A 144,179-nucleotide genomic window follows, 5' to 3' on the forward strand; every position below is an offset into this window, starting at 1 on the left:
TAAACTGTAGATCAACTTAATATAGTACAATACAAAGCGTAGTTCAACTTAATATAGTATAATACAAAGTGTAGTTCAACTTAATATAGTATAACACAAGGTATAGATCAACTTAATATAGTATAACACAAGGTATAGATCAACTTAATATAGTATGACAAAAGTTATAGATCAACTTAATATAGTATAATACAAAGTATAGATCAACTTAATATAACACAGAGTGTAGATGAACTTAATATAACAATATAAACTGTAGATCAACTTAATATAGTATAATACAAAGTGTAGATCAACTTAATATAGTATAATACAAAGCGTAGTTCAACTTAATATAGTATAATACAAAGCGTAGTTCAACTTAATATAGTATAACACAAGGTATAGATCAACTTAATATAGTATAATACAAAGTGTAGATCAACTTAATATAGTATAATACAAAGTGTAGATCAACTTAATATAGTATAACACAAAGTGTACATCAACTTAATATAGTATAATACAAAGTGTAGATAAACTTAATATAACACAAAGTGTAGATGAACTTAATATAACAATATAAACTGTAGATCAACTTACTATAGTATAATACAAAGTGTAGATCAACTTAATAGAGTATAATACAAAGTGTAGATCAACTTAATGTAGTATAATACAAAGTGTAGATCAACATAATGTAGTATAATACAAAGTATAGATCAACACAATGTAGTATAATACAAGTGTAGATCAACTTAAAGTAACAATATAAACTGTAGATCAAATTAATGTAGTATAATACAAAGTGTAGATCAACTTAATATAGTATAATACAAAGCGTAGTTCAACTTAATATAGTATAATACAAAGCGTAGTTCAACTTAATATAGTATAACACAAGGTATAGATCAACTTAATATAGTATAATACAAAGTGTAGATCAACTTAATATAGTATAATACAAAGTGTAGATCAACTTAATATAGTATAACACAAAGTGTACATCAACTTAATATAGTATAATACAAAGTGTAGATAAACTTAATATAACACAAAGTGTAGATGAACTTAATATAACAATATAAACTGTAGATCAACTTACTATAGTATAATACAAAGTGTAGATCAACTTAATAGAGTATAATACAAAGTGTAGATCAACTTAATGTAGTATAATACAAAGTGTAGATCAACATAATGTAGTATAATACAAAGTATAGATCAACACAATGTAGTATAATACAAAGTGTAGATCAACTTAAAGTAACAATATAAACTGTAGATCAAATTAATGTAGTATAATACAAAGTGTAGATCAACTTAATATAGTATAATACAAAGTGTAGATCAACTTAATATAATACAATGTGTAGATGAACTTAATATAACAATATAAACTGTAGATCAACTTAATATAGTATAATACCAAGTGTAGATCAACTTAGTATACCACAGAGTGTAGATGAACTTAATATAACAATATAAACTGTAGATCAACTTAATATAGTATAATACAAAGTGTAGATCAACTTAATATAGTATAATACAAAGCGTAGTTCAACTTAATATAGTATAATACAAAGCGTAGTTCAACTTAATATAGTACAACACATGGTATAGATCAACTTAATATAGTATAATACAAAGTGTAGATCAACTTAATATAGTATAATACAAAGCGTAGATCAACTTAATATAGTATAACACAAAGTGTACATCAACTTAATATAGTATAATACAAAGTGTAGATCAACTTAATATAACACAAAGTGTAGATGAACTTAATATAACAATATAAACTGTAGATCAGCTTAATATAGTATAATACAAAGTGTAGATCAACTTAATATAACACAGAGTGTAGATGAACTTAATATAACAATATAAACTGTAGATCAACTTAATATAGTACAATACAAAGTGTAGATCAACTTAATATAACACAAAGTGTAGATGAACTTAATATAACAATATAAACTGTAGATCAACTTAATATAGTATAATACAAAGCGTAGTTCAACTTAATATAGTATAATACAAAGTGTAGTTCAACTTAATATAGTATAACACAAGGTATAAATCAACTTAATATAGTATAACACAAGGTATAGATCAACTTAATATAGTATAACACAAGGTATAGATCAACTTAATATAGTATAATACAAAGTATAGATCAACTTAATATAACACAGAGTGTAGATGAACTTAATATAACATAGAGTGTAGATAAACTTAATATAACAATATAAACTGTAGATCAACTTAATATAGTACAATACAAAGTGTAGATCAACTTAATATAGTATAATACAAAATGTAGATCAACTTAATATAGTATAATACAAAGTGTAGATCAACTTAATATAACACAAAGTGTAGATGAACTTAATATAGTATAATACAAAGTGTAGATCAACTTAATATAGTATAATACAAAGTGTAGATCAACTTAATGTAGTATAATACAAAGTGTAGATCAACATAATGTAGTATAATACAAAGTGTAGATCAACATAATGTAGTATAATACAAAGTGTAGATCAACTTAATGTAGTATAATACAAACTGTAGATCAACTTAATATAGTATAATACAAAGTGTAGATCAACTTAATATAACACAAAGTGTAGATGAACTTAATATAACAATATAAACTGTAGATCAACTTAATATAGTATAATACAAAGTGTAGATCAACTTAATGTAGTATAATACAAAGTGTAGATCAACATAATGTAGTATAATACAAAGTGTAGATCAACATAATGTAGTATAATACAAAGTGTAGATCAACATAATGTAGTATAATACAAAGTGTAGATCAACATAATATAGTATAATACAAAGTGTAGATCAACTTAAAGTAACAATATAAACTGTAGATCAAATTAATGTAGTATAATACAAAGTGTAGATCAACTTAATATAGTATAATACAAAGCGTAGTTCAACTTAATATAGTATAATACAAAGCGTAGTTCAACTTAATATAGTATAACACAAGGTATAGATCAACTTAATATAGTATAATACAAAGTGTAGATCAACTTAATATAGTATAATACAAAGTGTAGATCAACTTAATATAGTATAACACAAAGTGTACATCAACTTAATATAGTATAATACAAAGTGTAGATAAACTTAATATAACACAAAGTGTAGATGAACTTAATATAACAATATAAACTGTAGATCAACTTACTATAGTATAATACAAAGTGTAGATCAACTTAATAGAGTATAATACAAAGTGTAGATCAACATAATGTAGTATAATACAAAGTATAGATCAACACAATGTAGTATAATACAAAGTGTAGATCAACTTAAAGTAACAATATAAACTGTAGATCAAATTAATGTAGTATAATACAAAGTGTAGATCAACTTAATATAGTATAATACAAAGTGTAGATCAACTTAATATAATACAATGTGTAGATGAACTTAATATAACAATATAAACTGTAGATCAACTTAATATAGTATAATACCAAGTGTAGATCAACTTAGTATACCACAGAGTGTAGATGAACTTAATATAACAATATAAACTGTAGATCAACTTAATATAGTATAATACAAAGTGTAGATCAACTTAATATAGTATAATACAAAGCGTAGTTCAACTTAATATAGTATAATACAAAGCGTAGTTCAACTTAATATAGTACAACACATGGTATAGATCAACTTAATATAGTATAATACAAAGTGTAGATCAACTTAATATAGTATAATACAAAGCGTAGATCAACTTAATATAGTATAACACAAAGTGTACATCAACTTAATATAGTATAATACAAAGTGTAGATCAACTTAATATAACACAAAGTGTAGATGAACTTAATATAACAATATAAACTGTAGATCAGCTTAATATAGTATAATACAAAGTGTAGATCAACTTAATATAACACAGAGTGTAGATGAACTTAATATAACAATATAAACTGTAGATCAACTTAATATAGTACAATACAAAGTGTAGATCAACTTAATATAACACAAAGTGTAGATGAACTTAATATAACAATATAAACTGTAGATCAACTTAATATAGTATAATACAAAGTGTAGATCAACTTAATATAACACAGAGTGTAGATGAACTTAATATAACAATATAAACTGTAGATCAACTTAATATAGTACAATACAAAGCGTAGTTCAACTTAATATAGTATAATACAAAGTGTAGTTCAACTTAATATAGTATAACACAAGGTATAGATCAACTTAATATAGTATAACACAAGGTATAGATCAACTTAATATAGTATAATACAAAGTATAGATCAACTTAATATAACACAGAGTGTAGATGAACTTAATATAACATAGAGTGTAGATAAACTTAATATAACAATATAAACTGTAGATCAACTTAATATAGTACAATACAAAGTGTAGATCAACTTAATATAGTATAATACAAAATGTAGATCAACTTAATATAGTATAATACAAAGTGTAGATCAACAATATAACACAAAGTGTAGATGAACTTAATATAGTATAATACAAAGTGTAGATCAACTTAATATAGTATAATACAAAGTGTAGATCAACTTAATGTAGTATAATACAAAGTGTAGATCAACATAATGTAGTATAATACAAAGTGTAGATCAACATAATGTAGTATAATACAAAGTGTAGATCAACTTAATGTAGTATAATACAAACTGTAGATCAACTTAATATAGTATAATACAAAGTGTAGATCAACTTAATATAACACAAAGTGTAGATGAACTTAATATAACAATATAAACTGTAGATCAACTTAATATAGTATAATACAAAGTGTAGATCAACTTAATGTAGTATAATACAAAGTGTAGATCAACATAATGTAGTATAATACAAAGTGTAGATCAACATAATGTAGTATAATACAAAGTGTAGATCAAAATAATGTAGTATAATACAAAGTGTAGATCAACATAATATAGTATAATACAAAGTGTAGATCAACTTAAAGTAACAATATAAACTGTAGATCAACTTAATATAGTATAATACAAAGTGTAGTTCTTCTTAGTATAGTATAATACAAAGTGTAGATCAACTTAATATAACACAAAGTGTAGATGAACTTAATATAACAATATAAACTGTAGATCAACTTACTATAGTATAATACAAAGTGTAGATCAACTTAATAGAGTATAATACAAAGTGTAGATCAACTTAATGTAGTATAATACAAAGTGTAGATCAACATAATGTAGTATAATACAAAGTATAGATCAACACAATGTAGTATAATACAAAGTGTAGATCAACTTAAAGTAACAATATAAACTGTAGATCAAATTAATGTAGTATAATACAAAGTGTAGATCAACTTAATATAGTATAATACAAAGTGTAGATCAACTTAATATAATACAATGTGTAGATGAACTTAATATAACAATATAAACTGTAGATCAACTTAATATAGTATAATACCAAGTGTAGATCAACTTAGTATACCACAGAGTGTAGATGAACTTAATATAACAATATAAACTGTAGATCAACTTAATATAGTATAATACAAAGTGTAGATCAACTTAATATAGTATAATACAAAGCGTAGTTCAACTTAATATAGTATAATACAAAGCGTAGTTCAACTTAATATAGTACAACACATGGTATAGATCAACTTAATATAGTATAATACAAAGTGTAGATCAACTTAATATAGTATAATACAAAGCGTAGATCAACTTAATATAGTATAACACAAAGTGTACATCAACTTAATATAGTATAATACAAAGTGTAGATCAACTTAATATAACACAAAGTGTAGATGAACTTAATATAACAATATAAACTGTAGATCAGCTTAATATAGTATAATACAAAGTGTAGATCAACTTAATATAACACAGAGTGTAGATGAACTTAATATAACAATATAAACTGTAGATCAACTTAATATAGTACAATACAAAGTGTAGATCAACTTAATATAACACAAAGTGTAGATGAACTTAATATAACAATATAAACTGTAGATCAACTTAATATAGTATAATACAAAGCGTAGTTCAACTTAATATAGTATAATACAAAGTGTAGTTCAACTTAATATAGTATAACACAAGGTATAAATCAACTTAATATAGTATAACACAAGGTATAGATCAACTTAATATAGTATAACACAAGGTATAGATCAACTTAATATAGTATAATACAAAGTATAGATCAACTTAATATAACACAGAGTGTAGATGAACTTAATATAACATAGAGTGTAGATAAACTTAATATAACAATATAAACTGTAGATCAACTTAATATAGTACAATACAAAGTGTAGATCAACTTAATATAGTATAATACAAAATGTAGATCAACTTAATATAGTATAATACAAAGTGTAGATCAACTTAATATAACACAAAGTGTAGATGAACTTAATATAGTATAATACAAAGTGTAGATCAACTTAATATAGTATAATACAAAGTGTAGATCAACTTAATGTAGTATAATACAAAGTGTAGATCAACATAATGTAGTATAATACAAAGTGTAGATCAACATAATGTAGTATAATACAAAGTGTAGATCAACTTAATGTAGTATAATACAAACTGTAGATCAACTTAATATAGTATAATACAAAGTGTAGATCAACTTAATATAACACAAAGTGTAGATGAACTTAATATAACAATATAAACTGTAGATCAACTTAATATAGTATAATACAAAGTGTAGATCAACTTAATGTAGTATAATACAAAGTGTAGATCAACATAATGTAGTATAATACAAAGTGTAGATCAACATAATGTAGTATAATACAAAGTGTAGATCAACATAATGTAGTATAATACAAAGTGTAGATCAACATAATATAGTATAATACAAAGTGTAGATCAACTTAAAGTAACAATATAAACTGTAGATCAAATTAATGTAGTATAATACAAAGTGTAGATCAACTTAATATAGTATAATACAAAGCGTAGTTCAACTTAATATAGTATAATACAAAGCGTAGTTCAACTTAATATAGTATAACACAAGGTATAGATCAACTTAATATAGTATAATACAAAGTGTAGATCAACTTAATATAGTATAATACAAAGTGTAGATCAACTTAATATAGTATAACACAAAGTGTACATCAACTTAATATAGTATAATACAAAGTGTAGATAAACTTAATATAACACAAAGTGTAGATGAACTTAATATAACAATATAAACTGTAGATCAACTTACTATAGTATAATACAAAGTGTAGATCAACTTAATAGAGTATAATACAAAGTGTAGATCAACATAATGTAGTATAATACAAAGTATAGATCAACACAATGTAGTATAATACAAAGTGTAGATCAACTTAAAGTAACAATATAAACTGTAGATCAAATTAATGTAGTATAATACAAAGTGTAGATCAACTTAATATAGTATAATACAAAGTGTAGATCAACTTAATATAATACAATGTGTAGATGAACTTAATATAACAATATAAACTGTAGATCAACTTAATATAGTATAATACCAAGTGTAGATCAACTTAGTATACCACAGAGTGTAGATGAACTTAATATAACAATATAAACTGTAGATCAACTTAATATAGTATAATACAAAGTGTAGATCAACTTAATATAGTATAATACAAAGCGTAGTTCAACTTAATATAGTATAATACAAAGCGTAGTTCAACTTAATATAGTACAACACATGGTATAGATCAACTTAATATAGTATAATACAAAGTGTAGATCAACTTAATATAGTATAATACAAAGCGTAGATCAACTTAATATAGTATAACACAAAGTGTACATCAACTTAATATAGTATAATACAAAGTGTAGATCAACTTAATATAACACAAAGTGTAGATGAACTTAATATAACAATATAAACTGTAGATCAGCTTAATATAGTATAATACAAAGTGTAGATCAACTTAATATAACACAGAGTGTAGATGAACTTAATATAACAATATAAACTGTAGATCAACTTAATATAGTACAATACAAAGTGTAGATCAACTTAATATAACACAAAGTGTAGATGAACTTAATATAACAATATAAACTGTAGATCAACTTAATATAGTATAATACAAAGTGTAGATCAACTTAATATAACACAGAGTGTAGATGAACTTAATATAACAATATAAACTGTAGATCAACTTAATATAGTACAATACAAAGCGTAGTTCAACTTAATATAGTATAATACAAAGTGTAGTTCAACTTAATATAGTATAACACAAGGTATAGATCAACTTAATATAGTATAACACAAGGTATAGATCAACTTAATATAGTATAATACAAAGTATAGATCAACTTAATATAACACAGAGTGTAGATGAACTTAATATAACATAGAGTGTAGATAAACTTAATATAACAATATAAACTGTAGATCAACTTAATATAGTACAATACAAAGTGTAGATCAACTTAATATAGTATAATACAAAATGTAGATCAACTTAATATAGTATAATACAAAGTGTAGATCAACTTAATATAACACAAAGTGTAGATGAACTTAATATAGTATAATACAAAGTGTAGATCAACTTAATATAGTATAATACAAAGTGTAGATCAACTTAATGTAGTATAATACAAAGTGTAGATCAACATAATGTAGTATAATACAAAGTGTAGATCAACATAATGTAGTATAATACAAAGTGTAGATCAACTTAATGTAGTATAATACAAACTGTAGATCAACTTAATATAGTATAATACAAAGTGTAGATCAACTTAATATAACACAAAGTGTAGATGAACTTAATATAACAATATAAACTGTAGATCAACTTAATATAGTATAATACAAAGTGTAGATCAACTTAATGTAGTATAATACAAAGTGTAGATCAACATAATGTAGTATAATACAAAGTGTAGATCAACATAATGTAGTATAATACAAAGTGTAGATCAAAATAATGTAGTATAATACAAAGTGTAGATCAACATAATATAGTATAATACAAAGTGTAGATCAACTTAAAGTAACAATATAAACTGTAGATCAACTTAATATAGTATAATACAAAGTGTAGTTCTTCTTAGTATAGTATAATACAAAGTGTAGATCAACTTAATATAACATAATACAAACTGTAGATCAACCTAGTATAATACGTCTGTAGCTCAGACGTATGTAGTTTAACTATTTCTTGGTTTTAAATCTGTTTGTCGTAATCAAGTTTCTCTAAACACTAAAGTAAACGTTTTTTAACTTCTCTGAAATAATGTAATAATGTACTTTAAGTTTGTTTTTTTAACCACATCAAAACTTTACTCTTGAAAGTCCAGAATAAATCAGTTTTTACAATGTTTGTTTAAATCACACTTACGAGCTAAAAATAAAAAAAAAAACATCTTATTAGAGATGAAACTTTTAATTCTTGTTTGTAATTTGAGCTTTCAAGTTTAACTCACTACTATATGAAGGGATTACAAATTAATCTCCTATTTAAATGAACGTTATCTTTCATAACAGTTTGGTTTAGTGGATTCGAAAATTCAGAAAATTCGGGACATACTACACTGTGTTTCAATACTGTATTACACTGTATATTCAAATATCATTTCTTGTAAACAGTTCCTGTTTCTTCTAACAATAGGATATCGGTGATTTAAATAACGTATATGCCAGTTTATAGTATTACCTGGGATTAATGAACATTGTCCAGAACAGATGACATGTTTAGTCGCTTCGCTGAGAGATTGGCTTGACAAACTGATTAAGAATGGTGGAAAAAATAGTGAGCCCCCTTACCCCGAGAAAGGTTTTGAAATCCCTTGTTTCTAAACTTTCTAAAATTTATTCTCAATATGACATTGTTAATATTTAGTTTGTGTAGAACAAGTAGTGTTTCAAAGCATGATCGTTTTAAATGATGAAACCCGAAGTACCCTAACTAGAGATACATTTCAAATCTCGCTTTTATCTGTTGTGTGGTATTTGTATGTTTTCTTGCCAGCACTGACTTAGTATGTTGTTTTTCTCCACTGATAAAGATCAAAGTGCCCCGTATGGTCAGGTGGTTAAGGCACTCGTCTCGTAATCCGAGGGTCGCGTGTTCGAGTCCCTCTTACACCAAACATGCTCACCCTTTCAGTCGTTGGGGTGTTGTAATATACGGTTATTCCCACCATTTGTTGATAAAAGAGTAGCCCAAGAGTTGGCGGTGGGTGGTGATGACTAGCTGCCTTTTTTCTAGTCTTACACTGCTAAATTAGGGACGACTAGCGCAGATATCCCTCGTGTAGCTTTGCGTGTACTTCAAACAAACTGGAAATTGAAAAACATCAAAAGTTCCATTGATTTGCTGAATACATAGGAGTGCTACTGTTTGACACTGTGAAGGGCCAGTCGCAGCTCAGTGGTTAACACGAAATAGCTATCCATTTGTAGGTTCAAAGCTCGAGCTACGATATCCTGTTGAGCACTCTCCGCATGCTACAAATCTAGCATTTACTCTTACTGTCCAACCAAAAATTAGCAGAAAACGGTGTATGCTACTGTAACAGTGGTGTGTTAGTGAACTGATGTGCTTAAACTTTAGAGACCTCTGACCTGGCCGCTTGGACCACGTGTTGTAGCTCAAACTACTAAATGTAACTGTAAAACGCAGAAGCAAATGATATCTAAAATTCAGCATTACTCCTAAAAAGGCAAGCATTGCGGTATCGATATGTTCAGCTATTTAAATATTAAATGTTAAACATTATTCGAAAATTTTCAAAACTTATTCATAACAATTCGTCTCGGGAGTTTCTTGACTTCTCAGGCTTAGCAGTTTATATTTTTCTTTAGGTCTTCAGTTTATAATCATGAAAATAATTTCAAATAACTCAGAAACAAATTAACAATAAACTAGCACGAACCTACTTCATTTCGTTCCAAATACATATTAAAGCCACACGAGTTTAATAAGTGCAAAGAATCTTACTTTATTACGTACAAATTATGTCTATATATCTTTATCCGCGAATGAGTTAATTAAACTTTCCCCTAGTCATTACATTTTATTTGAAGTTCCATTCCATATTATCCCTAAGGGATAACTCTCTGATAACGTCTCACAGGGACATGCTTCTAACACGACAAATCGATATTGGCAGTAAATAAAGCGTGTCACTCCCTTGAAATGCGAGGCTACACATATGTTTCCGAGGTAAAAACAGGAAACTGTAGTGCGCATGTGCCTTGCTAAAACGATCGGCTCGGAGGAGATATATTTTGTATCATTTCACAAGAAAATTGTCCACTTCTGACCAAACGGCGCGATATTCTACTCATGGAAATGTCGTTACAGTGGTCAGAAGAGCACTTAGAGTCTTAGGCGCACAACTGAATGATTCTTAACTACTCACGAATATATCATTTTATATAGGTTTGGCCAACCCTCAAACCTAATGAGCTAACGCAAGAGAATTTAGTTCGGTTTGTTTCGAATTTCATGCAAAACCCCAAGAGAGCTGTCTCCGCTTGCAGTCTGAAATTTAGCAGTTGGAAGTTATTACCATCCACCACCATCTTTTGAGGTGATCATTTACCAACTAATACTTATATTATAGTGATCCTAAGGGTGAAAGGAGAGACTGTTTGGTGGCACGGGGACTCGAACACACGACCCTCCTGAAACACAATGAACTTTAAAGACGTAAAACTACCTCTAATGATGTTCATTTAGGACCTAAACCATTCTGAAATACAACATAATGAACATTAGAAACATAAAGCCACCGCTAATAAACGTTCATTTAAGACAATAGGCTGAGAGATCATTTATAATGGTTCCAACTAGATTTAAAACTTTGAATTATTGACCAGGAGGTAGACAATCAGGCAGCAGAATCCCTCCACACATGCTGAGAGGTTAACTCACACTCTTACAGTGCATCCATCCAACTTAAAGTGCGAGAAGTATTTCACATGAATTCGAACCCAGTTTGCCAGTTCAGAAAACCAAAACTCAAACACAGGGCAACCCATGCCCATATAGTAAAGAGAAAAAAAAATAATATTAAACGTAAAAGATTTATTTAAAAAGTCCTAGTAAAATCCTTGTTAACAAAGACGGTACTTTTTTTCCAGTTTATTGCATGAATAATGAACAATATGATTTTAAATTACCAAACTCCAAAACAGTAAGACAGAGAACGACATCTAATCTGTATAAAAGCCCGTGTGTCACTTCATAAAATAGGTGGAGTCGTATAAGCCAAAGTGCATTTATCTAGCTAAAATATTTCGATTACGATTTTATTGATGAGAATGCACGAAAGCAGTGACAGGGGTGACGTGAAGCCTTGTAAGTGTTGTGAGTGTTGTTAATATAATAAGCCAAAAGCAAAAGTGTAGTGTGTAGCTAGTCTAGAACTAAGTGCATAATATTTACCATGTAAGTAAAATTATCAATTCAATTTTAAACTTGTATCGTTTATAAATTGAGCTATTTTATGTCATATCATCAGCATTTTAAATAAAACAAACCTCTTTAATCAAAGGAAACTTAATAAATCAACAAATATTTTTTTCCGGTTTTATTGTCTATACATTTCATTTTATACTTTTACGACACAGACTAACAACAATACTATAGTTGACACTTTTGTTGTTAAGGGACATGTCATAAAAGCAACTGTTTGAGTGTAGTGTTACCCACAATGCACTGGCTTTTCTATATATTAGAAATTGTTAATATAACTAATTTTTACAAGTAAATATTGTATGAATATTCCACGAATTCATTTCAAGAATGATCTTAATTTTGATTGGTTCGATTGCACTTTCTGTCTCTTTATTGGTCAAGACTGATTTCGCAAAATTTATTTATTTCAGTTAACTATGAAACTGGACGTTAGGGTAAACTATAGGATGGGGTTGTAGTGCTTGTCTCGTCATTTTTGACGGTTTATTCGCAAGTTTGAGACCCGTCATGGCCAGGTGGTTAGGGTGCTCAAATCGTAATCCGAGGGTCGCGGGTTCGAATACCCGTCGCACCAAACATGTTTGTCCTTCCTACCGTAGGAGCATTAGAATGTGGCAGTCAATTCGAGTATTCTTTGGTAAAAGAGTAGCCCAAGAGTTGGCGGTGGGTGGTGATGACTAGCTGCCTTCCCTCTAGTCTTACACTACTAAATTAGGGACGACTAACACAGATAGCCTTCGTGTAGCTTTACGCGAAATTTAAAAACATGCAAACAATACACTAGTTTAATAATAATCATCAGTGATCTTTACTTAAAGTGGCCGGGGCCTTACTTAAAGTGAACGATAAATAAACGCAGTTAAAAATTCATTAACATCAAACGGGCCCACAACCAAGTAGATGTCGTGCATCCGTTGTTGTTTGTTTTCAGCCATATTTCGACCGTATTCGACCAACGAAAACAAAGGATTACGTATGGATATATTAACATAACAATGAACAAAAACAATGAACGTATTTAACATAGCCTGCATTGTTGCAACAATATTCGTGTAGCAATTTAAGAAGATATATAGATGATGTTGTTGTTTGTTGTTTTCAGTTAAGCACAAAGCTACACAATGGGCTATTTGTGCCCACCACAGGTATCGAAACCCGGGGTTTAGCGTTGTAAGTCCTCAGACATACCGCTGAGCCATTGGAGGGTATAGAAGATGAAAGACAACTGGTTATTCGAAAATAATACTAAGAAAACGTGTAGAAAATTGGCCCAAAATTAATAATAAGTAAATAAATATAAAAATTAAGTCATAATAAAATAAGTAATAAGATGATATATCTGTTTTACTGTAAGTTAAAAAGTAACTTAGCTTAATAATAGTAAAATTAAAATATACTAAATAATTGAAACAGCTAAAAATACCATTCAAAACAGGGTTTATATGTGATTTACAGTCCCTCATCCGGACAACAATGAGGCTTATTCAAATCGAAATGTTTCATTTCACGCTCCCGGAAGCAGATTTCTTTATCTTTTCTCGTTTTATAATGGAGTTTTGTTAGGTTCTAAAAACTGTTCTAACATTCCATTATGTCGGACCAGTTAGGCCTTCTCATGACTGTTAAAACTCGAATAACCCTAAAGTAAGAAAGAATACGGTGTTTATTGCTACCTATAGAGTTTAATATGATAAATTAAACCAAACGATAGACAGTACAAGACGTGGCAAAACTCTGGAACCAGAGGCACTTCAACGTTTTTTACAGAATGTGTTCCATGTGCTGTTCGTGAAATCCGGAATAAGCTTGCAGAAGGCATTTCCAATCTATTCGAACCCTACGATACTCATCGCGAATTCCGGTGTCCCTGGTCTTCTATTTATCCTTGTATCCAGATTTTAAAAATCCATTTCAGTAAAACACATCAGCCAATCCTGGGAAGGTGTCATTCATCCAAGTTCGGATTTCCGAACTACAAATCAGATATGGTTCCACACTTTTCTGACACTCTGTCGATTGATCTGCCAGAATCATCTTCAGCCACGTCGCTCACTAAATTTACTTTATTGTCTGGTGATGTTGCCTTATGCCATCGAATAGGCTGTCCTGTGATGTTGTCTTAAGCTACTGGCCAGATTGCCTGGTGATTTTGCCTTGTGCAATCGGACAGAATGTATAGTGGCTTTGCCTTATGCCATCGGACATATTGTCTAGTGATTTTGTCTTGTGCAATCGGACAGATTGTCTGGAGATTTTGCCTAATGCCATCGGACAGATTGTCTGGTAATTTTGCCTCATGCCATCGGACAGATTGTCTGGTGATTTTGCCTCATGCCATCGGACAGATTGTTTGGAGATTTTGCCTTATGCCATCGGATAGATTGCCTGGTGATTTTGCCTTATGCCATCGGACAGATTGTCTGGTGATTTTGCCTTATGCCATCGGACAGATTGTCTGGTAATTTTGCCTCATGCCATCGGACAGATTGTCTGGTGATTTTGCCTTATGCCATCGAACAGATTGTCTGGTGATTTTGCCTCATGTGATCGGACAGATTGCCTGGTGATTTTGCCTCATGTTATCGGACATATTGTCTGGTGATTTTGCCTCATGTTATCGGACATATTGTCTGGTGATTTTGCCTCATGTTATCGGACATATTGTCTGGTGATTTTGCCTCATGTTATCGGACATATTGTCTGGTGATTTTGCCTCATGTCATCGGACAGATTGTCTGGTGATTTTGCCTCATGCCATCGGACAGATTGTCTGGTGATTTTGCCTCATGTCATCGGACAGGTTGTCTGGTGATTTTGCCTCATGTCTCCGTAACTACATTAAAACTAGTCCAATACAGAAACAAAGAATTTCAATCATCATTCATGTTTGTTTTAAGTGTTTGTTTGTTTTTAATGAAGTGCCAGTCACTTACCTCGTGCTCTAGTAACTTCACACTAGTAGCTTTCTGTTTACCTCAGAAGACTTCACGTTCATATAAGCCACGTTTCATGGCATATAAAGGAAAAGTAATGTTACGATAAGGTTAATTAGAGACAAAAAATAACAGTCATTTGAATAAACGAATGAAATGAAACAGTTTACGTAAAACGTACCTATTAAAGTTATTACAGCTATCGTAGAAGAGGACAAAAAATAATCTTATAAAAGTTAGATTTGTGTTTTACTGGTAGAGAGATAAGATAAGAAATTATTAAATCAATAATTCACTTTAACGTTGTCAGGAGGTCTGTAATAACAAAGTTATCGGAGTCAGCATATTTATCTTCATAATTTAAATTCGATTTCGTTTCTATTTTCTTGTCTGAAGCGAGTGTAAGTGTGATTTTATGTCCATACCTCTGTCTTTTTTTTTTTTTGGCATGAAAACTATCGATTATATATAACAGACAAAAAATGGAGAAAATGTTAATGGAGTCATTACGTAAGCAGTGTCAACCGCTTTGATTGGGTTATATCATTTTAAAACTTTATAAAACAATCCTTAGGCATAAATAAATGTTGATATGTTATTATAACCGAAAGGTTTCACTGAGCTGAGCGTTGCCTAGTGGTTAGAGTGATCACTATAAATTTGAGGGTTCGTGGTTCACGTCCCGCATTTTGAAGTAGTAGGTGTGTCCTACAAAAGTGGTAGTCAAACAGAAGTATCCTTGAGTTAGTGGTAAAGGTTGTTGACTAGCTACATTTTCTCTGGTCCAGTAGTTCCAAATTAGAAACAGCTAGCAAATAAGTCTTCTGTGTCTTTTTGGTGACGTCAATGGTGTCCAATTATTTCAAAATGGATTCTGCTAATGGTCATAGTTTTTAATCCCAGATCCAGCACCAGGAGTTAGATACTCTCTGGAGTAGAAGAAATTATCTAGTTATGAATTACTGTTCCTGTTTTTATTGTATTTTTATGACCATTATTATGCAATAATTATATATATATATATAAAATGAAACTGGTAATATTCTGAGGCAACGTACAACATACCATTTTTAACATCGGTTAAAATAAGACACTCAAATGAACATTCTGGAATCAGTTTCAAACACTGGATAACTATAGCTTTCATCAGAAAATAAATGGCTCTCTTTGAAGTAACAGCCCGGCACGGCCAGGTGGTTAAGGCGCTCGACTCGTAATCCGAGGGTCGCGGGTTCGAATCCCCGTCACACCAAACATGCTCACCATATCAGCCGTGGGGGCGTTATAATGTTACGGTCAATCCCACTATACGTTGGTAGAACAGTAGCCCAAGAGTTGGCGGTGGGTGGTGATGATTAGCCGCCTTCCCTCTAGTCTTACACTGCTAAATTAGGGACGGCTAGCACAGATAGCTCTCGAGTAGCTTTGTGCGAAATTCCAAAACAACAAACAAAACAAACAAAAATCAGAGATAGATCGATACGATCGGACAGATACTGCAATGTGTTTCTTTTCTGATTGTGTTACTTCTGCACTTTTTGGTGAAGTAAAACCTTCACTTGTTTTCTCATGTGTTTTTTTTTTCTACACTTCAGTTGTGGAAAATAAAAACAGTCAAGTTGTTAGTATGTCGTAAAAAAAAAGGTAAATCATAATTTATCTGGTACGAGATCCTAACTAGCTCTATAGGGAGAGGGGGCTATTAAACATGTTTCCGTAGCTTCGTATTTCCAGTATTTGGAAATCTCCAAGTAAACTAACCCGAACCAAAACCATCTCAAAACTTATTACACGCGAAAAATTCGATAACGTAATTTGTCAAGAAACAAGACCGGTGTTATTTTCACGTTCCACTTCGAATAAACTTTTTTTCGTATTGCCACAAACACTGAGCTATAGAGCTAATGTGCTTATCTCAGCTTCTCATAACGAAAAACATTGTTATATGTTATATTAAAGCCTGTGATAAACTGTTAAACAATACGCACCCGTACTTTCGGTTACATACACGCATTACCTCACAGTATGGAAACATATTTTTTGTAGTATTTACTTTTAATAATTATGTATGTGTGTGAAAATAAATCTCGGGAGTAAACATTCGATTTTAGGTTCAACGATTGATTAAACTGTTTCTTTTTACTTCAAAATGATTCAACCTTTTATTTTGTATTTTATTTTTGGATTGTGAGAATATTTAATTTTTTGTCTGGCTTGTAGCTCCTTTAATCACTAAATATACCCTCTAATCACTAAAAATTACTCTTAATCACTAAATATACCCTCTAATCACTAAAAATTACTCTTAATCACTAAATATACCCTCTAATCACTAAAAATTACTCTTAATCACTAAAATACCCTCTAATCACTAAAATAACTCTTAATCACTAAAATACCCTCTAATCACTAAAAATAACTCTAAATCACTAAATAAAAATATCCTCTAATCACTAAAAATTACTCTTAATCACTAACTAAAAATACCCTCTAATCACTAAAAGTAACTTAATCGCTTAAAGCATCCTCTAATCACTAAAAATTACTCTTAATCACTAACTAAAAATACCCTCTAATCACTAAAAATAACTTTAAATCACTAAGTAAAAATACCCTCTAATCACTAAAAATAACTCTTAATCACAAACTAAGAATACCCTCTAATCATAAAAAAATAACTCTAATTTAGCAGTGTAAGACTAGAGAAAAAGCAGCTAGTCATCACCACCCACCGCCAACTCTTGGGCTACTCTTTTACCAACAAATAGTGGGATTGACCGTCACATTATAACGCCTCCACGGCTGAAAGGGCGAGCATGTTTGGTGCGACTGGGATTCGAATCCACGACCCTCAGGTTACGAGTCGAATGCCTTAACCCACCTGGCCATGCCGGGCCCCGTCGCTTTGTGTTTAATAATAAATATATGGTAAGCATCAATTGTGGACTACACATCTTGTAATCAAGTGACACAGGTATTTAAAATCACATATTATACAAAAAATAATGGTAGTTTGTGTGTAATTCAGCATAAAGCACAACAATGGGCTATCTACACCTTGCCCACTACGGGTATCGTAACCTGACTTCTAGTGTTTTAAGTCCGTAGACGTAATAATGACAGTAGTATTTTTAGAGTGGTTATTTTATCACATGGTCGTTATAGGTATAAAATAATTCTTAGCTTTTTCTCTATTATTAGTTCATCTAACAAGTTATGTAGATTTCAACTGAAAAAAATGTATTAAATCAAGAGTTGTTGTAATTTCACGTAAGACTGGTTCCACTCAGAACGACAAGGTAAGTCCGTTTAATAACAGGAGATTCGACAGGATACTTACTGTGAAGTAATTTTATGTTCTTTGACATTCAAAGTTGTGTTAAAGAAAAAAAACAGACACAGACAAAATTCAAGTGCACAATTAATGTGAACAATCCTTATTTCAGGGAAACACTACCAAAAATGTATACTTGACCTCTCAGAACAGACAGTATTATTTAATAGCAAGTTAGTGTTAATTTGGTGAGATAAAGCTCCAAAGTTTATCTCTTTCAAAACGAATTTCAGACTACTGTACCGATATGTTGTTCCACCCTGAATAATTTTCTCGTTAACCACGTTATTTTGTTAACATAAGACTAGTGTGAGCAACGAGTGTCACGCTCACGAACTGTCATTCCACAGTGAAAATTGAAAAATATACCTCTCTAACTTCACATACTATAGGCTACCTTACAACTATCTTTCCCGCGAGAAGACAAAATGTGTTGCTCTAGGTGAATGGCATCGTATAATGGGCACCTAAAGTGAAAGGAATATCATGATATTCTTCAATAAAGTGGTGTGAAAATGCATAAAATGTTTATATACGACTACGTTATTGCAGAATAAGAAGAGAACAACAACCAATAAAAATTAGATTCAAGTTCAAGATTTAACGGAGCCATGCACACTATGGTGATTAACATATCAAGTTGTGGGTATTTGTTTGTTTGTTTTTGAAAATCGCGCAAAACTACACGAGATCTATTTGCGCTACTCGTTCCTAATTTAATACAACAAATATAATACATAATAGTGCATTTGATCGTCACGTTACGATGCCCACACGATTGAAAAGGCTATGTCATGTTTGATGTAATGGAGATTCGAATCCGCGACTCTGATAATATGAGTCGATCACCATAATTGATTAGACATGAAGGGCCGAGTTGCGGATGGAAAGGTCTCGTGCTCGAGACGCAATACCACCATACACACTTCACACATTTGTGTTTGCTAACGTTATTTACTATACGTGGATTTGTTGAACTGAACGTTTAACCCACGTGCGCATAAAATGTCTGACTTATTACATAGTCCTTAAATGACAATAAACTTTCAAATAGTATATCGATAACGTTAATCACTGGCTATTAAAGAAAGGTACTTTCTATCATTATTTATTCAAGAGTAAATTTGCCATCAAATAGTTATTGGTCTGTACTCTCCAACACGTGTTTAATTTTCGTTAACAGGCCTTCAAATTTTCATTTTCCTTTAGTTCTTTCTATCTGGCCTCGCGTGGTTAGGTGGTTAAGGCACTCAACTCGTAACCTAACGGTCGCAGGTTCAAATTCCAGTCGCGCCAAAACATGCTCGCGTGGGCGTTATAATGTTACAATTGATTCCATTATTTGTTGATAGAACAGTGCCCCGAAAGTTGCCGATAATTAGCTGTCTTTCCTCTTGTCTCGCACTGCTAAATTAGGGACGGCTAGCGCCGATAGCCCTAATGTAGCTTTGCGAGAAATTCAGCAAGCGAACAAATCTTTCCACCTACTTTAAAATTTAATAATTTCAAGTTGATAAAAAAAAAACACCACAAAACCTTGAATATGATACTTTACTGGTAAAGTTAGCTTTATGAGTCTTAACATTAAATATTGAGTTCATCCGATGGCACGAAGCAACTTTCTGAGTCACTCGGGGGACGTTAAATATAAACGGTAGTAGTTTAAGAAAGGCACGCTTCGTTAGATTGTGCGCGAATGTTTCAAACATTTAATTGCACGGAAAATTCTGATTCAGGGAAATGTCACGTGAGTTTCATGTTATCAAAATGGAGTTTTCTGAGTCAATAAGTTCTGCCAGTGGAATTATTCAGTGAAGTTTGAAAGTTGTTGTGTTTTTTTTATGAAGCGTGTGTTTTAACCTTGTTTCATAGAAGAAAACCTATACATTATTTTAGCTTTTCATGTTAAATATGTTATTTGTCTTTACGTTAACGTGTTATATAACTCGTTAAAATTTCTGTGCAGTTTAAGAACAACCGATTGACATGAAAAGATGGAATAGAGCGAAGCCTGTGGTTCCAGAAACAAGATGGCCAAGCGTGTTAAGGCATGCGACTCGTAATCTGAGGATCGCGGGTTCGCATCCCCGTCGCTAAACATGCTCGCCCTCCCAGCCGTGGGGGCAATATAATGTGACGGTCAATCCCACTATTCGTTGGTAAAAGAGTAGCCCAAGAGTTGGCGGTGGGTGTTGATGACTAGCTGCCTTCCCTCTAGTCTTACACTGCTAAATTAGGGACGGTTAGCACAGATAGCCCTCGAGTAGCTTTGTGCGAAATTCAAATACAAACAAAACAAAGAAACTAGAAACGAAAATCGTCTATTAAATATATAAATGTGTATTTATACAATCTCCCATTATCACCTGTTCTCCCGTGATAGACAAAGTTCTGCGTTCCACTAAGAAAACAACAAGAACCGATCATCATCCTCTTTAGTCTACCTCATTTTTAAAAAAAAACTAACACGATTGTATTTTGCATATAAAGTGACTAGTTAAGCCTGTGTCTGCTGTTCATGTTAAGTCCACACACGTGGGCTCCTTCTAGATAGAGGCCTGGCATTATCTGGTTTTTAAGGCACTCGAATTGCAATTGATGGTGGAGGGCTCGAATCACCATCACCAAACATACTCGATCTTAACGTGGTGGGGGCGTTATAATGTGACGGTGAACCCAGTTTTTCTTTGGTAAAAAGGCAGCCCAAGTATTGGCAGCTGGAGTTGTTGACTAGCTCAGTCGTGTTAAATGGTATGGTGCTTGTTCTCACAAGACTTTGCTATCTGAGATCATATTATTTACGAACTAATGTATTCTCATAAGATATTATAATGGTTAAAATAACAAAAATACTTAATATGTCATACCTTCATTCAGGTGTAGCAGTAGTCATTATGGGCAAACGTTTATTTATTTCAAGTGATCCTGTGTTTACTATAATCAATATTGGGCCTAACGGAGTCTATTGGTTAGTATGCCAGGTTGCGCATTAGAAGGTCTAAGGTTCGAGCAGCGAAATAACACTGTGCACCCATTCTAGGTTGCACTTAGGACTTGTTGCTCTCCCTTTGGTCAGTAGTCCTAAATCAGTGATAGCTAGGCCTCCATTTTTCAATGAAAATCTTTGACCTGGCCGTTTACCCGACGTGTCACTTCAGGGTGATATTTGTTTTTTAATTGTTTGTTTATTTGAAATAAACACAAAGGTACACAATGGGCTATCTGTGCTCAGCCCACCACGGGTATCGAAACCCGGATTTTAGCGGTGTGAGTCCCCAGACGTACCGTTGTGCCACTAGGGGCATGGGATGAGGAAAATACTTACAGTAACAAAAATCAACCATCACATTTTGGGCAAACATTTTAAGTGCGAATGAAAAATAAAAAATCTAAGTTCAATACAAATCCTTCTTGGTTCTCTAGAGAAGACAAAAACAAAATTATTTCATGGAAGAATAAGTTCATAACGAAGAATATATATAAAATGTTTCATTCGTCTCTCACAATACCGAAGTTTTAGAGACAACGGTTTGATATTTTCTCTTAATGTTATAAGCAGAAGTTTGAGGAATTTCACGAAGACGTCAGAGGACTGTACTAGCAAGACATGACAAATGAATTTAAGACAAATGTAAAACACAGTCTTGGCCAAAATGGTTCCTTACTATTCTATTTTGATTTTATTCTCTACATGCATGGAGTAGTTATTGAGTGAACGTCCGAGTAGTAACAGAGAAGACAAAATGATTGGACAAAGGTGTACGGGTTGTTATTCTGGTGTGTACAAGTTGTTTTCAGTATTTTTTTCGTCAAAGTTTTATTTGTTTTTTTTTAATTTCGTGTAAATCTCCTAGAGGGCTATTTGCGCTAGCTGTTTCTAATTTAGCAATGTAAAACAAAAGAGAAGGCAACTAGTCATCATCGCCCTCCGCAAACTCTTGGGCTACTCTTTTACCAAAGAACAGTGGGATTGACTGTGACATTATAAAGCCCCCACGACTGGAAGGGCGGGCATGTTTGGCGCAACAGGGATTCGAACTCGCGACCCTCAGATTACGAGTCGAACGTCTTACCCACCTGGTCAACCCGGGCCTTCGTGAAAGCACACATAACTATTTTATATAAAATAGTGTATTTTTTTGGTATAGTATTCAGACAATATCTCTGTACTTGGTATAGAGTCATGATGTTCCAGCAATTGTGAGACGTCAAGTTTTTCGACTCTCGAGAAACAGTATGAAGAAAACAAACATTGCCAAGACAATGGTTCACTCTATCCGGAATCCTGAACGTCATTAAAATATTATTAACGATATTGCACAAAGTATACTGATAGATGCCGAAAAACAACCACCCAAGATGACTATATTTTAATTAGATTAACAAGTCCAGGTTGACAAAAGTCTCACAACAACTTAAAAGAGGAATTGCATGAACATATTCATTACAAGATATCCAGACCAAACAAGGTTATTTTGCAAACATGGCTATCTACAAAACAATATTAACCAGAATTCACCGCCATTACCGTGTTACTTGGGCTGACTTTTTCACAAGGAACAAAGGAGATGGTTCAGTACATGGTCGGGCAGCTATTCATCATAACAGAAAAACTACCCTTTAAACCCTCTAGCTAAACTGTAATGACGCCTCTAAAGAAATTACATGGACATGATATTTCTACCATATCTTAGGACAAGATATGTCAGAGCCAGTAAAGTCTCCAAATTGTTATTTCCTTCAGAACTGTTCTGTAAAACTGAGTCAGAACATTTCTAAGCACGAAACTAAGTCAGCTAATTTAGCTAAGTTGCAGCGCCTTCTATTAGCATGTTGAAATGAAATCACTGTGTCAGCATGTCACGTCGTTTTGCGGATATTATCAAAGCACGAGGAGGACCAACCAAATACTAAATGTTTGATATGAACTTATATAAGGTTAAAGAAGCTATTGATAATAATTTGATATTATATTTTATCATTATGTATATTTTGGTAAGATTTTACTATGGAAGATGAAGTACTTTAGGTGTCTGTAAACATTGTTTGCTATTCTAATAAACTATCAATGATATAGATGTTTAATATAACCAACATTTATGTTTGACAGCGCTAAGTTTATTTGTATTTCATCTCAATAACAGTGATCCTATTTGTTACAAAATAAGTAAACATTTTGGCCGACAATGTATATATATAGTAGGAATATTCAAGAGGGCCCCTCATGGACAGGTGGTTAAGGCGTTTGAATCCCCGTCGCAACAAACATGTTTGCCCTTTCAGCTGTTGGGCATTATAATGTTGCATTCAATCCCACTATTCGTTGGCAAAACAGTTAACCAAGAGTTGGTGGTGGGTGGTGATGACTAGCTGCTTTCCCTGTTGTCTTACTCTGCTAAACTGGGGACGACTGGCGCAGATAGCCCTCGTGTAGCTTTGCGCGAAATTCAGAACAAACAAACACACTTGCATAATGGATACAAAAACCTGAAACCTATTTCTCACTTGCTAAAACATTGTTAACATAAAACCTTGTGTATCATCCTTCTGCTAACCCATTTCTTTTGCGGGTTAAGAATTGTAAAAGTTCTGCAGGAACCAGAAATCGCACAAAACAATTTCCGCTGGTGTATTTTCGTATTTTTTTTCATATCAAGAAAGCGATCTGCAAGACAGATCTAAGGTCGAACATATCACGACGTGATAGTTGGTCAGTGTTTAGGCTTGTGAGTTGAATATTCGATAAACGTTACAGCAAATAGAATTCTATATCAGGCTTGTTTTATACTCACAATTAATCTAATATAAGTGTACATTGATATTTATCATTACGATAAATGTGTTTGTTTGTTTGTTTGTTTATTTGTTTAAAGTTAAGCACAAAGCTATAAAATAGGTTATCTGTTCTCTGCCCACCACGGGTATCGAAACCCGGTTTCTAGCACTGTAAGTCCGTGATTTGAAGCCGTGCGATATTACAAAATGTTGTCATATATTTAGCTACGTGTGCGTTATAAGAGTGGCAGTCAAATCTTATCGGGTATGGTTGGTGTTAGGGTGTTGATGATTGGCTCCGTACATTCCGGACATCAGTTCAAATTTAGGAACATCTACAGTCTGCCTTATTAGCACTCGAAATAAATAAAAATACAGTAGCTCAAAGTAGGGACAACACAGTAAATCTGAAAACTTTTCTACCAACACAAAACTGTATAGCTTCCATTTAATCCGTCTTTTTAAGCGTAGTAGCCCTCCAGTAGCTCAGCGGTATGTCTGTGGACTTACAACGCCAAAAACCGGGTTTCGATACCCGTGGTGGGCAGAGCCCAGATAGCCCATTGTGTAGCTTTGTGTTTAATTCAAAAACCAACAACAACAACTTCTTAACGTAAAACTTGATCAGGTTTTATGATAGTAAGTTTGACTGGAACTGTTGAAAGAAAGGTGGATTAAGTTTCGGCTTTTCTTTTTTTTTCATTCAGAGTTGATCACATTAAACTTACATATTAATATCATGTTAATAGAAAACGTAGCTATAGCGTACACACTATACGTGTCTTTAATTTCAACTTTACAATCTAGATTATTATAGATATATATAAATATTTGAAAAAAGCCCTTTCAGCCGTGGGGGCATTATAATGTATCGATCAATCCCACTATTTGTTGGTAAAAGAGTAGCCCAAGAGTTGGCGGTGGGAAGTGATGACTAGCTGCCTTCCCTCTGGTCTTACTCTGCTAAATTAGGGACGACTAGCACAGACAGCCCTCGTGTAGCTTTGCGCGAAATTAAAAAACAAACAAGCGAACAGCCGTGGGGGGCGTTATAATGTAACGGTCAATCCCAGTATCCGTTGGTAAAACAGTAACCCAAGAGTTGGCGGTGGGTGGTGATGACCAACTGCCTTCCCTCTGGTCTTACACTGCTAAATTAGAGACGGCGAGCGTAGATAGTCCTCGTGTAGCTTTGCGCGAAATTCTAAACAAACCAAATCAAATATTTGAAAATAAACTCCCATTTTGCTCTCGCTTACTTCAAATATATTCAAATACAGACAACTGTCATTGTCTTAGGGTATAAAAATATTTACACAACCACCTCCTGTTATTTAGGCTTACGGATTATTTGCTTAAAATCTCTTTAAAATGCTTAAAAAATGTTTCAAGAGTATTTATAGAATCGTCCCTCATTTTGTAGTCTCTAAATGTATTATGTAAATATCCGTGTTTTTTGTGTTTCAACAATTTTATAATACTATTCCTAGTTTTTCTGGACCTTAAAAGTGTTTACGTTAACGTTCCGCATTGTGGAATCAGATGTTCGCTACCCTTTACCTTAGAAAAGACGATTATGCTTCGTGGGTGCGTTAAAAAAGTGGCAGTCAGATTTCACCATTATATTAATTATATTCATGAGTTGAATAGTTGTCTTTTTCTGTAACTTTAAAATTAGGAAATAACCCTTGATTAATTAAGTGCGAAATTTAACAAACAAGCAAAAATATAATATCTCTCTAAAGACGTTTTATAAAACTGTATCCTGTTTTATTAGACTAGGTAGCCATTTTTCTTGTTTGTAGGTAAAACGTTAAGATAAAGGTTTGTTTCTTTTTCAATTTCGCGCAAAGCTACACGAGGGCTATCTGCGCTAGCCGTCCCTAATTTGCTAGACCAGAGGGAAGGCAACTAGTCATCGCCATCCACCATCAACTCTTGGGCTACTCTTCTACCAACAAATAGTGGAATTGATCGTCACTTTATAACGCTCCCATGGCTGAAAGGACGAGCAGATTTGGTGCAACGGGGATTGAAACCTACGACCCTGAGATTACGAGTGGAGTTCTTTAACCACCTGGCTGTTTTTTTTAAAGTACACAAGATATAAAATAACAGTTTTACTAAACTTAAGAACAGTTTAAACTTATGTTTTATAGCGTTTATTATTGTGCACTGTGAAACGAATGACATTACAACAACAAATAGAAATACTACGTTATCGCTTCGTATTTCGTGTCGTTATTTCATTTGTTTTCTGTGTTCTTCAACAATCCTTATTTTTGTAACTTTAGGTTTAAATATTGAGTAAACTTCTGAGCATATATAAATACATGTTCATATATTTGAAATTTCAAATTTTGTGGTCAAAGAAAATCAAAAAGATGTCTTGAGGTTTAGTGAATTCATCGAAACCAGTATTTCTTAATTAATAAAAATCTGATATATATATCCATATTCTTAACTGTAATAAAACGGTTTTTTACTTTTACAAATATTACAAAAGCCATGCTTTATAAGTAATACAAAAATAAATGTCTGTGGACTAATACTCCTGGGAACCGAGATTCGATACCCGATGTGGGAAAAGCACAGATAGCCGTTTATGTAGCTTTGTGTTTTATACCAAAACAACAATAACACAAATAAGCTGTCACCCTGTAGGTAAACAATAAGTTCACGGACTTCCAACGCTGAAATCCGGGATTCTATTCTCCGTGGTGAGTGGAGTTCACATTGCCCATTATGCAGCTTCAGATTAAGAAAACAGCAAAATGAGCCAGCCTTTCTTGATGACGATAAACCCACTTGAAATAAAAATGTATCTCACAACGGCTGGTATGGGTATTAACACTTTAATGAAGATGACCTAGGAAGGTCTAAACATTGTTCTCTGTTTATCAATAAAAATGAGCCAGCCATTTTAAACCGTGGGTATGTCTGTCAACATGACCAGACAAACTGAGCCAGAAAACTTGATTTCGAAATATTACAACATTACCGACACTAAAACATTCAGTTTATTAGAATTACGTATATTATTAAGAACAATTAGTGTTAAGTTCGTTGTTAATTACCTATAAGCTGACGCACACTGAGTGGTGATATGTGTCGGTTCGCCTGGTAGAAAACAGCTCAATATTTCAAGCAGAGCCATCTAGTGTTCGGTTTAGTTGTTTATGTATATATATATAGTTAATTCATCAATACCTAATTCCGCGTGCTTCTATAAATGGGAGAAATGTAAGAGTAGTAATTATTTTAAGTGGTTATTAATTATTAAAGGCATTAAAAGGTAATAGTGTACAAGTAAAACGGTCTTTAAGAGCACGTAACAACTCCATTATAAAACCTAAGTGTAGGATTAATCAACAGACGTGTTTGTTTAAGGACAGACACGATAAAAGGATTGCTTTGAACGATGGACCCTATCGCTACATAGAACATTTTATCGGTTTTATTGCGTTGCTTAACAACGTTTCAGAGACGCTATGAACGCGCTAACTTTCGTAACTAATACGTCATCTTCAACGTTAATTAATGTTAGACAAGGCCATCTGTTCAAATTACTTATTTTTAAATCCCTTCTCGATGTCCAATGATATATAAAACTAAGATTCAAATATATTAATAAACGTCTTTTCATTCTTATGTTGAACGTTTCATTCACGTGATACTCCAGTATTTTTATTTTTTTTTTCGCGGTAAAACGCTCGGCCCTTGGTTGGTGTAATGGTTTTGGTTTGTTTTGTGTTGAATTTCGCACAAAAATACACGAGAGCTATCTGCGCTATCCATCCCTAATTTAGCAGTGTAAGACTAGAGTGAAGGCAGCTAGTCATCACCACCGACCGCTAACTCTTGGGCTACTCTTTTACCAATGAATAGTGGGATTGACCATCACATTATAACGCCCCACGGCTGAAAGGGCGAGCAAGTTTGGTGCGATGGGGATTCAAACCCGTGATTCTCGGGTTACGAGTCGAACGCTTTAACCCACCTGCCCATGCCGGGCCTTAACGTCACGGTAAACCTTGTAAGGTAGACCAATTAACGAGCAGTATTTTGTAAAGAAGGAACTGCATTGGTTATATTCAAACCGACAACTCAAAATAATCCACCATTTCGGAGCCAAAATTCACCAAATAATCAAAAGTACATTTCCGTAGTCACACTAGACAGTTACGAAGAGAGAAGAACGAGATTTTCCAGTCATTAGGTGTGAAAAGTGTGAAAACTGTGTTCAAAAGTCGGAAGTGACTCGGTCTTGATATATCAAGATATTCCAACTTCTAAAGCCTTGCATGAAGTAGTGGTTAAACAATCGACTTACCATCTATGATTCAAGGGTTCAAATCCGTGTCACTGAACAATGTTGCCCTTTCAGACGTGAGTACGTTATTATATTATGGTCCATTCCCCTCGTCATTGGTAACATTAGAATGGAGACCATCAGAAAGGGAACTCTATTCAACCTCTCTCACACTATCTCAAAAATACGTCTCGTAGCTTACGAGGATAGAATTCGGGTTTCGATACCCGTGGCAGCTATAACATAGGCAACCCATTGTGTAGCTTCGTGCTTAACAACAAACAGGCTTTTCTACCTCTCGCGAGGCAGTCAACCTCCCAGTGAGGGACAGCAGTCTGGGACCATCACCTTGTCCTCAAAACGATGTTAAAAACAACATTTAACCCCAGTTGATAATTAATGATTTCGCCCGGCATGGCCAGGTGGTTAAGGTACTCGACTCATAATCCGAGGGTCGCTGTTTCGAATACACCTCACTCCAAACATGCTCGCCCTTTTAGTCGTGGGGGCGTCATTATGTTACGGTCAATCCTACTATTCATAAGTAAAAGAGTAGCCCAAAATTGGCGATGAGTGGTGATGCCTTGCACTGTAAAATTAGGGACGGCTAGCGGAGATAGGCCTAGTGCAGATTTGCCCGAAATTCAAACCAAACGTAAACCTTTGAAGATACAAAACATTCTAGTTTATACAAGAGTTTACTAAATTTTAAGACTAGTCCTACATTTTAAATGCCCAATTCATACGTATAAAAAAAAGCGAATCTGTTCGTATTTTCGAGGTATATTTCTCTGTTTCGGAAAAGCGTCACTCTGGGCAACAGATAGCTTCTAGTGTGCGCTCTGCACTCTCTATACATCCAGACTATTAAATCGAACAAACTCAATATAAGGCAACTTTCGGTACGTTTCAAACCTTTCACTGTATTTTCAGGCGCCAATAAAACCAATAAACTTAAAATATATTTTTAAATTCGCATCAAGCATTTTATTATAAAGAAATAGGTTTGTTTTGTTTGCTTGTTTTTTGGAATTTCGCACAAAGCTACTCGAGGGCTATCTGCGCTAGCCGTCCCTAATTTAGCAGTGTAAGACTAGAGAGAAGGCAGCTAGTCATCACCATCCACCGCGAACTCTTGGGCGACTCGTTTACCAACGAATAGTGGGATTGATCGTCACTTTATAACGCCCGCACAGCTGAAAGGGCGAGCATGTTTGGCGCGACCGGGATGCGAACCCGTGACCCTCAGATTACTAGTCGCACGCTTGGCCATGTCGGGCCTAAACAAATAGGATATTTATAATGATCCTTGATTGTTGTCCAAATCATATTTAAAATTTGAGGATATTTGAAATGTAAATTTAATATAAGGTTAAGATAACGTGGGCTCTAACGTAAAGTGGAATTCTATTACAGACTTATTTCTCAAGTAAGTGGACAATCACAGTATCGGCAAAGGAAACAAGCTTCAAATACGATATTTTGTGATGGTGGACAATAGTTGTCCTTGGATGCGAACAACATCATATGATTTATATATAATATTTAAGTCTAATGTAAAGTGAATAATACTTGTAGTTATGTCCGATCTGTCATATATTGTTATAGTGAATAATACTTGTAGTTATGTCCGATCTGTCATATATTGTTATGGTGAATAATACTTGTAGTTATGTCCGATCTGTCATATATTGTTATAGTGAATAATACTTGTAGTTATGTCCGATCTGTCATATATTGTTATAGTGAATAATACTTGTAGTTATGTCCGATCTGTCATATATTGTTATAGTGAATAATACTTGTAGTTATGTCCGATCTGTCATATATTGTTATAGTGAATAATACTTGTAGTTATGTCCGATCTGTCATATATTGTTATAGTGAATAATACTTGTAGTTATGTCCGATCTGTCATATATTGTTATGGTGAATAATACTTGTAGTTATGTCCGATCTGTCATATATTGTTATGGTGAATAATACTTGTAGTTATGTCCGATCTGTCATATATTGTTATGGTGAATAATACTTGTAGTTATGTCCGATCTGTCATATATTGTTATAGTGAATAATACTTGTAGTTATGTCCGATCTGTCATATATTGTTATGGTGAATAATACTTGTAGTTATGTCCGATCTGTCATATATTGTTATAGTGAATAATACTTGTAGTTATGTCCGATCTGTCATATATTGTTATAGTGAATAATACTTGTAGTTATGTCCGATCTGTCATATATTGTTATAGGTGAATAATACTTGTAGTTATGTCCGATCTGTCATATATTGTTATAGTGAATAATACTTGTAGTTATGTCCGATCTGTCATATATTGTTATAGTGAATAATACTTGTAGTTATGTCCGATCTGTCATATATTGTTATAGTGAATAATACTTGTAGTTATGTCCGATCTGTCATATATTGTTATAGTGAATAATACTTGTAGTTATGTCCGATCTGTCATATATTGTTATAGTGAATAATACTTGTAGTTATGTCCGATCTGTCATATATTGTTATAGTGAATAATACTTGTAGTTATGTCCGATCTGTCATATATTGTTATAGTGAATAATACTTGTAGTTATGTCCGATCTGTCATATATTGTTATAGTGAATAATACTTGTAGTTATGTCCGATCTGTCATATATTGTTATAGTGAATAATACTTGTAGTTATGTCCGATCTGTCATATATTGTTATAGTGAATAATACTTGTAGTTATGTCCGATCTGTCATATATTGTTATAGTGAATAATACTTGTAGTTATGTCCGATCTGTCATATATTGTTATAGTGAATAATACTTGTAGTTATGTCCGATCTGTCATATATTGTTATAGTGAATAATACTTGTAGTTATGTCCGATCTGTCATATATTGTTATAGTGAATAATACTTGTAGTTATGTCCGATCTGTCATATATTGTTATAGTGAATAATACTTGTAGTTATGTCCGATCTGTCATATATTGTTATAGTGAATAATACTTGTAGTTATGTCCGATCTGTCATATATTGTTATAGTGAATAATACTTGTAGTTATGTCCGATCTGTCATATATTGTTATAGTGAATAATACTTGTAGTTATGTCCGATCTGTCATATATTGTTATAGTGAATAATACTTGTAGTTATGTCCGATCTGTCATATATTGTTATAGTGAATAATACTTGTAGTTATGTCCGATCTGTCATATATTGTTATAGTGAATAATACTTGTAGTTATGTCCGATCTGTCATATATTGTTATAGTGAATAATACTTGTAGTTATGTCCGATCTGTCATATATTGTTATAGTGAATAATACTTGTAGTTATGTCCGATCTGTCATATATTGTTATAGTGAATAATACTTGTAGTTATGTCCGATCTGTCATATATTGTTATAGTGAATAATACTTGTAGTTATGTCCGATCTGTCATATATTGTTATAGTGAATAATACTTGTAGTTATGTCCGATCTGTCATATATTGTTATGGTGAATAATACTTGTAGTTATGTCCGATCTGTCATATATTGTTATGGTGAATAATACTTGTAGTTATGTCCGATCTGTCATATATTGTTATGGTGAATAATACTTGTAGTTATGTCCGATCTGTCATATATTGTTATAGTGTGAATAATACTTGTAGTTATGTCCGATCTGTCATATATTGTTATAGTGAATAATACTTGTAGTTATGTCCGATCTGTCATATATTGTTATAGTGAATAATACTTGTAGTTATGTCCGATCTGTCATATATTGTTATAGTGAATAATACTTGTAGTTATGTCCGATCTGTCATATATTGTTATAGTGAATAATACTTGTAGTTATGTCCGATCTGTCATATATTGTTATAGTGAATAATACTTGTAGTTATGTCCGATCTGTCATATATTGTTATAGTGAATAATACTTGTAGTTATGTCCGATCTGTCATATATTGTTATAGTGAATAATACTTGTAGTTATGTCCGATCTGTCATATATTGTTATAGTGAATAATACTTGTAGTTATGTCCGATCTGTCATATATTGTTATAGTGAATAATACTTGTAGTTATGTCCGATCTGTCATATATTGTTATAGTGAATAATACTTGTAGTTATGTCCGATCTGTCATATATTGTTATAGTGAATAATACTTGTAGTTATGTCCGATCTGTCATATATTGTTATAGTGAATAATACTTGTAGTTATGTCCGATCTGTCATATATTGTTATAGTGAATAATACTTGTAGTTATGTCCGATCTGTCATATATTGTTATAGTGAATAATACTTGTAGTTATGTCCGATCTGTCATATATTGTTATAGTGAATAATACTTGTAGTTATGTCCGATCTGTCATATATTGTTATAGTGAATAATACTTGTAGTTATGTCCGATCTGTCATATATTGTTATAGTGAATCTGTCAATATATTGTTATAGTGAATAATACTTGTAGTTATGTCCGATCTGTCATATATTGTTATAGTGAATAATACTTGTAGTTATGTCCGATCTGTCATATATTGTTATAGTGAATAATACTTGTAGTTATGTCCGATCTGTCATATATTGTTATGGTGAATAATACTTGTAGTTATGTCCGATCTGTCATATATTGTTATAGTATATTGTTATAGTGAATAATACTTGTAGTTATGTCCGATCTGTCATATATTGTTATAGTGAATAATACTTGTAGTTATGTCCGATCTGTCATATATTGTTATGTCCTTGTAGTTATGTCCGATCTGTCATATATTGTTATAGTGAATAATACTTGTAGTTATGTCCGATCTGTCATATATTGTTATAGTGAATAATACTTGTAGTTATGTCCGATCTGTCATATATTGTTATAGTGAATAATACTTGTAGTTATGTCCGATCTGTCATATATTGTTATAGTGAATAATACTTGTAGTTATGTCCGATCTGTCATATATTGTTATAGTGAATAATACTTGTAGTTATGTCCGATCTGTCATATATTGTTATAGTGAATAATACTTGTAGTTATGTCCGATCTGTCATATATTGTTATAGTGAATAATACTTGTAGTTATGTCCGATCTGTCATATATTGTTATAGTGAATAATACTTGTAGTTATGTCCGATCTGTCATATATTGTTATAGTGAATAATACTTGTAGTTATGTCCGATCTGTCATATATTGTTATAGTGAATAATACTTGTAGTTATGTCATATATTGTTATAGTGAATAATACGATCTCTGTCATATATTGTTATAGTGAATAATACTTGTAGTTATGTCCGATCTGTCATATATTGTTATAGTGATAGTGAATCTGTCAATATAGTGAATAATACTTGTAGTTATGTCCGATCTGTCATATATTGTTATTGAATAGTAGTTATGTCCGATCTGTCATATATTGTTATAGTGAATAATACTTGTAGTTATGTCCGATCTGTCATATATTGTTATATAATACTTGTGAATAATACTTGTAGTTATGTCCGATCTGTCATATATTGTTATAGTGAATAATACTTGTAGTTATGTCCGATCTGTCATATATTGTTATAGTGAATAATACTTGTAGTTATGTCCGATCTGTCATATATTGTTATAGTGAATAATACTTGTAGTTATGTCCGATCTGTCATATATTGTTATAGTGAATAATACTTGTAGTTATGTCCGATCTGTCATATATTGTTATAGTGAATAATACTTGTAGTTATGTCCGATCTGTCATATATTGTTATAGTGAATAATACTTGTATATCTGTCATGTTATAGTGAATAATACTTGTAGTTATGTCCGATCTGTCATATATTGTTATAGTGAATAATACTTGTAGTTATGTCCGATCTGTCATATATTGTTATAGTGAATAATACTTGTAGTTATGTCCGATCTGTCATATATTGTTATAGTGAATAATACTTGTAGTTATGTCCGATCTGTCATATATTGTTATAGTGAATAATACTTGTAGTTATGTCCGATCTGTCATATATTGTTATAGTGAATAATACTTGTAGTTATGTCCGATCTGTCATATATTGTTATAGTGAATAATACTTGTAGTTATGTCCGATCTGTCATATATTGTTATAGTGAATAATACTTGTAGTTATGTCCGATCTGTCATATATTGTTATAGTGAATAATACTTGTAGTTATGTCCGATCTGTCATATATTGTTATAGTGAATAATACTTGTAGTTATGTCCGATCTGTCATATATTGTTATAGTGAATAATACTTGTAGTTATGTCCGATCTGTCATATATTGTTATAGTGAATAATACTTGTAGTTATGTCCGATCTGTCATATATTGTTATAGTGAATAATACTTGTAGTTATGTCCGATCTGTCATATATTGTTATAGTGAATAATACTTGTAGTTATGTCCGATCTGTCATATATTGTTATGTCCGAATGTAATAATACTTGTAGTTATGTCCGATCTGTCATATATTGTTATGGTGAATAATACTTGTAGTTATGTCCGATCTGTCATATATTGTTATAGTGAATAATACTTGTAGTTATGTCCGATCTGTCATATATTGTTATATTGTTATGAATAATACTTGTAGTTATGTCCGATCTGTCATATATTGTTATAGTGAATAATACTTGTAGTTATGTCCGATCTGTCATATATTGTTATAGTGAATAATACTTGTAGTTATGTCCGATCTGTCATATATTGTTATAGGTGAATAATACTTGTAGTTATGTCCGATCTGTCATATATTGTTATAGTGAATAATACTTGTAGTTATGTCCGATCTGTCATATATTGTTATAGTGAATAATACTTGTAGTTATGTCCGATCTGTCATATATTGTTATAGTGAATAATACTTGTAGTTATGTCCGATCTGTCATATATTGTTATAGTGAATAATACTTGTAGTTATGTCCGATCTGTCATATATTGTTATGGTGAATAATACTTGTAGTTATGTCCGATCTGTCATATATTGTTATGGTGAATAATACTTGTAGTTATGTCCGATCTGTCATATATTGTTATAGTGAATAATACTTGTAGTTATGTCCGATCTGTCATATATTGTTATAGTGAATAATACTTGTAGTTATGTCCGATCTGTCATATATTGTTATGGTGAATAATACTTGTAGTTATGTCCGATCTGTCATATATTGTTATAGTGAATAATACTTGTAGTTATGTCCGATCTGTCATATATTGTTATAGTGAATAATACTTGTAGTTATGTCCGATCTGTCATATATTGTTATAGTGAATAATACTTGTAGTTATGTCCGATCTGTCATGTCCGATCTGTCATATATTGTTATAGTGAATAATACTTGTAGTTATGTCCGATCTGTCATATATTGTTATAGTGAATAATACTTGTAGTTATGTTCGATCTGTCATATATTGTTATGGTGAATATTACTTGTAGTTTTGTCCGATCTGTCACATATTGTTATTTGTTTGCTTGTTTTTAGAATATTCGCACAAGACTCTACAAAGGGCGATGTACGCATAGCTGTTCCCTCGTTTGGAACTCATAAAATGGAAGTAAAGCAATGGTGAACAACATTTACTGATAGAATGGTGGTAAGACAGCTGGTGAACAACACTTACTGATAGAATGGTGGTAAGACAGCTGGTGAACAACACTTACTGATAGAATGGTGGTAAGACAGCTGGTGAACAACACTTACTGAGAGAATGGTGGTATGATAGCTGGTGAACAACACTTCCTGATAGAATGATGGTAAGGCAGTTGGTGAACAACACTTACTGATAGAATAGAGGTAAGACAGCTGGTGAACAACACTTACTGATAGAATGGTGTTAAGACAGCTGGTGAACAACACTTCCTAATAGAATGGTGGTAAGACAGTTGGTGAACAACACTTCCTGATAGAATGGTGGTAAGAAAACTGGTGAACAACACTTACTGATAGAATGGTGGTAAGGCAGCTGGTGAACAGCACTTCCTGATAGAATGGTGGTAAGACAGCTAGTGAATAGCACTTCCTGATAGAATGGTGGTAAGGCAGCTGGTGAACAACACTTACTGATAGAATGATGTTAAGGCAGCTGGTGAACAACACTTCCTGATAGAATAGTGATAAGGCAGTTTGTGAACAGCATTTCCTGATAGAATGTTGGTAAGGCAGCTGGTGAACAACACTTACTGATAGAATGGAGATAAGGCAGTTGGTGAACAACACTTACTGATAGAATGGAAGTAAAACAACTGTTCAACAGCACTTACTGATAGAACAGAGATAAGACAGCTGGTTAGAAACGCCTACCACCAACTATTCCTCTTGTAAGTCTATCTGATCTTCTTGTGACATTTGATCATTTCTGTGGTGAACCTATGAATCTTAATGGGGTATCATTTATGTAGTGAACCTATGATCCTTAGTGAGGTATCATCTATGTAGTGAACGTATGAACCTTAGTACGGTATCTTTTCCAGATGTTGAGCATATTATTTATGGTAAAGATAACTATGAACCTTTTAATTCGTATATGTGTGTTTCTCTTATAACAAAACCATACTGGGCTTTCTGTTGCGTCCACCGAGGGAAATGAAACCATTTTTAGCGACATCTTTTAATAACATAGGAAAGGCGTGCTTCTCAAATTAAAGTGTACAGACGGTAAATTTAAAAAGTCCCCCACTGGGTCAGCGACAAGTCTACGGATTTACAACGCTAAAATCAGGGGTTTGTTTTCCCTCGGTGAACGCAACAGAAAACACATACATAAAAAAGAAATCTGATAATTTGTACGCAGCCCCACATGGACCAAAAGAATTCCCATACTAATTCTGGTGAAGATCGACCTCAATCATTCGAAGCAGTTACCTGGACGTAAAACAGGCAGCACTATTTCATTTGTATAGTTTTTTTTTCATGTGTAGCATTATTCAAAAGTGTAACGCCATCTATTGACACAATACGGTTTAATAATTTAAATGTAATGTTGTTTTTTGGATGTTTAATTCATTGTAGAAAAGAGAATATAACGAAGAAGCGTGAGTTTTAGAAGTTAAAAGACTGGTTGTTGAGTCATAAGCTAGAACGAAAGCTCTCTGTAAAAGACTCAACACTAAGTTTAGGATGCCACATTAGCCACGTGGGAGTAGCATGCAATATACACATATAATAAAAAACAAACAGAAATACAACCAACATTTTTATTTACCAAAAGGTTATCAAAGAAGGTGACATTAGCAAAAACAGTTGTCACATCGTACATTGTGAGTAAATATCTGAATTTCACTAAGCCGCAAAAAAGTTAGTGAGATTAATTAAATTAGCGTTTGGCTTTCAAAATATCTTCAATGTTTGTTTTGAATTGCTGCATCCAATCATTAGAATTGCTCTCAAATGTTCATCAGTCAACCTTGATCGATGTACCGACTTCACAAACTTCATTTTTGGAAATGCTTGTTCACAGACATAAGTTGTTCCGAACACTGATGCCGTACCAGATGCAAACTGCTTCAGCTTTGGAAAGTCACGTTCAGGTATGCAGCTGTAAAATTCAATAAGTTGCCCCTCTCTGTGTTTTGCTTTCAACAAGTCATTTCCTTGTAAATCGATGACCTCCAGCTGAAGTTCCACTGGCACGTCATCAATGACACAATCAAAAGGATTCTGTAAAAGGAGAATGTCACTTTGGATTCTGTCGAGATCCAAAAATCTCTCTAAAAATGCTTATTTAAATCACCAATAATCTTTTTATGAAACTCCAGGTTGACATCTTCTGTTATTCCAGCATGAAACTCATTGAAACACTGAAAATGAGAGAGGTTTCCTCCTTCCAAATGTGCTTCAAACAATGACAGCTTTCTCTGAAATCCTTTAATGATTCTATAGAGATCACAGACAAGGTTATTCTTCCCCTGAAGTTTCAAGTTCAATTCATTCATGTGCGATGTGATATCAACCAAAAATGACAACTTTGACAACCAGGTTGGATCCGACAGAAGTGGATCGGATCTATACTTCTCGATGAGAAATATATTTCTCTTCTCAGCTTATAAAAACGACACAAGACTTTACCGCAGCTGAGCCACCTCACCGCCGTGTGATAAGGCAAGTCACAGAAATTTGAACCAATTTCTTCAAGAAACGCCTTGAACTGGCGATGATTAAGTGCATGACCCCCAATGAAGTTCACTGCAGAAATGACTGGTTTCAGTACGCAAGAAATATCTAAGTCTTTTCCACAGAGTACTTGCTGATGCCTGATGCAGTGTATGAACAGAGCACTTGGTAGTTGAAGATCTTCCAACTGTTTCCGGATCAGCCCCACCAGACCCTTCTTTACTCCAGCCATGTTTTTTCCTCCATCAACTGTTACACCTCTAAGCTGATTCCACTGAAGGTTATAGTCTTACAAAGTTTTATGCACTTCCATGAAAATGTCTTCTCCAGTTGTTCTTCCGTGCATGCTGCAAACTGATGCCAACTCTTCCGTGATCTGAAAGTCCAAATTAACTCCATGAATGAACACGAGAAGTTGTGACGTACTCGAGAGATCAGTAGACTCATCCAGCGCCAAAGAATACCATAGGAAGTTTCTTGCTTTTTGGCGTATCTGTAATGTGATGTTCTCTCCAAGTTCTTCTGCTCTCCGTACAACTGAAGTTGCTGAAAGGCTGATACTTTAAAAGAAATTGGCTTTTTCAGGACACAGCTTATTTGCTGCTTCCATCACACACTCTTTGATGAAGTTGCCGTCAGTAAAAGGTTTTCCTCGCTCTGCCATCCTATGCACTATTTTGTAACGTGTACGAGTGACAGATTCATTTTCAGCAAACTTTCTCGTGAAGAGATTCTTTTGAGATTCAAAAACACGTTTTATAGATTCAACTTTCTCAGAATGGAACTTTTCTGAAAATTTCAAATATGTTGATAGATGTTTTGTTTCATAAGATTGTACTCTTTTAAAACAGCAACACTTTCGGTGCATATCACATAAGTGGCTTTCTGGTTTCCACAAAGAAGTACTTTTCTCCCCATTCTTCACGACACTCAGAGTCCACTTTTCTTCTTTTAAAAGCAGCCATAACGATGTGTGATAAAAAAACAGGATCTGAAAAGGAAAAACACAGAACGCTGTGAGAAAAGTATTGTACTGGTCCAAGAACGCACAAACAAAACATATTGAAACGTACGTTTGCCACGACACTTACCTAAGATCGAGTTACGAAAGGCGCATAACCAGACTACTAAGAGAAATGAGCTTGCTGAAGTGGTAACCTTAGGCCGCTGAATTTATAAGACGAGTCGATAGGACGAGGGTTAAGTCTGTACTTGTTTTCGAAATTCTAATGGTTTCATAGATATGTGCCTCCATATGAATAAATGGGCAGCAAGGACGAAAGAAGAATTTTCCTATTGGTTAAAAATGCGCGTGAGAGCCTTGTTTCTTTTTATCATTACGTCTTGTGTTTGCCAGCTCAAAGCGACCATCGGTGTGATTTATTTTATGACAGTCGGACATATGATGAAATGTCACTTTTTATTTACAAGCGGCTAGCTGCTGGCGGGGCGGACAAAATGACCTCGAGGGCCGTAGTTTGATGACCCCTGGACAAGAGGAAAGAAAGCTGGTCATCACCACCCAACGCTAACTCTTAGGCTACTTTTTTAGTAACAAATAGTGGGATTGACTGTAAAAATTACAACGTCTCCACAGCTGAGAGGGCGAGCACGTTTGGAGTGACATGGATTCGAACCTTCTACCCTTGGATTATCAGTCGAGTTCCTTAACTACCTGGCCATGCCGGGCCGATTCTTACCATCCAGCAAAAGTATTAAGTCTATTACTTCATGTGATATTTAGGGATATACTGCAAAGTTATAATATTAGAAAACTAGAATGTGAAGAGATTATATAAGTCATATTCAAACTATTTTGGAATTTCACAACGTCTTCACGTTCGATCATGCTCTATCTGACGTCTATGAGTGCATCTTCACAATAGCCCTGTAATGTAGTTTATAATGCAAAATAATTTGTCTCGAGGCTATCTATATCTATCTATTATATCGTAATCCATCTAGTGTACGAGACTATTGGTTTCCCAGTGTCCATTTCAATGTTCCTTTCGAAAACAAACTCTCAGACGCTGCATCCAGCGACTTGACCAGAGTTTGAAATAGCTTGAATACCTCGTTTCGTTCCTGCTTGAGGTTGTCGATGGCTGAAAGTACACGTCGTGGAAGCAACTTGTGTCACTTTTCATGGAGGCGATTCATCTTGGTTGTGTTGGGTACTGTTGTATGGTTAAGACGGAAATGGTTGTTGTTATACTAAGTTACCTGGGATGATTACTTATAGACAACTAAAAATAACACATGAACAACAAAGAACATTTGGTCCATTATGGTTGATTTTGTACTTGAGAAAAGTAAATATTTGAACTCATTTATTTTTCAAGGATTCGTCATTTCTCATGTAAAGTGTTGGACTCCACTACCGCTGAAGACAGCTTATTCCATAAGCCAATTACCCTTTAAAAAAACAAGTTTCTCAACTGGAACCTTAGCTTTTGTTTTCAAAATATTAAATTAAACTTGTTTCCTTTCGTTATATAATCAGTAACGTGCAAACGTGCAGGAGACATTAAAAAAATAGGGGTTCATTAACAGAAAAGGGAAATTTTCAAGCATTCTAAAACCAGACGTTTTTGTTGTTTTTTTCGGAAAAGGAGATGTTATGAGGAGTCAGTGTCTTTTAGTAAATATGAACAGTTTTCGTAATAAAATTTTATAGTTGATATAAAATTATATCCTATGAAATTTTAACGAATTTTCAGCAAGAGATAATTACTATTTTGACTTACAATCATCACGTTCACAAATACTGCATAAAATTCTGTTAGGTTTACTAAAAGTAAAACAGTGTAATGATGCGATGGCTGAAATGACTGACTAACTGACTTATTCACCTCTGCGCCAAGACTACTTTTTTCAGTTATGTATAACACCGTTACAAATTATTATAATTATAGATCATTTGCCAAATATTTGTCCAACTATCCGATTGAACCAAGTCACTTTCGAGTGCCTTATCCTCCTTGGTAAAGATAGAAATACTTAAGAGTTTAATGTCATAAGAAATTTTAGTAATTTAATAATTACGCTTTTATCAATATTAATAGCATAAATCTAAAAACTCAAAGCCCAAGGACGGATCCTTGAGGATTTCCACTGATCTAAACTTCGCCAGCAATAACATTTTGTTTTGTTAAAATTACAATATTATAGATTCCGAAGGTGATTTTGTTTTACTGTTTTACACCTCGTATTAAAATAACTCAGCTTCCCATAGTAAATTGAACTGAATAACTTTCACATATTTTTTTGTTCATTAAGCTATTATTGAGCTATTTTTTGTGTATGTATACATAATAAAACTTACATAACAATAATATTTGGAAAAAACAAAAATTAGCGCATAAGCCTCAAGCTCAGGAATGAATTAAACTGAATTTTTTTGTGTCTGATATTGCGGAAAAATCTACAGGGAGCTCTGACGTTAGCGTTCACCTTCTAGAAGGTCACGCACTCCAAGTTCAACTTACCGGCATTTGACATAACGAAGTATTTCTGTATCAGCTAGGCTGTGTTTTATTTACAGAGTTACTACAATAAAAACAGTCCGTAATTTTAAGTATAGAATATTGTAATATTTATACAATTTTCTTTCAACATGGCGTTAAACAAACTTGGAATCGATGCGCTTGATTTAAAAGGTAAAAGAGTACTGATTAGGTAAGTTCACTCCAACGTTCATTTTCTTGCTGAAAACTGGAAGTAGTGGATGATTGATAGTAGCATACTATTATTACTAACTAAGCAGTACTAGTATTAATAATAATAACAGACCGAGGGCTTCGAGACCTAATGCAGATCTTTAAAGTATTTAAAATCATAATGGTAAAGTTTCATAAATTTCTATACTACGTAGTTTAAATCACTTAGAAATACAGCTAGTCTGTTCAAATTGTACTGACCTTGGTAACCGGACTAGTAATATTTACGTGTCAGTAAATGGTAGAATGATTTTTAACAAAGTACCACTGGTAGTGGTGGTGTTTGAATGCAGAATTATTATTTAATAATTTATTTGCGTTACATATTCTGTTAAGTCCTTATTTCTTTGGCTGTAGTTATTACTATTAAAAGATTTATAATTTATATCGGTTAAGCCTGTGTAATATATTATTCTGTATGTAATTTGGTGACACCTTGAAAGTACACGCCATACATTCTCTCACAAAACCAGTGAAATTATAAGACTGTGGTTTGAACATGAGTCTCTGATGTAGTGACGTACGAGGATTATTGTAAGAACTGGTTTAAGACTTGCAAATTATGGTCGCTAGTTAAAAGTATATAAATTGTGATTTTTGGTGAAAAAAATTTAACTGTTCAAGTCTATTTTTAGCTTCACATACAGAAAAACAGGTAAGAATTAGTTTTTTTTTGTAGGTTAATAAATGAAAAACATCATGATGTTATTACAATTATCTTTCTGCTTCATGTTAAAGGCACAAGATATTTGTGTACTTGTGGTTTTTAGGAATCACGCTGGGTTTAGAAAAGTGTATGGCAGCCTTACACTTGTGTAAAGTACCACTGATTTCTAAGATTCATGATTTTCTATAATGACAATTGACAAACTGTAATAAAAGTGAACAAGGCACTATAACTGGGGATACTGTAGTACCCTACTGTTACTTACAAGTTATACAAGTCTTGTATGCATGACAGACAAGAATTCTTACTTTAACAACTTCTTCCTACACCACTGGTGTGAATGTCGTTTTTTTATAAAACTTAAGATTTTACATGTTTTATGATTTTCTATTGTAAGTTTCATAATAAGTAAATATATTTAATATGAAATAAATTGAGTTATGTTTCTCCATCATTCTCACATTAGTATTAAATAATAGATAATTTATATTTTCACATATTCTCATGAATATGTGCATCATGCTTGTTCAGTACTTCAAAATAAATATTTTTTACAACTTCATTTCTTGAGTGATGTAATGTCCTACAAAGTTATTTACTTTTCTGATGTACTTTATTATCTTCTGTAATAAATGGTTGTTTTCTCACTAGCTTCAGTTTTTAGTGTACAGGTAAAACCTTGTAAACATGTGGCCTGATAATTAAATGTTCATAAAATGTCATTTGTTCAGTGTTTATCTAAAAATAACTTGAATTATTACTGTTGTTAAACTAATAAAAATTATTAAATCTGTAATGTGAGTTACTATAAATGTTTTTTTTCTCCAAAATGTTTTTTTTAGGGTTGATTTCAATGTTCCATTAAAAGATGGGAAAATCACAAACAACCAAAGGTATGAGACACATAAAATAATTTATTTAGTGTTAGTTTTGTTTTGAAAAATACAGAATGAAGACTTGTTCATATAGAATGGGTAAAATATTAAAGTGTGTGAAGTGAGGTTGTCCAAATGATTGATAGAACTTTGTGATTTCGTCTGCTGTACTGAAACGAGAGGACACGATTTTGAGATGTGGAAAGGCAGGTTTGGCTCCAATTAAGACAGTTGTTTTTTTTCTGTTAGGAGCATTGGCTCGTGAAGTGAATTTCCATTGAGAGTAAGTAAAGCTGGCATTTTACAACAGTAAAGAAGTCTCAAAACAGATCAATTTATGTAACAATCAAGGCATATAGTTAAAAAATTACATATTTATCGAAGCTTTACAAAATCTATGGTGAATACAAATTCCAGAAATATCTAATTTAGATTTCTTGTATGATTCAAGAAAAATGGTGTTACAAAATGTATACATGTTCTCAGATATGACAGTACAAAGAACCTTGAAGGACCAACTCAACCATTGGTCTTAACATTGTTATCCACTGCACTTTAAAAAAAATTATACCTATTTACTTGATAGTTAAAAGGTGAAACTTGTATTTTTAGCATTTAAATGTTTTTAGGGCCCAACCAGTTTTGAGTCAAGTGCCATGAGTAAATAAATGTGTGTATGTACTTAGGGTAATTTAAGTACTAATCACAGTTTATATAAAACAAGTTTTGACATTTTGTTACAAAATATTTGAGATAATGTTTTAATTGCAGTTATGGATAATTATGTTCATTTTTTTTTTGTACCAGTCTAAATTTTATCTTCAGTTAACACTGCTGTGCATGGTTCAATGTTCTCATTAACATTTCAGATTATCTTCAGTTAACACTGCTGTGCATGATTCAATGTTCTCATTATTAACATTTCAGATGGATAATTCTTAAATTTGAATAAACAGAAACATTCTAAAAATTCCAGAATTAAAACTATTTATATCAATATGAGCAGCTTTGTTTGTTACAAATGAGAAATATTTCGCAATATTCCTAAAACAGCAAATGTTACTAACCTGTTGACTCCCAAGTATTTCAGCTGCTACAATACAACTCTAATGCTTCTTCATTTTGTAACGTTTTTGTGACGCCATTTTGGATCGAAAGTGAAACAATTTGTAAGTAGGTCAGCTGCATGCATGGTGCTGACATCTAGCGTTGAAGTTAGGTATTATTGAGAATGAATTAACTCATCCATGGCACTGTGTTACCAATCAGCTTGAACGAGTTATCTCATCTTCGTCAGTGAACAGGTTAAAAACAGTAAATCCTGATGTCATCAATTTGATTTCACTCATGTTACTGAAATTTAAAAACAAATTTTGTGAACAGTATAATTTTTCAATAAGTTATCAGTTCTTTTGAAACCTACTGAAATACCAATGACAATTCATTCCATAAGCCAGTCATCCTATAAGTAATATTTGACTTAAATGGGTCCTGGTCTGTGTTTTCCAAGTCTCATATGTGTCTTCTCACTGTAGTATCTTAAGAATATAGTAAAACCAGAGATGCCAACTATTACAATTTTGGTGTATATATTACAACTATATGCTCATACAGACGAATATTATGACTTGTTGCAACTCCCAAATTATTATATATTATATAGGCCTGTACAATAGTGATAAATTGTTCCCCCAGGGGTTGAAAGGGGTGAAAAGAAAATTTCTAGTGAGACACAAATAAATTTTGATAATAAATAAGAGACATAGTCCAAATGGCTACTTGCGATAATCACGTTTGTGCTTGAAATAATAAAAAATATTTGTACCTCTGACGTCTACCAATAGTTTGAGTGCGGTGCTTCTCCATACTGGGTTCGTGGAGGAATCCATAGTTACGTCATCAGTGCTTGTCAGCCAATCAGTGCTCACGTAGATGGGTATTTCTTGTTTTCTAAGCGGCATAGAAACACCAATGCGATCGTTCACAAGTTGGGAAAAAAAGAGGCCTCGTTCACCAGATTGTCTTGTTTTTGACAAATCTAAAAGGACTGAAACTGTGAAAGGGCTCTGTCTACAATCATTACGCTCAGTCATTTGAAATAGTTGGCATCTCTGTAAAAATAAATTTCATGGTTATCTTATGAACCAGTTAGATAACATTGTAAACTTCAATAAGATTGTTTTTTTCACTTTTAATCAGCCAGATAACACAACATTCTTTACAAAGATAATGGATTAATATCTTTTGTTAATGTTGAAAGTTTTGCATTTTTTAATAAAGTTCTGTGCATTCAGAACTTGCAAGGCTACACATGAAAGTTTAATTAAACAGTTATGTTCTTAGAGCAGTGGTAAAATAATTCAGGAACATTATAAATGTTGTGAAGCTTTGATAAATGTGTAACTTTTTAATTGAAAGAAAAACATCATTGTTACATCCTTATTCATCTATCTTGAGACTTCTTTTACGTCATTAATTTGGTATTTTGCTTGGACAAGTCAGTTTGATGAATATAGTTCATGATGAGTTTATTTAAGTGACTCAATAGTTGGAAAGTACTTTGATTATTTTAGGTACGTACATACGTTTTGAATTGTGGGTTCTCTAATAATTCTGTTCACATACTGATGAGAGATTTTTTTAATTCTGTGCAAAGCTACACAAGGGCTGTCTGTGCTAGCCATCCCTAATTTAGCAGCGTACATGTACAGCTAGTCATTACCACCCACTCTTGGGCTACTCTTTTACCAATGAATAGTGGGCTGATGAGAGATTTTTCAGAAACTACATTTTGCATGTGTATAAAGTTTAATTGAATATAAAAAAAATTCCCAGAGTATTTTACAGAAGGAGAATTTGAAGTTCCATCTACAGAAATATCTAAACATATCAGCTCATACTTGTATCCACATATTTAATCTTTGAACTCCTTGCATAATTTCTGACAAACAAAATGACCTGAAATTTTCATTTGTAGGATCTTCACCCTGCAAAATATAAAGGAATAATAATTTTCAAAGGAATTTTGAGGAAGCACCGTGGATAGGAAAGTCGGGAAGAGTTTTGAGGGACTCTCGAGTTTCACTAAACTGGTTTATTTAAAAGTTGGTACTACCATTCAATAATCCACTCGGAATAATAATTTAAACTCGGACCTAGAAAATTTTCTACTTGGTTTCTCCATATGAGAGTGAATGCAGTTTGGGGGAATCTTGGTACTGGATCCACAAATTACCCAACAAATTAAAATTACAAGGATGTTTCCAACGCTCAGGAATGACAACACTGGAGAACAACATAAGTGGATGGGTGAAAGTGGTTTTGTGTAGTTATTTTCTGTGTATTTTCCCGGGTAATTAATTTACTTAATATGCACAAACATGTAAAGTTAAGAATTTAACACAAGTAGTTTAAATTAAATTTGTTGGTTGTGCATTTGTTTTTGTAATATGAAAAAGGATCTGATACTTTAGGAAGTATCCATCAACTTGAAACAAATAATAAAATCAGTTTATGAAACAAAGCGTTTTGAGACGTCACTAAATGATCTGTATTTGAACTTTAAAACATTTGCTTATGTTAAAATATAACCTTTTCACACAGAATTGTTGCAGCTTTAGATACCATTAAGCACGCTTTAACTCAAGGAGCCAAGTCGGTAGTACTGATGAGTCACCTGGGTCGGCCTGATGGTCAACGTGTCGAGAAATACTCTTTGAAACCAGTAGCAGATGAGCTGAAGACGTTATTGGGAAGGTGAGCCTTTGATTTGATTTTATGAGCTTGTTTGAAACCACAAGATGGGTTTTTTTTTTTCCATGCCTCGTGTATTTTGTGGTATCTAAACTGTAAAACCAACTATTGAAATAACACTGAATGTCACCGTACTTTCCCAATTTTATAATAATTTCTGACACTAAACCTATGACACTTTTATATTGAAGATGACTAATTCCTCTCTTCCTAATGGAGAAGAAAATTCTTGATGATGAGAAACCAACTTGAAATAAAAATGTATTTCAGAATATGGGTATAAACACTTTTATTGATAAGGAGAGAACAACGTTTTGACCTTCCTAGGTTATCTTCAGGTTAAGAAAATTGACTGGCTGATAGCACGTGTAATATAACAATGGTCCACCTAAGTGGGTGGATAACTTGCATGAATCATCTCTTCAGTTTTAAGTTTTATCTCGTAGTTAACAGAAGTTGATTTTTTAACTAGCATTTTGTTTTTCCACAATGCAAGTGTTTGGGAATTTCTTGTATTTCTACAAATGCCATTGAATTCCTGTAAAGTGGGAAGTATAGTGTTTAATATAATATTACTTTATAACGTAGTTACTGCAAACTAATCCTGCATGTTGAAGGTTGTTCCTTTTTCTGGACTTCTGCTTGGAATCTTCCAAGATGATATTTATGTCCTATGCTGATCCATTCTTCTGGTCTCTTCTGCATGCTAACCAAGATATATAACTACAAGATTTATAGGTTTTCACAAATTGTAAAAGATACATAGTTTTTTGGATTGTTTTTTTGTACTTTTCACATGGTTTGTTCGTTTGAAAAGAAATAATATCAAAATATAAAAACAAAAAAATAAGTAGAGATGCAAGGAGGATGAACAGTTGAAACAACTCTGGACTTTGCAGTAGAACTAGTTTGAGCTTGTAAGTGATGTAATGTTTGTTTAATGTTCTAGATTTTACAAGTAAACAACTCTTAAATAAAAGGGGTGCATAAAAAATCTGCTGTTTCTAGTTTATTATCATTAAGTGTGGTGATAATTCCAAATGTAAATGTGGTGTATATGAGAATTAAACTCTGTTATGAAGCTTTAATAAATTATCCAACCTTTCCATGTGAAACAGTCTCATAAGTTCTGTTATAGATTGTTTAGGTAGAGTATACCTGATGATATGTAGTTGAATGAATGGCAACTGTCTGTTGTAGGAAACAAAGTACAGAAGACAACATTTTGAAGGTCTTCACCTTTCGTTATCAGGTAAACATACATGTGGTGTAGTTGGTCTTTATGGTATTCTGGTGGGCTGTGGAAGATATGATTGGTGGAGATATGATTCAACCAATGGTAGCCACTGTTTACTCACCTGTAACTTGGAATCTGTTTAGTGAAGGTTTTATTGCAAAGATTCTTTGATTTTTATTGTATTCCAGAATTTGTGTTGATGATTCTAGTTTTTTTCCCAATTTATTTTGTGTCCAGTTGATAGGGTGTGTTTTACAATGACTGGATTTTGTGTCTTCATGAATCTTTTAACCTTGTTCTGAGCCTTTTCCCATTTCTGCAATATATATTCCATTATAAGAATGTGGAATTTCATATACAACTTGTGTTTTTTGTTGGTATGTTTTCAGTTTTGTTTTTCACCAAAAAGGATCTTAATGTCTTGGAATTTCCACTTGATCTCTGCATGGAATTTCTCAGCTATTTATTAGGTTTTCATGGATATCTTGCAGGTAAGGGAGGTAGTGGTAGTTTTTCTTATCTTTTACATCTGTCGTGGTCTTCAAGGAGTTTTTGATGGAGAAGATGTAACCTTCTGTTGTTTAAAGCACTCTCCAATCTTTTGTTATTCTGTTTCCATGGAAGTTTTAGTGCAGATGTTTTTTGCCCTTGTGTTTAGACATTGGATTATACCACATTTTATTTAATGTGAATGATAGGACTAGAGGTGTAGGTATCTGTTCACGTATTGTATACATTTGTAATTATTTTGTCTTGTCTCCTAACAAGTATTTCAGGAAATGGTAGGCTGTGTTGTTCCTCTACTTCTATGGTAAAATAGATTCTTTTCTCTCTAGAAATACCTTCTAGGAATTCTGGTAAGTTTTCATGACTGGGAGGTTCAGATAACAAAAGTGTTGTCAACATAAAACCATAAACTTGGTGTTATCTGTGTAGATGATTGGGCTCTTTCTTTAAAGCCAATATCAGTCTTGTAAATGTTCTAGTTTTTTTTTACATTTCAGCTGTGGCTGTAATAACATCCAAAGTAATAAAATATAATCCCTCACAACAACAACATGCCGTGAGTGTTTTTTATATTTATATTTCCCAGAAGACTGTTAATAAAGAAATGTTAAAACTCCATTCACATATATTTTTATAATTCTGTATACCATAAAATTTATTTAAGACATGTAAATTGTGTAATATTTTAAGTAGGAATACCTATTCATGTCTTTGCATAAAAGTTATTTTAAACTGTAAAATTTGCACCATGTAGACATTGGTTTTGTTATATTTTGTTTCCTAAAGAAATATGTTAATTATAATTAATTTTAATTGGTATTGATTACAGAGAAGTTAAATTTCTACCTGACTGTGTTGGTCCAGAAGTGGAGGCAGCGTGTGATGATCCATCAGAAGGATCTGTGATTCTACTGGAAAACTTGAGGTTCCACATTGAAGAAGAAGGAAAAGGAGTTGATGCTCAAGGACAGAAGGTGCTGTATATCTTAATAGTACACCATGCTGGTGCTCAAGGTGCTGTATATCTTAATAGTACACCATGCTGGTGCTCAAGGTTCTGTATATCTTAATAGTGCACCAAGCTCGTGCTCAAGGTTCTGTATATCTTAATAGTGCACCATGCTGGTGCTCAAGGTGCTGTATATCTTAATAGTACACCATGCTGGTGCTCAAGGTTCTGTATATCTTAATAGTGCACCAAGCTGGTGCTCAAGGTTCTGTATATCTTAATAGTGCACCATGCTGGTGCTCAAGGTTCTGTATATCTTAATAGTACACCATGCTGGTGCTCAAGGTTCTGTATATCTTAATAGTACACCAAGCTCGTGCTCAAGGTGCTGTATATCTTAATAGTACACCATGCTGGTGCTCAAGGTGCTGTATATCTTAATAGTACACCAAGCTGGTGCTCAAGGTGCTGTATATCTTAATAGTACACCATGCTGGTGCTCAAGGTTCTGTATATCTTAATAGTGCACCATGCTGGTGCTCAAGGTGCTGTATATCTTAATAGTACACCAAGCTCGTGCTCCAGGTGCTGTATATCTTAATAGTACACCAAGCTGGTGCTCAAGGTTCTGTATATCTTAATAGTACACCAAGCTGGTGCTCAAGGTGCTGTATATCTTAATAGTACACCATGCTGGTGCTCAAGGTTCTGTATATCTTAATAGTGCACCATGCTGGTGCTCAAGGTGCTGTATATCTTAATAGTACACCAAGCTCGTGCTCCAGGTGCTGTATATCTTAATAGTACACCAAGCTGGTGCTCAAGGTGCTGTATATCTTAATAGTACACCAAGCTCGTGCTCAAGGTTCTGTATATCTTAATAGTGCACCATGCTGGTGCTCAAGGTGCTGTATATCTTAATAGTACACCAAGCTTGTGCTCCAGGTGCTGTATATCTTAATAGTACACCAAGCTCGTGCTCAAGGTGCTGTATATCTTAATAGTACACCAAGCTCGTGCTCAAGGTGCTGTATATCTTAATAGTACACCAAGCTCGTGCTCAAGGTGCTGTATATCTTAATAGTACACCATGCTGGTGCTCCAGGTTCTGTATATCTTAATAGTACACCAAGCTGGTGCTCAAGGTGCTGTATATCTTAATAGTACACCAAGCTGGTGCTCCAGGTTCTGTATATCTTAATAGTACACCATGCTGGTGCTCAAGGTTCTGTATATCTTAATAGTACACCATGCTCGTGCTCCAGGTGCTGTATATCTTAATAGTACACCAAGCTCATGCTCAAGGTTCTGTATATCTTAATAGTACACCATGCTGGTGCTCAAGGTGCTGTATATCTTAATAGTGCACCATGCTGGTGCTCCAGGTTCTGTATATCTTAATAGTACACCAAGCTGGTGCTCAAGGTGCTGTATATCTTAATAGTGCACCATGCTGGTGCTCAAGGTGCTGTATATCTTAATAGTACACCAAGCTGGTGCTCCAGGTGCTGTATATCTTAATAGTACACCAAGCTCATGCTCAAGGTTCTGTATATCTTAATAGTACACCAAGCTGGTGCTCCAGGTGCTGTATATCTTAATAGTACACCATGCTGGTGCTCCAGGTTCTGTATATCTTAATAGTACACCAAGCTGGTGCTCAAGGTGCTGTATATCTTAATAGTGCACCATGCTGGTGCTCAAGGTTCTGTATATCTTAATAGTACACCAAGCTGGTGCTCAAGGTGCTGTATATCTTAATAGTGCACCATGCTGGTGCCTGGTTCTTTCTGTATATCTTAATAGTGCACCATGCTGGTGCTCAAGGTGCTGTATATCTTAATAGTACACCAAGCTGGTGCTCCAGGTGCTGTATATCTTAATAGTACACCAAGCTGGTGCTCCAGGTGCTGTATATCTTAATAGTACACCAAGCTGGTGCTCAAGGTTCTGTATATCTTAATAGTACACCAAGCTGGTGCTCAAGGTGCTGTATATCTTAATAGTACACCAAGCTCGTGCTCCAGGTGCTGTATATCTTAATAGTACACCAAGCTCGTGCTCAAGGTTCTGTATATCTTAATAGTGCACCAAGCTGGTGCTCAAGGTTCTGTATATCTTAATAGTACACCAAGCTGGTGCTCAAGGTGCTGTATATCTTAATAGTGCACCATGCTGGTGCTCAAGGTTTTGTATATCTTAATAGTGCACCATGCTGGTGCTCAAGGTGCTGTATATCTTAATAGTACACCATGCTGGTGCTCCAGGTGCTGTATATCTTAATAGTACACCAAGCTGGTGCTCCAGGTGCTGTATATCTTAATAGTACACCAAGCTGGTGCTCCAGGTGCTGTATATCTTAATAGTACACCAAGCTGGTGCTCAAGGTGCTGTATATCTTAATAGTACACCAAGCTCGTGCTCCAGGTGCTGTATATCTTAATAGTACACCAAGCTCGTGCTCAAGGTTCTGTATATCTTAATAGTGCACCAAGCTCGTGCTCAAGGTGCTGTATATCTTAATAGTACACCAAGCTCGTGCTCAAGGTTCTGTATATCTTAATAGTACACCAAGCTCGCGCTCAGGTGCTGTATATCTTAATAGTACACCAAGCTCGTGCTCAAGGTGCTGTATATCTTAATAGTACACCAAGCTCGTGCTCAAGGTTCTGTATATCTTAATAGTACACCAAGCTCGTGCTCCAGGTGCTGTATATCTTAATAGTACACCAAGCTCGTGCTCAAGGTGCTGTATATCTTAATAGTACACCAAGCTCGTGCTCAAGGTGCTGTATATCTTAATAGTACACCAAGCTCGTGCTCAAGGTGCTGTATATCTTAATAGTACACCAAGCTCGTGCTCCAGGTGCTGTATATCTTAATAGTACACCAAGCTGGTGCTCAAGGTGCTGTATATCTTAATAGTACACCAAGCTCGTGCTCAAGGTGCTGTATATCTTAATAGTACACCAAGCTCGTGCTCAAGGTGCTGTATATCTTAATAGTACACCAAGCTCGTGCTCCAGGTGCTGTATATCTTAATAGTACACCAAGCTCGTGCTCAAGGTGCTGTATATCTTAATATTAATAGTACACCAAGCTCTTATTGAGACCCATTCAAGTTTTATTAAAATATGATTGGTAGTCGTAATAAGAAACATAAAAGTGGTACAGTGTAAAACTACATTGACAGACTCAAGACCAACATAATTTATAAAATACAATGCAACAACTGCTACATTTGAAAAAAACAAGCAGAAAAATGTAAACTTGGTTAAAAAAAAAAAACCTTCATGTTTTTGAACGCTGCAAAACAAATAAACACAACATAACCATAGAAAACACCCAGATATTGAGTAGGGAAACAAATATAAATAAATACAAAATCAAAGAAGCTCTACTTATACAGCAACTAAAAGCAAAATTAAAACCAATATAAAGGAACACCTTTATACCTATACTAATTAATAACCTAACATACAACTGCAATGCCCCCTACAATCTGGTACCCATTTATACTCTTATGCTTAAGACGTGTGTCCGACAAAGGTCACTTTCAAACTCTCTCTTGACCTGAAGACCTAGAAAGGTCGAAACGTTGTTCTCTCCTTATCAATAAAAGTGTTAATACCCATACCAGCCGTTCTGAGATATTTTTATTTTAAGTGTTTCTCATCATCAAGAAGTAGTACAGTGTTTGTCGTCATGACAGTATTTTGTTCATTTGCTTAAGAAAATTTGATATTAAATAATGAAATTGCTATACGTGGAAATGGAAATTTTTTAAAACTATAACTGTGGTTTAGCCAGTGCTTGTAAATGTAGGCTTATGTGCTTGTTCTGTTGCATGTAAATGTAGGCTTATGTGCTTGTTCTGTTGCATGTAAATGTAGGCTTATGTGCTTGTTCTGTTGCATAAATGTAGGCTTATGTGTTGTTCCGTTGCAACGAAATGTAGGCTTATGTGCTTGTTCTGTTGCACGTAAATGTAGGCTTATGTGCTTGTTCCGTTGCACGAATGTAGGCTTATGTGCTTGTTCTGTTGCACATAGATGTAGGCTTATGTGCTTGTGCTGTTGCACATAGATGTAGGCTTGTGTGCTTGTGCTGTTGCACGTAAATGAATAGTTCATTTATTGCTCTTATTACACATTAAAAGGTCAGATGTTTTAGTCTAGCTGAAGATAACGTTTGTTATTCTAAACACGTAATTAAATCATACATTTATTACTGTACTAATGATCAATGTCATTAAACTTGGAACACAGGTGTTAAATTTTCCATCATTAACACACAACTGTGATGTTTTTAGGGTTAAGTAACTTAACAAAATAATGAAATCAACAGAAAATAGTTTTTTTAAAGATTTCTCTTTCAACAACCTTCTAATGTTTAACATAACAGTGTGAATGCATTTGTCATTTAGACTTATTATAGGCTTGACAAATGTTGGGTAATCTAATGTAAGGATCAATTGAAACTATTAATTGCCATTAAAACGTAAATTTAACCCCATTTCAAATAGCCACTGCTAGAAACTTGTTAAACGTTTAGTATATTTAAGTCAACAGATGGATATACTCAAAGATAACGTATAGTCCAGATTTTCTGGGTGTAACTCATGTTTCATTGTTTTTATTCCACTACCTAACTCTTGGAGTATGTGCAAGTATTATAAAAGTGACAGTCAAACTCTGTTGCTTGGCCTAACAATAGATTCTGGAGGGTAAAAAAAAATGACTGGTTGGTTTCCATCTAATGTTATCAAGAAGACTAAAGGAGATATCCTTCATGTAGCTGTTAACAAATTCAACAAAAAATCAAAACCCATAGTTATTAAGTTGATACCATACAATATGTTGAGCAAACATTTTAAATAAATCAAATGTTTGATTACATAAATACTATTTGAGGAATCTTTGGATTACATCAGGAAAGAAACATTGTTCAGAGTTGGCAGGAGTTTGACAAATGATCAGTTTTTCTCATGCCACGAATTTATAAACCTTTAACGGCCTAACATTGAGGAATCAGATCTAGTTTTTTACTTCCAAGTTTTAAGATAGATGACTATAATTTTTTTAATAAAATTGGTTTCATGAAACCTGTTTTAAGATCTGTGGGGAAAAACATAATTTCATAAAATTTGCTTTTACCCTTCACAGGAGTTTAGTTATAAAGATCAGTTGTGAATTTTTACACTTAACTACATCTTGGTTGAAAATAGTAATATGATTAAATAATAGATTGTTAGCCATACTTAAGTTTCTAATTTTTAATATGATTAATTGAGTTTAATACTAAATAATTAATGTAATTAACCTTTATCAGCTAAAAACGTTTGGATTAATTATAATTTCTGTTGAATTTATATAGTATTAGTATTGTATTTGTAATAAATAATGTTATTTTGACTTGGAGTTATTAAAATTGCTCCCAAATTTGCAACCAGTGTATCGAGATTTTTTTTCTTCAAAATTATTTTAATGAATTAAAACAAACCTTCCATGTGCTGGTGGAGTTGTATCCAACCCCCTGAGGTACAAAAACCAAAAATTTATTACTTGCAGCTGGCAGTAAGCCATAACTTTCACTAAGTAAGAGTTCTCACTGGATTTTCTTTTAATTTAATTGTACCAGTTTACATGTTAAACCATCAAGTGTTAATAGGGTATTCTACTCTACCAAGTGCAGTTTATATAAATCAAAATAGGGAAGACCAGTATTGACTCCTCATGATTCAGAATCAATCTTCAACCAGTAGAGAGCAACATGTAACTTGTACAGTGCTGGTGGGCAATACTAGAACTCGTAGCTCATAAAATTGTATAAAAAATTCATGTGTAATTAATAATTTCGCTGTAAGAAGTGATTATAACGTTTTCCTTAGTAGCGTAATCATTTAGATTTATTATTTCAATTTCTACGTTCAGGTGAAAGCGAGCCCAGATGCTGTTGAAAAGTTCCGTGCCTCTTTAACTAAACTTGGAGATGTTTACGTGAATGATGCTTTTGGTACAGCCCATCGAGCTCACAGGTATTGCACCTAGCTGGTAAATCTTTGATTAAAATAGAGTAATGTATTGAAATTTTTAATTGTATAAAACCATTTGTTAGCCAGATGTCCGTGAAGTTGTAAAAAACTACACAAATCGCTTAAGTTTTTTTTATTGATTATAGATTGACACTAGATAGCTAATCCTTTCAACTAAACGTTCTTCGTTCTTTTTTCTAGCTCCATGGTTGGTGTAGAACACACTCAAAGGGCAGCAGGATTTCTGCTGAAGAAAGAGTTGACTTACTTTGCCAAGGCTTTGGAGAATCCAGAAAGGCCTTTCCTCGCTATTTTAGGAGGGTATGTAGTACATTCTTGTTTGTTTTTAAATGTTGAGATTCTGGTACTAAGCTTACTGAGGTACAAAATACAAGAGGAAGTAATTAGTGCAAACAAGTTGAAGTTTTGAAACTTCTGTTGTTGTTTCTTTCAGTTTTCTGTAAGTCAGACACTTCAAAAGCATAATCACTTGTTTTTAATTGTACAACAATATTTACACAGGTAGGGCTTCACCTGTTCACAAATTAATTGTTACTCTGAAAAGAATGTTTTGAAAATTACCATGATGAAGTCTCTGTAAATACAACAAGTAAGATAAGAACTGGTTGGTGCAGTTAAAACTTTTAGTTTCTAATCTAATGTCAGAAGAAATAATGTTCTGTTGGTTTAAATTTAAATAAATGAAAACATTATACGACAAAATTCTTTTTTTTCTTATTCTAACTTGAGCAGAGTTAGTAACTGACAGCAGTAAATGAAATAATGTTCATACGACTTTCTATCTGTTTCTTAGTTAACTGGCTTGAATTAGAGAGTAAAGAATTAGGTAAATGAAAATGTGTGTCTTTCAGAGAAATAATAAAACTTAAGCTACAATTTTGAGAAAGGAACAGTTTATCTGCTACAAAAGCTGCTTGAACACACACAAAATAGAAAATGATATTTTGCCTTTTTGTTCCTTGTTGACCGCTGCCTTCTTGTCAATCCATTAATATATATGCATGTTTTTGGAATGGCCTCTCCATGCAGGGCTAAAGTGAAGGATAAGATCCAGCTAATTGAAAACATGTTGGACAAAGTGAATGAGATGATTATCGGAGGAGGGATGGCATTTACCTTCTTGAAACAACTGAATGGAATGCAAGTAAGTTTTCAATGTTAGTTGCTTGTAGGTAAACGCTTCTCAGTGGCTGATGCTGACCATTTGCATCTGGTAGGCAGCTCAAAATTAGACAGTAGTACATGGCCGTAGTGGCTATGCCGTAATTAAACATTGTTTTGTTGGTCTTGTTCTATCTTGAATAAATTTATTTAGTATATTGTTATGAATTTTCCATTTGTGTAATTTTTCATTGACTTTGTATGTCTCACAAGTCACGTAATTCTTATACAGTAATAATACATTTTATATCTGTGTGTATTCTAAAAACATCTGGTATGGATATTAAAAGGTTAATTGGTACACAACAATGTGTTGACCTTCTGTTTTTAACCCAAAGATGACGTTGAAACATTGTTCTCTACTTTATTTTAATTAAAGTTTTAGTACCAACACCAGCTGTCATGAGATATATTTTTTTACTTCAAGTGGATTTCTTATCACCATAGATTATTTCATCATGGTGGTTGTTTGTGATGAGCAAGTCTATACTGTTTCTTTGTGTATCTGTTTAAACTCCATTATGTCAAACTTGTATGCATTACTGCAAACTCTATTAACTTAAAGATGACTTGAAAGGTTTAGACCAGCGTATCCCAAACTTTCTCAGTTCATGGCACCCTTAGTTTCTCAACGATTTTTTTCATGGCACTCCTCGGCAAAAAGAAAAACCTAACAGTTCCATTTATTAAGTAGTTAGGTCCAAACAACTTAATACTTAAGTATTTGTCCTAATAACTTTAGCCATTTGGAAGAATAATACACGTAAATTGAAAGTAAGAACAATATTTATATTTCATTTTTAAATAACCACAGTTACTAATGAGATGTGTGTGTACCTATTGGTCACTGCACAGATACTCAAACCTTGGACTCAGGTTAAGAATTACCACCCTTCCTTCCTGTTCCACATTGGTTTTCACACAGTTCTTGCTTTTATCACAGCAACTGCCAAAATCCAGCTTTGCAGAGATATGACATCACAAATTGTATTAGGATTCACTTTGCAGTGGATATTAATCTTTTTATTGAAAACTATTAGTTCCATGCTGCCAAATTTTGTTTTAAGTCTTGTCACAAGACAGCTCCATAAAATTGTCTTCTGCAGAGGCAAGTTCAGATGGGGCCTTGAATGGGTCTTGAATCCATGCAAACTTCTCTATATCGTGTGGAAAGTTATTTTCAAACCAGTCACTGAGCTGTTAGGTGCTCCTCAGTAACATTTTCTCTGAAGGCTGAAACCTTCTCTGTGAGTTTCAGAATGTACAAGTTGCTTCCAAGCAGAGAGATATTCAATGCATTCAGTTTTTCAAAGAGATTGCACAGGTTTGCTAATGTTGACAAAAAAATCAGTCGGTATCCAAGAGGTTTTTAGCACATTCGTGTTCTTCGAGATGAGAGTAGAGTTCCTGTCGTAATTTCAAAACACAGAACAGTACATTCCCACAGGAGAGCCATCGTGAGATGCAGTAGTACAACAAAGATGTGTGCTCAGATCCCATATCCTCTCAGTTTTTTAAAAAACCTTTCCTTCTGTGGCCAAGTTTTTATAAAGCTCATCACTGTCGACACACTTGACATAACTAGGTTCAGTGGAGGACTCTGGTGCTTTAACACAAGGGCTTCACTGTGGATTATGCAGTAGGTCCACAGTGCAGCAAGAGCTTTGCTTTGTAATGCGGTACCTCCAGTGATACTTTTACAAAGAGAAGATCTTCCACAATTTTGTCACCATCTGCAAACCCTGTGTACCAAATCAAATGAACATCCTTGTTACTATCCGTCACCTCATCTAGCTGTTACCCAAATTCCTTCTTCATTTTTCAGTTAGCTGATCCTTGAGGTCTTCAGCCATATGTTGGATTCTACAACTGATAGTATTGTTGGATAAAGGCACCTTTGAAAGCAGTCTTCCCTTAGAGTCACCAACTACAATATTTACCACATCCACTGCAATTGGTAAAATCAGTTCTTCATTGATGGTGTGAGACTTTTTACATTTTGCGACTCTATATTCCACCTTGTAGGATGCTAGCAAAGTATTGCTTGGTATTAATGCTTGTTTCAAAATGTACCTGTTTGTCCTTTCAATTCTTTCTGGTAAGATATTCACGGATTTACTAGCCATGTTAGGATGATTGTTCTCTAAGTGTTTTAGTTTACTTGGAAGCTTGCACTCTGGAGACAAAACATTTAGACATAATACACACTGTGGACACGCTTCATAATTGGTATCCACTGAAGTAAAGCTAAAATCTAGATAACTATTGTCATAACTCTATTTCTGTTTTTTCACAACTCTGCCACCTGTGTGTTGTTCGCCATTATTTTCCTCACTCCCACACCTCTTATTAATGTTCAACAATCTTTGTTTTTATACACAAGAACTACAAATCAACAAAATAATTCACTGAACTTCACAACACTCTTCAGTTATTTTGGTTACTGATGGACCCAGAGAGTCAACAGGTATTTATGTACAAAATCTAAGAAACAAGAAAATTGAAGAAGTTACTGGTGTAGCCAAAAGTACGAGTAAACAAAAACATATCTCAAACATTCGAGAATGTCATCAAAAGGGAATGTGACCTAATGTTAAAACTGTGAACTACCTTGAGCTAGTAGCTCGCATGGTGTCCAACACTTCAGTATTGCTGTGTTTCCCTCAAATTTGAAATATCCTGCACCACTCCTGTGAATTCATTGCAGAGCACAGTTTGGGAACTGCTGGTCCAGACATTACTCTGTACTTTGTTTTAATTAAAGTTTTAATACCCACACCAGCCATCTTTAGAATAATATTTTTTTTTTTCTTTACCTCAATTGGGTTTCTTGTTATCGTGAACTTGTATACAAGTTCATTGCTTACAGTTTTGGTAATACTGTTTTATTTTATTTTGTAAGATTGGAAATTCCTTATATGATGAAGAAGGAGCAGGAATTGTAGGAAAGCTAATGGAAAAAGCTCGGAAAAATGGTGTTCAAATTCATCTTCCACTGGACTTTGTTACCTGAAGGATGATATGTATTATAGACGATCAGTATCAATGAAGCTGCAAGTTTGAAGCTGTGACTACTGGCTCAGCCACAGTAGACTGGTATTCCTGGATGGTATGTAGGATGGAGCATAAGCTGATAAGTTTGAAGCTGTGACTACTAGACAGTAGACTCGGGTATTCCTGAAGGATGGATGGTATGTATTATAGTCAGTATGTAGGATAAGCTGATAATTTGAAGCTGTGACTACTGGCTCAGCCTAGACTTATTCTGAAGGATGGATGGTATGTATTATAGACGTAGTATGTAGAGTTTGGGAGGAAATTTTCAGATCTAGTAACATTCACAGTAATATATATATGCAAAACGGCTCATTTGGGTTGAGAAAATATTTTGCATAGAAGAGCAAACAACGTTTTTGACCTTCTTCGGTCGTCGTCAGGTTCACAAGTAAACAAAAACATATCTCAAACATTCGAGAACGTCATCAAAAGGGATGTGACCTAATGTTAAAACTGTGAACTACCTTGAGCTAGTAGCTTGCATGGTGTCCAACACTTCAGTATTGCTGTGTTTCCCTCAAATTTGAAATATCCTGCACCACTCCTGTGAATTCATTGCAGAGCACAGTTTGGGTATTAGAGCACTAGTTAGGTATTTTTGTGAACCTGACATTGACCGAAGAAACATTGTTCGCTCTTCTATGTAAAATATTTTCTCAACCCAAATGAGCCGTTTTTGCATATGTATTTCTCTACAAGTGGGTTTCTCGACATCACTGATTATTCACAGTAATAGTTGAGACTTTTGTTGTTGTTTATGTTCCTCTTCATACATACAAATCTTACCCAGACATGTATCACTATACTTTGCTGAACCAGCTTATGTGTGTATAGTATTATAATTATTTAAATAATTTTCATGTAAAAACTGCTAAATGTCTAAATATAGTTATGTCTGAAAATATATTTTTAAATAAGTTATTTTTTCTCACTTAGTTTTATCTGTGTTCAGTTTATGTTTATTGACCACCACGTCTGAAATGAAACTTGATTGTTTTTTTATTCCATTTATTTTACTTAACTAAAGCTCAAACTGCAGTGAACATTGGTAAAGAAAAATTTATTATGTAAACAATACTAGATCTTGTTTTTTTAACTTTGTGTAGGGTCTTGATTGTGGAGATAAAAGTGTTACAAAGTTCTCTGAAGCAGTGCAAAGAGCAAAGACAATAGTATGGAATGGGTGAGTTCTTTGTTGTGAATTGTTGTTTAAGGATTGTTTGTCTATAAACAATAGTATTGAATAGATGAGTTTTTGTCCATAAACAGTATTATAGAATGGGAAGCTGTATTTACAACTTATGAGTAACAAATATTTAAAGCTTCACGTGATTGGTTAGACCTGAGTACCAAATATCTGTAGCTTCACGTGATTGATCAGATTTGAGTACCACATATCTATAGTTTCATGTGAGTGGTAAATTTATTCCAGATACAAAATATCAATTCTAGAAAGTTGTGATAATTCAGTAAATCACTTTATATAGGCAAAAGAAGAAAATTAATGTAATAACTTCAGGGTTAACTTGAAGAAAGACTTGTTTCTATTTAACTGTCAAGTTCTATTTGTATCAGTAAAACTTTAGGCAGAATAGACATAGCAGAGCAAGGCTTAAAAATATTTTTGTTTGTGTTAACCCTAAACTGATTTATAATGTAGGTAGGTGAGTAATTATATACATATTTTTTTTTCACATTGTTAAAAATATTTTAAATAATATCAGTTAATTGATCCAGCTGAAGCATAATGCATACAAATAATTAAGTTCATCTGTATACTGCAAGTTTGCATCAAACTTGTTCACAAAGCACACTTGCTGGTCAGTATTGACCTCGAACAATAGAGTTGAGGGATTGTTACTAACAATTTTGACTGTTATTCCTTCATTTCAAGTACTTATCTCCACCTGGATAAGTTTCCAATTAAGATTAATTTGTTTTTATCTTAATCCTTAATCTATGAGAACATTTTTTGGAGACAAACACTGAAGAGACTTGGGCTCTGTGTCCTTGAAGTATGCTCATCAGCAGTAAATTCTCTCCTGCTAAGTTCTTTAGTTTAATGTGAGGACCCTGGGAATAAGATATTACGTGTTGTCAATTTGTTATGTACTGCTCATTCAGTGACCTATCAGTTGGTACTTAGGTAATGCCCTACTATATCATTGTGGACTCCATGAATTTCTGAAAAACAATATTATAACCATGATACGGCAGTAAACATGCTAGTTTGCAAATTTATTTGATGGATCAGTATATCTGTAGAAACTGGGGCAAATTTTCCAAGTCCTGAAGAAACAAAAACTATCAGTTGACCCCTGTTTCAGAAGGTCGGTCAGTTTACAACAAACAAATATAATTTTAAGCCTAACTTAGGTTTGAGAATGTTTTTAATCAGTATTTGCTTTTGAACGTAATAAAATTAATGTCTTCTGTTTGTGGTCAATGTTTTCGATCGTAAAATGTTAGTTTAATTCTTTTGTTTGAAAACAGACCAGTAGGTGTCTTTGAATGGGAAAATTTTGCTAAAGGTACCAAAGCTATTATGGATGAAGTTGTAGCAGTTACTAAAAGAGGTGCTACTACCATTATTGGTAAGTTTCAGTAGCATTTATATAAGTTACTTAATTAAAGATATTATAATATGTTTTATTTGTTACGTTAATGCTGGTATTTCTTCATTCAATGTGTAGGTTCTTGTTTTGGGTGTCTGTAAATTATGCAGGTGTACATATTTAAACTTCACAAAAGTTGTTTGGGTTTTATTAATAGACTTTCCATGATTCAGCAATGCAGATGTCAAAAATATATTTCTTTCTATCTTATAAGGATATTTTTACAAACTGAGAACAAAAACAACTTTCTTAGTTCAGATACCAGTTATCCCAATGAACATTTTTTGATTATGTGTGGATTGTAGAAGAATCGATAAAACTATGTAGCATAACAAAATGTCATCTGATTTTAATGAAAATGTTTCACTTGTGTAAAATTATATACAACTTTTTTTGTGAAAAAATCTGTACATGATGGGGGGGAAAAAAATGGATTTCATTTTTGGATTCAGGTTACAGGAATAATTACAGAAGAACATGCAAAACCTTTGTAACAGTAAAACTATTACAGACCTGTGTAATTAACAGAATAGAAGTTGGAACATGTAAACATTTGCAGATTGTGTGAGAGACGTTTTTTTATGGCTAGTTTGGATGGGGCTATGTAATGGACATTGTCTGTAAGAGGAAGACACTGACCAACCAAATAACCAATGCAGTTCTTATGATTACTCTTGGAATGATGATTGGTATGAACGAAGATAAATTACCACCTCAGTAGTGTCAGTGGATTAATGGTGTCAGGGCTCGAAAACAGCAACAGATGTGTTGTCTTCCGCCATACCATAAACTTCATTTCTTTGCTATGTATTTCCCGTTCTTATCATTTAGTAAAATGATTCAATAATTTATGTAAACACTATATATTAAATTCACTTAACTGCTGTATGTAATTTGGCACAAGTGTCAACATGATGGCTATATTACACTGAATAAAAACATTTCATCATAAAACCTTCATCACTCAAACTTTGTACCAACAAATATAAATACTTTAAAGACCTGTCTTTAAACCAAGAAAGCTTAGAATATTCTGGTGAGGTCTGTTTGGTAGAATGTTTTTTTGTTACACATTTACAGGTTAGCTTTAGTTTTGTGTTCCTAACCCTAACCCACACGTTAATTTTTCAGGGGGTGGTGACACTGCCACGTGCTGTGCTAAATGGAAGACTGAAGATAAAGTCAGCCATGTGAGCACAGGAGGAGGAGCTAGTTTAGAACTCTTGGAAGGTAAGTGTTGTAGAGTTGAGGTCAAACGGACTCTGAAAAATCTTAACAGAAATGGAAGTAAAGTCATCTGTATGTTATAACAAAATATATTTAAATAAGTTACTGTTATATATTTCAGTCAACTTTACATTTTCTGGTACTAATGTATTAATTCTAATCTGTGTTTCTTTCCTTATGTTTTCAGTGTTAATTATAGGTATTTTTGATTTTGCACTAAGATTACCAAGTACTTTAATTTACTCAAATTTACACTAGATATTCAATGAATTTAGGTATTTTAGACAAAACTCATGGACTACACATACCTTTTTGAGTTTACTTTATTTTACAATGCTAAAAATGCCCATAAAAATATTTCAAGATGAGCAAGTTGGTGAAAACTGTGGGACCGACCACTCTATTTTTTTGCTTTTTATCTCGGAAGTGGTAAGTGCCCAAAACACTATGCTGCTTAGCTACAGTTGTGATAGATAAATTTTTATCATATCAGTTGTTCCATCTGTTTCTTGTTAATCATCTCCCTTATATTTAATAATAAATTACATCAATTTTGTTTTTATATAAATAAAAGTAGACAGTTTTTTGTTGACTGCTAATATGTTTCAACGTCCTTGTTTAAAGATCGTTTTTTAAAGTCTGAACTTTAAGTAACCAAATCAGAAGTGCGAGTGGTCTAGTAAATTTGGAACTTTGCCTGAAATGTAAGAGAAATAACTTTTTCGAAAGACTTTGGTAAACCCTGCCTTTGAGTGTAGCTGTCTCTCTCAGTTAGCCTTGATTCTGTTATGTATAATTTCTGTTGTAAGATAAAATTGAGGAGTATTGGATATCTACTTTATTTATAATGTATTTAAAGAAAAACCAAATCTTACTGAAGAATATGTAATCCTTGCTCAAGGTGCTGATTTCCTTTAAAAATTTTCATAATGAAGGTATCATAGTAATTGGAGATTTATTATCTTTCATATTTACAACTGGTAATTTGAGCTTCTTTGAACTATATTATTATTTATTCAGTTTTAGTATAACAATATTGTACTTCCTGTATAAATTACCACCTGGTGGATTTTAAACAAAGTTCATAGGTTCTTGATGACCCAAAACCCACTTAAAATAAGAATGAATCTCAGAACGGTGGAATGCGGTATATTAACACTTTTACTAATAAAGCAGGGAACAATGTTTCGACCTCCCTAGGTCATCTTCAGGTTAACCTGATGACCTAGAAAGGTCTGTTCTCTGCTTCATTAGTAAGTGTTATTACCTATACCAGCTGTTCTGAGATACAAAGTTCATAGGTGTGATTATGATATATATATTTACATCAGATATGTATTAAGAGGACCGCAAAAATATGTGGAACAGCTATCTTGTTTCGATAATTGTCTTCTTTGTTTACTCAGGTAAATGTCTTCCTGGGGTCGCAGCTCTTTCTGATGCTGCCTAAGGTCACGTAGGAATATCCAGTCTTTAGTTGTGGTCAGAAGTTCCACAAGACCTTGTGTTCTGCTACCATTAAACATCAAGATGTGCTCAGGATGGTTGTAGACACTGAAGAACCGTGTACGTGTGGTCTCTTGCTGTTTCAGTAGTTCCTGTTTCCTGTTTGCTTCTTGTTGAAGAACATTAGAGCCTTGTAGTTATTTCTAAAAGCAGTCAGTAGGCTGGTAAATCTGTTTCTAAAGTGCATCCATTTAATCATGATACTTACTATTCAAGTGAAAATACCTGATGTTAACGACACTAGTTCCTTTTAGTGTTAACAGTATTGCTAATTGTTAACCAAGTCCTTGTTAGTGTTAACAATTCTGTTATACAACAAGGCTCTGATGTGTAAGCCTCTTCAGGACAAAACCTTGTTAAAATGTACTTTTATTTACAATTCATTTTCAAGAAATTATTTTTCAGTTTACTTGAAACATTATTATGAAAGATGTTCTTCCTTCAATTTGTTATTTGCAGTGAAATGCATATTTTATTCGATAACTTAATAGTGTGAACTGTTTTTTATGTGTGTATGAACCCACATTATTCATTTTCACTGCCTTGAAAATAAGTTTGCATTTTGTCTTTGAAATAGTTTTTAAGTTTTAACGTTCAAGTTGAGCTTGTTGTATTTGTCGGTTGCCAAGTTAACTTGGTAAGGGTGTAAAGTGATCTACTTACTGAATAAAAGTTAAATATGAAATTAGCTGTCAGTTGCTAATAACAGTAATTTGCATTTAGTACCATAACTATTGGTTAAATAAGATAGAAATATCCACTAGACACTGTTATGCAATTAGATTGTATGACATCTTACTTGTAGAAACACGACATTAAGTAACCAGAAACTGATTTACTTTAGCTGGTATGGGTGTTAAAATGTTTACTAATAAAGCAGAGAACATTTCGACCTTCTTAGGTCATGTCTCAAAAATATGGAGTTTAGTGAAATCTGCACTCTGAAATCCCCCTGTGTGCGTGCATGGATTGTGTGTTATTCTAATATACTTTATCTGATACCTCATATGACATACCTATAACTATGGCCTGTTACTAGTAGTGCAGATGTGCGTCAACTACATCGCATATGGGGCAATCGTATTATAATATAGAGCCACCTGGTAGGAATTCATATAACTACACTGATAATTATATTTAAGTAAAACAATTACTACTTTCACACCAAACTTGTGTATTGAAAGTAATTACATAACTTGTAAGGGCCCCAGAATTTTGTCATGATGGTTCTGTAGAAGGCATGTGATTACCAAGACAAGAACCCTAACTTTGGTTTCTCTTTTGGTTTTAAGAATAAATCTTATTTTATTCATTGAAATGCTAATTCTTATCTGTAATAGTTTGTTTTGAAAAATGAAGATTTATAGGAAAAGTGAAAGGTAAACCCTTACATGCCAAGTTTGGTAATTCTCGTGAGAAAATCCTTATGTGACAAGTTTGGTAATTCTCTCAAAGAAAACCTTATGTCAAGTTTGCTAATTCTGCTCTTTTACAGTTTTGTAACGTACACGCTCGTTGGTAAAAGAATGACCCAAGAATTAGCAGTAGGTGGTGTTTACTGTATTGTCTTCCGTGTTTGTCGATGTGGTTATTATTCTGTAGGTGTCTATCAGATTTCACAATATCGTTATTGTTGTATAGATGGTCACCAAGTTCCAGGTTCAATAATGCGATTCTTGTCATATAGATAGATGGTCACCAGGGCTCCACAGTGTGGTTCTTGTTGTATTGACGCTCACCAGGGCTCCACAGTGTGGTTCTTGTCGTATTGACGCTCACCAGGGCTCCACAGTGTGGTTATTGATGTACAGAATTTCATAAGGTCTTTCTTTTTTTACCGTTCTTTTCCATCTCATGTCTGTTGAAATTAGTTTATCTACTGTACTGAAGGCTGTTCGTACGAAAATGGATTTCGTTATAAATTTGAAACCTTCAAACTGCTGACTCAATCAGAGGATGAAGATGGCTGAAAAATGGGGTCTTTTTGTGTCCATAGAGTATTGGACGTATCTTCCTAAAACTCCAAACTCGAATGTTCTTGTTTTCCAGATCATTGTGTTGGTATAAGAAATGAAAGATAAAAGGGTATTACACAAACTGAAAACGTAGTTTTTTTGGTTTGTTTTATTGCTAGGTGTGTGTGCGTGTTCACTTTGTTCATCTATTTCGAGTTCCAATATTTGAGTACAAGTGAAGTGAAAATGACCGTCGTGTTAAACTGCTTGTAAAATAAATTCAAAATAATTAACACACAAATATTTTATTTGCAATAGGCTAATATTAGCTGCGAAAATAAATTTATTAACTTTATAGTAACAGATGTTCTCGAACACTCTGAAAGGAAACTTTATTTTTAACATACAACCAAATATTAACGTCAGATATGGGCCTAAAGGTGAAATATTATGTTAGTTTCTACACTCAGAATATTAGTCTTTCATCTAAACTTCGTAAGAGTCATACTAAATAATTCACGTTACATAATTATCTCGAAAGGCGCCATCTAACAATGTCATATGATCGAACAGGGTAACTGTGAGAAACTTTAAACTATCCGACCTTTTTGTTTTTTGTTTGAAAATAAAGAACAAATAATTATACAGACGTATAAATCTTTCATATTTGTAATATTCTACGTCTCATTTCTGTATATTTCTCAAACTAAGTGTCAAATTTTTTCCTATTATTTAACGCAGAGTTCACTAAAGTGGGAGTCGTGGCACTACTGGGGTCAGTGAAGTTTTTTCTTTGTTTGTGTTTTGATTTCGCGCAAAGCTACACGAGGGTTATCTGCGCTAGCCGTTCCTAATTTAGTAGTATAAGACAAAAGGGAGGGCAGCTAGTCATCACCACTCACCGCAAACTGTTGAGCTACTCTTTTGCCAACGAATAGTGGGATTGACTGTAACATTATAACGCCCCCACGGATGAAAGGGCGAGCGTGTTAGGTGTAACTAGTATTCGAACCTGCAATACTCAGATTACGAGTCGAGTGCCTTGACCACACCCGAGTACTTTTATAGTTGCGGGAGAGGGCGCCAAAAAGAAAGATGCTAAACTAATTTTAATTATAAATATATAAGCTGATAAAAAAATTATACTGAATTAAACAAAATACAATATGTCTAAAGGACATGTTTTTGTTTTCACTACAGCACTGTTTTCCATCACCAGTCTAAAGTTATAGGAGGTCTCGAACGTTTTTATTTCCACCAAGGGAGTCTTAGACTAAAAGTTTGTGAACCACTGGTCTACAGATCTCTTTAATTATTACAACACAAAGTGTATTGGATATCGCAAAATACAGCTTATTGTTTAATTCAAACTATGCTTCATTTTATTGTATTCGTTAGAGGTTGAAAACAAAGGAAACTGGGTGTTTATTAATTTCTAAAAAATTTCTTGTTAACTATAAACTGGGGGGCGCTGCTGAGCCGAACGAATTGGGCAGCGCTCGTGTAACAAAGATGTATAATATCACGAACAATTCGTGATGACTAGAAACCAACTTGAAATAAAAATGTATGTCGGGACGGTTGATTTGGGTATTAACACTTTTACTAATAAAGCAGAGAACAATGTTTCAACCCTCATAGGTCATCTTCACGTTAACAAAGAGAGTTTATAACTGACCGTTACTGGGCACGTCTTATACACGAAGCCGCCATGGCCAGGTGAGCTAAGGTGTTTTTCTTTGCATATTATAAATAATAATATGAGCTTATGAAACAATGAAAACCGTTTTATAGTGACTAGTCTTAGCATATTCTAAGTAAGACTGTAAGCTTGAGACATTGAAAACCCTCTTCTAGTGACTAGTCTTAGCGTATTCTAAGTAAGACTGTGGGCCTATGAAACACTGAAAACCGTTTTCTAGTGACTAGTCTTAGCATATTCTAAGTAAGACTATGAAACACTGAAAACTGTTTTCTAGTGATTAGTCTAAGCATATTCTAATTGAGACACTGAAAACCGTCTTCTAGTGACTAGTGGTAGTATATTCTAAGTAAGACTGAGCCTATGAAACATTAAAAATCGTCTTCCGAATATTTACTGAGTATCTTGAATGAGATAACGGGTCTTTGTGACGTAAGCAAAACTAAGATATTTCGTTCAGTGAATACTTGCACGGTATAAAGAGATATAGTGGAAGTAGGAACAGTGTATGGTGAGTCCATGGAAATTGAATTTTTTATCTCACAATACTTTTTGAATGGCGTGTAGGTGAATTGACGATTTGAGAATTACGATGGACTTCACGATTGTAAGAACAAAAACAGTTGATTTCTTTGTGAAACTTGTTTGGACACTGTTTTTAGCTGTTATATTATTAAGGAAAAACGAAATACTTAAAAAAAATCTTTATAATTTGTCTTTGTTTCTTTATTTTGCTCGTTTTTTGGAAATAAACACAAAGCTCGTCTTTACAAGAGATGTTTTTTTTTTATTTGGTTCACTTACTCCAAAGCGGAACAGTGGGCGTTTTGTACTTTATCCATCTCGGAGAATCGCACCCCGGATTTTTTGCATTATAAGTGTTTAGATTTGTGCTGGCCCATTTAAAGGTTAAATCGAGTGATGGCTAATTGACCATTAAAGTTTCCAACATTCTACTATCTTATTTGTCTGTTGTATATTAAGATATTTATTATCAAGAACACGACAAAAATTGTCAGACCCCAGTATGGACAGGTGGTGAGGGCACTCAACCAACTTGCAACCTGAGGGTCTCAGGTTCAAATCCTCATTCCATCAGACATGCTGACCTGTTGAAACCGTCAATCCCATTATTTATTAGTTGATGAAAGGATGGGTGGTGATTACTAGTTGCCTTCCTTCTAGTCTTTCTCTGTTAAGAGACGGATAGCGATGATAACTCTCGTGTAGCCTTGCGCGAATTTCAAAACAGATTGTCCTATATCAGTGTTTTTGTTACACTGGCATTAGTTATAGTTTTAATACTGTGTCTTTTCACACACTTTTGGTCAAACGTCCGGTATGAAATACTTTAAACTTATTCGTACCTGTTTCCAAAAATTACTAGGGACTGACTGAACATCGATTACCCCCCCCCCCAAATATGCATGACATCGTCCCCCTGAAACTAAGTTGTCTCGAATCCCCTACAACCCACTTACTCCTCGTGCGTAAATGCTTGTTTGTCTGCTTTATCCTATGGAAATAGTTTTATATCAAAGACTTACAAATCAGAGAAGATCCGAACTGACCAATGTCAGTGTTGTTATTGTTTTTATCTTTCACGGTGTCCGTTTCTTTTCATACCACTCAGAAAGGTATTTCGTTTGTTTTGAATTTCGCCCAAAGCTACACTAAGGCTATCTGCGCCAGCCGTCCCTAATTTAGTAGTGTAAGACTAGAGGGAAGGCAGCTAGTCATCACCATCCACCGCCAACTCTTGGGCTACTCTTTTTACCAACGAATAGTGGGATTGATTATAACATTGTGACGCCCCCACTGCTGATAGGGTGAGCATGTTTGGTGCGACGGGGATTCGAACCCGCGATCCTCGGATAACGAGTCGAGTTTCTTAACCACCTGGTCATACAGGGCCCCGAAGTAGTTACATGGACATACAACAGACAATAAGTACTATTATATTTACACAGAAACCTGTGAGACATGCTCTTACATTGTTATGTTTCTGTGAACTTTACGTTTCTTATAAACAAGGATAACAATGTTCGTTTCTTTGTAAAATAGTATTGAAACACTTCCTTCAGAGATAGCTCTTCATTAGCAGAGGAGGAAGTTAACAATCTGATGATTTGTTTAGGCCTGATATTTTTACATTAAAGATGTCTGTTTAGTAGTATACATTAATACATGGTGTGATAGCTAAGAAGAAAGATAGAAATACAGTGTTAATATTTTTACATTAGAGATGTCTGGTTAGGAGTGTAGGCCAGTACACGGTGTTGAACACTAAAAATGCTACAGGAAATAATAGTCGAGAAGCATAGTCAATAGCAACCACCCAGTCCAGGGACCAAGATGGCGGCTTGAACCATCTGTGACTGTCTTGTTGCGATGCCACATTCCAAGCAAGGCGAGGGGCGACCTCTCTTGGCGAGAATAGTTTCTTATTACTGGAATGTGACGACTCCAAAGAAACCTATATAAACAATAGTTACTGAGGATAATAGATAACTGAGGTTATTTCGAAAGCACTGCTTAATTTATCTGTCGATGGAGAGTGCAGTAAATATATTTTGTTCAAAGTACTACTTTGATATCTAGAAATCACTATTTTAGTGAAAAATAAGACAGTAATACATACACATTGTTGGTTTCCACTTGCTAAGTCTAAAACTATCTACTGACAATAAACACATGTAATAATACTGTTTTCACATATAAAGTCAGAGGCTATCATTATAGGATGGTTAATAGTAATCACGAGACAGCCACATACTTAGTATTTGAAAAATTTCATTCAGAATTGATCTAAAGAATACAAAATTACTGGATGTTTCAAGGTAAAATACGAGTCCAACTTAAGCTTAGAATTACAGGTTCGTGACATATTTGGGGTAAATTATTTGAATAGTAAAGTACAGTGACTTTCGGATTTTAGTTGAAATGTTCTCGAACCCCGGATTTTAGCGTTATTAGTGGATAAACTTACTGCTGTTCCACCGTGATACGTAATTTTGAAAATGTTTGACATTCAAACGTCCACGTGGTTAGGGAAATAGAATTAATGTAAAATCAAGTTTAAAGATGCACGGGGTTTACGGATATCGATGAAAACAAAGTACATTCTGTAATGTATTATTATAATAACCACATGAATATTTTGAAATATCAAACATTACACAGTATTATACATGGTCAGCGAGATATTTGTTGTCTGTACGCAAAAAAACAAAAAACAAAAATATCACGTAACACGCGCGCCCACCTGTGGCTGATATCTGTGGACTTGTACCATTAGAATCCATGTTTCTATACCCTTGACAGACGGAGCACGGGCGGCTCTTTGTGTTGTTTTGCGTTTGATTACAGAGAACAAAAACAACATCTATGCACGTGTGTGGCGTGTTGTCTGGAATTTTGTTCCAGCTGTTACGTAGTGAATCCATGCTACAGTCAATACTTTATTTTGTATCAATAAGTGTTAACATTTGGACTACTTTAACTTGACTATTATGTCAATTTTGAAAGTTCCGTGTGAATGACACGGTCCAACTCTTATGTTTGTTTTGAATTTCGCGCAAAGCTACTCGAGGGCTATCTGCGCTGGCCGTTCCTAATTTAGCAGTGTAAGACTAGAGGAAAGGCAGCTAGTCATACAACCCTCCGCCAACTCTTGGGATACCCTTTTACCAACAAATAGTGTGATTGACCGAAACATTATAACGCCCCCATGGCTGAAAGGGCAAGCATGTTTGGTGCGACGGGGATTCGAACCTGCGACCCTTAGATTACGAGTCGAACGCCTTAACCCACCTGGCCTTTTTACATATCTATGAAAACTAATCTACATTTACTTGTAATGCACGTACACCTGTATATCTTCCCGTTCTTTTCTCTAACGTAATCGAGATTTAACGGTGGTTTCTGGGGTGACTTGTGTAACCTGATACTGACAAAGCGAAATATTCCTGTGTGACTTGTACAATACTGTATAGCATATACATGGCTTGTATTATTTTATATTTGGAAAACGATATATCCTTGTGCGTGTTATGTAAATTTACTTTGATACAATAACGTACCCTTGTGTAGCTTGTCGATTCTTTTATTGGTATTTTGTTTTGTTTGAAGTTAAGCTACAAGGTGGGCTATCTGTGCTCTGCCCACCATGAGTATCGAACCTCAGTTTCTAGCGTTGTGGGTCTACAGACATTTCTCTGGAAAGCGAATATTATGTTAATACATTGAGAGTTTTAAAGAGGTGAATTAAATTATTAAGTAAATACATTATTATTATTAACTTTATATCGAGCTTCAAACCATGACCACCACTGGCTGCTCCCACGTCGTATTTAGTAATCAGTATTTAACATTCTGTGTAAATAATTCGAGCAAACATTAATCTTACAGTGGTGTACTTTCTGTGTTACCAATTTTACCGCCTTGGGAGAATTTAACAGAAACAGTATTTTAGTCATTATATATAAATATTAGAATCTCGTCCGTTACTATAACAAGCATAAAATTACTGCAGTTTTGAAAAGCGGTGACGTAAGATGTAATTTATAGACACCCGAATACTGATTATATGTGTCGTCTATGGTGATTCGTGCGGCGAACACTGATTAGCCTATCAGCTTGCGTTAAACACTCATAATTGCCGTGCAAAGTAGGGTAGTAAAAGTTAGATGGCGCTGAGTTAGTATTATGTATTATTATTAATATATTTTTAATGACTTGTTTTCTTGATGATTTGAAAATATTTTAAATGTTTTGTATGCATAAGATATACTACAAAATCACAATATTAATTCGTTGGCTAAAGGAAGAAAAAAACAATAACAAACCTAATTTCGCCATTCAAATATTGTTCGTCATTAATTTCAAAGATAAAGTTCTTTAATTAGTAGTTTTATTAACCTTTTGTTCATCTTTACGTTTCTAATTTAATAACTGGCCCTAAGTTCAATCTTGTACCGAAATAAACGGCGCTAGACATGTTGTAGTTCTGGTTCATGTGTGTCAGTTGCCCTATTTGTGTTTTAAGACATGATTGATTGTCATTCATATTTAACACAATAGGTGGCAGTAAATTAACCAGAACCTTTAAAGTTTACTCTGTAGCCGTATACATAAATGTATCAACCAAGAGCCCGCTGTTTGGTGGACGATACATAAAATATATCTTATACACAAAGGTTTTCAATAGATGCCTTTATATATGCTACGTCTACCAGTATTGTTTATATACACAAGAACCAGACGCGAAGCTTATAACAGTGAAGACTGATAATTAGGAAAAAAAAACTGCTCAACACCAAATCTTTACCTATTGAGGGCTGCTCAGGGGCTTTACCTAATTTCTAACGTGCCTTTATTGTGAATCTAGAGATACATGGTTGGTATTTCGTTACCATAGAAACTTGCTTTGCAATTTAATATCGTGGGGGCACTGTATTCACCCTTCTGCAAATTAATTGAAACAAGACGGAAAATTACAATTTTTTTTCAATTTTTTGCGTTTTATTTCTGAGAATCCAAAAATTACTCACAAATTAATACATGATATGACCGCCTTCATTTTTCAGAAGATCATTAATCCGCTTTGGCATCGAGTCCACGAGTTGACTGCAATCTTTACTAATGTTTGGATCGCGGTACCACACCTCAATTATGGCCTCAATTAGCTCATCTTTCGTAGTACAGTCTTTTCCCTGAAGTCTTTCTTTACAATCGCCCAAAGATTTTTAATAGGATTTAAGTCCGGAGAGTTTCCAGGCCAGTCCAGCACCTTTATTCGCGTTGTAGTCATAAAATTCTTCATAAGTTTCGATGTGTGGCAAGGAGCCAGATCTTGCTGAAAAATGCAAGATCCATCTGGAAATCTCTTTTTCAATTTGGAACGATTCTTCTCTGCAAAACTTCGATGTACTGTGGTTCTCGCATCATACCTTCTATGATATGTAAGCCTCCGACACCATAGTAACTGAAAAAGCCCCAAAACATCTTCTTCAAGGAATGTTTTGCAAAGTGATTGATGTGAGATTCTCGAATTTTCTTACCTGGAGATCTGCGAACATGCAGACTTCTTTGACCCCATACGAAGAAATGAGTCTCGTCACTAAATAACACCTTCCTCCATTGTTGTTGCGTCCAGTTCTTGTATTTCAGACCCCATTGATACAGTTTTGTCTTAATTGAGTTGGTAAGAAGTTGTTTTTTGACTGGTCTCCTTGCCCTTCTAACGCAATTTTGAATGACGTAATATTCCTCAAAATTTCGTCATATATCGACCGTACTGCAAAACACAGCTAATGATGCCATCTGTGTGAAAAAATGACTATTAAAGAAAATCAGCGGGTCCAGCGAGCCTACACCGGCCGCCATGCTGAAAATATTGTAAAATGACCATTTGTTTCAATTAATTTGCACAAGGGTGTAAGGGCTAACGGTCAAAGATGGCGGTGAGCTTTGACTAGCTACGTCCTTTTCGTCTGCAAATGTCCCTCCCCCCGATGATTCAGCGGTAAGATTTTGGATTTACAATGCTAAGATCAGGGGTTCGATTCAGTGTTACGTCTAAACTGCATCAGTGCGTAACAACACAACCAATCGCTTAATTCATCTAGCAAGCATGGCCAGGTGGGTTAAGGCGTTCGACTCGTAATCTCGAGGGTCGCGGGTTCGAATCCCAGTCGCACCAAACATGCTCGCTCTTTTAGCCGTGGGAGTGTTATAATGTGACGGTCAATCTCACAATTCGTTGGTAAAAGAGTAACCCAAGAGTTGGCGGTGGGTGGTGATGACTAGCTGCTTTCCCTCTTGTCTTACACTGCTAAACTAAGGACGGCTAGCACAGATAGCCCTCGTGTAGCTTTGCGCGAAATTTAAAAAAAAAAAAATTTCTAGCAGCGAAATACTTAGCAACAGTGAGGAATCTCAACAAGTTAATGGCAGTAATTACCGTGGCAGTTGACAGGCCTAAAGCCCAAATAATCAACTGGTAACACTGAAAATCGGTCTAATGATTTAATAGGGTTGACTGTCTGAAAAAACCACCACAACCCTTAGTAAAAAAAATCTGGTATCGCACATCTGCACTTTGCTATGATACTGGTGCACATGAAAACATTCATTCTGCACATGGATTGAAAACACTAGAGAAAACATTGGTTCGATTCTCATTGGTGGACACGGCAGAAAGCCTGATGTGGCTTTGCTACAAGGAAACATACACACACATTAAAACACTGGTTTGTTAGTTTAAAATTGGATTCTCTAAGTACTTCAGAGTCGTCTACAAGGTAGAATCAATCCAAGAACCAACTGTTTCACTAGAAATAAAAATTTAGACAAACTATCGGGGCTCCAATAAGTCAATGTTTTACTTTTTAAATCTTTTTAAGCTTAAAAAAGTAAAAAATGCCACTTTTTCGATCTTTCTAGGCTTAAAGAAGTAAAAAATGCCACTTTTCGATCTTTCTAGGCTTAAAGAAGTAAAAAATGCCACTTTTTCGATCTTTCTAGGCTTAAAGAAGTAAAATATCATACTTTCTCGATATTTTTAGGCTTAAAGAAGTAAAATATAATACTTTCTCGATATCATTAGGCTTAAAGAAGTAAAATATAATACTTTCTAGATATCTTTAGGCTTAAAGAAGTAAAATATAATACTTTCTCGATATCTTTAGGCTTAAAGAAGTAAAATATAATACTTTCTCGATATCTTTACGCTTAAAGAAGTAAAATATAATACTTTCTCGATATCTTTAGGCTTAAAGAAGTAAAATATAATACTTTCTCGATATCTTTAGGCTTAAAGAAGTAAAATATAATACTTTCTCGATATCATTAGGCTTAAAGAAGTAAAATATAATACTTTCTCGATATCTTTAGGCTTAAAGAAGTAAAATATAATACTTTCTCGATATCATTAGACTTAAAGAAGTAAAATATAATACTTTCTCGATATCATTAGGCTTAAAGAAGTAAAATATAATACTTTCTCGATATCATTAGACTTAAAGAAGTAAAATATAATACTTTCTCGATATCATTAGACTTAAAGAAGTAAAATATAATACTTTCTCGATATCATTAGGCTTAAAGAAGTAAAATATAATACTTTCTCGATATCATTAGACTTAAAGAAGTAAAATATAATACTTTCTCGATATCATTAGGCTTAAAGAAGTAAAATATAATACTTTCTCGATATCTATAGGCTTAAAAAAATAAAAGTTAACACTTTGTCCATCTCTTTAGGCTTAAAGAAGTGAAAATTAACAGTTACTCGATCTCTTTTTACTTATAGGCTCATGGCTTTATTACTAGCAGATTGGCAATAATATAATAGACCCAAAGCGTATCCTGACTCATGACTTTGGTTTATCGCACTTATACATGCTTGTATAACAGTAATTAAAACGTTTAAAAATACACAAAATCATAATGAAAATGCGTAATTAAAAGATACATTAACAATCAACATGATAAATAGCACTAAAGCAGCGCCATCTAACTTTTACTACCCTACTTTTCACTACAATTATGAGTGATATACTTCTAAGGTGTTTAACGCACGCTGATAGGTCGAGCTGTCTTCACCTCAACAATCACCATAGACTACACATATAATCAGTACTCGCACAGTCATTGCGGTCAACGATGGTTGTTTCTCCCGTAAGTTATTTCTTATGTCACTGCTTTATCAAAACTGTAGCAGTTAGATGTTTATTACAGCAATGGATGAGTTTCAAATATTTTCATACTGACTGAAATACTATTTTTGTTAAATTCTCCCAAGGCTAGCTGACCACAGGTAAAAACGGTAATACTGAAATACACCATTTCCAAAACGTGCACGAACACATTGCAATTAATTTCGTAAAGAACTGTTCGAATTATGTGTGTAATTTTCTTAAATTATTAACAAATAAAGATTTCTAAATGTGATGCAACGTGTGGGTCCTACCAGTTGTGGTTATAGTTAGAGGGTTGGTATTTAAAACTAGTTCATTTAATATAGTAACATAACATTTGCTCACAGTGTCACAGCAATACGTCTGCAGACTCGTTTGTTTTTTCAATTTCGCGCAAAGGTACACGAGGGCTATCCGCGCTAGCCATCCCCAATTTAGCACTGTAAGACAAGAGAGAGGCAGCTAGTTATCACCACCCACCGCCAAATCTTCGGCTACTCTTTACCAACAAATAGTGGGATTGACCGTCACATTATAATGCCCCACGGCTGAAAGAGCGAACATGTTTGTTGCGATGGAGATTCGAACCCGCAAGCCTCAGATTACGAATCGAGCGCCTTAACCACCTGGCCATGCCGGGGCCGTCTGCAGACTTACAACGCTAAAACCCAGGGTTCAATAACAGTGGTGAGCAGAACACTGCTAGCCAGCCCATCGTGTAGTTTTGTGCTTAATTTCAAACAAAAGTTTAATTAATTAAAAACTGGGATTAATTAAAATAGTAAACACTCTTGACAAATGAGTTCACACGAGAGTCCCTTTAATTGTGGTCTCTCAGTGGGTCTTTAACTGTGAGCTAACTGGACCTGTACATGGACAAGGTCATAAACCTAGTAACAATCTAAATCTGCAGACATCATTATTTCTCTTAAATACCAGAATCTACAAGCTTAGAGAGAAAGAAGCTCTAATATCTTCTGCTATTTTTTCTTTAAGAAAAGAGGACCCGGGATGGCCTGGTGGGTTAAGGCGTTCGACTCGTAATCCGAGGATCGCGAGTTCAAATCCCTGTGGCATCAAACATGCTTGCCCTTTCAGCCGTGGTGGGGGCGTTATAAACCTACGGTCGATCCCACTATTTGTTGGTAAAAGAGTAGCCTAAGAGTTGTCGGTAGGTGGTGATGACTAACTGCCTTCCCTCTAGTCTTACACTGCTAAATTAGAGACGGCTAGCGCAGATAGCCCTCGAGTTGCTTTGCGCGAAATTAAAAAAACAAACCAAGTCCTTTAAATGATTTAAGTTTAAGTTTTGTATTATTCTTCCTTTGTTATATTAATTTTGTTTTACTGTAACGTTGACAAGTTAATTCTATTGTCTTCAGAATAATTTTATGTTGTTTGTTTTCGCAGAACGTGTGGTTTAGTAATTTTTATCAGATTAATTTAAAATTGAGGAATATCTTACCAAGGAACCAGACGAATATTCAGACGAGCTAAAAATAGAGTTCTTCACTTGATTTCTGAAGTAAAGTTGTCGTCGTTTGTCCAAAAATTTGACGACAACAAATTCCATCAAAGTAGCGAACACGAACAGCATGCACGTGGCCATCCAAATATCAGTTCCCTTAGAAAGTGATGAAAACCAAGGTTAATTTACTCTATCGGTTCATTTAGAGAATTATGAAAACCAAGGTTAATTTATTTTATCGGTTCCTTTTGAGAATTATGAAAACCAAGGTTAATTTACTCTATCGGTTCATTTAGAGAATTATGAAAACCAAGGTTAATTTACTCTATCGGTTCATTTAGAGAATTATGAAAACCAAGGTTAATTTACTCTATCGGTTCCTTTAGAGAATTATGAAAACCAAGGTTAATTTACTCTATCGGTTCATTTAGAGAATTATGAAAACTAAGGTTAATTTACTCTATCGGTTCATTTAGAGAATTATGAAAACCAAGGTTAATTCATTCTATCGGTTCATTTAGAGAATTATGAAAACCAAGGTTAGTTTACTCTATCGGTTCATTTTGAGAATAATGAAAGCCAAGGTTAATTTATTCTATCGGTTCATTTAGAGAATTATGAAAACCAAGGTTAATTTACTCTATCGGTTCCTTTAGAGAATTATGAAAACTAAAGTTAATTTACTCTATCGGTTCCTTTAGAGAATTATGAAAACCAAAGTTAATTTACTCTATCGGTTCCTTTAGAGAATTATGAAAACCAAAGTTAATTTACTCTATCGGTTCCTTTAGAGAATTATGAAAACCAAAGTTAATTTACTCTATCGGTTCCTTTAGAGAATTATGAAAACTAAAGTTAATTTACTCTATCGGTTCCTTTAGAGAATTATGAAAACCAAAGTTAATTTACTCTATCGGTTCCTTTAGAGAATTATGAAAACCAAAGTTAATTTCTCTATCAGTTCCTTTAGAGAATTATGAAAACCAAAGTTAATTTACTCTATCGGTTTTTCTCGAAACATGAAATTTTATGGTAAAACTTTTTTTTAAGAATCAGCAGTTAATTTCTACGCAAAGAGAAAACTGACGGTGGGATTTGCAAGTCCATAACTGATGCTAACGTTTATTTATCGTTATTTAAAATTAGGCAAGAGGCTAGAAAGCAAGTATAATAAATTACTGTTTTCGTTATCTCCTGTTAAATGATAGCTTTCCCCCCACACCAGTGGCACAGAGGCAGATCTACGGACTCACACCGCTATAAAACGGGTTTTGACACCCAGGGTGGGCAGAGCACAGATTGCCCATTATGTAGCTTTGTGCATTTTAATTCCAAACAGAAAAAACCAAAAACCATCTGATAAGAATTTTACATGAGGGCACACACGCAGTTTTACTACAGACCCAACCAACTACAAAGCCAAAATAGTGTCTTGTCGAATTCTTGTCAGTAAGCAATAAAACTATTGTTGATCTTCACAGAGAATTATATAATTTTTCTACGTCAAGATACACTACAGCCTTCAGAACAGATCTACCCTCTTATGAACAGGAGTGATAGTTTAACGATTTTCCACCTGTCTGTGGTTCTGACTGTGGTAATGCAAACTTAGGCGGCGCTCTACTAGACGCTTGCTTCACATATCAATTTCCAGTGTGATTAATGAAAACAGACGCGAGATATAAAATATCCAATTTTCTTACGTTTCATTCCTTTTTCCTTTGCACCGAAAAGTATGGATAAAAAAACATACTTGACTTTCATAGCTTTTTCACATTTGATACATTTTATAATCTACAATTAGGTTTCATATTTGATCTAAATGTGAAGGTGATGACAAGAAGCTGTTGATCTAGAGTCCATGGCGTCACTATAAAGGTAACTATTAACACCGTTTAGAAAGGGAAAAATACCACCATCTGTTTTAAAGACTCTGGTTGGTTCTGTAAAGTAAAAGTCTGTTCCAAATAATAGAGTTACAAACCTATGGCTTATCTTGATTGCTTGCAAGTGTTAGTTTCTTACTTTGCTAGGACTTGTTCGTGTGTGTTGAGAAATAGCCATGATATCTAATCAAAAACACCTTAAGTGTGAAAAAAAAAACGTACGACCAAACCAGGATTCAGTGACAGACTTAAAGGAATTAAAATAAATATGGCGGGCAAACTGGTAGCTAAATGTGTAGCAGTGGTAAAATGTTATGTGTAGCAGTGGTAAAAATGTTTCAATATTTATTCATTAGTTACCCAGACTATGTTTTTTGTTTTACCCAATATCAATTCCGAAGTCTATTTATATAATTGTTTCATCTTTATTTCTGTAATGTTTTATATTTATAAAGTTGGGTATCGCCGTGGTCTATTGCTGTATTTCTTTTATCTTTATAAAGTTGAGTATCGCCGTGGTCTATTTCTGTATTTCTTTTATCTCTATAAAGTTGAGTATCGCCGTGGTCTATTTCTGTATTTCTTTTATCTCTATGAAGTTGAGTATCGCCGTGGTCTATTTCTATACCTCTTTTATCTTTATAAAGTTGAGTATCGCCGTGGTCTATTGCTGTATTTCTTTTATCTTTATAAAGTTGAGTATCGCCGTGGTCTATTTCTGTATTTCTTTTATCTCTATAAAGTTGAGTATCGCCGTGGTCTATTTCTGTATTTCTTTTATCTCTATGAAGTTGAGTATCGCCGTGGTCTATTTCTGTATTTCTTTTATCTCTATAAAGTTGAGTATCGCCGTGGTCTATTTCTATACCTCTTTTATCTTTATAAAGTTGAGTATCGCCGTGGTCTATTTCTGTATTTCTTTTATCTTTACAAAGTTGAGTATCGCCGTGGTCTATTTCTGTATTTCTTTTATCTTTACAAAGTTGAGTATCGCCGTGGTCTATTTCTGTATTTCTTTTATCTTTACAAAGTTGAGTATCGCCGTGGTCTATTTCTGTATTTCTTTTATCTCTATGAAGTTGAGTATCGCCGTGGTCTATTTCTATACCTCTTTTATCTCTATAAAGTTGAGTATCGCCGTGGTCTATTTCTGTATTTCTTTTATCTCTATAAAGTTGAGTATCGCCGTGGTCTATTTCTGTACCTCTTTTATCTTTACAAAGTTGAGTATCGCCGTGGTCTATTTCTGTATTTCTTTTATCTCTATGAAGTTGAGTATCGCCGTGGTCTATTTCTATACCTCTTTTATCTCTATAAAGTTGAGTATCGCCGTGGTCTATTTCTATACCTCTTTTATCTCTATAAAGTTGAGTATCGCCGTGGTCTATTTCTGTATTTCTTTTATCTTTACAAAGTTGAGTATCGCCGTGGTCTATTTCTATACCTCTTTTATCTCTATAAAGTTGAGTATCGCCGTGGTCTATTTCTGTATTTCTTTTATCTTTACAAAGTTGAGTATCGCCGTGGTCTATTTCTGTATTTCTTTTATCTCTATGAAGTTGAGTATCGCCGTGGTCTATTTCTATACCTCTTTTATCTCTATAAAGTTGAGTATCGCCGTGGTCTATTTCTGTATTTCTTTTATCTCTATAAAGTTGAGTATCGCCGTGGTCTATTTCTATACCTCTTTTATCTCTATAAAGTTGAGTATCGCCGTGGTCTATTTCTGTATTTCTTTTATCTCTATGAAGTTGAGTATCGCCGTGGTCTATTTCTGTACCTCTTTTATCTTTATAAAGTTGAGTATCGCCGTGGTCTATTTCTATATTTCTTTTATCTTTACAAAGTTGAGTATCGCCGTGGTCTATTTCTATACCTGTTTTATCTCTATAAAGTTTGGTATCTCCGTCGTCTATTTCTGTATTTCTTTGATTTTTACAAAGTTGAGTATCGCCATTATCTATTTCTGTATTTCTTTTATCTTTACAAAGTTTGGTATCTCCGTGGTCCATTTATGTACTTCTTTTATCTTTACAAAGTTTGGTATCTCCGTGGTCCATTTATGTACTTCTTTTATCTTTACAAAGTTTGGTATCTCCGTGGTCTATTTCTGTATTTCTTTGATTTTTACAAAGTTGAGTATCGCCGTTGTCCATTTCTGTACTTCTTTTATCTTTAGAAAGTTGGGTATCGCCGTGGTCCATTTCTGTACTTCTTGTATCTTTAAAAAGTTGAGTAACACCGTGATCTATTTCTACATTTGTTCTATCTTTATAAACTTGAGTTTCACTTAGATTTATTTCAATATTAAGCTAATCTTTCATGATATATTTTGGTCTATTTTAGACTCTGTATTCTCACGGCTACAAACATCTTGAATAGTATACGAATCACGCGGTAAATACGAAATTCGACTCATTTTCAGTTGACGTCATGAGTGTGATAACATTATAACTCCGACTATGTTTCTAATAATAACATGCAATGCAGGAAACAATTGCACAGTTGTCACTTTCTCACAGGACTTTGCACTGTAATGTAATTAAAGGATAAGATATTGTGTACGTTTTTCAAATCGATAAACAACACTAGAAACTTAGCAACATAGTTTTGTGTGTAAGAATAAGGGTGTTCGATGGATATACAGAGGGTGTGTCTTGTATTTTATTGTATTAATTACTTACGAACACTTCGTAACAAAATTCTTTGTGAATAAAACAGTTTCTCTTCACTGAAACTCAGAAAATAGAACAAAAACAATGTTTGCGATGTTACTTAATGGTGGACAAACATAAAAGAGTACAAAAACACGGTAAAGTGTTATCAAGTTATTTTAACCGATATAAGTAACTCAATAATTAATTTGGTGTCGGCCGGATATAGGAGTGACACAAGAACGACCTTTTACCTTTGACATTACAAACATTACAGCCAACAATACCAAAATCAAAACTGTTTCATATAAGACCTACGAATGAAATCAAAGGGTACAAACTACAAAATGACAAAAATATAAAATACACCATAGTAAAAGAGATATCTACATAAGTCGGACCCATATAGAGAAGGGGGTACACCGTTTATTAAAAATACAATCTATCCTCACACTTCTCAAACAAAATGTGACTATTGTAAGACTGGAAAGCCAAATTCCGAAGTTTGTTTGTTTGTTGTAGAGCAAAGCCATTCTGGGCCATTTGCTGTTTTGCTCGCGGGGAATCAAATCCCGGATTATAACGTTCTATGTCCTCATTGTTACCACTGTCCCACCGTTAGGGGATAACTTTGGGTGATTAGTTTTACTTATCAACCCCAAAGCAATTCGTTTTAAGATAGCTCATATTATAGAAAATTTATAAAGCCTTATAATAGGGTGAATAATTTATGGACTCCCTGTTTATTTAACACTCTTCCATTTACCCTATTACCAAAAACAACTTTGTTTGCCCAACTGGCTGTAGTTGGTGAATGGAATGCTTAAACATAGCTTTGCAGACTCGTACACTCAGTATATCTGTTTTTCAGTGACAAATAGATAACAATTTTTTTGCCCAAATACTATTTTACGCACGAGACTCACTAACAGAACATCAGTCTGATAATAGGTGTATCCCCACCGCAGTGCAAGTCCTAGTCCTGCAAATAACTCTTCCTATACACTTTATTTATCTCAGGTTGTACTTACTATGCTGGTTTCATTTGTCTGCTCTACTTCTTACTGTAAACCATAATCTATTGTTAAAGGTGAAATATAATTAGATGAAATGATGTCGTTGCTGTTTCTTTTCAGGATCGTGGAATCAGGTACATTAAATGAAAAGCAAAACCAGGAAAAAATATATTTTTTTAAATAGTTGGTAAGACGAAAAAATCATAATAACTTTTAAATTATTATTCGTTATGGAATAAATTTTATTTGTTAATTAGTATATTAAGAAAAAGAATATATTCCACATTTTTTTAAAAGATATTATATCAGTTTTTTCTTTTCAGCGACAAAAATTAGTACCTGTCCAAATGTTTCTTAGTTGGTCATGCATAATATCAGTTCTTATATATTTAAAAACAGCTGGTATGGGTAGAGAAAGCATTATGTAGAGGAGCGAACAACGTTTCGACCTTCTTCGGTCATCGTCAGGTTCACAAAGAAAGAAAAGGTTACTGACCGGTAACTGGCAACATGTTTGAAGGCGGTTGTGTAATTGAGTGTAGGAATGTAGAGGGTGTGCTTAGATGTCTTAGATATTAGATATTTATTAATATAGGTATAAAGGTGTTCCTTTGTATTGGTTTGTTTTCCCTCCTTCTATCTTATCAATTCGTTATTAGGGGCACCTATGGTTAGAGAGCTCTTGTAGGTGCGAAAATTCTAAAAACAATTTTGAAAGAAACTTACTTACATTTGAACATTGTCCAATTTAGTTTTATCGATTTTGGCTCTTGGAGCTTAATCGGCTTTTAGCAAGTTTTATGGGACTTCATCTTTCATAATTACAGTTGCATAATATTAGATGGAAATAGAAGTTATGTTCATTATTCATAGTGATAAAAACGAATACTCACGTTGATATAGGAAGCAGGAGGAAGGTCACCCCTTATGCCAGAAAACTGGGTAAACAGAGCTAAGAGGCTGGTCACACACAAAGTGACCCTCCCAGGAATAGCGTCCAAACCCATCCAAAAAGACAACCAGGACAGAGTTACAATCAAAGCACTTGGAGCAAAGACTTGCATGAGGTGGTGTGCGATCTGCCTCTCGAACTTGAACTCCACGAATACAGTGGAGTATTCCACTGGAATACAAGAATAATTTAGTCCAATTCTGAAACATACACGTTGGAATACACAACTATAAGTAAAGCAACACCTTCCAATTTATCTTTAAATAACTGAGGTTTCGAAATGGCCCAGTAACGCGACACGTAAAATCAAATATTCAAGAAGAAATGTTATTGGTTGCCACTTGTTATGAGTGGCTAGTGGTCTATTTTTGGGCCCATGGATGTGGTGATGTTTTAGCATCGTATACCACTTGCACTTAATGAAATAACTGAGCAAACCTTATCTGATACTTAATGTTGTATAATTTTGAGCATTAGGGTATAATTTGGTGGGGGGGGGGGAGCTCTAATAATCTCTTTGTCTCACTCAGGAAAATCCTTATGCTTAGCCAGTTTGTTAAGATACTCGAGGAGACCCGAGTTGGTTTAGTACAGGGTGAGGTAAAAGTCGTTCACCACAATGAGTGATTTTTTTACAAGCCGTATTTGCGTTTCACAAGCTGTTGTTGTTATAATTATTAATAGGAATTTCATTAATTTTGTAAGATCGTGGTGAAATGATTCTATTGGGTTATTGCTTCGTGCTATTCACGATGCACGTTTCTTCAAACACGTGAATGCCATGGTGATGCGTGAATTTTGCATCCCCTTCTAGCATCATTACTTTGCTGAAAACGCCATTTCAAACCATAAATTTACCTTATGCTGGAAAGAAATACAATATTTAGGAACACGAGTCAACTTTCTGCTTGATGAGACACTTTGGTATTGACTTCTTCTTGTCGGCGGGTTGTTTACATTTCCGAATTCAACCCTTCCCATCATGCTTTTTGATTGGTTCATTCGTTCTGTTTTGATTTTCGCGCAAAGTTACACGAAGGCTATCTGCTCTAGCCGTCCCTAATTTAACAGTGAAAGACTAGAGGGAAGACAGCTAGACATTACCACCCACCGCCAACTCTTTACTAACGAAAGAGTGGGATTGAAAATCACGTTACAATGCCTTCATGGCTGAAAGAGCGAGCGAATTTGGTGGGGTTGGGATTTGAACCCCTAATCACTTGGCCATGTCAGACTCAAAAAAAGAAAGAGTGAAAACTGGTTTAATTTCGAGTAAACAAAACTGGTTCTAAAATAAAATAAACAGATTTCTGTTTTACTCTGCCTGTTTATGTATCGTTCATTTCATGATGCTTATATTTAGATAAAATTCACTGATATACCAATGGATACTCAGTGATAAGTTTCGGAGCTTATAACACTAAATTTCGAAGTTCGATCCCCATGGCTAACACAGCGTAGATATCTCGTTTGGATGCTTTATGCAAAACCAGACAAACTCCACTCGGTAAAATTAGTTTGTCCACTTTCTATGTGTTTGTGTGAGTGCGTGTATGAAAAAGGTTTATTTGCATATGTTTTAAGCTAAAGCCACATTAATTTCTGTATCTGTTCTAAGTTTGTAGACTTACCACGAAAAACGTGACGTCATTATTTCGTCACGCCATAAAAATACTACGAAACAAATTGTTATTAAAACAGAAACTCATTTTACGTGTCCTAAAACAAAACGAAAGTTCTCCTAGACACATTTATACATTACCAAATAGTGTGACGACTCTACATTCGCCTTTCTTCAGTTCTAAATTATGTTGTAACAGCTTGAGGTCCGGGTTTATGAGCACATCCGAAATGTTTTTTTTCCAGCGGTAAAGGACCGTAGAAGACGAATATGCGTCTGTTCCAAAGAAACAATAAACAAGATGTGAGGATGAAAACGACACAGGTCCTTTCTTTTTCTGGACTTCACGAAATTATTTAATGTCGTCAAGATGTAGCAAGATTTTACAAGTATTGGTATTTGTCTGAAGAATAACTTGCTATCTACTAAACACGTTTTTTTGTCCAATGACGTACTGTAACTCGCAGGAGGAAAAATGGCGGAACCCTACCTGCATAACGATCCAAGAAACATTAGAATATTCCGTTTCCTACCATTATTATGCATCAATATGTACGTTAATCGCTTTTAGTTATTCGGAGTTGGCCCGTTAGAGGTCGCTCGACTCGTAATCTGAAGGTCGCGGGTTCGAATTCCCGTCGCACCAAACATGCTCGTTCTTTCAGCCGTGGGGGCGTTATAATGTGACGACCAGCTTCATTATTCGTTGGTAAAAGAGCGGCCCAAGACTAGGGTGGTCATGACTAGCTAGGTACCTTCCCTCTAGTCTCACACTACTAAATTAGGGACAGCCAACGCAGATAGGCCTAGTGTAGTTTTGCGCGAAATTCAAAAACAAACAAACAAACATAATTATCAAAATGAACAAGAAGATACACTTTAAACGACAAAGTTTGTTTGTTTGTTTTGGAATTTCGCACAAAGCTACTCGAGGGCTATCTGTGCTAGCCGTCCCTAATTTAGCAGTGTAAGACTAGAGGGAAGGCAGCTAGTCATCACCACCCACCGCCAACTCTTGGGCTACTCTTTTACCAACGAATAGTGGGATTCACCGTAACATTATAACGCACCCACGGCTGGGAGGGCGAGCATGTTTAGCGCGACGCGGGCGCGAACCCGCGACCCTCGGATTACGAGTCGCATGCTTTACGCGCTAGGCCATGCCGGGCCTTAAACGACAAAAGGTCGAGATTATGAAGTGTAAAGGTAACGCTAGATGGCTCTCCATTCGCTCAAAAAAAAACAAACATGAACGAAACAAACGTAATAATACATTAAGTAATGCCTAACAAACTACATACGGCATTTAGTCAGCGTGGATTGTTAACAGTTGTGTAACACAATAATTCAGTAACGCCAGGTTTAAATCACCAGAATCGATGTCAGTGAACTTTTACATTTTTGTATTTTTCATCATGATAAAATAGACGTGAAACATTCGCAAACAATTTACCTAACATTTATCTTTCTATAAAACTTCTATAATAAAATATTTTATATTTTACTCCAAACTCAATAAAACACGTCAACGTTTAAATACAAAAACTTTGTAATTCGCTTCCCAGTGACACAACGGTATATCTGTCAACTCCCACCACTAGAAACTGGGTTTCGATACCTGTGGTGGGCAGAACAGAGATAGCCCATTGTATAATCTTGTACGTAATTTCAAACAAATTAAACCAAATCCTATGGTTCGATATTTTTACTATGAACCAATGGTTTGCCATAGTTTCGCCTTAACGTTTTCGTTTATGAAAAATATCTAAAGGAAGGCAAACAAATTTTGCCGTTGATGGAAAAAAAAATGTCTGTGAAACAGTTTGAATTTCACACGAAGCTCCTCGAGGGCTGTCTTCGCTATTCGTAGCTAATTTTGAAGTGACAGATTAGAAGAAATACATCTGGTCAATATCACCCACCGTCAGCTCGTGGACGACTTTATTTAAATAACGCTTTTGATGGCCTATGTTACAACGCACCCACAATCCCCCAAGAGGTTTGGTTTGGTTTGTTTTGAATTTCGCGCAAACTTACTTGAGGGCTATCTGCGCTAGCCGTCCCTAATTTAGCAGTGTAAGACTAGAGGAAAGGCACCTAGTCATCACCACCCACCGCCAACTCTTGGGCTACTCTTTTACCAACGAATAGTGAGATTGTTCGTCTCATTATTACGCCCCCACGGCTAAAAGGGCAAGCCGGTTTGGTATGGAGAGAATACGAACCTGCAACCCTCGGATAACGAGTCGAGTGCCTTAACCGTCAGGCCATGCCGGGGCCTTCCCCCAAAAGCAGAACAGGATTTGTTTCTTTTCCTTTTTCATTACTGTAACGGTTTGCGAACCTTGGATCTTCAGTTCGGCACGCTAACACAAGGCCACACTCGGCCTCCTAACAGTAAAATGTCCTTTGTTATGAAAAGAAATACCAAGCAATGATGAATAAATAAAAACTATCTACTAACGGATATCTAAATAAATTTTGGCTAAAATTGTTTTAGAAAAATTAAATATTTCGCGACGGAATAATTGATGAAGGATTTGCTTCACTGGGAACTAGCGTGTGTGAAGCAAACTCAAAGATTCGTAATAATTATAAATACAAAACATTTAGAACGTAAAATATCGCAGGTGGGATGGCAAGTTGGTTAGGGAACTCGACGCGCAATCTGAAGGTGGCGACTTCGAATCCCAACCACATGTTCTCACCCATTTAGCCGTGAGGACATTATAATGTAACGGTCAATCCAAGAATTTGTTGGTAAAAGAATAGCCCAAGGTGTCTGATGATCACTTGTTGCCCTCCCTCGCATAGTTATGCGAGAAATTTCAAACAAATCACGCACCAGTAGAAAATATATACATCCAAAGAGCTAAGTTTTCATCTTGCAAACAGATACAGTTAAATTTACTATTGGTCCCAAAATTTCTTAGGAATTTTTCATGGTATTGTATTAAAGAGACCATTAAAAAAAAAAAAAATACACTTACAACTTCGCAGCCTAAAAGGGCACGTCTGTATATCTACAGGATAATGTTTAAATTCCATTTGACATGCGACAACAGCGGCTAACCTGGAAATTAAAAAAACGAAAAAATATTTTATTTCTTCCTTTTATCAAAAAAAAACATTCTGCTTTTATTTATTAATAATGTTGATAATGTTTTGAGATAAACTAATTTATCCTCCTTTAAAACGTATAACTAATCTCTGATGCGAATAATGTTTGAGTTCGAAGAACACAGACAAACTGCTGAAGTAAAGAGGAAACTCATTGGTTAAAAATAACCACCACTTTTAACCAATGAAATCTCAGCATTCTCCACCCTTTTCAAATACAGAGAAATTCAAGTGCCCTTTAATGTCCATAAAACGTTTGAAGACTACTTTGGCGTAATTAAACTAAAATAACTTCTATAAAAGCAAAATTTTCTCATTTGTTTTCTATGTACCGTTTTCGGAGAAGTTAAATATTTTCCTTATATTGAGAGTTATTATGATATGATCTATCCTACACCAGTCAGAAGTCAGTAAAGTATTGTCTGGCCTCTGAATTGGTTTGTGTTAAAGAAATACACATATGAATAAGAAATTATTGGTGAAAGAACGCCTCGATTTAATAAAAACAGTAAAAACAAATAATTCTGGATTTATATAATAAAATCTAACAGTTTGCTACGTAACGCAAATTAAAATAATAACTCGAGACGATTCAAATATTCTACGAAACTGTTGAAGAAGATGAGATAAAAAGTCATATCATATTATTGAATAAAATAAGGTAACCAGTCATAAGCTATTGTTAAAGAAAATAGGATATTTAGTCACCTATTGTTAAAAAATAAGGTAATGTCATAAGCTACTGTTGAAGAAAACAAGGTAAATATCATCTATTGTTAACGAAAATAAGGTAAAAGGAATAACCTACTGCTGATGAAAATAAGGTAAACATCATAATCTACTGTTGACGAAATAAGGTAAAAATCATAATCTACTGTTGACGAAATAAGGTAAAAATCATAATCTATTGTTGACGAAATAAGGTAAAAATCATAACCTATTGTTGAAGAAAACAAGATGGAAACATCAGAACCTATTGTTAAAGAATAGAAAATGAAGAACAGGAAGTGCACGTGTTACTGGAACATATGAATGAAAATCTGATTTTTCTATTTCTTTCCTTAAATTATGGAAAAGTGTTGAGAAATCCAGAACATTCTTAATGTCCCCAAATTAAGTTCAAACACGACCCCTACCTGACTGTATATTCCATTTCACAAATGTCCGAATCTTTTAGAGTTATTCTTAACACTTTCGTAGAAGAAGCTTCAGATGGTGTATGAACACTTTTAGCGTTTGTGGCGTAAGTGTCGGGAATCCAAAAATAATGTAGTTGATTTTGGGAGACAACAGCGGGGATACCTTTCTGGTCCGTAAGCAGCCCAAACTTACGAAGAAGGGTTTTGTACTGCTTACAGAATTTCCTTGTAACGTTCCAGCTATGCCATAAAAAGTAGTCCAAGCGAAAGTCCTGAAGGAGATGTGAAAGCCTTAATTCATTTTAAATTAGTTCTTTTGAGGCATTTTCAATGTTTAAATTGGAGTTATCGAATAAACTTAAGTTTCTTTTAAGATATATGGTTTAAAGTTCGAATAACGTTATCTGTAATTGGTTGATAACCACTCACGCCTTCATCACATCTAGCGAATTACTAATATTTTCCAGTCACGTGCTCTTGCGCTCCATAGCTTGCGAGAGTTTTATTACTGAAAACCTAAATCATTATTTAAGAAAGAAAATTTCCAAAGACGTTCCAACTCTGTGTTTAAACTTGCGTGTTTTTCTTATAGCAAAGCCACATCGAGCTATCTTCTGAGCCAACCGAGGGAAATCGAACCCCTGATTTTAGCATTGTAAATCCGTAGACTTACCACTGTACTAGCAGGGGGCGTGTATATACACATGTGTATTAGTGCATCGTAATCAACTGATAAATATACGTCATAATTTTGAACATAAACAATAAAGTACACAATTCTTTGACAGAAATATGCATACAATTGCGGAGATCTAGTTCCCTTTGCACATAAACATTGACGTCTTACACTTTTATTATTTTTAGTATAGTTGTTAAAGAAGTGTTTAATTTTATCACATTGTGTATACATCTAGCCCCCCAAAAAATGCCCGGCATGGCCAGGTAGTACAGGCACTCGACTCGTAATCCAAGGGTCGCGGGTTCGAATCCCAGTAACGCCAAACATGCTCGCCCTTTCAGTCGTGGGGACTTTAGAATCAGACGGTTAGTCCCATTATTGGTTGGTAAAAGAGTAGTCCACGTGTTGGCGGTGGGTGGTAATGACTAGCTGCCTTACTTCTAATCTTACACTACCCAATTAGGGACGGCTCTCACAGATAGACCTCGGATGAAAGAACGAGCACGTTTGGTGCGATGGGATTCGAACCCGTGACCCTCAGATGACGAGTCGAGTGCCGTAACCACCTGAATGTAAGAGGAATAAAAATAATAACTCGAGGTGATTCAAAGATTTTACGAAACTGTTGGAGAAAAGATGGTAAAAAAATCATAAGCTATTGCTAATGAAACAAAGGTAATAAATCATAAACTACTTGAAAATATTATTATGTTTTAATTACACTTATAATTACGCATTTGTAAACACTTTTCGCTTACACTACAGAAGCGACACCTATTTTTTCAAAGTGTACACTATAAAAGATATATTTATCAGAGTTAATTTCGGTGAATCCAGATGTATTTTAATAACTGGACCTTGACTTCAAAAATAACTTCGTTTGAGTGTCCAAGTTCGAGATCGTTATTCATGGATTAATTTTAGGCATAATAACCACTTTTATAAGACTAAAAAAGGAAGTTTGACGTAATACATTGCTGAATAAATGTTACAAGCAGAACGGTTGTATTAAGAATGGAGTTAAACGTGACAAGATTGGCTTAAAAATGACAGCTTGTGATCCTTTCCAGTCGTCTTTTCCCACCCAAAGCGCACTTCTAGCAGGTACTTAACCGTCTACGTAATACATATGTACAAAGAGGGTTTCAAATAATCAGTGAAAAGGTTTTCTTTGCTTTACGTAACATGAAGCGATTTTAACGTACGACAGCAAACAATTAGAAGTACACAAAGTGTGTTTGTTTTTTACTTTCGCGCAAAGCTACACGAGGGTTATCTGTACTAGCCGTCCCTAATTTTGCAGTGTGAAACTAGAGGGAAGGCAGCTAGTAATAACCCCTCACTGTCAAGGCTATTCTTTCATCAACGAATAGGGGGATTGACCGAAATATTATAACGTCCCCACAGCTGAAAGGGCAAGTATGTTTGGTGCGGCGGAGAGTTGAACCCACGTCCCTCAGAATACGATTCGAACGTCTTAACCCACCTGGCCAACTAGACAAAGAAATGTAATTAGAATAATAATAAACTTATGTTAGCAGGCTTTAAATATATACTTGACGAAAAACCTCCGGATAAATTAAATTTCGATATACCCGACGTTTCGACTTACTCATTCGTTCTATTATAATAAACTAACAGTTTACGACGGGTGGTTTGGACTTCCTGTTCTCCTTTTAGTCTAAATTAAAAATATATTGAGAACAAAGGCACAAGTCAAAACGTCGAGTATTTTCAAAAAGTCTTATTGGTCTGAGGTCTGTGGTCTTATTTATAACTATGATGATTTCACATAAACTTGAAGTCTGTGGACGTATGTCTATAGTAATGATTTCATATAAACCTGAAGTCTGTGGTCATATGTCTTCAATGATGATTTCATATAAACCTGAAGTCTGTGGTCGTATGTCTTCAGTAATGATTTCATATAAACCTGAAGTCTGTGGTCGTATGTCTTCAGTGATGATCTCATATAAACCTGAAGTTTGTGGTCGTATGTCTATAGTAATAATTTCATATAAACCTGAAGTCTGTGGTCATATGTCTTCAATGATGATTTCATATAAACCTGAAGTCTGTGGTCGTATGTCTTCAGTAATGATTTCATATAAACCTGAAGTCTGTGGTCGTATGTCTTCAGTGATGATCTCATATAAACCTGAAGTCTGTGGTCGTATGTCTATAGTAATAATTTCATATAAACCTGAAGTCTGTGGCCGTATGTCTATAGTAATAATTTCATATAAACCTGAAGTTTGTTATTCTGTTTAGTTCAGTAATTATTTCTAATCTCCAGTCTGCATTAAGACAGCTGAGATTAAATAGCAGATATTTACTTCCTTCACTGCGAAGAAACAACGCTATAAACTAGGTTTTGGTACCCGTGGTTAGCAGAGCACAGCCAGCCCACAGACCTTGAGATTCGCAGGCCGGAACGTTAACTACTGTGTTTACAGTAAATGGTCTTCTCGGCTTCCATATTTATACAGAATTAGTTTTCGTAACAAAGATAAGAGGAGGGAAATTTTAGAATGTGGTTTTTCTGAAAATTATAAAATTTCGCTGATACTATGATTAAATAATAAGTTGAGGGCATTCAAAAATCAATGTCATATGAACCTGTTCTGAATGTGTGTTTCATGAAGTTTAATTGTTTAATATTAGATCCCTACATGGCCAGGTGGTTAAGGGACTCGATTCGTAATACGAGGGTCGCGGGTTCGAATCCCTGTCGCACCAAACATGCTCGCCCGGGGCGTTATAATGTGACGGTCAATCCCACTATTCGGTGGTAAAAGAGTAGCCCCAGATTTGGCGGTGGGTAGTGATGACTAGCTGACTCCCCTCTAGTCTTACACTGCTAAATTAGGGACGGTCAGCGCAGATAGCCCTCGTGGAGCTTTGCGCGAAATTTAATATAAATCAAATTCTCCAGAGGCACAGCAGTATGTATATCCGCGAATTTATAACGCTAGAAACCGGGTTTCGAGTTTTGATCTGTCTTTAGAGCAAAGTCGCAGTGGGCTGCCTGTCGTGTTTATCATGTGGAATCGAACCCCATATATTAGCCTCATAAATTTATAGATAACCACTGCTCCATCACATCAGTTTTTCATGATATTACTAACACGTGATTTTCACGTCAGCATCCAATCAGTGAAAACCCCTAAATATCTCAAACAATCAATTTTTGTCAATATTATAATCGGACAGTTACACATTAAATCACTACAGTAAACAGAGCGGCGACAATTTATTTGATTTTTCTCATATCTAAAATTAATATATTTAGTTTTCTCAACATCTCAAAGTAAATTGGTGCTTATAAACCAATTTGCCCCTCAGTGGCTCAGCGGTATGTCTGCGGACTTATAACGCTAAAAACCGGGTTTCAATTCCCGTGGTAGGCAGAGCACAGATAGCCCATTGAGTAGCTTTGTGCTTAATTCAAAACAACAACAACATAAACCAGTTCATCGTTTTCAGTAAAAATTAACATCTCAGAAGTCAAGTCTCGCTTTATATTTTTAAGTCGTATTAACCACTTATAACCATCACAAATAAAATAGGGCGCAGAACACAACCTTGTGGTACACCGTACTCAATTTTGATTTCATTGACAACGTAACTTCCGGTTTTTATATTTTGTTTCCTACATTGTTCCTTTCGTTTCCAACTTCCTACAAACATACCGTGCTAAGCTCAGGCAAAAGTTTGTTTGTTTTATTTTTGTGGAATTTCGTGCAAAGCTACTCGAGCGCTATCTGTGCTAGCCGTCCCTAATTTAGCATCGTAAGACTAGAGGGAAAGCAGCTAGCCCTCACCACCCACCGCCAACTCTTGGGCTACTCTTTTACCACCAAATAGTGGGATTGATCGTAACATTATAACGCCCCCACGGCTGTGAGGGCGAGCATATTTGGCGCGACGGGGATGCGAATCCGCGACCCTCGGATTACGAGTCGAACGCCTTAACACACTTGGCCATGCCGGGCCGCTTCAAATTGTCATTCAAAATTTTATGAACTGTGGAAGTGAATTCTGGTATTGCATTTTCAGTATCACATTTCTTAAAATACCATTGGTTAGCAGAGAAATACTCGAAATTGTTTATTTGACCACGTTTTCACTGACTTTAGAAAATGCTAAAAAAAATCTGACTAACAAATTGGCTAACTCAATAATCAATCACCTACAGTTCGATAATAATTCGTTCTAGCCGAAATCGAATTAAAAGTTACGTGGCTCAAGTTGTTTCTTACCTTCACCACCACCACCCCGCTATTACAGCGGTAAGTCTACGGATTTACAACGTTAAAATCAGAGGTTCTATTTTCCTCGGTAGTCTCAGCAGATAGCCCGATGTGGCTTTGCTGTAAGAAAAACACATACTTACAAATCCTTCATTACGTTTTCAATAACGTTCCAAAACTCCCTGCGGCCAAAAACAATACAAACGTCCAAATTTGGAAACAAAAACAAAACGTAATATACAACAATATAAAAAATAATAATAAAAATAAACTTACCATGTCCAATGCATTAATGGAATTTACATCTTCTACATAGAATTCTGTCTCAATTAATATCGGCTCTGTACAGACAAAATCAAAAAGAAGATAACACTTTTACAATAGTGGTACATTATGATGATTAACGTGTTAAATAGGTGACTATTTATTCTGTTAAAACATATGTTTTAGACATGAAATGAAATTCCCCAGATGATGTTCTACCATTACAGTTATTTTGGTACCAACAAAGATACTTTGATGACCACACATAAAATAATAAGTGATAAACGTACTGGCAATCAACCACTCCTGCCACCAACTTACGATCTAAAGGTACTAGTTAGCGTCATCAACTAGGGGGAAGAGAGAGGTATTGAGTTATCGTGCAATAAAGTACCAGTTTTAAACAGCTAACATAAACAAGAAGTAAACAACACGGCGACCCACCATTATTACTAGGAGTCCTGATTATTTCTTAGATTTTAAAGACACCTGGTAGTGAGTGAGAATGGGTGAAATCCCCATCAAAAAGTACAGATAAGCCGGATGATGAAGTACCACTTTTTACACACTTAAAATGGGAATAATTAATAGCAAGTAGTTAACAAAATAGTAAGCTATCATGTTCACAAGGAGTCCTAATATTTTCTTAGGTACCTGATGATGTCACCCAGTTGTGGGGAAAAGGTAAGAAATCAATCCCCCTGAAAGAGGTCAGACGTACTGGACAATAAAGTTCTAGTTTTATGTTTCTACTAAATTTGCTTTAAAGTTCCAACACTAGGACACGTACTGCAGCATTTTAACTTTTAAAAAAATAAATCCAAAAGCTTCCAGAGAATAAGTGACCCCTAGATGTCCATAAGAATTTGCTCCACCCTTTCAAGTAAAACTTGAAATAGTGTTAATGGTACCAAGATATAATAATTTGTTACATCTAAACTGCTGAAATTTTAAAATGGTTTAACTTACCTTTGTCGATTACCGGTGGTAAATTACTTAACTTTTGAAATTGTGCATCAGAAATGTTAGTTTCTTCTGTTTGCACATTGCAGTTAGCGGTACTTCCGGTCAGAAACAATCTATAAAACAAGATTTAAAATAAAATGGTCAGGTCAGCGTAATATTAAAGCAACTTTTCAGACACTGAAACCTGGAATATTCACGTCTTAGTGCATGTGTCTGACAACTTGTAGTATATCTGGCTACCGCTAGGGAGCGCCTCGGATATTTCCATGTAAGCAATAGATGGAAAATTGCAAACAATTGTAAATATTAAATGTTAGAATTGTGAAATAACATAAATAAACAGAAATATAACCACTGCACTATGAATTTGTAAATAAAGTATAATTTACTACCTGACCCTTAAAAAGAAGAAAAGTATAATATGATATAGTTAAATAATCTATACTAAACTGAAAACATTGCTATAACGAAACCAGAGGAATAGTAAACATGCTGAGAAAACGAACTGCCAGGTTTAAATATTATAGCTCATTTTGTGTATGGCATAATGACAACTGATTGGTTATATTCTCGGACATTTAGTTTTATTTACAATAAGGCCCGGCATGACCAGGTGGGTTAAGGCGTTCGACTCATAATATGAGGGTCGCGGACTCGAATCCCGGTCGCACCAAACATGATCGCCCTTCCAGCCGTGGGAGCGTTCAATCCCACCGTTCGTAAAAGAGTAGCTCAAGACTTGGCGGTGGGTGGTGATAACTAGTTGCCTTTCCTCTAGTCTTACACTGCTAGATTAGGGACGGCTAGCGCAGATAGCCCTTGAGTAGCTTTGCGCAAAATTCAAAACAAACAAACAATTTACAATACGTCACGGAACGCACTTTAAGAATTTTGAGAGTCGTGTGACAAGTTATTCTATCAGAATAACAGCTAAGATGTTACGATAATAACTACAATTAATCCTAATTATGAGAAACAGAGATGTTATAAAAGTGTTCTAGGTAATCACTTGAATACTTTTGACGGCAGTGATGTTTTAAGCTATTGGTTAACTTTGTCATAGGAAGAAAAAAAGCTTTCATTTGTTTTTAATTTCGCGGAAAGCTACAGAAGGCTATCTTCGTTAACCGTCCCTAATTTAGCAATGTGAGACTAGAGGAAAGGCAGCTAATCATCACCATCCACCGCCAACTCTTGGGCTACTCTTTTACCAAGAAATAGTAGGATTGACCGTCACATTACTAGCGAGTACATTTGGTGTGACGTTGATTCGAACCTGCAACATTCAGATTAGGAGTCGAACGCCTTAACCACCTGGTGGATCAAAAGCTATTATATAAAGAGTAAACATTTCGAAACTCAATAATTTAAATATTTTATTTATGTTGTGTACAGTAGAATAATAGGAATACTTTTAAAATAAAAAGCTGTTCAGGAAACTTAATAAAATGTACGCGAGTGACGTCAATACCTTTAAGTTACATTCCTGCACCAATCACGAACTGAGACAAACAATTTCATTGTGCACAGAGTTGAAAAGTAAGTAAGATTTGTTCTAAGTAACAAATTATAAAACGAGTTTTTACAAGAGGTCAACTTGTAATTTTAAAATTATAAATAAATAAAAAGAGTCCATGAATTTTTCCTTCGCTGGTGCCAAGGGGCCTTTTTTGACTTATAACTTTAAGTATTTTTAACTAAACAGTTATCCAACATAGCTATCATTTGATGCAGTAAAGCCGAGAAGGTATAGAGACGCTTAAGCAGAGGATTCTTATTTAAAAAGAAAACACCAGGTTAGTTAAAAACAATTATTGACTCAACTACGTTGGCATCTTCATGGTACAACAGCAATGAATGACAGAGTTGAATTCGAAGGACAAAATCGCGCCATCTATTGAAAGTCATAATAAACAATATTAATTACAGGCAATAGAAAAACTAAAAAAACCTTCATATGGCCATTCCATGCTAGTTCATGATGTGCTGTCAGTCCCAGTGATGCTTTTGTCCCTACCGAACTTAATTATTAAAAAAAAATAAACAAAGCTCAGAGTCGTTGCAATTCTCTTTCTGGATAGTCCTGGTACCCGAAGTTAATCCATATTTATTTTCCAACGCCATTAAAGTACAAGGGATATCTCCATCCCAGAAATTCCAAAACCCCGATCTAAACACAGTAATGCTGTGTTGTGACAAATTTGGTTGTTGTTCCTCAAATTACTCGCTGTTTTCTACACACAGCGTTACTTTAACAAGTGTACGTAGTGTCATGGAGAGCTATTTTATCAAACAGTCATTATATGTTTATTATTTTGCAGATGACTAGTACCTGTTCATTTCAACTTTGTTTATTTACTAAATATTATTTGATGGTCATTTCTCGCTGAAGCCCTCTAGTGATAACTATGTAAACGTTGTCTTCATTTACGAAAGCAGTTTTTATGCCCGGAACCTTGTTTCAAGACATAAAGTTTCGTATTTCACTTTCATCATTAGACCCTATTCAGTAAAGTGCTTAAAAAGTTAGTTCGATAAACGTTACTTCGAAAAAATATTTTTTGGTATTACAAACTACAATAATGGTTAGTTCTATCTAAAAAGTGAAAAAAAATAAAACGTTACAAATTAACTGTTATTTTCTTCCATTTGTACGTGAAAAACTACAGTACGTTAAAAAAAAATTCATCACTGAAAGTACCTAATAAAGATTTGTGGAAACAGATCGAAACGTTCGCCTAAAATAAGTTTCTGTGCTAAATAGGTGAATGAAGTACCCCGGAAATTTTTGTTAAAATCAATTACAGTTCGCCAGCTAAACGTTTCTGAAATAATATTAATGTTATATTTCTTCAGGTAAACATTGCAGTCTTGTGAAAAATTATAGGTTGAGCCTAAAACACCAAATACTTAGTACATCAACTTTCTTTTGCCAGGAATCTACTATTGGAAAATTAAATCATTGTGGAATACTGTCTTCTGTGATGACAGCAGATGTTTCATAATCAATACCATCGCTTCTCAAAACAAACTCATAATAAGTAGGGTTTTTATTCGCGATAGACACGTGTGTGATAGAAGATACATTACACAAATATCAGTGCTTAAAACCACTAATAATTAAGAGCAGAGCGCCTATAACAATCAATATTCTGCATCTTAAATGTAAGACTTAGGAAGCAAAAGGTATTCCAAAGAACCTTTATGAAGGGTTGAGTAAGCTGTATTGAAATGATTTGGGGCTTCACCGCGTCGTTGCAAAGAAGCATCGTAAGGGTGTCATGTCCGAAGTGCATGACTCCTCCCTGCATTGTTTCTATAAATCTTCTAGTGTACAAGTATGACAGTTTTTCTGAAAGCTCGTTCCAACAGCGTGATTTTAAATAAAGCCATAGGCGCTAAGTCTAGAGACTTAAATGATGTTGTCCTTTTATGGAATAGTGAAAAAACTCGTTTTATTCTCCATCTGATTAAGGTATAAGACAGTTGGATGTATATGGTGTGGAAGCAACATGTGTTGCTTTTCCAGACAAATGTCTTCTTGATTATATTGCTTATTGCTGCCTGGAGTATGTGGACAGTTTTTACCATTGACCTTTGTATGTGCGAGTTCTAACCTACTACAAGATGGGGCAACTTGCTTACCACAGCTTGGCTGCGACTTGTTGCAAGTCTCTTTATGAATGGTCCTATTAACCTAATTCATCCAAATTTCTTTCGTTTCCAATGCTATTAAGTATTATGGATATTACCACCATGGAAATTTTAAATCTCCAATCTGCGTTTGTGTATTTTCAATCGAAAAAGTCTGTTACCTAGTTTTCCCACTGTGTAATGTCAAACAATTGTTCTGATACCTACTATTCCAATTCAATTTTATACCGAATGTGGATGTGTCGGGACTTGTTGGTTTATATATTAGAAGTCATTTCATTATAACGAACTGAACCATTTAAATCGCTAACAACGTCCAACCAGCCCGAAAAATATAATAAATCTAACGTCAGCTCTGCTCTACTGTTGTTGAAACAGATTACCGTATAAAAAACATATACATATATACACACACATAATAAACAGGCTCACATATAAATAACATATCTATAAATACATATAGGTGCACATAATAAAGAGACAACCGTATGAAGAACACATATACACGCATAATAAACTTACTGTTCGCGTGAACAATAAACCTGCTAGTTAACGAATTTAAAAGATCAGTCTAACAATAAACCATGGCCTTCGTAAAGGTTTGTTACAACTCGCGAACTTTCCCACACACTTTACTTTATTATTATCATAAATTCAAAGTCATAAAACGCGAGTTGTCACAAACACACGAAACACATGTTTTACTGTTGTCTCTCCAGTTGTGTTAACATCATTATTGTTTCCTTATTGTGACACAAAAAAATTGTAAAATTCAGAACAAACATCTCAAACAGGTGTCATCCTAGCCAATAAATCATAGAGGTCAGGATATGCATACTCTGTAAACATCTGATTTTCTTAGCTCTGAAAATTGCACTCTTAACAAACGAAATCATAATATTTTAAAGCTAAGGCATTTGTGAAGTTTAGTATGTTCAGAGCTATCACCTCTGTATCATATGGAATACGTTACTGACAGTTACTGCTGTCTATCACCAACGTCTACAATGGATCACTTGTTTGTGTTCATAAATACGTTACTGACAGTTACTGCTGTCTATCACCAAGGTCTACAATGGATCACTTGTTTCTGTTCATAAATACGTTACTGACAGTTACTGCTGTCTATCACCAACGTCTACAATGGATCACTTGTTTGTGTCCAAAAATACATTACCGACAGTTACTGCTGTCTATCACCAACATCTACAATGGATCACTTGTTTGTGTTCAAAAATGCGTTACTGACAGTTACTGCTGTCTATCAACACCTTCTACATTGGATCACATGAACACAGGTTAGCTGGTAGTATTTTGTATATTATCAGTAAACAGGCATTGTACTGATAGTTTATATATTATCAGTACACAGGCATTGTACTGATAGTTTATATATTATCAGTACACATGTTAGCTGCTGCTAGTTTGTATATTATCAGTACACAGGTTAGCTGCTAGTAGTTTGTATATTATCAGTACACATATAAGCTGCTGATAGTTTGTATATTATCAGTATACAGGTTAGCTGCTGGTAGTTTGTATATTATCAGTACACAGGTTAGCTGCTGGTAGTTTGTATATTATCAGTATACATGTGAGCTGCTGATAGTTTGTATATTATCAGTACACATGTGAGCTGCTGGGGATTGTATATTATCAGTACACAGGTTAGCTGCTGGTAGTTTGTATATTATCAGTACACATGTAAGCTGCTGATAGTTTGTATATTATCAGTACACATATAAACTGCTGATAGTTTGTATTATCAGTGCACATGTGAGCTGCTGATAGTTTGTATATTATCAGTACACAGGTTAGCTGCTGATAGTTTGTATATTATCAGTATACAGGTTAGCTGCTGGTAGTTTGTATATTATCAGTACACAGGTTAGCTGCTGGTAGTTTGTATATTATCAGTACACAGGTTAGCTGCTGATAGTTTGTATATTATCAGTATACAGGTTAGCTGCTGGTAGTTTGTATATTATCAGTACACAGGTTAGCTGCTGGTAGTTTGTATATTATCAGTATACAGGTTAGCTGCTGGTAGTTTGTATATTATCAGTGCACATGTGAGCTGCTGATAGTTTGTATATTATCAGTGCACATGTGAGCTGCTGATAGTTTGTATATTATCAGTACACATATAAGCTGCTGGTAGTTTGTATATTATCAGTACACATGTGAGCTGCTGATAGTTTGTATATTATCAGTACACATATAAGCTGCTGATAGTTTGTATATTATCAGTACACATATAAGCTGCTGGTAGTTTGTATATTATCAGTGCACATGTGAGCTGCTGATAGTTTGTATATTATCAGTACACATATAAGCTGCTGGTAGTTTGTATATTATCAGTACACATGTGAGCTGCTGATAGTTTGTATATTATCAGTACACATATAAGCTGCTGATAGTTTGTATATTATCAGTACACAGGTTAGCTGCTGGTAGTTTGTATATTATCAGTACACATGTGAGCTGCTGGGGATTGTATATTATCAGTACACAGGTTAGCTGCTGGTAGTTTGTATATTATCAGTACACAGGTTAGCTGCTGGTAGTTTGTATATTATCAGTACACATGTGAGCTGCTGATAGTTTGTATATTATCAGTACACATGTGAGCTGCTGATAGTTTGTATATTATCAGTACACATATAAACTGCTGATAGTTTGTATTATCAGTGCACGTGTGAGCTGCTGATAGTTTGTATATTATCAGTACACAGGTTAGCTGCTGATAGTTTGTATATTATCAGTATACAGGTTAGCTGCTGGTAGTTTGTATATTATCAGCACACAGGTTAGCTGCTGGTAGTTTGTATATTATCAGTACACATATAAGCTGCTGGTAGTTTGTATATTATCAGTACACAGGTTAGCTGCTGATAGTTTGTATATTATCAGTACACATATAAGCTGCTGGTAGTTTGTATATTATCAGTACACAGGTTAGCTGCTGGTAGTTTGTATATTATCAGTACACATGTGAGCTGCTGGGGATTGTATATTATCAGTACACAGGTTAGCTGCTGGTAGTTTGTATATTATCAGTACACATGTAAGCTGCTGATAGTTTGTATATTATCAGTACACATGTGAGCTGCTGATAGTTTGTATATTATCAGTACACATATAAACTGCTGATAGTTTGTATTATCAGTGCACATGTGAGCTGCTGATAGTTTGTATATTATCAGTACACAGGTTAGCTGCTGATAGTTTGTATATTATCAGTATACAGGTTAGCTGCTGGTAGTTTGTATATTATCAGTGCACATGTGAGCTGCTGATAGTTTGTATATTATCAGTACACAGGTTAGCTGCTGGTAGTTTGTATATTATCAGTACACAGGTTAGCTGCTGGTAGTTTGTATATTATCAGTACACATATAAGCTGCTGGTAGTTTGTATATTATTAGTACACATGTGAGCTGCTGATAGTTTGTATATTATCAGTACACAGGTTAGCTGCTGGTAGTTTGTATATTATCAGTACACAGGTTAGCTGCTGGTAGTTTGTATTATCAGTGCACATGTGAGCTGCTGATAGTTTGTATATTATCAGTACACAGGTTAGCTGCTGGTAGTTTGTATATTATCAGTACACATATAAGCTGCTGATAGTTTGTATATTATCAGTACACATATAAGCTGCTGGTAGTTTGTATATTATCAGTACACATATAAGCTGCTGGTAGTTTGTATATTATCAGTACACAGGTTAGCTGCTGGTAGTTTGTATATTATCAGTACACATGTAAGCTGCTGATAGTTTGTATATTATCAGTACACGGGTTAGCTGCTGATAGTTTGTATATTATCAGTATACAGGTTAGCTGCTGGTAGTTTGTATATTATCAGTGCACATGTGAGCTGCTGATAGTTTGTATATTATCAGTACACATATAAGCTGCTGGTAGTTTGTATATTATCAGTACACATGTGAGCTGCTGATAGTTTGTATATTATCAGTACACATATAAGCTGCTGATAGTTTGTATATTATCAGTACACAGGTTAGCTGATGGTAGTTTGTATATTATCAGTACACATGTGAGCTGCTGGGGATTGTATATTATCAGTACACAGGTTAGCTGCTGGTAGTTTGTATATTATCAGTACACATGTGAGCTGCTGATAGTTTGTATATTATCAGTACACAGGTTAGCTGCTGGTAGTTTGTATATTATCAGTACACATATAAGCTGCTGGTAGTTTGTATATTATCAGTACACATATAAGCTGCTGGTAGTTTGTATATTATCAGTACACATGTGAGCTGCTGGGGATTGTATATTATCAGTACACAGGTTAGCTGCTAGTAGTTTGTATATTATCAGTACACATGTAAGCTGCTGATAGTTTGTATATTATCAGTACACATGTGAGCTGCTGATAGTTTGTATATTATCAGTACACATATAAACTGCTGATAGTTTGTATTATCAGTGCACATGTGAGCTGCTGATAGTTTGTATATTATCAGTACACAGGTTAGCTGCTGGTAGTTTGTATATTATCAGTATACAGGTTAGCTGCTGGTAGTTTGTATATTATCAGTGCACATGTGAGTTGCTGATAGTTTGTATATTATCAGTACACATATAAGCTGCTGGTAGTTTGTATATTATCAGTACACAGGTTAGCTGCTGGTAGTTTGTATATTATCAGTACACAGGTTAGCTGCTGGGGATTGTATATTATCAGTACACATATAAGCTGCTGGTAGTTTGTATATTATTAGTACACATGTGAGCTGCTGATAGTTTGTATATTATCAGTACACATATAAGCTGCTGATAGTTTGTATATTATCAGTACACAGGTTAGCTGCTGGTAGTTTGTATATTATCAGTACACATGTGAGCTGCTGATAGTTTGTATATTATCAGTACACAGGTTAGCTGCTGGTAGTTTGTATTATCAGTGCACGTGTGAGCTGCTGATAGTTTGTATATTATCAGTACACATGTGAGCTGCTGATAGTTTGTATATTATTAGTACACATGTGAGCTGCTGATAGTTTGTATATTATCAGTATACAGGTTAGCTGCTGATAGTTTGTATTATCAGTGCACATGTGAGCTGCTGATAGTTTGTATATTATCAGTACACAGGTTAGCTGCTGATAGTTTGTATATTATCAGTATACAGGTTAGCTGCTGGTAGTTTGTATATTATCAGTGCACATGTGAGCTGCTGATAGTTTGTATATTATCAGTACACATGTGAGCTGCTGATAGTTTGTATATTATCAGTACACAGGTTAGCTGCTGGTAGTTTGTATTATCAGTGCACATGTGAGCTGCTGATAGTTTGTATATTATCAGTGCACATGTGAGCTGCTGATAGTTTGTATATTATCAGTACACAGGTTAGCTGCTGGTAGTTTGTATATTATCAGTACACATGTGAGCTGCTGGGGATTGTATATTATCAGTACACAGGTTAGCTGCTGGTAGTTTGTATATTATCAGTACACATGTGAGCTGCTGGGGATTGTATATTATCAGTACACAGGTTAGCTGCTGGTAGTTTGTATTATCAGTGCACATGTGAGCTGCTGGTAGTTTGTATTATCAGTGCACATGTGAGCTGCTGATAGTTTGTATATTATCAGTACACATGTGAGCTGCTGGGGATTGTATATTATCAGTACACAGGTTAGCTGCTGGTAGTTTGTATTATCAGTGCACATGTGAGCTGCTGGTAGTTTGTATATTATCAGTACACATGTGAGCTGCTGGGGATTGTATATTATCAGTACACAGGTTAGCTGCTGGTAGTTTGTATTATCAGTGCACATGTGAGCTGCTGATAGTTTGTATATTATCAGTACACATGTGAGCTGCTGGGGATTGTATATTATCAGTACACAGGTTAGCTGCTGGTAGTTTGTATATTATCAGTGCACATGTGAGCTGCTGGTAGTTTGTATTATCAGTGCACAGGTTAGCTGCTGGTAGTTTGTATATTATCAGTACACATGTGAGCTGCTGATAGTTTGTATATTATCAGTACACAGGTTAGCTGCTGGTAGTTTGTATTATCAGTCAGTGCACGTGAGCTGCTGATAGTTTGTATATTATCAGTACACATGTGAGCTGCTGATAGTTTGTATATTATTAGTACACATGTGAGCTGCTGATAGTTTGTATATTATCAGTATACAGGTTAGCTGCTGATAGTTTGTATTATCAGTGCACATGTGAGCTGCTGATAGTTTGTATATTATCAGTACACAGGTTAGCTGCTGATAGTTTGTATATTATCAGTATACAGGTTAGCTGCTGGTAGTTTGTATATTATCAGTGCACATGTGAGCTGCTGATAGTTTGTATATTATCAGTACACATGTGAGCTGCTGATAGTTTGTATATTATCAGTACACAGGTTAGCTGCTGGTAGTTTGTATTATCAGTGCACATGTGAGCTGCTGATAGTTTGTATATTATCAGCGCACATGTGAGCTGCTGATAGTTTGTATATTATCAGTACACAGGTTAGCTGCTGGTAGTTTGTATATTATCAGTACACATGTGAGCTGCTGGGGATTGTATATTATCAGTACACAGGTTAGCTGCTGGTAGTTTGTATATTATCAGTACACATGTGAGCTGCTGGGGATTGTATATTATCAGTACACAGGTTAGCTGCTGGTAGTTTGTATTATCAGTGCACATGTGAGCTGCTGGTAGTTTGTATATTATCAGTGCACATGTGAGCTGCTGATAGTTTGTATATTATCAGTACACATGTGAGCTGCTGGGGATTGTATATTATCAGTACACAGGTTAGCTGCTGGTAGTTTGTATTATCAGTGCACATGTGAGCTGCTGGTAGTTTGTATATTATCAGTACACACATGTGAGCTGCTGGGGATTGTATATTATCAGTACACAGGTTAGCTGCTGGTAGTTTGTATTATCAGTGCACATGTGAGCTGCTGATAGTTTGTATATTATCAGTACACATGTGAGCTGCTGGGGATTGTATATTATCAGTACACAGGTTAGCTGCTGGTAGTTTGTATATTATCAGTGCACATGTGAGCTGCTGGTAGTTTGTATTATCAGTGCACAGGTTAGCTGCTGGTAGTTTGTATATTATCAGTACACAGGTTAGCTGCTGGTAGTTTGTATTATCAGTGCACATGTGAGCTGCTGATAGTTTGTATATTATCAGTACACATATAAGCTGCTGGTAGTTTGTATATTATCAGTACACATGTAAGCTGCTGATAGTTTGTATATTATCAGTACACATGTGAGCTGCTGGTAGTTTGTATATTATAATTGTGTTCCTGAGTTCAGTTTATCTAGGACTAGCAGTTTTTAAGATATAATCATGTCTCTTGATGGATCAGCAGTAACTCTAAAATCCAGAATTCGAGTTCCCTTGGTGTACAGAATACAAATAGCTTATTGTGTAGCTTTGTGCTGAAACTAGCAAGTAAACAAATAATTATATCACCTGTGATTCAGTGGTAAATCTAAAATTCGGGGTTTGATTTCCACGTGGTGAACGCAGCATAAATAACTTGTTGTGTAGGTTTGAGCTGAAACGTACAAACAAAGATATAAAATATAATAGTGTCACTCAGAAAGTAAGCGGTAACGCTAAAACCCAGGGTTTGATATCCCCGTTGTGGACAGAGCGTCCATTGTGTAACTTTGCGCTGAAACATGCAAACAAATACATCAGACATTATATATACCTATATCCTGAAGCTGTTATAAATTTTACCTTTACATATGTTTTAAGATATTCAAAGATGACATACGTATAACGAAAGTAATTCGCTTGTATCTATTGATGTATTGAAGTTAAACAAAACGTAATATCAAAATGTTAAGTACAAGCTTCCATTTTTATCTTCATTGGAACAAGGGAATTTTACAAACGAAAGACTTAGGACGTGGTTTAACACATCGATTAAACAGAGAGAGAGTGAATAAGAAACTTAAGACGTGGTTTAACAGGTTGATTAAAGAGAGAGAGTGAATCTGAAACTTAAGACGTGGTTTAACAGATCGATTAAAGAGAGAAAGTGAATCTGAAACTTAAAACGTGGTTTACCAGATTGATTAAAGAGAGAGAGTGAATCTGAAACATAAGACGTGGTTTAACAGGTTGATTAAAGAGAGAGAGAGTGAATCTGTCAACATAAGACGTGGTTTAACAGGTTGATTAAAGAGAGAGAGTGAATCTGAAACTTAAGACGTGATTTAACAGGTTGATTAAAGAGAGAGAGTGAATCTGAAACTTAAGAAGTGGTTTAACAGATTGATTAAAGATAGAGAGAGTGAATCTGAAACTTAAGACGTGGTTTAACAGGTTGATTAAAGAGACAGAGTGAATCTGAAACATAAGACGTGGTTTAACAGGTTGATTAAAGAGAGAGAGTGAATCTGAAACTTAAGACGTGGTTTAACAGATTGATTAAAGAGAGAGTGAATCTAAAACTTAAGACGTGGTTTAACAGATTGATTAAAGAGAGAGAGAGTGAATCTGAAACTTATGACGTGGTTTAACAGGTTGATTAAAGAGAGAGAGTGAATCTGAAACTTAAGACGTGGTTTAACAGGTTGATTAAAGAGAGAGAGTGAATCTGAAACTACAGACGTGATTTAACAGATTGATTAAAGAGAGAGAGAGAGAATCTGAAACATAAGACGTGGTTTAACAGATTGAGTAAAGAGAGAGAGAGTGAATCTGAAACTTAAGACATGGTTTAACAGATTGATTAAAGAGAGAGAGAGAGTGAATCTAAAACTTAAGACATGGCTTAACAGATTGATTAAAGAGAGAGAGAGAGTGAATCTGAAACATAAGACGTGGTTTAACAGGTTGGTTAAAGAGAGAGAGTGAATCTGAAACTTAAGACGTGGTTTAACAGGTTGATTAAAGAGACAGTGAATCTGAAACATAAGACGTGGTTTAACAGGTTGATTAAAGAGAGATTGAATCTGAAACTTAAGACGTGGTTTAACAGATTGATTAAAGAGAGAGAGAGTGAATCTAAAACTTAAGACGTGGTTTAACAGATTGATTAAAGAGAGAGTGAATCTGAAACTTATGACGTGGTTTAACAGGTTGGTTAAAGAGAGAGAGTGAATCTGAAACTTAAGACGTGGTTTAACAGATTGATTAAAGAGAGAGAGAGTGAATCTGAAACTTAAGACGTGGTTTAACAGGTTGATTAAAGAGAGAGAGTGAATCTAAAACTTAAGACATGGTTTAACAGATTGATTAAAGAGAGAGAGAGAGTGAATCTGAAACATAAGACGTGGTTTAACAGATTGATTAAAGAGAGAGAGTGAATCTGAAACTTAAGACGTGGTTTAACAGGTTGATTAAAGAGAGTGTGAATCTAAAACTTAAGACATGGTTTAACAGATTGATTAAAGAGAGAGAGAGAGTGAATCTGAAACATAAGACGTGGTTTAACAGGTTGGTTAAAGAGAGAGAGTGAATCTGAAACTTAAGACGTGGTTTAACAGGTTGATTAAAGAGACAGTGAATCTGAAACATAAGACGTGGTTTAACAGGTTGATTAAAGAGAGAGTGAATCTGAAACTTAAGACGTGGTTTAACAGATTGATTAAAGAGAGAGAGAGTGAATCTAAAACTTAAGACGTGGTTTAACAGATTGATTAAAGAGAGAGAGAGTGAATCTGAAACTTATGACGTGGTTTAACAGGTTGGTTAAAGAGAGAGAGTGAATCTGAAACTTAAGACGTGGTTTAACAGATTGATTAAAGAGAGAGAGAGTGAATCTGAAACTTAAGACGTGGTTTAACAGGTTGATTAAAGAGAGAGAGTGAATCTGAAACTTCAGACGTGATTTAACAGATTGATTAAAGAGAGAGAGAGAGTGAATCTGAAACATAAGACGTGGTTTAACAGATTGAGTAAAGAGAGAGAGAGTGAATCTGAAACTTAAGACATGGTTTAACAGATTGATTAAAGAGAGAGAGAGAGAGTGAATCTAAAACTTAAGACATGGTTTAACAGATTGATTAAAGAGAGAGAGAGTGAATCTGAAACTTAAGACGTGGTTTAACAGATTGAGTAAAGAGAGAGAGAGAGTGAATCTGAAGATAAATATTATTCTCAGATTCTTGCTTTATCTGGCGAAGTAATTTTATCAACATAATTAATTATTTTAGGTTCCGTTATTCACTTTTGAAATATCTATAAAATATAAAATATTTACTTCGGTTTGACCTTGATTTGAAACTTGTCTGTATTTAGATTGGAATCGAAGCTCACGTTGCATGTAATTTATATGAAGTACACAATAGCCACTTAACCCTAACTAGTGTTTGTATGTAATTTACATGAAGTATACAATAATCACTTAACCCTAATTAGTGTATATATGCATGTGAAATTGTCCTGTTTCTTTATTGAGTCCAGACATTTCAAAACAGTGTTTTATATGTATATATGTTCTATTTATTTACTGATTCCATATATTTCATAAGAGTGAATATATGCTATCTTTCTCTACTAATTACAGAATTTCCGAAAAAAGTACTGATTATTTATGCTGTTTTATTTCCTAAATGGCTCGAGACATTTCCAACAAAGTAGGTCGTATGTCTGAGCCAGCCGTTTTCCGTCATTAACTTCAGACATTCCTAACGTGTTGTTCTGTTTCCACACTAACTGCACGGATCTCCATTAATGTAGAGCGTACGTATGTGTGTTTTATTCGATTTAACAATTGATCAGAGAAATTCTCATCTAATACATCAGATACATTAATCATTGTGGACAGAGCTGACAAGTCGGTTGGTATTAATCAAGATAAAAGTGTACTTTTGTAGGCCTCGTAAGAAATCCTTACGTACGAAGGAAACAAACACACGTGTTATTAGCACTTTGTTTGAAAGCTGACAGTCTATTAAAAATGACGTACGACAGTTAATTATTTGTTTTACATGGTGCAATACAAACTATAGGTCAGTGAAACATGAAGTGCCTTATTCCTTTATGGCATAAATTGTGTAGTTTATATATATATACGTTTGTGTATGTGTGCAGAGAGAGATTATATATATATAAAGCTTCAACTCCAAGTTTTATAAGTAATATCAATAATATAATCTAACATACAGACATTGGAATGGCACGAGACATGATCAAAATAACGAAACTTTATAGCAAATAAAAAATCTTGTTTATTATTAAGCACAGAGGTACACAAAGGGCTATCGGCGCTCCGCCCACTGCCGTTGTCCAAACCCGATTTCTTGCGGTATAAGTCCACAGACCTACCGCTGTGTTCCTGGATAATAAAACACTTTATAAGTTCTGAGAAATGTAGGTGTACACATAATTTACAGTTTGTAATGGATATGTTCGTGGTTTAATATCATTTCTATATCGTCAATGAAACGGGGTTGTTAAGGCCAAGGTGTTTAAACCCCAACCATTCCAAGCCATCAAATTGGTGGTCAGTCGTGGAGGACTCATCGATCCCAGTTATGAGGTTTAAACATTTATAAAATCAGCACATTTTAAACTTTAAATGTCCTTTTTACTTTAACTCAAATAAATACATTCAAAACCACAACAGTAGAATATAAATATGAAAATTGCAATAACATATACTAACACCATCACCCCTGTAAAATGCGATAACAAGAAAATAAAAACCAGCCTCCGTCCTGTAAGGTCCGGCATGGCCAGAGGGGTTAAGTCGTTCAACTCGGACTCTGAGGGTCGCGGGTTTCAATCCCGGTCGCAACAAACATGCTCGCCTTTTAAGCTGTGGGGGCGTTATAATGTGACGATCAATCCCACTATTCGTTTGTAAAAGAGTAGCCCAAGAGTTGGCGGTGGGTGGTGATGACTAGCTGCCTTCCCTCTAGTCTTACACTCCTAAATTAGGGACAGCTAGCGCAGATAGTCCTCGTATAGCTTTGCGCGAAATTCAAAAACAAACAAACCGTTCTGTAAAGGCATATCTGTGGACTTACATCGCTAGAAACCAGGTTTCGATACCCGCCTTAGGTAGAGCACAGATAGTCTATTCTGTAGATTTGTACTTATGTTCAAATAAACATAAGACCTGCCTATCGTGACGACAGGCTGTCGAAACACACAATAAGATGTTGAAAAAAATCAGTATATTTAACTGAGTTCTGACATTTATAGACCAACAAGTCAAATAAATCTTCAAATGTCAGTACCGAAAATCATGCGTCATCTGTTATGTTAGCCTCGCTTGTTGAATCAAACTCATCTGTTACGTTAACCTTTCTGGTTGAACCAAAGTCATCTACTATGTTAACCTCACTTATTGAACGAAACTCGTGTTATGTTAACCTCGTCTGTTGAATCAAACTCATCTGCTATGTTCACTTCGCTTGTTGAATCAAACTCATCTGCTATGTTAGCCTCGCTTGTTGAATCAAACTCATCTGTTATGTTAACCTCCCTAGCTGAATAAAACTCATGTGCTATGTTAATATCTTTTGTTGAATCAATCACATCTCTTACGTTAACCTGTTTTGCTGAATCAAATTCATCTGTTAAGTTAACCTCTCTTGTTGAATTAAACACTTTCTGTTACGTTAACCTCTCTTGTTGAATTAAACACTTTCTGTTACGTTTTCAGTTTAAATAAGATGACAAACTGCGTTTACTTAGGTTGATCCCATCTGCTTATATATATATCCTTATGGTCTGATAATGGTTTTTTAATACGTATCAGTTGGAACGTATAACGTTTAGTGTCCATAGTTCAATGTTGATTATATTGTACTGGAAGGTATACAGTTTGAGTACATGATCCAGTCCTGGTACTCTATAACAAAGCTCGCTGGTTGTGACGTATACAAAATGTCTAATATAAAAGCCTAAATAATTAACTGGTCGAAACGTTATGGGAATAATAACACATAAAATAAAGACAAACAAAATATGAATAATTGTACCTTTAGTAACATCGAGATTCAATATGAAAACTGGCACAATATGTAGTAACGTCAAACCTTAAGTCTTGCATTTCGTTAGAAAAGTCAGAATTGTCTTACACAATATACTTATTAGATATAAAAAGGTGTAATAATTTCACAGAAAAACGGCTAGTTTACGATTATATGTTTCAATGTTTGAGACACTGGATTTATGGTTGTTTGTTTTTGAATTTCGCACAAAGCTACGCAAGGGCTATCTGCGCTAGCCGTCCCTAATTTAGCAGTGTAAGACTAGATAGAGGGAAGGCAGCTAGTCATCACCACCCACCGCCAACTCTTGAGCTACTCTTTTACCAACGAATAGTGGGATTGACCGTCACATTATAACGTCCCCACGGCTGAAAGGGGCGAGCATGTTTAGCGCGACGGGGATGCGAACCTGCGACCCTCAGATTACGAGTCGCACGCCTTAACACGCTTGGCCATGCCGGGCCTTTAGCAGTGTAAGACTAGAGGAAAGGCAGCTAGTCATCACCACCCACTGCCAACTCTTGAGCTACTCTTTTACCAACGAATATTGGGATTGACCGTTACATTATAACGCCCCCACGGCTGAGTGGGCGAGGATGTTTAGCGCGACCTGGATTCGATCTCCGCGACCCTCAGATTACTAGTCGAATGCCTTAACACGTGCGTAAAAAAGAAACAAACTTATTAAAATAATAACAAAGTAACTCACGGACACGATCGTTGGACGCTTTTTAAAATGACTTCTAATTATTTCCAAGTTGAGCAGTTTATCCCAAAGTTACTTATGCTTATGATATAATATGTCAAGGTGTAAACATTGAAAATTCATGGGGGTTTTTCTCTTGTTTTCTTTTTTGCCTTGAAAAATAAAGTTTAATATCTTAAGTGTTTTACATCATTTACGGAATGTCTGTTGTAATTCTTGTACCGTTTCGCTATGAACTTTGCACAAAATAAATTCATTTAATTTTCGTCAAAACAGTTCCGAGAATTTTCATTAATTTGTTAAAAGAACAGACACGTCCAACTGTCCTTATTTTTATACAAAAAGAACGAAAGTATAACAACAAACTATTTTAGAAATGGATTTTTCCGATGTATGAAAACATTATTCTCTTTGGTTAAAATTTTCGACCAAAGCTACACGAAGGCTGTCTGCTCGTAGCCATCCGTAATTTAATCAATTAAACTAGAATAATTGTTTGTTTTTTGAATTTCGCGCAAAGCTACACGAGGGCTATCTGTGCTAGCCGTCCCTAATTTAGCAGTGTAAGACTAGAGGGAAGGCAGCTAGTCATCACCACCCACCGCCAACTCTTGGGCTACTATTTTACCAACGAATAGTGGGATTGACCGTCACATTATAACGCCCCCACGGCTGAAAGGGCGAGCATGTTTGGCGCGACGGGGATGCGAACCCGCGACCCTCAGATTACGAGTCGCACGCCTTTACACGCTTGGCCATTCCGGGCCAAACTAGAATGAAGACACCCACTACCATCTATTGGGTTAATCCCATCTGGCCAAATAGTGACATTTGACCGCTACTCTTATAGAATACCCACGGATTCAAAGAGTGAAGTGTGTCTTTGCGGCAGAAGGACACGAACCACGGATTCACAGATTCACAAACTCTAGTCCACGCTTAGCCCGTCAAAACATCAACTAATTGGACATAATTAGTAACAGTATTTCGGTAGGTTTGAAGAATTTTGTTAAACAATAAAACACATATTGATGTAAAATAGTGTAATTATTACACTTTTCCACCAGCTTCATATTCGAGACTCTTCTGTGTTTTAATATATTCATGCTGGGTTTATTTTCACATGATCAGTGGGTGTGGATGTGTCATTTTAATTTTACTGAAGGTTGGTTATATTATCGAGAAATTGATCACTTTCCACGATAGTTGTTGACTAATATGTTATATTAATTCATTAATCACTCGTTAAGAATGCGGGAGAGGGCGCTCAGGAATTTATTTATTTGTTTCTTTGTTTTGAATTTCGCGCAAGGCTACACAACGTCTATCTGCGCTAGCCGTTCGTAATTTAGAAGTGTAAGACTAGAGGGAAGTCAGTCAGGCATCACCACCCTACGCCAACTTTTGGGCTACTCTTTTACCAACGAATAATGCGATTGGCCGTGACATTATGATGTTTCACGCCTAAAAGGACGACAGGGTTTGTTGAGACGGAGATTCGAACCATCAATTTCCTTATCGTGAGTCAAGCACTCTACCCAACTGGGTATTTTATCTGTACATTATTACACCTGGAATTATTCTGTTAAAACAACACAAGGGATAGATTAGTGACAATAATTTAACGTGTTAAAACAACACAGAGGATAGATTAGTGACAATAATTTAACGTGTTAAAACAACACAAGGGATAGATTAGTGACAATAATTTAACGTGTTAAAACAACACAAGGGATAGATTAGTGACAATAATTTAACGTGTTAAAACAACACAGAGGATAGATTAGTGACAATAATTTAACGTGTTAAAACAACACAAGGGATAGATTAGTGACAATAATTTAACGTGTTAAAACAACACAAGGGATAGATTAGTGACAATAATTTAACGTGTTAAAACAACACAAGGGATAGATTAGTGACAATAATTTAACGTGTTAAAACAACACAGAGGATAGATTAGTGACAATAATTTAACGTGTTAAAACAACACAGAGGATAGATTAGTGACAATAATTTAACGTGTTAAAACAACACAAGGGATAGATTAGTGACAATAATTTAACGTGTTAAAACAACACAGAGGATAGATTAGTGACAATAATTTAACGAATTTAAACAATAATAATAATGCTATAAAACACAGTACTATACTATAGAACACTGTATAATACTGTAGAACACTGTACAATACTATAGAACATAGTACCATACTATAGACCACAGCACAACATAGAACATTGTATATTAATATAGAACACTGTACCATACTATAGAATACTGTACGTACTATATAATACTGTGCGTAGTATAAAACACTGTACGTATTACAGAACAGGGTACCGTGCTATTAAACACGTTACATTCTGTAAAACACTGAAAATCGTTTTTAACCGCAGTAATTTTAACTAGTTAAAATCAGGAAAACATGCTTCATGTATTCTTTTTTTTTTTATGTTTTGTGTGTTTGTATCTACATAACGACGTGAAACTGACATGTGAGCGTGTGGTTTTGTTGCACATTGTCCCCCTATTAACACACGAGTGTGAATTATTTTTGAAGCAGGCACGTGAGTAGTTTACGACAATAAACACCCTCCGCCCCTTCCTGTTACTACTTTTATATAGGAAGACACAGACTTAAAAATATATACGAATATATCTGTATTGTAAGAGATTCTTATTAAATCAATAACTTCATAACTATAAAATTAATCTGAAAACTATTCGTAGTTTTGTAAGTTGAATTCAGTGGACGGTAAACCAGATGTGTTCATAGCGAGTGGAACTGAACATTAAACGTTTGATAATAGTCAGTACACCATTCGTTTATTTCTGCGTTAATATTTTATATGAAATAATGTTGGTCGGTTTCTAGAACCAACTGTTGGCTGATTGGCTCAAAATAAAATGAATAAAATGATAACAGTTGTTCAGGTCCTCAAAGTCAACTGGGTGAAGTCGAGAACTTCCAATTTGTTCAGAGCCAATTGAATCTCCATCACTCCGAACATGCTCGTCCCTTCAGTCGTGGGTGCGTTAAAATGTGACGGTCAATCACACAGTTCGTTGGTAAAAGAGTAGCCCAAGAGTTGGCGGTGGGTGGTGATGACTAGCTGTCTTCCCTCTAGTCTTACACTGCTAAATTAGAGACGGCTAGCACAGATACCCCTCGAGTAGCTTTGTGCGAAATTCAAAAAACAAACAAACCAATCACTGCTTCTGTGTAAAATACAAGTTTAATTCATCACGTTTGTTTTGTCCCCCAGTGGCACAGCGGTACATCCGCGGTCTTACAACGCTAGAATCCGAGTTTCAACACGCGCCCGTGATGGACAGATCTCAGATAGTCTATTGTCTACATTTGTGTACAAACACACAGTCCTTACCCCCACCCTACAACCAGCGATATATCTCTGGACTTACAATGCCCGAAACAGGATTTCACTACAGACAGCCCATTGTGTAACTTTGTGCTCAGTTACAAACAAACACATTTGTTTTAATGTTTTTGTTCCCGGATTTGTTTATTTTTCTGTCCAATGACACTGTTTTTTCCTTTTTTTTACCGTTTCTTCCGATTGCTGAAGCATTCAGAAAACAAACAAAAAGCCATTAGTGTCATATTAGTTCACTTCAAGAACTTAGTGGACTAATAATTTAAAATAACTCACCCTGTCCAAAATAAAAAGTCCACCAGACGTCGTCTTCGGTAAAGACAGAATACTTTCATATTGATGTTTCTTGTCTGGCGTTTAACTGTTTCTCTTTAAGCATGGTTAAACAGGTGTTATCCTGAATATTATCCTCTGAGTTGGATTTATGACCTCATCTCGTCTCCTGTTTCGCACCTCAAAGATAATACTGTGTTGAATATTTCACTTCGCTAGTTATAAAAGTCGTTAAACATGCCGACGGTCACGATTGCCATGATTTAAATTTCTCTTAGATTTAAATTAAAAATAAGTAAGTGAATTTCGAGCCACGTTTTATGGTAGGCTCTTGTTCTACAGTCAGTGCGTCTTATTCTGAAACTGAACACTGTACTTCCGAGCGAGGCGCACTTTGAAACAATAGCGCCACCAGTGGAAACTTTGAGGCGTTAGTTCAATATTCATTCTAACCATGGAACTGGAAGAAACACACGTGTAATAAAGCTTGAAAAATATGCCAATATTCACGTGCATCTTTCGTGGCTTCGCTTTCTTTGATGCATAAGAAATTAATTTCTATTCCTGTACCGAACGTTGTGTATACGGAGAACACGATATCGATTTTTGATATCTGTTATATTTATAACAAAAGGTGTGTTGTTTGTCTTTCAGCACCTTCTCACGGTCTATTTATCTCCGCACGTGTCTCTCTACTGTTTCTCTATCGGTTTGTGTCTGTCAACTTATAGATTGTTCGTTTATTTTAATTTTCCATAAAGCTATACGAGAGCTATCTGCGCTAGCCGTAAATAATTTAGCAGTGTAAGACTAAATGAAAGGCAGCTAGTCGTTTCTGCCCACCACTAAAGGTTGGGCTACTCTTTTACCAAAGAATAGTGGAATTCATCGTCACATTACAATGCTCTCACGGCTGGAAGAGTGAGCATGTTTTGGTGTGATGGGGGTTCGAACCCGCGACCCTCAGATTACGAGTCAGTTAACGTCTCAGCCAATGAAAATTGTTTACCTGAAAGGCGTTTCTCGAACCATTGCTCGTCGAATTGTTTTGCTCTTAAATCGATTTTGCCCTACTGTGGCTCATCGATAACTCGAGAAGAATTATAATGTTGAAAATTAGGTTTCGATACCATCGATAATTATATCATTTGGCCCATTGTGTAACTTTGTGTTTAACAACTAGCAAAACGGAAGCAAATACATCGGATTTGGATCTTTATTCAATGTACACTACAACGGATAAGACTAGAAATATTTTGTTATTGTATACAACTGTACTCGTGATGTTATTTTCATCTTGGCACCAAACGTGGCAGAGTGATTCTGAACCTTGGGGTTCATGGTTCGAGTCAAAATTTCACAACAAGACACGGCCTACACGTTGGAGACGTAGATGCGCTGTAAGAGCAACGGTCAAATCCAACTATTAGGTCAGGCAAAAGTGGACCAAAGGTTGGCGGAGGGTGCTGTTGACTCCCTGCAAGAAAATTCTTAAACAATACTACCAGCTTACACGTTGTTGTTTGTTTGAGTTAAAGCTAATCGCAAAGCTACACAATAGGCTATCTGTGCTCTGCCCACCGCGGTTATCGAAACTCGATTTCTAGAGTTGTATGTCCGCAGGCATGCCGCTGTGCCACTGGTGAGCGTTGTTGCTTGTTATAATTAACAAAGCTAAGCAGAGGGCTATCTGTGTTCTGCACATCACGGGTATCGAAACCCGATTTTAAGCATTGTAAGTCCACACCAACATTCCAGAGATTCCTAAGGTTCTATAATTTAAAACTGTTTACCTAAAGAAAGACGATTGATGATCCATTTTTCATCCTCTGCGACTAGTCTTAGCCAAGAAGCTTTTATATCATCACCACATTTGAAAATCCAGTTCAAAATATTATAGATCAAACCTTAGACCTTTTGTTTTTCAGTCCGTTGTGTAGTCTCGTGTTAACAGCGCCTTAGGTAGAGCATTGAGAACTAAGTTCACTTACAAGAAGAATGTTTCAGGGGTTACAGAAGTAGTAATAAAGACACTCACTAATTAAACTGATTCTCGACGTTTTTGTTCCAGGCACGAAGTTTGTTTCTTTCTTTTCGAATACTCGCGCAAAATTGACTAGTTACGCTAGCCTACCTAAATTTCGAAATGAGATATAACAGTGACGAAATTGTTTGGTTTGGTTTGGTTTGGTTTGAATTTCGCGCAAAGCTACACGAGATTTTTCTGCGCTAGCCATCCAAATTTAGCTGTGTAAGACTAGAGGGAAGACAGCTAGTCATCACCACCCACCGCCAACTCTTGGGCGCTACTCTTTTACCAATGAATAGTGGAATTGATCGTAACATCATAACGGCCCCACGGCTGAAAAGACGAACATGTTTGGTGTGACGGACCTGCGGCCCTCAGATTACGAGTCGAGTGCCTTAACCACCTGGCCATGCCGGGCCAAAGTAAAAGAAGATAATGGACAGTATCCACTGTGTCAACTCTTGGACTTCTACTGTTTGCACGATTTGAGGATTTGTACTGTAATCCTTATATGGAAAAAACTCCCAAGATGCAAAGCGTCATTTTCTGAAAGTAACGTGGCATGAACACAAAACCCGAATATCCATAGCCTAATACGCTAACAATCGGATCATTTTAAACAGATAAAACCACATTGCCTAAGCGTTGATTTAATATCGGTTTCTTCAGTTTGTTTATGTTCGTATGTCACATATAAAATAAAACAGTTTTAACTAGGTAAAACCTCTTTTTTTACTAAAAAGACAGTGCAATGTTTCTACCATTCATGTTGCCTTCTTCAGGTACAAACAGACTGGATGGTCTCTAATACACTATTAAAATCTAGGGTTCGATTCCCTCCGTTAGACAGAACACAAAAATATCATTCTGTGTCTTTGTGCTTAACAACAATAGTTTTATTGTATTTAAACTCAAAGAAACTAATGCTGAGTCCCGGCCGCGTGGTTATAACGAATTAATTTATTTCTTTAATAACGTTTGCCACAGGTTATACAGCAAGTTGTGGGTCTGAGTTCACAAACAATATTTTCAACGGAGAAACCACTGTAGGTTTCATACACTAATTACGTTAACAGAAATTCATCAATCGATAACAAATGATGACTAGCTCGATTAAGGCTCTGGTATTGAGAAAAATAGCCTTAAATAATGGTCTAATTTATAGCTAAAACAAAAATTTAAAGCATTAGATCAATATGAAAGGGTATCTGTGATAACCCAAACTCGTTTGGTGCGAAGAGCATTTGAAACCGCGATCCTCGAATTACTGGACGAGTGCCTTAACCACGTGGCCATGCCGGGCTGGAAGTTTATTACATTTTATGAAGTTATTTGATATTAACGTTTTACGCCCTCTAGCAAGCATCTAAATTAAAATAATGAAAATATAGCTTATGACATTATTGTTTTAATTTGACGCAGGTTATATTTGTGAATATTTTTGTTAAAACTACATTTTTAGTTCATATAATATTTCAATTGGGTTGAACCATACATTGATAAAAGAAGTCACGGAAAACACAAATTTTTATGCCACGTAACATGCCAGGTGTTTATCAGCGAAAACTAACAAAAGTATTAACGAAAAAATAACAAACATGTAGACAATAATATATTTACATTTTGTACCTAAAGATGGCGCTACACAACATTTTCAAGAAAATCTGTTTGAACATGTAATAAGGTAATTTAAACTCGCAAATAAATATAAGTTGGGTGTAAGAATAGTTATTATATCAGATTAATTCAGCTCTTGTTTAAAACATTTATAAGCAGATTAATGCTTATAATATCAGTTTAAAACTGTAACTAATGATTATATTTCTGATTAGCAACAAGGTAAGAACAACTTTTTATTTTTATCGAGTTTTCTTTTTACTTGTTTTAACCATTTTTTATTATAACCCACTTCTTACACATACTTTTGACACAAGTTCTTGAGGCCTATTATTCCATTTACCAATTTATCGTTTTACTAACTTAATGTTTTTTTTAGAAATATATCCGATGGGTTATCACAGATGTCCTTTTATATTGATCTAATGCTTCAACTTTAACTTTTTTTAAAAACTATAAATTAGACCATTATTTGACAAACCTCTGTCGATGTGTGAGGTCCGGCATGGCCAGGTGGTTAAGGTAAATGACTCGTAACATGAAGGTCGTGAGTTCGACTCCCCGTCGTAAAAAACATGCTCGCTCTTTCAGCCGTGGGGGCGTTATAATATGTGGTCAATCCCACTATTCGTTGGTAAAAGAGTAGCCCAAGAGTGTGCGGTGGGTGGTGATGGCTAGCTGCCTTCCCTCTAGTCTTACACTGATAAATTACGGACGGCTAGCGAGGATAACCCTAGTGTAGCTTTGCGCGAAATTCAAAAACCAACCAACAAACTCTGTATGTGTGTGTGCGCGCGCTCGTCCATTTACAATTGGCTAATAGCTGGAGGATTGTTTATTTTCTTATGACTTTGGTTTGCTTTTTTCTACCTAAGTTCGAGCTAAGGTGGGTCTTTTGTAGTATCGTGCTTAATTCTAAACAGCGATACCAAAATTCAATTTATCTTCACACGCTTTCAAACATATTTTCATAACATGGCCTTCAGGGTGGAGCCGGTCTGTAAATCCTATGCCTGAACAGGAATCAATGAACCCAGAGAAGACCCACATTTACTGCTCAGTATCCGAACTCGCTGTAAATGGAAAATTATAAAGAATAGTGTATATACATGGATAAAATATCCTGTTTCTGACGTGATGTGTTTTGAAAAGAAGTGATTTAAGACCTTGAAAAGGCTTAGTTGTATTCGCCATTGTTTAGAGGAAATAGCTGGAACAAACACCAGGAATCTGGTATCTGAAGAAAGGGTAGGTTCCAGGAAACATTTTGCCTGATGGATAATTTTAATCGGTTCTTCCTGGAATTTGGCTGCGGACTGGGTGTCGGTTGGTATATTTACTTGAGTTGCCTTGCTTCTGCACCCCCACCCAGTGACACAGCGGTACATCTGTGGACTCACATCGCTAGAAACCTGGTTGCGATACTCGTGGTGGCCAGAGCGCAGATGGTTCATTGTGTAGATTGGTGTTTAATTCTAAACAAATAATCATTGATTCTTATAAATGTTTGAGTCTGTATCCGTTGTTCTGATGTCTTGAGTTTCATTCTACTCGGATTTTGTTTCTTATTTTTGATAAAGGTTCGGGCATTCTGCTTTTTACTGGCTTTGGTTTCGACAATGAATTTCTGGGTTTGCTGGTTGATGTTCGATGTTTTGCTGTCTTGTGAGTGCTGAGTTGGGTGTTATAGGTGGCCTCCTTACTTAGATAACTGATGCTCTATGTTTCCGGTGGGGTTTTACGGGGGTTAAGAATGAAATAACTGCCATTAGTAAGTATGTGTTCTGTAGTTTGCTTGGATTTTGTAATAACTGACATGAAGTGTATTGGTTATCTTGTCTTTTTGGATATAATTCTTTGTACTGCTTGGATTTTAGAATGGATTTGTTTTATTAAAAGTTGATGGATACTTTAGATGGTTGTGGTTAAGTTACGTTCTTCAAGAAGACTATGTGATGACTGTCATTATTTTTAAATGCTTTACATTGAACTGATGGGTTGGTATTCCATGGCTGGCAGATGTATCTGAGGTCTTCTGTATCTGGGGTCTCCTGCACCTGAGATCCTCTGTATCTGAGGTATTCTGTACCTGAGATCTTCTGTATCTGGGCTATTCTGTACCTGAGATCTTCTGTATCTGGGGTCTCCTGCACCTAAAATCTTCTGTATCTGAGGTATTCTGTACCTGAGAACTTCTGTATCTGGGGTACTCTGTACCAGAAATATTCTGTTTTTGGGGTCTTCTATATCTAAGATCTTCTGTATCTGAGGTATTCTGTATCTGAGAAAACTCACTGTCTAAGGCTGTAAAAGAATTCGTCATTTTATAGTTTTCTTAGCTTCAAGAACCAAGTGAATCTTGGACTTGTATTGCGGACAATACAAGTCCACGGTTTCGCGCCGTGAATAACTGCTTCGTAATCCATTGAGAATTACAGGGGTAGTCAAATCAGAAGCTCTACCAATTCTAACCTAAAAACGAACCGCTGTAGGGATTGGCACGAGCTCGTTCATGTATCCTTAAGGCGCCAGGAGACCCGACATTCGCATCTGACCACCTCATACCCCTTTGACCTCTCCTTGCATTGCTGGATAAGTCAGCATTATAGTTTTTATTGTTGCTGTTATTTCTAAGCATATAACAGTGACAGACATAGTTATATCCAACTACGAGTAGTCCAAGACAATGGGTACTGTTGTCTAGCTCTTTTCTCCATAGTCTATCAGATCAGAATTACGGACTGCTACGGACTTTGTTTAACCACAAAAAGTAAAATAAAATAATGTGATATTTAAAACTTAACGACAGTGAACTATACACCTTGAACAATATAATACTTTATATGCAATTGCTCCCCTCTTTATATGAATGTTCACAAAGTCTGATGAATCAAAATGAACACAGGCCTGTAGTTATCAGTTATGTTCACTTTACTATACATTGTTTAAGATAATTAAATACATTAAAGAGGGCCCGACGTTTCCGGGTGGTAAGGGCGCTCGACTCCTAATCTTAGGATCATGGATTTGAATCCCCGTCACACAAAACATGCTCGCCCTTTTCAGCTATAGGGGTGTTATAATGTAACGTTTAATCCCACAATTCATTAGTCAAAGAATATTCCAACAACAGCTGTTAATCTATTGTTTACACATTCTAACTTATTGTTCTGTGTTTATCAGAAGCTATAATGTACGTTGTCCAGTAACAGCTGTTAATCTATTGTTTTCACATTCTAACTTATTGTTCTGTGTTTATCAGAAGCTATAATGTACATTGTCCAGTAACAGCTGTTAATCTATTGTTTACTATAATGTACATTGTCCAGTAACAGCTGTTAATCTATTGTTCACTGTAATGTACCTTATCCAGTAACAGCTGTTAATCTATTGTTTACACATTCTAACTTATTGTTCTGTGTTTATCAGAAGCTATAATGTACATTATCCAGTAACAGCTGTTAATCTATTGTTTACACATTTTAACTCTTTGTTCTGTGTTTATCAGAAGCTATAATGTACGTTGTCCAGTAACAGCTGTTAATCTATTGTTTACACATTCTAACTCATTGTTCTGTGTTTATCAGAAGCTATAATGTACATTGTCCAGTAACAGCTGTTAATCTATTGTTTACTATAATGTACCTTGTCCAGTAGTAGCTGTTAATCTATTGTTTACTATAATGTACGTTGTCCAGTAACAGCTGTTAATCTATTGTTTACACATTTTAACTCTTTGTTCTGTGTTTATCAGAAGCTATAATGTACGTTGTCCAGTAACAGCTGTTAATCTATTGTTTTCACATTCTAACTTATTGTTCTGTGTTTATCAGAAGCTATAATGTACATTGTCCAGTAACAGCTGTTAATCTATTGTTTACTATAATGTACATTGTCCAGTAACAGCTGTTAATCTATTGTTCACTGTAATGTACCTTATCCAGTAACAGCTGTTAATCTATTGTTTACACATTCTAACTTATTGTTCTGTGTTTATCAGAAGCTATAATGTACATTATCCAGTAACAGCTGTTAATCTATTGTTTACACATTTTAACTCTTTGTTCTGTGTTTATCAGAAGCTATAATGTACGTTGTCCAGTAACAGCTGTTAATCTATTGTTTACACATTCTAACTCATTGTTCTGTGTTTATCAGAAGCTATAATGTACATTGTCCAGTAACAGCTGTTAATCTATTGTTTACTATAATGTACCTTGTCCAGTAGTAGCTGTTAATCTATTGTTTACTATAATGTACGTTGTCCAGTAACAGCTGTTAATCTATTGTTTACACATTTTAACTCTTTGTTCTGTGTTTATCAGAAGCTATAATGTACGTTGTCCAGTAACAGCTGTTAATCTATTGTTTACACATTTTAACTCTTTGTTCTGTGTTTATCAGAAGCTATAATGTACGTTGTCCAGTAACAGCTGTTAATCTATTGTTTACACATTCTAACTCATTGTTCTGTGTTTATCAGAAGCTATAATGTACATTGTCCAGTAACAGCTGTTAATCTATTGTTTACTATAATGTACCTTGTCCAGTAGTAGCTGTTAATCTATTGTTTACTATAATGTACGTTGTCCAGTAACAGCTGTTAATCTATTGTTTACTATAATGTACCTTGTCCAGTAGTAGCTGTTAATCTATTGTTTACTATAATGTACGTTGTCCAGTAACAGCTGTTAATCTATTGTTTACTATAATGTACGTTTTCCAGTAACAGCTGTTAATCTATTGTTTACTATAATGTACCTTGTCCAGTAGTAGCTGTTAATCTATTGTTTACTATAATGTACGTTGTCCAGTAACAGCTGTTAATCTATTGTTTACACATTTTAACTCATTGTTCTGTGTTTATCAGAAGCTATAATGTACATTGTCCAGTAACAGCTGTTAATCTATTGTTTACTATAATGTACATTGTCCAGTAACAGCTGTTAATCTATTGTTTACTATAATGTACATTGTCCAGTAACAGCTGTTAATCTATTGTTCACTATAATGTACGTTGTCCAGTAACAGCTGTTAATCTATTGTTTACTGTAATGTACCTTATCCAGTAACAGCTGTTAATATATTGTTTACTATAATGTACGTTGTCCAGTAACAGCTGTTAATCTATTGTTTACTATAATGTACGTTGTCCAGTAATAGCTGTTAATCTATTGTTCACTATAATGTACGTTGTCCAGTAACAGCTGTTAATCTATTGTTCACTGTAATGTACGTTGTCCAGTAACAGCTGTTAATCTATTGTTCACTGTAATGTACCTTGTCCAGTAACAGCTGTTAATCTATTGTTCACTGTAATGTACCTTGTCCAGTAACAGCTGTTAATCTATTGTTTACTATAATGTACGTTGTCCAGTAACAGCTGTTAATCTATTGTTTACTATAATGTACCTTGTCCAGTAGTAGCTGTTAATCTATTGTTTTCTATAATGTACGTTGTCCAGTAACAGCTGTTAATCTATTGTTTACTATAATGTACCTTGTCCAGTAGTAGCTGTTAATCTATTGTTTTCTATAATGTACGTTGTCCAGTAACAGCTGTTAATCTATTGTTTACACATTTTAACTCATTGTTCTGTGTTTATCAGAAGCTATAATGTACATTGTCCAGTAACAGCTGTTAATCTATTGTTTACTATAATGTACATTGTCCAGTAACAGCTGTTAATCTATTGTTTACTATAATGTACATTGTCCAGTAACAGCTGTTAATCTATTGTTCACTATAATGTACGTTGTCCAGTAACAGCTGTTAATCTATTGTTTACTGTAATGTACCTTATCCAGTAACAGCTGTTAATATATTGTTTACTATAATGTACGTTGTCCAGTAAAAGCTGTTAATCTATTGTTTACTATAATGTACGTTGTCCAGTAACAGCTGTTAATCTATTGTTCACTATAATGTACGTTGTCCAGTAACAGCTGTTAATCTATTGTTCACTGTAATGTACCTTATCCAGTAACAGCTGTTAATCTATTGTTTACTATAATGTACGTTGTCCAGTAACAGCTGTTAATCTATTGTTCACTATAATGTACGTTGTCCAGTAACAGCTGTTAATCTATTGTTTACTGCAATGTACCTTGTCCAGTAACAGCTGTTAATCTATTGTTTACTATAATGTACGTTGTCCAGTAACAGCTGTTATTCCGATAAAATCATGAATAACTTTTCTGAAATTTAATAAAGTGACAACTTAGTTTTCGTTGTTTTCTCCTTCACGTTTTCAGTTTTCCAGAGTTCCATATTCCCAGAATAAATATAAATGCTCTACATAAGTGCTGTTTTTCTGTTGTTGTTTGTTTGTCATGTGCGCTTACGAAGTTGAGAAATTTGCATTTCCCACTCACAGAAGAGCAAGGCTTTGGTCACGAATCACGTGATCAATCAACCAGGAAATAGCTCATATCAGAACCAACTCGGAAAGGTCAGTTGCCGGTTTAAGAGCACGGCTTAGACGGTCGTGACCAATAATTCGCGATCATTACAAGACTTGGATAGAGTTGCTTGCTACAGTGACGTGAATGCACGGGGTCTGACGTGGTTGAATAACTGACGTACGAGAGATAAGAATCGGGAATTGGACGCGCAGAAGTAAATTGCGGCTTTGTTTTTTGAGATTAGAACCAAGTACTCCATCAATGAAGACTTGATAAAGAATCTTTAGCTGTCAGATATCGTGACCGATATTTACTGCAAAGGGCACCATCTAGTGGCAATGACAGAACTACAATTCATACAAAGAGTCTTTCCTGTTATCACGAGCACTAAGTTAGACATAGCTTATCTTACAGAAAATAAGGTTACCTAAAGAACCAATGACATTGTCGCGATAAATTTAGAGTTCATTTCAGCCTTCTTGAAGAACGTCATTGTGTTCCTCCATCGGGAGGGGTCCTCACTTCCACGAAGCACCAGAGGTTAATGGCACAAGATATATATAGAATATCACATATAACCTCTAAATAATTTTCAACTAATGATGTGGACACCTTATTTAAATAAAATTAGAATAACGTAAAGTAGAAAATGTCTACATTACAGGAAAAATAAAACGTTAGAATATTTATTTGACCATTGCGACCCTGGAGTCCTGAGAGATTATTGAATATGCACATCAGTCTCTTTAACGTTAAAAACATCTATTGTTATACAAGTCGAGTAGAAATGCCCTAGCGGTTGGTACTTGAACTATTATTATTCTGAAAAATGCAGTGATTAGCATATTTAATGAACAATTATGTAATTGTAAGGAAATAATCGATGAGAAAACTTTTGTACATTGTTCTCAAGGTAAATGGTATTACCCTCTATTGTAAATTAGCAAAAACACGTGTCTGAGTCTCAGTGGACAATGAAAGACATGAAACTTATGAAAATATTTATAGCATATCTCTATTATTTTTAGAACACTCCAAACAACTGAGGAGTGTTCCTGGATTTTTATGACCTTTCTACGATAATGCACAATTACGTTTATTAAATTTTGTTAGTGGTATTACAGTTCGTGTTTACAAATGTTCCTTTGGTTTTGGCCCGGCATGGCCAAGTGTGTTAAGGCGTTCGACTCGTAATCCGGGGGGTCGCGGGTTCGAATCCCGGTCGCACCAAACATGCTCGCCCTTTAAGCCGTGGAGGCGTTATAATTTGACGGTCAATCCCACTATTCGTTGGTAAAAGAGTAGTCCAAGAGTTGGCGGTGGGTGGTGATGATTAGCTGCCTTCCCTCTAGTCTTACACTGCTACATTAGGGACGGCTAGCGAAGATAGCCCTCGAGTAGCTTTACGCGAAATTCCAAAACAAACAAAGAAACAAGCAATTCCTTTGGTTTTTACAGACATTACAACCAAGTAAATCACCATAGTATATTTGTCAATAAGGTGAATGACAATCTAGGACAACAAAATAAATCACACAACGGAATTCATTATTCTTCACCTTAACTTGTAAAACATCCTTTAGTTTTGGGTGTTTTGGCATTAGCCTATTCCCAATAACGTTAGCCTTCTCCGTGACATGTAAAACATTTTTTAGTTTTAGGTGTGTTTTAACCCATTCCCAATAAAATTTCCCCTTACCTTGCAACATGAAGTTCGTCATCCTTCATTTATTAAGCGAACTCCAAAAGTTTCTTTAGTGTTACCAAAATGTTCATACATTAACATATAGACGGCTTTAAATTTGAACAATGATTAAAGAATAGGCGTTCGACTCGTAATCTGAGGGTCGAGGGTTCGAATCCTCGTCGCACCAAACATGCTCGTCCTGTCAACAGTGGGGGCTTTATAATGTGACGATCAATCCCACTATTCGTTGGTAAAAGAGTAGCCCAAGAGTTGGCGGTGGGTGGTGATGACTAGCTGCCTTCCCTCTAGTCTTACACTGCTAAGTTAGGGACGGCTAGCGCAGATAGCCCTCGTGTAGCTTTGCGCGAAATTCAAAAACAAACGAACAATGATTAAAGAATTGGCTAAGTTCCTTCGGTCATAGTTTCCTATATTTTGGGTCATCCCAGTTTGGTATCTCATGCGTCTTCACGTGGAAAAGACTTCTCTAGGGTTAAGTACACAGTTTAAAAGTAAATAATAATTTTTTTCCCTCTTGTGGGTCAGTTGATATCTTGGTAACATGACATCCCTTATCTTGTCACGTGATATCTTAATTACATCCCATCCCTTTTGCTTTTGAAATAATCAACATTGATTTAGGTAGCACAAAAACTGTGTATATAATATAATATCACTAAAGAACTGTGTATATAATATAATATCATTAAAGAACTGTGTTTATAATATAATATCACTAAAGAACTGTGTTTATAATATAATATCACTAAAGAACTGTGTATATAATATAATATCATTAAAAAACTGTGTATATAATATAATATCACTAAAGAACTGTGTATATAATATAATATCACTAAAGAACTGTGTATATAATATAATATCACTAAAGAACTGTGTATATAATATAATATCACTAAAGAACTGTGTATATAATATAATATCACTAAAGAACTGTGTTTATAATATAATATCACTAAAGAACTGTGTATATAATATAATATCATTAAAAAACTGTGTATATAATATAATATCACTAAAGAACTGTGTATATAATATAATATCACTAAAGAACTGTGTTTATAATATAATATCACTAAAGAACTGTGTGTATAATATAATATCACTAAAGAACTGTGTATATAATATAATATCACTAAAGAACTATGTATATAATATAATATCACTAAAGAACTGTGTATATAATATAATATCACTAAAGAACTATGTATATAATATAATATCACTAAAGAACTGTGTTTATAATATAATATCATTAAAAAACTGTGTATATAATATAATATCACTAAAGAACTGTGTATATAATATAATATCACTAAAGAACTGTGTTTATAATATAATATCATTAAAAAACTGTGTATATAATATAATATCACTAAAGAACTGTGTATATAATATAATATCACTAAAGAACTGTGTTTATAATATAATATCACTAAAGAACTGTGTATATAATATAATATCACTAAAGAACTGTGTATATAATATAATATCATTAAAAAACTGTGTATATAATATAATATCACTAAAGAACTGTGTATATAATATAATATCACTAAAGAACTGTGTATATAATATAATATCACTAAAGAACTGTGTATATAATATAATATCACTAAAGAACTGTGTTTATAATATAATATCACTAAAGAACTGTGTATATAATATAATATCACTAAAGAACTGTGTATATAATATAATATCACTAAAGAACTGTGTTTATAATATAATATTCCTAAAGAACTGTGTATATAATATAATATCACTAAAGAACTGTGTATATAATATAATATCACTAAAGAACTGTGTATATAATATAATATCACTAAAGAACTGTGTTTATAATATAATATCACTAAAGAACTGTGTGTATAATATAATATCACTAAAGAACTGTGTATATAATATAATATCACTAAAGAACTATGTATATAATATAATATCACTAAAGAACTGTGTTTATAATATAATATCATTAAAAAACTGTGTTTATAATGTAATATCACTAAAGAACTGTGTATATAATATAATATCACTAAAGAACTGTGTATATAATATAATATCACTAAAGAACTATGTATATAATATAATATCACTAAAGAACTGTGTTTATAATATAATATCATTAAAAAACTGTGTATATAATATAATATCACTAAAGAACTGTGTATATAATATAATATCACTAAAGAACTGTGTTTATAATATAATATCACTAAATAACTGTGTATATAATATAATATCACTAAAGAACTGTGTATATAATATAATATCATTAAAAAACTGTGTATATAATATAATATCACTAAAGAACTGTGTTTATAATATAATATCACTAAAGAACTGCGTATATAATATAATATCACTAAAGAACTGTGTATATAATATAATATCACTAAAGAACTGTGTATATAATATAATATCACTAAAGAACTGTGTATATAATATAATATCACTAAAGAACTGTGTTTATAATATAATATCACTAAAGAACTGTGTATATAATATAATATCACTAAAGAACTGTGTATATAATATAATATCATTAAAAAACTGTGTATATAATATAATATCACTAAAGAACTGTGTATATAATATAATATCACTAAAGAACTGTGTATATAATATAATATCACTAAAGAACTGTGTATATAATATAATATCACTAAAGAACTGTGTTTCTAATATAATATCATTAAAGAACTGTGTATATAATATAATATCACTAAAGAACTGTGTATATAATATAATATCATTAAAGAACTGTGTATATAATATAATATCACTAAAGAACTGTGTATATAATATAATATCACTAAAGAACTGTGTTTCTAATATAATATCATTAAAGAACTGTGTATATAATATAATATCACTAAAGAACTGTGTATATAATATAATATCATTAAAGAACTGTGTATATAATATAATATCACTAAAGAACTGTGTTTATAATATAATATCATTAAAGAACTGTGTATATAATATAATATCACTAAAGAACTGTGTATATAATATAATATCACTAAAGAACTGTGTTTCTAATATAATATCATTAAAGAACTGTGTATATAATATAATATCACTAAAGAACTGTGTATATAATATAATATCACGATAGAACTGTGTATATAATATAATATCACTAAAGAACTGTGTTTATAATATAATATCACTAAAGAACTGCGTATATAATATAATATCATTAAAGAACTGTGTATATAATGTAATATCACTAAAGAACTGTGTATATAATGTAATATCACTAAAGAACTGTGTATATAATATAATATCACTAAAGAACTGTGTATATAATATAATATCACTAAAGAACTGTGTGTATAATATAATATCACTAAAGAACTATGTATATAATATAATATCACTAAAGAACTGTGTTTATAATATAATATTCCTAAAGAACTGTGTATATAATATAATATCACTAAAGAACTGTGTTTATAATATAATATCACTAAAGAACTGTGTATATAATATAATATCACTAAAGAACTGTGTATATAATATAATATCACTAAAGAACTGTGTTTATAATATAATATCACTAAAGAACTGTGTATATAATATAATATCACTAAAGAACTGTGTATATAATATAATATCACTAAAGAACTGTGTTTGTAACTCTAAGTTTCCTTCGTATCGAACTTTGTTTCGCCCCTTTTCAGTTCTTCACAGAGTTTTCCATATTTCTTTAACTCCAGGAACGATGCTGTACTCCAGCTATATATTCGTTGAGTTCTGTGGTGTCTCAGATCGTCTCCAGTCTCCTTCTTTACTCTGAACTCAATTAGAATCAAAATACCTCCACTGAAGTCCATAGTACGTTTTCTGGCCGATTCTCCAGTCATCTTGCAGATCCTTCCTGATTATTCCTAAGAATATCACAAAAAGATATGTTGGTGTCAGGATCAGGAAACTTACAAGTTAGTGGACTATATATCATATAATGATGCTAAAGATATAAATTATTCTTAATGCTTTTGACTTTAAGGCTTAATTGCTTAGATTTTGATGGACGTTTCTCTAATAGTCTGGAAAAATAAATCCGAATAAATTCATGAAATGTTTCCTCGTGCCAGCTTACGCACGAGCACTGTCTTTAGAATACCACGTGATCCAATCCTCCTAGAAAGTTGGAAAACACATGTTTTATTCGGCAACGCGACACAGAGCAGTTTGTTTGTTTTTATTACCACCCGCTAGTACAGCGGTATGTCTACGGATTTACAACGCTAAAATTAGGGGTTCGATTCCCCTCGGTGGGCTCAGCAGATAGCCCGATGCGGCTTTGCTATGAGAAAATAATAACACTTTGTTTTTATCTGTAAAGAATCACGAAAGTATATGTCCATTTTCTTAAACCACCAGGTCAGGCTGTTTTTACGAGTCTAATACGACATTCATCTCTCTGAGTGAAAATATGTTTATATATTGTTCCTGGAGGTTTTTAGAATTACCTTCTTCTAAAGATCATTTATTATGAAAAATCTATTCGAACTAAGTCTTTTAACATGGCTGAGCTATCTACAAACTTATTACAGTTAACTTTAAAACTATCACCAGAATCTTTGCTTACCAGTTACGAACTATAAACGTTTGGTGTATATAACATTACATGCCCGGAGTGCTTGAGGTCAAGGTCACGGCTATTCGAGAAGGGCGTTTAAAGTTTCCTTGTCTAAAGCTCCTGCACCATTAAGGTCACTACCTGAATGATTCGTCTTCTAATTAAACAAGTATTTGCAAGTAAAAAATGCCCATTACATGTAACGCATGGGATATTTACTCAGCGTAAACCGTAACGCTCTTACAAATGGACCGTTAATATGACTTCACATCCGGTCTCTATTGTTCCATTGTGGCCGTTTAAAGTGTGAATCAGAATGTTATAATTATCCTAAAGTTAACTCCACAACTTTGAGGATACGTGTTTGCATTGACGGTCATCGCGAGTGTAGTTAATACGTAAAAAGGTTAGTTAACGCCAGATGTCACTAGCAATGCAAAGACAGCGGGTAGTTTTGCTTTAATCAGGTGCGTCTCGCTGTTCTCAGGGGGCGACTACACTACGTATACTTTTTGTTTGTCTTTAGCAAACTGTATGCGAGGAACAGAAGCAAAATGTCTATTGTTCTCTCTTCTATTTGCAACTTGAAATTGAATCTCGTTCGGTAATCACGAGCGGTGTTACGTGTCTCAACGTGCGACAGCGGGTATATTTCATCTACTCACATACCTTTGTTGACACAGCGAGAGAACACACGAGATGATTTATTTATTTCCACAAAGTGACTCATTTACACGAATATTACATTAATTCTAATGTCGTACCGGGGACGAGATTATGTCAGCGTCCAATCATATTTCATTCCAAGAAACTTATTTCCTCCCCCCTACCCCAATCCCCTAAGCAAAAGACTATACGCTTATGATCTGACCAACAACTCTGAGAATGCCCCGGCTAGCTTCGGGCAGAGGCGGGAACGAGCTGGATGAAGGACAGGTTCAGATCAAGGTGTAGCGTGGACCTTTTGTCTCCACTGTGATATGGATACTGTTTCAGCGAGCACGTGAGCAAGATACCTTGTATGAAGAAGACGCCCCCGCCGCTCGTGATGCCCTAAGGATACACGATCTGCTGGCGCCAAGATTCGATGTAGTAATGACCCTCACTGAGCAAGAGCGAGCGAGAAGCTCGTGTTTCAAAGTAGCGCAGAAGAAACGATTGCTCTCGGTTGACGCCGAACCGTCCTGAGACACATTTCAACTTCAAGTGGGTTTCTCGTCGTCATCGCTTTGTTGACCTCTCAAGGTGACCTAAAAAGGTCGAAACGTTGTTCTCTACTTTATTAGCAAAAGTGTTAATAACCATAATCGAACCCGCGACCCTCAAGTTAAAGCGTTCGACTCGTAATCTGAGGGTCGCGGGTTCGAATCCCGGTCGCACCAAACATGCTCGCCCTTTCAGCCGTGTGGGCGTTATAATGTGACGGTCAATCCCACTATTCGTTAGTAAATGAGTAGTCCAAGAGAGTTGGCGGTGGGCGGTGATGACTCGCTGCCTTCCCTCTAGTCTTACACTGCTAAATTAGGGACGGCTGGCGCAGATAGTCCTCTAGTAGATTTCCACAAAATTCAAAAAACAAAACAAGTATTCACATATTATTTGGTCTCTTGGGGGCATATTTATATAATTAAAATACAGAATAAAGGGAAAACTAACTCCCTCTATCTGGTTCGCTTATATGAGGTGTCTGAGATCTGATTGTTTCTATATCAAATGTAGGCCCAGCATGGCCTAGCGCGTTAAGGCGTGCGCTTCGTAATCTGAGGGTCGCGGGTTCGCGCCCGAGTCGCGCCAAACATGCTCGCCCTCCCAGCAGTGGGAGCGTTATAATGTGACGTTTAATCCCACTATTTGTTGGTAAAAGAGTAGCCCAAGCGTTGGGGTGGGTGGTGATGACTAGCTTCCTTCCCTCGAGTCTTACACTGCAAAATTAGGGACGGCTAGCACAGAGTAGCTTTGTGCGAAATTCCAAAAACAAACTATATCAAATGTACCATGCAGTAGTTTAGCACTTGTTTAACAGATGGCGCGATATACTCTTTCATTATTTTCATTCAAATGACAAAAAAAAATTGAACTGAAAAACAATATGTTCATAAACAAAAATTTCACAGGTAGAAGAGTGATATGTCTTCTTATCGTTCCACAGTAAAACAGTACTTTTAATTTTAACTAGTTTATTAAGCAGTCATACTATTAAGCAGCTGAAATCAAAGGCAAATGCGTATTTGAACGGCAATTATAATGCTTCTAATAGGCCTAAAACTGGCAATTAAAAACCACCTTCATTTTTCCTAATTTATCCATTAAAGTTTCCAAATCAGTGTCGTGTAAATCTACCATTTCAAATCTTTTTTTTTTTGTCCCACACAGGTCACTGCCCAAGAGAACTTTCGCCTAAAACCAAAACTCGAAAGTTGGCTCGGATGATGAGAAACAAAGGACCCTTTGAAACGCTATTTATAAACGCAATTTACACCATTTTTGAGCATATAAAACGTTCCATTTAAAATCATACAGCTTATCACAACTATCATCTGTTTGATGATACTTACTGTTGTAAGTGTTGTAAGTAACAACACTTACGTGTTGTTGTTGAGCTGACGGCTAAGCCTAACAAAACGCTGATTTTTCTTGTACTTTGTTTTCCTGGCCACTCACTCGTTTTTGAACAGACAATCCGTTTGTTTATAACTATTTCCTTTTTGGTTCCTAGGAATATTGTACATCTTATATCTATTGTCAGTTCCAAACAAACAAACAGTTCCAAAGTCATTTTAGAGCTTTTAACTTTCGGCCTCGTGTAGCTTTGCGCGAAATGTAGAAAAACAAATAAATTTTAACTTTCATCCAAATTGTGGACATTGTTTTGTTTTAATTATATTTATTTCTGCAATAATTTTTACTTTTGCGTTTTTCACCGGTTGTTTAGCGCAGACAGCCCAGTTGGTTTGCGCCAATAAACGCCGAACAACCAATCAGAATCTTAACTTTCGTCGCTTAGTTTGTATACTGTGTAACTTTGGTCCATGTAGCAACATGTTTTGTTAAACACTTTGAATAACTCACGTTTTACAACGAGAGAACTTAGTTTGTATACTGTGTAACTTTGGTCCATGCAGCAACATGTTTTGTTAAACACTTTGAATAACTCACGTTTTATAACGAGAAAACTTAGTTTGTATACTGTGTAACTTTGGTCCATGTAGCAACATGTTTACGATCAACATAATATAGAATACGCTTTTAACTGGTACAAAGAGTATTTACTGAACACTGTAATGAACACTCTGTCTATATTCCTTCTTGTCAAGCTGTTCGTTAATTGGTAATTTTAAAACATCTTGTGTGTTTGTCTTATATCAGAGCCACATTGAGCTATTTGCTGTGTCCACCGAGAGGAATCTAACGTCTGATTTTAACGTTGTGAGTCCGAAGACTTACCGCTGTCCTAGCGGTGGACTAATACATCTTGGTCAAATGTTTCGTCAATCATCAACTACAAAGCATTTGTTTGCTTGTTTATGGCTAAGCTTCTAATATTATTTTCTGCCGTTCCAAATTCGGACAATCACGTGAATGGTAGAACTACCAACCACATGGTGTATTTGGTTTGAAATTCGCTAACCGTCTCTGATTTAGTTTAGTCTCTACTTCAGGAAAGACTGTTACTAATCACCACCCACCGTCAACTCTTCAGCTACTCTTTCACCAATGAAAAAGGTGGGACTGATCGTTACTTTATAACGCCCCCACGAAAAAAAAAGGACGAGAACGTTTGGTGAGACAGAGATTCGAACCTACGACTCGCATATCGCAATAATCACGATCAAGTCATTATTGTTTGTTTATTTGTAATAACCATGTGATTTTGTTTGTCGTTTGTTTATTTGTAATAACCATATGTTTTTGCTTGTTGTTTGTTTATTTGTAATAACCATATGTTTTTGCTTGTTGTTTGTTTATTTGTAATAGCATATGTTTTTGCTTGTTGTTTGTTTATTTGTAATAACCATATGTTTTTCTTTGTTGTTTGTTTATTTGTAATAACCATATGTTTTTCTTTGTTGTTTGTTTATTTGTAATAACCACGTGTTTTTGTTTGTTGTTTGTTTATTTGTAATAACCATATGTTTTTCTTTGTTCTTTGTTTATTTGTAATAACCATATATTTTTGTTTGTCGTTTGTTTATTTCTAATAGTCATGTGTTTTTGTTTGTCGTTTGTTTATTTGTAATAGTCATATGTTTTTGTTTGTTGTTTGTTCATTTGTAATAACCATATGTTTTTGTTTGTTGTTTGTTTATTTGTAATAACCATATGTTTTTCTTTGTTGTTTGTTTATTTGTAATAACCATATATTTTTGTTTGTCGTTTGTTTATTTGTAATAGTCATATGTTTTTGTTTGTTGTTTGTTCATTTGTAATAACCATATGTTTTTGTTTGTCGTTTGTTTATTTGTAATAACCATATGTTTTTGTTTGTCGTTTGTTTATTTGCAATAACCATAGTTTTTGTTTGTCGTTTGTTTATTTGTAATAACCATGTTTTTGTTTGTTGTTTGTTCATTTGTAATAACCACGTGTTTTTGTTTGTTGTTTGTTTATTTGTAATAACCATATGTTTTTCTTTGTTGTTTGTTTATTTGTAATAACCATATATTTTTGTTTGTCGTTTGTTTATTTGTAATAATCATAGTTCTTGTTTGTCGTTTGTTTATTTGTAATAACCATATGTTTTTGTTTGTTGTTTGTTTATTTGTAATAACCATATGTTTTTGTTTGTTGTTTGTTTATCTGTAATAACTATAGTTTGTTGTTTATTTATTTGTAATAACCACGTGTTTTTGTTTGTTTATTTGTAATAACCATATGTTTTTTTTGTTGTTTGTTTATTTGTAATAACCATATATTTTTGTTTGTCGTTTGTTTATTTGTAATAGTCATGTGTTTTTGTTTGTTGTTTGTTCATTTGTAATAACCATATGTTTTTGTTTGTCGTTTGTTTATTTGTAATAACCATATGTTTTTGTTTGTCGTTTGTTTACTTGTAATAACCATATGTTTTTGTTTGTTGTTTGTTTATTTGTAATAAACATATATTTTTGTTTGTTGTTTGTTTATTTGTAATAACCATATGTTTTTGTTTGTTGTTTATTTATTTGTAATAATCATAGTTCTTGTTTGTCGTTTGTTTATTTGTAATAACCATATGTTTTTGTTTGTTGTTTGTTTATTTGTAATAACCATAGTTTGTTGTTTATTTATTTGTAATAACCATATGTTTTTGTGTGTCGTTTGTTCATTTGTAATAATCATATGTTTTTGTTTGTCGTTTGTTTATTTGTAATAACCATATGTTTTTGTTTGTCGTTTGTTTATTTGTAATAACCATATGTTTTTGTTTGTTGTTTGTTCATTTGTAATAACCACGTGTTTTTGTTTGTTTAATTGTAATAACCATATATTTTTGTTTGTTGTTTGTTCATTTGTAATAACCATATGTTTTTGTTTGTCGTTTGTTTATTTGTAATAACCATATGTTTTTGTTTGTCGTTTGTTTATTTGTAATAACCATATGTTTTTGTTTGTTGTTTATTTATTTGTAATAACCATATGTTTTTGTGTGTCGTTTGTTTATTTGTAATAACCATAGTTTTTGTTTGTCGTTTGTTTATTTGTAATAACCATGTTTTTGTTTGTTGTTTGTTCATTTGTAATAACCACGTGTTTTTGTTTGTTGTTTGTTTATTTGTAATAACCATATGTTTTTCTTTGTTGTTTGTTTATTTGTAATAACCATATATTTTTGTTTGTCGTTTGTTTATTTGTAATAATCATAGTTCTTGTTTGTCGTTTGTTTATTTGTAATAACCATATGTTTTTGTTTGTTGTTTGTTTATTTGTAATAACCATATGTTTTTGTTTGTTGTTTGTTTATCTGTAATAACTATAGTTTGTTGTTTATTTATTTGTAATAACCACGTGTTTTTGTTTGTTTATTTGTAATAACCATATGTTTTTTTTGTTGTTTGTTTATTTGTAATAACCATATATTTTTGTTTGTCGTTTGTTTATTTGTAATAGTCATGTGTTTTTGTTTGTTGTTTGTTCATTTGTAATAACCATATGTTTTTGTTTGTCGTTTGTTTATTTGTAATAACCATATGTTTTTGTTTGTCGTTTGTTTACTTGTAATAACCATATGTTTTTGTTTGTTGTTTGTTTATTTGTAATAAACATATATTTTTGTTTGTTGTTTGTTTATTTGTAATAACCATATGTTTTTGTTTGTTGTTTATTTATTTGTAATAATCATAGTTCTTGTTTGTCGTTTGTTTATTTGTAATAACCATATGTTTTGTTTGTTGTTTGTTTATTTGTAATAACCATAGTTTGTTGTTTATTTATTTGTAATAACCATATGTTTTTGTGTGTCGTTTGTTCATTTGTAATAATCATATGTTTTTGTTTGTCGTTTGTTTATTTGTAATAACCATATGTTTTTGTTTGTCGTTTGTTTATTTGTAATAACCATATGTTTTTGTTTGTTGTTTGTTCATTTGTAATAACCACGTGTTTTTGTTTGTTTAATTGTAATAACCATATATTTTTGTTTGTTGTTTGTTCATTTGTAATAACCATATGTTTTTGTTTGTCGTTTGTTTATTTGTAATAACCATATGTTTTTGTTTGTCGTTTGTTTATTTGTAATAACCATATGTTTTTGTTTGTTGTTTATTTATTTGTAATAACCATATGTTTTTGTGTGTCGTTTGTTTATTTGTAATAACCATATATTTTTGTGTGTCGTTTGTTTATTTGTAATAACCATATATTTTTGTTTGTCGTTTGTTTATTTGTAATAACCATGTTTTTGTTTGTTGTTTGTTTATGGCCTGGCATGGCCTAGCGCGTTAAGGCGTGCGCTTCGTAATCCGAGGGTCGCGGGTTCGAGCCCGCGTCGCGCTAAACATGCTCGCCCTCCCAGCCGTGGGGGCGTTATAATGTTACGGTCAGTCCCATTTTTAGGCCTGGCATGGCCAAGCGCGTAAGGCGTGCGACTCGTAATCCGAGGGTCGCGGGTTCGCGCCCGCGTCGCGCTAAACATGCTCGCCCTCCCAGCCGTGGGGGTGTATAATGTGACGGTCAATCCCACTATTCGTTGGTAAAAGAGTAGCCCAAGAGTTGGCGGTGGGTGGTGATGACTAGCTGCCTTCCCTCTAGTCTTACACTGCTAAATTAGGGACGGCTAGCACAGATAGCCCTCGAGTAGCTTTTGCGAAATTCCAAAACAAACAAACAAACAAAAATGTTTGTTTATTTGTAATAACCATGTTTTTGTTTGTCGTTTGTTTATTTGTAATAACCATATATTTTTGTTTGTTGTTTGTTTATTTGTAATAACCATATGTTTTTGTTTGTTGTTTGTTTATTTGTAATAACCATTGTTTTTGTTTGTTTATTTGTAATAACCATATATTTTTGTTTGTCGTTTGTTTATTTGTAATAACCATATGTTTTTGTTTGTCGTTTGTTTATTTGTAATAACCATAGTTTTTGTTTGTTGTTTATTTATTTGTAATAACCATATGTTTTTGTTTGTCGTTTGTTTATTTGTAATAACCATATTTTTTGTTTGTTGTTTATTTATTTGTAATAACCATATGTTTTTGTTTGTCGTTTGTTTATTTGTAATAGCCATATGTTTTTGTTTGTCGTTTGTTTATTTGTAATAACCATTTGTTTTGTTTGTTGACAGAGCAAAGCCACAATGGGCTATCTGCTGTGTCTACCGCGGGGAATCGAATCCCGGATATTACACTGTAAGGAATAGCTAGTGAGGTTTGATACGTTCCGTTTTCCTCTGTAAAGCGCTTTTTCTTTCTTAAAGTAATTTGTTAGAACAATCTAACTGACTTTTTAAGTTTCTTGGAACTGTAAAACCTCGCCTGTGATTCACCTTCGACGTATTCGTCGCGTATTTACTGCCGCCAAATCCTGGAAAGACGCAGGTTAAGGACAGCAGATAGTAACGGATGGCATGGTTCTGTCGTAAAATAACAGCTTCCTTATCTTCAATTAAAAATGCGTGTATTTCCAAATGTAAGTACCACAAGTTATTTCTAATCATAGTTAAATTTTGTTCTGTCTGATCTGTGTAATAGATGATTACCAGAAAGCCTTCTAGGTATAATTATTCTTGGAAGAAACAG

At 34.3% G+C, this 144,179-nt stretch overlaps 1 protein-coding gene and 1 pseudogene across 2 annotated transcripts; one reads left to right on the forward strand and one right to left on the reverse strand.

Annotated features, from left to right (window-relative positions):
- The first annotated feature begins 42,322 nt into the window (after nucleotides 1-42,322).
- Nucleotides 42,323-66,919, forward strand: LOC143228780 (putative phosphoglycerate kinase; annotated as a pseudogene). The gene is made up of 13 exons (XR_013015454.1): nucleotides 42,323-42,584; nucleotides 44,135-44,185; nucleotides 47,771-47,923; nucleotides 50,494-50,638; nucleotides 56,547-56,650; nucleotides 56,849-56,968; nucleotides 57,698-57,812; nucleotides 60,732-60,917; nucleotides 60,988-61,020; nucleotides 61,993-62,069; nucleotides 63,380-63,480; nucleotides 64,633-64,731; nucleotides 66,135-66,919. The product of XR_013015454.1 is annotated as a putative phosphoglycerate kinase (transcript).
- A 1,725-nt stretch (nucleotides 66,920-68,644) lies between these two features.
- On the reverse strand, nucleotides 68,645-119,990 carry LOC143228779 (glycine receptor subunit alpha-4-like). The gene is made up of 9 exons (XM_076460133.1): nucleotides 119,617-119,990; nucleotides 98,615-98,724; nucleotides 97,658-97,722; nucleotides 92,447-92,721; nucleotides 91,181-91,263; nucleotides 88,332-88,466; nucleotides 86,511-86,740; nucleotides 80,059-80,217; nucleotides 68,645-72,367 (listed from the first exon to the last, which is right to left on the reverse strand). Exons 1-9 carry the CDS (start codon nucleotides 119,673-119,675, stop codon nucleotides 72,131-72,133), a joined length of 1,353 nt encoding a protein of 450 aa, XP_076316248.1. The 5' UTR covers nucleotides 119,676-119,990; the 3' UTR covers nucleotides 68,645-72,130.
- Between the last annotated feature and the right edge of the window lie 24,189 nt (nucleotides 119,991-144,179).

This window comes from Tachypleus tridentatus, chromosome 10 (genome assembly GCF_004210375.1).
Source record: "Tachypleus tridentatus isolate NWPU-2018 chromosome 10, ASM421037v1, whole genome shotgun sequence".
Lineage (NCBI taxonomy): Eukaryota > Metazoa > Arthropoda > Merostomata > Xiphosura > Limulidae > Tachypleus > Tachypleus tridentatus.

Excerpts from the sequence above, each read along its gene's own strand:
- LOC143228779 (XM_076460133.1), bottom strand. The coding sequence starts at position 119,675 with ATGAAAGTATTCTGTCTTTACCGAAGACGACGTCTGGTGGACTTTTTA. Across the intron at positions 88,467-91,180 it reads CCCTTTTAGGCTGCGAAGTT|ACGCATATTCGTCTTCTACG; the intron begins GTAAGTGTATTT and ends TCTTTGGAACAG. Across the intron at positions 72,368-80,058 it reads AATATTCGTCTGGTTCCTTG|GTTTCTTTGGAGTCGTCACA; the intron begins GTAAGATATTCC and ends TTGTTTATATAG.